At 34.5% G+C, this 141,384-nt stretch overlaps 17 protein-coding genes, 2 long non-coding RNA genes and 2 pseudogenes across 24 annotated transcripts; 9 read left to right on the forward strand and 12 right to left on the reverse strand.

The window, feature by feature from the left end:
• Positions 1-10,320: 10,320 nt before the first annotated feature.
• Positions 10,321-13,476, reverse strand: LOC108825034 (uncharacterized protein C57A7.06-like). Its single transcript, XM_056993476.1, has 7 exons — positions 13,198-13,476; positions 12,780-12,897; positions 12,011-12,690; positions 11,611-11,916; positions 10,884-11,525; positions 10,678-10,809; positions 10,321-10,585 (listed from the first exon to the last, which is right to left on the reverse strand). Exons 1-7 carry the CDS (start codon positions 13,453-13,455, stop codon positions 10,457-10,459), a joined length of 2,265 nt encoding a protein of 754 aa, XP_056849456.1. The 5' UTR covers positions 13,456-13,476; the 3' UTR covers positions 10,321-10,456.
• A 9,305-nt stretch (positions 13,477-22,781) lies between these two features.
• On the forward strand, positions 22,782-23,622 carry LOC108826168 (protein SENESCENCE-ASSOCIATED GENE 21, mitochondrial-like). The gene is made up of 2 exons (XM_018599551.2): positions 22,782-23,107; positions 23,183-23,622. Exons 1-2 carry the CDS (start codon positions 23,034-23,036, stop codon positions 23,388-23,390), a joined length of 282 nt encoding a protein of 93 aa, XP_018455053.1. The 5' UTR covers positions 22,782-23,033; the 3' UTR covers positions 23,391-23,622.
• A 578-nt stretch (positions 23,623-24,200) lies between these two features.
• Positions 24,201-25,914, forward strand: LOC130499427 (uncharacterized). 2 transcript variants are annotated; one of them, XR_008938292.1, is made up of 4 exons: positions 24,201-24,832; positions 25,003-25,209; positions 25,292-25,330; positions 25,400-25,914. It is a non-coding gene; the product is annotated as an uncharacterized LOC130499427 (long non-coding RNA). The 2 variants fall into 2 exon arrangements; XR_008938293.1 differs by lacking the exon at positions 24,201-24,832 and adding an exon at positions 24,876-24,933.
• Positions 25,915-28,828: 2,914 nt separating this feature from the next.
• Positions 28,829-30,405, reverse strand: LOC108852480 (uncharacterized; annotated as a pseudogene).
• Positions 30,406-34,384: 3,979 nt separating this feature from the next.
• LOC108837337 (uncharacterized) lies at positions 34,385-34,993 on the reverse strand. The gene has a single exon (XM_018610394.2). The coding sequence runs from the start codon at positions 34,896-34,898 to the stop codon at positions 34,446-34,448; it is 453 nt and encodes a 150-aa protein (XP_018465896.2). The 5' UTR covers positions 34,899-34,993; the 3' UTR covers positions 34,385-34,445.
• A 572-nt stretch (positions 34,994-35,565) lies between these two features.
• Positions 35,566-38,283, reverse strand: LOC108826371 (uncharacterized). The gene is made up of 3 exons (XM_018599759.2): positions 37,610-38,283; positions 36,107-36,342; positions 35,566-36,020 (listed from the first exon to the last, which is right to left on the reverse strand). Exons 1-3 carry the CDS (start codon positions 38,072-38,074, stop codon positions 35,774-35,776), a joined length of 948 nt encoding a protein of 315 aa, XP_018455261.1. The 5' UTR covers positions 38,075-38,283; the 3' UTR covers positions 35,566-35,773.
• A 2,219-nt stretch (positions 38,284-40,502) lies between these two features.
• Positions 40,503-42,742, reverse strand: LOC108823355 (uncharacterized). Its single transcript, XM_018596537.2, has 3 exons — positions 42,212-42,742; positions 41,045-41,283; positions 40,503-40,948 (listed from the first exon to the last, which is right to left on the reverse strand). The coding sequence occupies exons 1-3, from the start codon at positions 42,674-42,676 to the stop codon at positions 40,702-40,704; spliced, it is 951 nt and encodes a 316-aa protein (XP_018452039.2). The 5' UTR covers positions 42,677-42,742; the 3' UTR covers positions 40,503-40,701.
• A 3,007-nt stretch (positions 42,743-45,749) lies between these two features.
• Positions 45,750-47,043, forward strand: LOC130500156 (uncharacterized; annotated as a pseudogene).
• Positions 47,044-47,447: 404 nt separating this feature from the next.
• On the reverse strand, positions 47,448-50,172 carry LOC108823300 (probable pectinesterase/pectinesterase inhibitor 41). The gene is made up of 2 exons (XM_018596470.2): positions 49,095-50,172; positions 47,448-48,270 (listed from the first exon to the last, which is right to left on the reverse strand). Exons 1-2 carry the CDS (start codon positions 50,116-50,118, stop codon positions 47,576-47,578), a joined length of 1,719 nt encoding a protein of 572 aa, XP_018451972.2. The 5' UTR covers positions 50,119-50,172; the 3' UTR covers positions 47,448-47,575.
• Positions 50,173-56,061: 5,889 nt separating this feature from the next.
• Positions 56,062-56,811, forward strand: LOC130500157 (wall-associated receptor kinase-like 22). Its single transcript, XM_056994901.1, has 2 exons — positions 56,062-56,384; positions 56,433-56,811. The coding sequence occupies exons 1-2, from the start codon at positions 56,062-56,064 to the stop codon at positions 56,809-56,811; spliced, it is 702 nt and encodes a 233-aa protein (XP_056850881.1).
• Positions 56,812-67,684: 10,873 nt separating this feature from the next.
• On the forward strand, positions 67,685-71,127 carry LOC108827174 (probable pectinesterase/pectinesterase inhibitor 40). The gene is made up of 3 exons (XM_018600525.2): positions 67,685-68,446; positions 69,995-70,155; positions 70,329-71,127. The coding sequence occupies exons 1-3, from the start codon at positions 67,734-67,736 to the stop codon at positions 71,018-71,020; spliced, it is 1,566 nt and encodes a 521-aa protein (XP_018456027.1). The 5' UTR covers positions 67,685-67,733; the 3' UTR covers positions 71,021-71,127.
• Positions 71,128-71,642: 515 nt separating this feature from the next.
• Positions 71,643-75,130, reverse strand: LOC108825037 (uncharacterized). The gene is made up of 4 exons (XM_056994902.1): positions 74,330-75,130; positions 73,565-74,287; positions 72,735-73,517; positions 71,643-72,635 (listed from the first exon to the last, which is right to left on the reverse strand). Exons 1-4 carry the CDS (start codon positions 75,128-75,130, stop codon positions 71,643-71,645), a joined length of 3,300 nt encoding a protein of 1,099 aa, XP_056850882.1.
• A 3,155-nt stretch (positions 75,131-78,285) lies between these two features.
• LOC108827175 (probable pectinesterase/pectinesterase inhibitor 39) lies at positions 78,286-80,852 on the forward strand. Its single transcript, XM_018600526.2, has 3 exons — positions 78,286-79,007; positions 79,666-79,823; positions 80,148-80,852. The coding sequence occupies exons 1-3, from the start codon at positions 78,286-78,288 to the stop codon at positions 80,831-80,833; spliced, it is 1,566 nt and encodes a 521-aa protein (XP_018456028.1). The 3' UTR covers positions 80,834-80,852.
• A 5,143-nt stretch (positions 80,853-85,995) lies between these two features.
• LOC108825039 (uncharacterized) lies at positions 85,996-87,790 on the reverse strand. Its single transcript, XM_018598384.1, has 2 exons — positions 86,866-87,790; positions 85,996-86,822 (listed from the first exon to the last, which is right to left on the reverse strand). Exons 1-2 carry the CDS (start codon positions 87,788-87,790, stop codon positions 85,996-85,998), a joined length of 1,752 nt encoding a protein of 583 aa, XP_018453886.1.
• A 7,812-nt stretch (positions 87,791-95,602) lies between these two features.
• Positions 95,603-98,367, forward strand: LOC108836255 (endoglucanase 17). The gene is made up of 6 exons (XM_056995243.1): positions 95,603-95,956; positions 96,248-96,655; positions 96,748-96,840; positions 96,996-97,157; positions 97,240-97,351; positions 97,671-98,367. Exons 1-6 carry the CDS (start codon positions 95,672-95,674, stop codon positions 98,165-98,167), a joined length of 1,557 nt encoding a protein of 518 aa, XP_056851223.1. The 5' UTR covers positions 95,603-95,671; the 3' UTR covers positions 98,168-98,367.
• Positions 98,368-100,560: 2,193 nt separating this feature from the next.
• LOC108823863 (sucrose synthase 3) lies at positions 100,561-104,688 on the reverse strand. Of its 2 annotated transcripts, XM_056995069.1 has the most exons (12): positions 104,548-104,688; positions 104,215-104,457; positions 103,941-104,076; positions 103,520-103,867; positions 102,909-103,244; positions 102,727-102,822; positions 102,480-102,653; positions 102,277-102,393; positions 102,019-102,185; positions 101,161-101,952; positions 100,951-101,089; positions 100,561-100,853 (listed from the first exon to the last, which is right to left on the reverse strand). In XM_056995069.1, the coding sequence occupies exons 2-12, from the start codon at positions 104,310-104,312 to the stop codon at positions 100,821-100,823; spliced, it is 2,436 nt and encodes an 811-aa protein (XP_056851049.1). In that variant the 5' UTR covers positions 104,313-104,457; positions 104,548-104,688; the 3' UTR covers positions 100,561-100,820. The 2 variants fall into 2 exon arrangements, with proteins under 2 accessions (XP_056851049.1, XP_056851048.1); XM_056995068.1 differs by lacking the exon at positions 104,548-104,688 and having other exon boundaries at positions 104,215-104,505.
• Positions 104,689-104,943: 255 nt separating this feature from the next.
• LOC108835239 (uncharacterized) lies at positions 104,944-110,403 on the reverse strand. Its single transcript, XR_001946934.2, has 6 exons — positions 110,125-110,403; positions 109,854-109,963; positions 109,723-109,772; positions 109,417-109,647; positions 108,808-108,906; positions 104,944-104,998 (listed from the first exon to the last, which is right to left on the reverse strand). It is a non-coding gene; the product is annotated as an uncharacterized LOC108835239 (long non-coding RNA).
• A 3,363-nt stretch (positions 110,404-113,766) lies between these two features.
• Positions 113,767-115,308, forward strand: LOC108825041 (uncharacterized). Its single transcript, XM_018598385.1, has 3 exons — positions 113,767-113,873; positions 113,955-114,538; positions 114,614-115,308. Exons 1-3 carry the CDS (start codon positions 113,767-113,769, stop codon positions 115,306-115,308), a joined length of 1,386 nt encoding a protein of 461 aa, XP_018453887.1.
• Positions 115,309-119,283: 3,975 nt separating this feature from the next.
• On the reverse strand, positions 119,284-126,048 carry LOC108828360 (putative GTP diphosphokinase RSH1, chloroplastic). Of its 3 annotated transcripts, none has more exons than XM_018602018.2 (24): positions 125,790-126,048; positions 124,354-124,544; positions 124,073-124,240; positions 123,926-123,991; positions 123,690-123,782; positions 123,476-123,607; positions 123,254-123,355; positions 123,103-123,180; positions 122,931-123,002; positions 122,650-122,757; positions 122,376-122,473; positions 122,232-122,292; positions 122,054-122,116; positions 121,903-121,959; positions 121,718-121,819; positions 121,459-121,617; positions 121,210-121,341; positions 121,044-121,130; positions 120,867-120,938; positions 120,638-120,724; positions 120,113-120,560; positions 119,949-120,010; positions 119,801-119,869; positions 119,284-119,709 (listed from the first exon to the last, which is right to left on the reverse strand). In XM_018602018.2, the coding sequence occupies exons 1-24, from the start codon at positions 125,812-125,814 to the stop codon at positions 119,605-119,607; spliced, it is 2,637 nt and encodes an 878-aa protein (XP_018457520.1). In that variant the 5' UTR covers positions 125,815-126,048; the 3' UTR covers positions 119,284-119,604. The 3 variants fall into 3 exon arrangements, with proteins under 3 accessions (XP_018457520.1, XP_018457519.1, XP_018457521.1); XM_018602017.2 differs by having other exon boundaries at positions 122,054-122,119; XM_018602019.2 differs by lacking the exons at positions 124,354-124,544; positions 125,790-126,048 and having other exon boundaries at positions 122,054-122,119; positions 123,690-123,792; positions 124,073-124,117.
• A 4,415-nt stretch (positions 126,049-130,463) lies between these two features.
• Positions 130,464-131,231, reverse strand: LOC108826585 (putative pectinesterase/pectinesterase inhibitor 26). Its single transcript, XM_018599955.2, has one exon. The coding sequence runs from the start codon at positions 131,183-131,185 to the stop codon at positions 130,631-130,633; it is 555 nt and encodes a 184-aa protein (XP_018455457.1). The 5' UTR covers positions 131,186-131,231; the 3' UTR covers positions 130,464-130,630.
• Positions 131,232-135,581: 4,350 nt separating this feature from the next.
• Positions 135,582-137,183, forward strand: LOC108823692 (60S ribosomal protein L19-3). Of its 2 annotated transcripts, none has more exons than XM_056993485.1 (4): positions 135,582-135,740; positions 136,340-136,462; positions 136,547-136,914; positions 137,003-137,183. In XM_056993485.1, the coding sequence occupies exons 1-3, from the start codon at positions 135,629-135,631 to the stop codon at positions 136,909-136,911; spliced, it is 600 nt and encodes a 199-aa protein (XP_056849465.1). In that variant the 5' UTR covers positions 135,582-135,628; the 3' UTR covers positions 136,912-136,914; positions 137,003-137,183. The 2 variants fall into 2 exon arrangements, with proteins under 2 accessions (XP_056849465.1, XP_056849466.1); XM_056993486.1 differs by having other exon boundaries at positions 136,547-136,910.
• Positions 137,184-141,384: the final 4,201 nt, after the last annotated feature.

The following is a 141,384-nucleotide window of genomic DNA, read 5'->3' on the forward strand; positions in this document are numbered from 1 at the left end:
TTTAGTTTTTTAGGTTAAAATCTAAAAAACTAAGTACCTACAAACCCAACACAGCAATGTCAACATGATATTATTGTATAATATATACTGACTATATATCCATGCTACGAATTTGATAGACAGATAGATAGAAAGCATTAGACACATATTCTATTTAAGTAGAATATGCTCATGAACAAACATCAAATCTAGGAAAAAGGGAACATTGGAAAGTTGAGTGCACTACACAATCAAACTCATTTTCATCTTTCTTTTACACTAAGAAATACAATGTGTTGAAGGAGCACTTTCTTGAAACCGAGACACATATAGGACAAAAATGCCATTTTCTCTTGCTAATGGATAACTTGTCTTTGGGTTGAGATAGAGTTTAGTTAGAAGCCATGTTAGAAATTGCACTAGGCGTGAGTCGGATGATCGACTAACGCTTAGTGAGTAGCATAAAAATCAGAGATGAATCGTAGAGTAACCGGAGATTAGTTTTTACAAATTTTTAAATATATATATTTATATATTTTTGTGTAGAAATATTACGTGGGTTCGATGCTTCTATGGCTCATGACGTTCTGTTTTAATTTTTGTCATTAATGACAGAGAATTTACAAAAATCCCCTCATTTTCTTCCCTTCAAAATTTCCTTGCAACCCTCACTTGTTCTTCGCATCTCTCATCATTTTTCTTGTTTGATATACCAATTATTACCAAAATCTAGTCGATCTATCATGAAACGTTGGTTTCTAAACCCAAAACCTTTTTTTTGAAAAAGCTGATCTTTTAGAGAACGATTTTTTAGTTGAATAACACCAAATCAACATGTTTGCGTGCCGTCAAGTGTGTATTCGCCGTATACTCGGCCGAGTTGTCCGAGTTTTCGAACATGGGTTAGAATATATTTTGGTTTCTAATTAGTATTTAGTTTATTTATGGGAGTTACCAAAAGTGTGAAAGATTTTATTATTTTATTATTAATTTAAATTTTTTTATCCCAGCATATTTTAAACATTTTTTTTTGTTTTCTAATATGTAAATTCGAATATAAAATATGTATAAAACTGCATGTATTTTTTTTCTTTTCATTTTGATATCCGTATAGATATAGTTAAAAAAATTATTAAATTTTTAAAACTATAGTTTACTGAAATTGTGTTTTGTGGACATGGACAAAGTAAATCTGGATGCAAAAAATTGTATAATGTAAATTGTGTGGAGCTTAAACTGGGTAAAACTAAAACCTAAAAAACTTAATTTTTTATTATAAATCACAATTTTGTATTTTATATGTTTTAAGATCCAGTTTAATATAAATATATTATATTTTAACATTTATAAATAATTGTGTGGACATCGAAAATTGTGGATAGAGATTTTCGGATTTGAAAAATGTGAACAGCATAATGATATCTCATGATTTTAGAATGTATTTAGAAGTTGGCTATTTATTTGTTCATTTGCAGTAACATGAGTTAAAGTTGGATAATTAGTTTGATAAGAGAGGCTCGATACGTTAAGTAGACACCACAAAAAAAGACAGGACAACACAACCCTTTCAACGGTTTACCATTTCACAAAGAACAAATTCCAACGAAAAACAAAACCCCTGTAAGTGTAAACTATCCACCTCAGGGTTTCCACACTCACACCGAAAAACATATACATAACTTTCTCAAATTCTATATCTAAACAAAACTATCTGCTTCACACACTTATAAAGGCACTACCTTTTCAATCTAGAGTCTGAATTTAGAAACAAAACAAGCTAAAGGTTTCGCAACTGTTGCAGTATAAACATAGATTACCTTACAAGAACCGGCCCTAACAAGAACGTAGTAGCTTACATCGGTGATTTGGACAAAGGAGACTCTTTGAACATCTTCACTCATTGAACTGCACAGATGATATTCCTGAAAGTGCTCTCCCAACCCCCAAAATAATCAGCAAACCTTCACCGAACGAACTTAAATTACAAAAAGGATCAAACTTTATCCAAAAGAATCATTAAATCTCAATGACCTCGAGGGGATCAAAGAAGATTACTTCAGACTCTGAGCCATCATCTACTCACGTATCAGAGACGTTCCAGAAACGGGGAAGGCACCGAGACGGCTCAGAAACGTCCCTGAACAGTTTCTAGTAATCAGGGTACGGCAATAAGTTTATGGGGACGGGACGGTTAGTTGTGGGGACGTTTCAGAGACGCATGAGTCTAAAAATTGACGTCCCTCTGTGCTAGTAAAACATAGCTAGATAGTGTTTCTTTTTCTAAGCATAGTTTAAAGGTGTAAGATGCTCAACACATAGTCACATAGTCAATGTTGTTCCTAAACTTGATTACTTGAAAATCTAGAACTTTTCAAATGTTTATAAAAAAGCTGTCGAAGAAAGAAAAAAGCAATTAAGTTTAATATCAGACTTCTTGAAAATTTTATTTAGTGGTTATAGTTTAGAATATTCAAAACGATAAAATAAAGCCATCAACTAAAAACCAGTTAAAACAGAGTAAAACAATGCTTAAAATTAAACTTTCATGTGAAATTTATAGTACTACTTATAGATTTAACTTGTGATTTGTAAATAATATCTATATAAATAAGTATTTTAATGTCGTATCCCAGCTGTACCCGTATCTTAAATTTTTGGGTTTGCCGTTTTCCGTCCCGGTTCCCGTCCCCGTTTGCAGTCCCCGTACTCGTCTCAGGGCTGCTTAGGCCATCATCAAACTAAACCCAAATGTAACATCTCCATCGCTGCTACTGACCCTAGAGCTTGAATGACAGATCGTGAACAGAAACAGAGGCAGCGAAGAGCTGAATCATGTGCTGTCTATCTCATCCACTGACACCAGAGAAAGATTTAACAACAGCAAGAAATTAAAAAAGAAGAATGGAGACGGTCGTGACGTAGACCACGAGCTGAGAGCTCGACATGGCGGCTTGAAGACTCACGACGGCTATGGGAGATTTCAAGGAAGGAGGTTGTGACTGGATTGGAAGCTACGACGGCGAGATTGCAGAGGTGGATCAGAGCTTGAATCACGGCAGGGACTTGAATTCGAGCTTTGATTTTGGGAGAAGCAGCTACTCCATCAACTCTAAGAGAACCCAAGCATGAATCTACTTTGTTAATTTTTAAAATTTCACAAATCACTTGTAAAATTTATAATGAAATAAAATTTCAAATGAAAAGTATTGTTTAAGAACAATTTAAAACTGCATTATTTAATTAAAAATTACATTAAGAAGTTACACATTACATAAACTCAATTAAATCTACTTAATGTTTAAATCTATTTAAATCTACGATAGAATCTTTAAATTCTTTATTTTTTTTAAAAAAATGAAAAGTATTGTTTAAGACCAATTTAAAGCAGCATTATTTAAAATATAAATTTACATTAAGAAGTTACACATTACATAAACTCAATTAAATCTACTTAATGTTTAAATCTACTTAAATTTACAATAGAATCTTTAAATTCTTTATTTTAAAAAAAAAATCTCCTCGCACTAAGAGCTTCTCCAATGGTTGGCTTCATTTTTATTTTCAAATATACAATTTCTTCAAAATGAAGAAAAAAATGAAGAAACATTCACTCCAATAGTTTACTTCATTTCTTTTTTGTAAAAGGAATATTCCAAATATATTCTTTCTCTATTTTATCATTAATTATTAATAACACCTTCTAATTTTTCACATTTACTAATTTTGCCCAACTATTTTATTTCAACATGTTCAACATATATTATAATAAACTTATTACACCAAATATAAATAAATAAACAAAAACATTAGATTTTATATGTTTAGTGTTAATAAACAAATGATTTACCAGATTATTAAGTTTTAGTTTATGTAGTATTAATAAGTTTTATATGTTTAGTTTTGTGTTGTTAATTATGTATTTGACTTTTTATCTTAATTAAGTAAGTTTATTTTATTTATTAGTATAAATTTTAAGTATATTTAATATTTTAAATTGATATAATGAAAATAACAACTGAAATTAGAAATTAATTGGATTATATTAAAGCATATTGTTTATTTTGGCAAAAGATAAGAATAAATAAAAGTTAAGGATCAATTTGCAATGATAAAGTTCATTTTCAAAAAAATGAAGATATGTACAGTAGATCTTCAAATTTGAAGCAACACTGTTCATGACTTCATTTTGAATCAAAAAATAAAGTAGGGGTTGGAGCTAAATTTTCTTCAAAATGAAGCAAAAAGTAAAAAATGAAGTGGGGTTGGAAATTGTCTAACCCCCGCCCCGCCTAGTAATAAAAAGCTATATAGTAGTGGGGACTTTGGTTAAATGGTAGGTTTATAGACTAGTTAAATGATAGGTTTATACACTATATTAGGTGACTCATCCGTGTATATACATGGGAATGATATCTATGAAAAGTTAAATTGCAATAGTTTTAATTTTGGTTAGTTGAATCAAAAAATAAAATAGGGGTTGGAGCTAAATTTTCTTCAAAATGAAGCAAAAAGTGAAAAATGAAGTGGGGTTGGAAATTGTCTAACCCCCGCCCCGCCTAGTAATAAAAAGCTATATAGTACTGGGGACTTTGGTTAAATGGTAGGTTTATAGACTAGTTAAATGATAGGTTTATACACTATATTAGGTGACTCATCCGTGTATATACATGGGAATGAATATCTATGAAAAGTTAAATTGCAATAGTTATTAACTTTTTAATTTTGGTTAGTTGAATTATTAAGTTGTGAGGTTTTAATGTGCTTGATTTTAATGAATATTTGACTTTTGCGATGATATTTGTTTCTTGTTTCTAAAATCTAGTTTGATATTAATCTAGGAGAATTTTCAAAAATACCACTTTGAAGGTACCATTATTCATTTTTACCACTATTAAAGACATATTTTCAAAAATACGTTATTTATTAAAATGTTAAAGATTCTTATATCCTTATTTTTATATGCTTTTCAAAATTCTAACCCCAATAAGAAGGCGGATAGTCTAGCACGTAGTGCAAGAAAGCAATCATCCTTTGTCGTCCATATGGATTCAGAGCTACCGGCTTGGTTTACAGAGTCTACATGAGTCTGTTGTTGTTGCTGACAAAAAAAAAAGAAATTCTAACCCCAAACTCTAAATCCTAAAACCTCAACTCTAAACCCTAAATCCTCAATTCTAAACCCTAAACCCTAAACTATATACCCTAAATTCAATACCCTAAACCCTATACCCTAAAACCTCAACTATAAACCTAAATCCTCAACTCTAAATCCTAAACTATATACCATAAACCCTAAAACATCAAATTTAAACCTTAAATCCTAAACCTTCAAATCTAAATCCTTTATTAAAAGTGGTGGTAAAAGTGGTTAGTATAAACATGAAAAGTGGTACTGTGAAAATTGTATTTTTGGCAATTTTCCATTAATCTATCGTAATTAGTTTCTTATTATTTGGTTATTTTAATTTTAATTTTTTATTTGGGTTTATATTGGAATTTGTTAATTTTAAAAATTTTACAAATCACTTATAAAATTTATGATGAATAAAATTTCAAAAATGAAAAGTATTGTTTAAGACCAATTTAAAATTCCATTATTTAAAATATAATTTTACATTAAGAAGTTACACATTACATAAACTCAATTAAATCTACTTAATGCTTAAGAAAATTTCCTTGTAGACAATGTATTTTGTTTTATAAAGGCAACACTATGTAAAAATTGTATGCACTGCATTCTAAATTAAAATTCTATTTTTGATAGAGTAAAAAACATTATCAGTATTAAAACCTTTAGATGACTAAGTTACATGTTATAACTGTTGACTTGATAAAATGTGTAGGTAACTGACTTATTTGAAATCTTCTTTTATTATTTAGTATTTTATAATATCCACTTTGATCTTTTATCTATTTAGAGATGGATATATTTCTATAAAAACGATCAATGTCGTTTTTTACAGAGGAGAACATAATTTTTTATGAATAAGGTTGAATTTTAGATATGGAAATATTTGTGTGTTATGATTCAAACTTGAAAGAATTAGTTGTTCATTTATATTGAGATATTCATATATTTTTTTAATATCTTTTTAAGATATTTCTAAGAAGTCAGATTTGTCAAATAAAAATTTATTAGTAAACATCACTCAAACCACATTGTTTAATAAGGAATATCACAAAATATCACTTGATTATTATTATATGAATAATGTAAACCGGTAATAATCTTATATTGTTACTAATATTACTAATATTATTTATTTTATTTATATATATGACTATTAATATATTTTGATCATTTCATATTAATTATATTTATAAGTACATATAAATAAGTAAATATTAAAATAATAACCTATATTATTATTATTTTATATTTAATTTTAGTTAATTAGGTTAATAGTATTTCTTTATACCTTATAAAATTAGTGCTTATTTTTAAGAGATATTAAAAAGGAAGTTAAAAGTAATTTTTACAATAAGCATACCTTTATAAAATAATTAAAAATATATTTAAATAGCATAACACTATATACTTTTAAAGTTTCTTAGTATTTAGTTTGCTTTTCAATTTTATGTTTTCTTTATGTTTGTGTAACTTAATATACCCAAAATCAAAGTATCCAAGTAAATATGAATTCTAATTTTTAAGATTATTTAAAATAGTTTTATTTTACCTTTCAATAAATATAATGCATAAAATTATTAAAATTTATAGAATATTATAAGGGAAAATTGCCAAAAATGACTCAACTTGATTTTGAATATAAAAGTGTAGCACAAATTCAATCAAATGAAATATAACATAAAATGCTAGTAAATTTACAACAAATTTCTTGTTGTCAATATTTAAATTTTTTGTTGTAAATATTTAAATTTCTTGTGGTTTTTATCTCCTCCTCCCAAAAATGTAATATTTAAATTTATAAATTTTAAATATGTGTTCTCTGTTTATATTAAATAAAGTTACATATTCAAACTCTATATGTTTAATTTACTAATATTTTATCTTATAGATTATGTTTAAATATTTTTCATATGTATAATATGTTATACTTATATTTCAAAAAAAACATTATTTAGTAAACTAAATTAATCTATAATATTATTTGAGAAGTCAGTTTCCTATGTGGCGATCTCACGTTAATTCTAAGAATGGTTAATTACATGCATAACCTTTTTAAATTAGAATATAACTCATATATTTCAATATTAAATTTTTTTCCTTAATTATATTTTACATTTTAGTTTCTTTTTATTATTTTATCAAAATCACATAAATATAAAAAATAGAAATATTTTTAAATATTTTAAATACAGACCATATATATTACGTGAATTCAAGAAACAAATTTCTCAAAAGATATATATATATATATATATATATTAGGTGAATAAAAGAAACAAATTTCTCAAAACAAATTCATTTTTTTCTATTCAAGTTTGAGTTATTCACGAAAATATCATTACTTTTTTTTTCTTTTTTTCGAAAACGAATCTTTTATTTTATCATTCTCATATTCACCAAGTATTTACAATATTGATATTGCTATCAATAAACCAATCACCATGAAACAACCAATTTGAAGTTTATAATGCACCAAAGTTTTGATTTTTATTCTTCACATCTCATTACTTATTATTCATGCACACAAATCACATCCTTTTCACTTTCTATTTATATTTGTGCATCATTGTTTCTATTTGTATTACTACTTAACTAGATTTGACTGGTGCTCTTAAAGCGCGGGATTGTCTATATTTCTAATTATTTTCATTATCTCCTATATATTATTTTAGGAGCACTATTATTAAATAACCTTCTCTTCATGTGTGATTAACCAAAATGTCATTTCCTATGTGTCAACACCACAATCACTCTCACACCATATATTTAAAAACCCTCTTCTTACTAGCTTAATTACATAGACTGCCATTGTTCATTTAATTTGACAAAATTATTTTTTTCCTATGATATTTTTTAATGTCTGGTTAATATTCTATTCAACTGATTCAATCTGGGATACAAGCATTAACACTAGGCGCATATCACTCAACACTCACGAAGAGTTTGGTCTATGATATACTATATTGGTGCTGGTTAATTATTTTAACAGAAAAAATCGTATATACATATACTCAAAAAATACGTAAATAGCATTTGAAAATCTGAAACATGTATTGTATAATATAAAAATATTAACTAATTTTCATTATTGTGTTTTTACTATAATAACCAACTTGAATCGACCATCTACACTAAAAGAAATCTGAAACACATATTGTATCATATAAAAATATTACCAACTTGATAGATACATGTTAAATTTGGTTGTTCTTGACTATACTAGCGTTTCCAACTTCCTTCTAATTGGCAAAAAATTACTTTATCTAATTAATATATTCCCAGGTCTATAATATATTATATTTTATTTCGTCACCATAGTTTGGTCTATGATCATATTTACATAAAATCAAGAAAGCATAATATAATGGTGTGATGCTGATCATTTGTTTTCACACTTGTGGAATATATGATGATACAAATATTTTTTTGGTATAGCTCAGTTTATAGCTGTTATAGCAAACCGAATTGAGCTGTAGTAATTTGAGCTCGAGTAAAAAATGTATTTGTTTCCAGCTGATTTGTTAATGGATAAACATTATCAGATTTTATGCAAGGAATATAACCAGTGAATATTTCCTCATTATTTGTTGTATAATCATTTTTTTGGTAAGTGTACCAAAATAAATTACGTAAATTATAGTTTTGTACTATCATATATATAAATCAGTAAAATCAAAATGACAGTATTTTATTATCATCGGTTTATCATATTCCAAAACAAATATATAAAAAGTTATATAGAAATTTTGAGTCCATATGTTAGGCTTAAGTTTTGGTCGTATTTTTTTTGTTTCTAATTCGTTATATATAACATTTTCGAGCATAATTATATTAGGATTTATGCAAGTCATTTAATAGAGGATCCTCATTATTGATTGTAAATTATATTTCTTCTTTTACAAAGTGTACAATTTCTACAACAACCATATATTCCTAAATTTTAGAAATATGATTTCTAATTTACTTATTGAGCAATTATATTCCTTTAATATGGCGATTTGATGAATTCACCCCCTTAATTTTTGTCAATCAATATTAATTTGAATACGTTTAAATACATGTAATGAAAATTAAATTACGGTAATAATTAATGTAATGTTTTTTCGATCTAGATAATTGTTCTCGATTTCGAGTATTATGGCAAGTATATATTTGTATTGGAGCGCAAGTTAAGTCAATTTACATTGTCAATATTACATAAATGAATGATCGAAATATTATAGATTTGCTTGATCAATACAATAGTTGTCGATTTGCTTGATCAATACAATAGTTGTCGATTTCGATTATTGATCATTACATTAATTAGGTCGTCGCCCGCTTAGCGTCTAGTTGCTTACTATTATTGATTCACTTCCACGAACTATAATTCAATTAAATAAACAAATACACAAGTTTTAAAAAATCGAAAATTAATGTAGTATTTCTTTCTATGAATTTACCTTTATAATGTCTACTAGATTTTGACCCGCGCTTTTGAAGCGCGGAATATTTTACGATGAAAAATTTCACTAATAATTTAACAAATTTTTTGGTAAATTTTAAAGAGTGTGTATTTAAAATATTTTTGCATTTAAATCAGTATTTTTAAATTCAACCTGATTGTGATTATACCTGTTAATCCGGAGATCTGACAATTCAATTTATGTTTTTAAAAATATTCATATTAAAAAATCACTAAAATCCGAGACTAACCGATTGAACTGATGGATGACCGATATGTAATCTAATTGGATTTAAATTGTAATAGCTTCATAATTTGTAATCTTATAATCGAAATTTTAAAGTTCACTATTTTTCAATTTATGATAGTGAACTTTAAAACTATGACGTTTCTACAAAATTTTAAAGAGAAAATGATAGATATAAAATAACAAAGATTAATTATTGTATTGTTTGGAAACATTGATAGTAGTATAAAGAAATAAGTATATTGTTTGGAAACATGGATAGTAGTATAAAGAAAGGAACATAAAGTGATTTAATGTATGTTTAACTATAAAGTATAAGGTGTATTTAATTTAAAAACTTACAAAATAAATGTTAGGTCCAATAGAATGTTTCTGTTTTAATAAGATAGATTAATTCAAAATGATAATTTCTTCAAATTTATTCACTCCACGCAGGGCGCGGGTTATCAACTAGTATATAGTAAAATTTAAACTTAAATTTATATAATAAGTTTTGTAACATTGTTTAATAGTTGGGTGCAAACAAACATTATTTAATAGCTGCTTTATATGTTTTGGATGACCAATGTCTAATATTGTTAATTTGTGAAAATGATTTTAATTTTTGCAAAATTTAAACCAAACTCAAAATCTCCATATATGGAAAAATCTTCTTTTACTTGGCTTTGCTTTGGCGTCTACCAGTTTTCTTTTTGAGTCTTGGTTTCTGATGGTTTCGAGTGTGTTCATCATCTACTTCCTCGAACTTCACTGGTTTGATTATGACTCCAGTCTTCTTCACAACCTGGACACAAAATGTTAAAAGAAGTGCAACATCTTGGGACATGGGGAACGTACTACTAGTAAGAGTTTTTGGCAAAGGAATGAAGAACGAACCTCTGCTCGGTTTAGATCACCGACAATAGTAGAGGGATTAAACTCGGGTCCTATAGGCATACGCATACTATGTTCGAAAACTTCCTTGGACGTATAAGGGAAAGGTGGAGTCTCTGTATGAAGTTTCTCAGCCTGTCAAAAACATATGAGTATTATTAACAAAGGGGGTTTTGGATACAAAAGCTAGAGTCAGAGATGCTACTGACCTTTTTATCAACTTTCTCTGATATGATAACATGTTTAAGACGAGCGTCTTTCCTCGTTTTGAGATCTTTTGCTCTTTCTTTCTGAGCATATTCCTCTTTCCTTGTTGTTTTGATATGATGATAACCTCTCTTATTGATCCATGGTCCCCAACCGGGAAGTAGAACCGGCTTTACCGGTTCAGGAACTTCCTGATTTAGAACCTCTTGCTTGTCCTTGTAAAATTCATCTACCACATCATCACCAGCAAATGCGCGGTTTATAAGCTCTGCTTGACAAGGAATTTCAAAGATACCGTCCACCATTTGACTCTCTGAATCTTCACTCATTTCATCTCTAGATTCCTTTAGAGACACCTCAGTTTCTGTAATGGTTCCAGTGTTTGTTCTAGAAGGTGAAGCAATATCTCTTGCATCATCTATGCTATTCATATTATTGTCACTATCACTGTTGTCATAGAAGCTATCTGAATCCTTTTTAGACTCTTCTGGAGCTTCGGTTGCACCAAACACTCTTCTACCACAAAAACTAACAGTTTTTTTAGGGCTCACTGCTCCACCAGAAGTCTCCCACTCTTCATACTCCACGAGAGCACGTTTAGCCTGTTCATTGGCTTCCTCGTTTTTCTTTTTCATAGCACGGGCCTAAGATAAGACACCACATGAATGCATGAAAATCCAAAAAAAAAAAAAATCAAAATAGTTTTGAAAAAGCAAAGCAAATGTTTACCAAGAAAGGTAATGACATAAGACCAGAGTTGAGCACTTCATCATCTTCCAAAGCTTTCATTGTCTTCTCTTTTGCTTTCGCTATCAACTTAGAAAGAGTATCCTCATTCAACTCTTCCTCATCATCGTCGCTCTCATCACTACTACTCCCATCTCTCATGGAGTTCATCTTTCTGGACAAATTAGCATTCATCTGAAGTTGTTCAGCTATAGCTGCTCGAGTGCCATCGTATTTCACATCCAATCCAAGCCTTCGCATACGTTTGGCCCATTTTCCTTTGTTTTTGTGCTTCGACGTCATACGTTCCTGCATAATTTATGCACAAACGTTTTTACTTATCTGACATAAAGTGCTAATGAAATAAAGTGCAGTGAAGAAGAGGATAGTTTTCACGACTCACCTCTACTCGTCTAGCCTCCTGCTTCATAGCCTCTTCCTTAGCCAATTCTGGGTCCATTAATGCTCCCAGTGCCGAGTTCCTCAGGTCTTTGTTTTTGAGGCGATGATAAAGTTTAGACTTAATCTTCTTGAACTGTTTACTTTTTCGCTCATGACGGAAGAGCAGGCTCCGCATCTTGGCAGTGTGGTTATGATCCTTTACATGGTCAACAAGCCGAGGACCATCTTCTCTGTGAGCCACCGAAACCTCATGATCATCGTTAAGCACAGAAGCCATTCTCATCTCAAACTCAGTCCTTGGTCGAAACTCTGATGCTATCGCGCTGACGGTAGAGTTTCCGAGATTGACATCTTGGTTAAAGTAAACAGTTGTTGCTTCTCTATTCTTCTTCACCAGATGCACCCACTTACTAAACTCCTCATCGACTAGTCCTTTCACCGCTTTACGCTCCAGTCTTTCTCGTTGAGGCTTTGGCAGAGGAGAATGAACGACATGCTTAGTATCTTTCCTCATCCGGGAGATCTGCCTGCTTGTCTTGTGATACCCTGGCTTGCCTTCGAGAGGCGCCAACAAGTCTTCCTCAGTGAGGACGTTTTTACCCTCGAGAACATCACGTGTGGGATTGAATTCACCCTCTGGGTATGCTTCAGTGAAGAGCACAGGTTTGCTCTTACTCTCACCTGAAAAAACAAAATGATAAAAGAGTATCAACGTTACGCAGCTTACAAATGCAACAAAACTCTCTGAGAAGGAAGTCTCAAGTCTGTACGATTAAAAGCTGCACTTGGCATCCCAGTGAGAGCTTGCAACATCCGTGTGTGTCTATCATCATCATCATCATAGCCTTCTGCTTCTTCTTCATCATCTTCTGACTCCACGTCTTCATCCTTCATTGGGGATATAAAGACAATGAACCAGTGAGCCATATACCTAAAGGAAACCCTAAACCTTGAATAAGTGAGCCATAAACAAAAAGAAAAAATGCCTAATGGAAACTCTAAACCCTAAAATCAAAATTTCAAGCTGTTCCCACCATTTCCAAACTCAAGACCCCAAACCACACCATGCATTCACGCCGTTGTAATCATCTTCATACAATGAACCAGTGGGCCATATACCTAAAGGAAAACCCTAATCCCTAAATCATAAAGTGAAAGCGACAATGGATGGGTTAACGGTTAAGGAACCTCGAAATCATCAGGAAGTTTGAATTCGTAGTCATAATGGAGACGGCCGTAACGGTTGTTTTTCCTGGATTCCTCTTCAGGGATGCCTTCTTCGTACTCGTACAAGTCGACGCCGTTTTCATCAGCGGAGTTTAACGGACGTTTCTGGGTCGCGATGATCTTGAGTATTGAGTTGGGCAAGTAAGGACCTCTTCTCTTCTTTGAGTTAGCTGCTAGGGTTTTGGAACTTGATGATGATTTCCTCTTTAATGCTCCCATGACTGTCTTGCTTCGACTCGAGAGAGAGGCACGCTCGCTCGTAGGGTTTATATACTTTATACTAGTTCGGTCTGAGTGTTTTTTTTTTCTTCTTCTTATAGTCTCGTTTCTTGTTAAGTAAAGCACAATAGGCTTCTTTGCAATGTGTAAACTCTAAAAAGACTGTTAACCATTTCTATATTATTTGTGTTTCCTCAGTTGATCTTTGCTTTCACTGACTTCCTCAAGTCAATGCTTGCTTGCTTGCTTGCTGGCCTAACATGGATAATAGTGATGATGATGATGATGATGCATGGATGTAGAAGCTACCTTGAGAGTTAGCGATGTGAATTTGTTAGAGTTCCAAGCCCTAGCTATATTATCTCGGTCATTACTATCCACGTTTCTACATTATCTGAAGTAGACTGTAGAGCAGTAGTGATCTTTCTTGTGCCATTGCAATAAAATCAACTGCTATGTCACCAGCAAACGTGTGATCGGACTACTTATTTTAATCCTTAGATCCCCTCATAATCTTTGCTTTAATGAACCTAACTTTGTGATCTATCCCTTTTGAGAAGCTTTAAAGTCTCAACTAGTCGTGGTACTTTTTCCAAAGCTGGTTCAAAGAAAGACTAGGTCACTATTTTCCTTTGCACATCGCTCTTGTTTCTAGTCCCTGTGACAAAGTAAAAGTTCCTAATGTTCCTATAGGTTATATGATTCAGAAATCTTGTGACTATATTTCAATTACAACTTTTACCAGGGGCAAAGCTAGTAAAAGAGTTGGGGCATGTGCACCCATATAGTTTTATCAATATTAACAAGTTTTGTTTGTAAAAGTTATAATTCCAGCTGGTTAAAATGGTTTATGTCTTCATGTGCATCCATAGATATCCAAAGTTCGACACCACTTTTACATTTATTTTTCCCTTAGCAAATTATGCACCCACTAAAAATAAGTCCTAGCTTTGCCTCTGACTTTTACAATAGCAGTATCTTGCCATTCTTGAATATTGCTGTGTCGCTCAAAACTTTCCATCCTTGTAGCTAAATAAGTTGTTCATAATATATCTTTCTTTTATATATAAAACATACATGTTTGCCCCTTTCAGGAGATCCAATAAAATTGGAATGATATAAAAAATTAGCATAGCCTACGCAAGAATTACATGCACAAATCCAAAAGAACAACAAAAACCTAAGCTCAACTTCTACAGCAATTCAACTAATCATACATTTCTTATTATGAATCAACAAAAGAAGCAACACATTTTTTATTGGATGGTTAGAAATCTAGTTTTCAAAACTAGTTAGATCATCTTCAATGTAAAATTTTATTTTCTCTAAAATAAAATAACTCTAAAACTGAGTTAGTTTTTATTCTAACTCTTAACTATTTTAAAGTAGAAAATATAATAAGAACAAACAAAATATATTATTCCAATTTTGGAATAAACTCGTTTTTACTTCATCATGAATTAGAAAATATAGTAGAATTGAAACATTTCAAATTCTAAGCTCTATTTTGTAGTAAAAAATAGCGTGAGATTGAAGATGTTCTCTCATAAAATATAATCAATTATACATTTCTCTTACCAAATTTAAGTGACAGCTACTAATTGTCAGGGGAGCCATGAAGAAGAAAAGAAGTGCAAAAGTCCCCAAACATCAAAACTGTTTAATGGTGTTAGATAGAGTGAAAATGACATGTCAGTCTATATACCAACTGCCTAACATAATGACATGTCAGTCCATATACCAACTGCCTAACATAAACTGCATGTCAGCATCCCAGAACTTCACTTTGGTTTTGCACATTATAATATATATATATATATTGAAAATTTTATGTATGTGTTTTCTGGGATAAGATAAGGCAGATTTATATTTATAGCAAATTCTATTTTGAAATGTTTTTTATTAGTTAGCATAATAAATCCTTTTGACATCAATTAATCCATAGTATCAAATTTTATTACTTATAATATTTATTGTACCGTTGAATTTTTTAATCAACACGTCGTGTGAGTTTTTTTTTTTTTGTCGGCAACTTTACAGACTCATATAGATTCTGTAAACCAAACTGTGTGCTCTGTATCCATATGGACTGTAAACGACGTATGTTGCTAAGCTATCCGCCTTGATGTTTTGCGTCCTTGATATATAAATAATCTCCGAGCTGTGAAAACTTCTCTTGAGACTCCTGATGTCTTCTAAATAATTTGCGAAAGCCGGCCATTCTTCTGGTTCCGAAACCATCTTCACCAATTGAGAATAATCCGTTGCAAATGTAACATTATATTGCCGTAAATTTCTCATGCATTCCATTGCCCAAATAAGAGCTTCAACTTCCGTATGTAAAGGGGATTGACTAGCCCTTGTATTTCGGGCCCCCAATAATTCTTCAAACCCTTCCAAAGTTCTATACCATCCTTGTCCTGAGAAAGTATCATCCGCTTTCCATGATCCATCCGTAAAGCACCAACGTCCTAATCTATTCGGTATAGCTATATCAGTTGTTTGTACAACAGGCTTCTGTTTCTGATCTATTTCTTGCTGGGCATCCTTCCAAAGTACCGCCTCAGTCGTAGCCAGTTTAAGAGTATCCCTCGGATCCATGTCTAAATTACTAAATACTTTATTATTCCTCCCTTTCCATATGTACCAAAGTATCCACGCGAAGTGATGATCTTCCATTGTTGGTTTGACCCTCCAGAATAAATAATCCATGTTTACAAAAACAAAGATTGTCCTGGAAAGTTGTCTAGATGCGTTGGAATATTTGATAGCGCCCAAACTTGAACCGCTGGTGGACATTCAAAGAAAACATGGTTTATGGATTCCTCGGATGCTCCACATCTATCACAACCAATATCACCTTTAAGACCTCTTGCTTTTAGATTTTTCTTTACTGCTATACATCCTGATAACAATTGCCATAGAAAATGCTTCATCTTCGATGGGCACCGCACTTTCCAACAATTAGCTTTTAGATCAGTAACAGTGGGTCCGAACTCTATTATCCCACATCCTCGGTCCGAGTATGCCCGTTCCAGTTGATATCCTGATTTAACCGTATATTTTCTATTTTTTGTGAAGTGCCAGCCATCCCGATCAGTTGTTTGACTCCTACTTAAAGGTATACTTTCTACAATCTTTATATCCTCGGGGTCCAATAGTTCCTGTAAAGCCGTTAAGTTCCATGATCGTGAGAAGTCATTGATGAGACTGTCAACCGTAAGATCTGGTAGAAGAATATTTTTTGTGAACTCTATTATCACACGTCGTGTGAGATTAGAGCTGGATTGCGGGTAAAACCCGCCCCGCTGACCCGCCAACCCGCAGTTTCAATTTTTTTGGTTAAAAAAGCTGACCCTCACAACCCGCAAACAAGTAAGTTTGTATCTGCGCCCGTCCCGCTTAATTTTGTGGGTTATGCGGGTTATACATTTTTAAAAAAAAAATATTTAATTTAATTATAATAAAATAATATAAATAATATATTATAAGGGTCAATTAGGGGAATGAACAACTTTTAAGTTTGAATTAGGAAAATGGGTAACCTCAAGTTTATATTAGGCAATTGGGCAACCTAGTAGAGAGAGAATAAATTTATGACATTTTTAACCTTTTTGCCTATTAAACTTGGCAAGCTGGAAAAGTAATTTCGTGGGACTCAATATCCATTTTGCCTATAAAAAATAATTTTTTTCCCACTAACTTTTAACAACTAACTTTTGTGGACCCCATAAACATTCTTTATTCATTAAACTTTTGGATAATATTTAATATTTAAAAATCATATATGAGCAACTACTTTTAATATAATACATATTTTTTCATATATAAAGTCAACATAAATCTATACGAATTAATATAAAATCGATGTAAACTCTAAAATTTATGAAAGTTATCAAATAAATTATACATTTTGACTCATAAAAGAAACTTCCATATTTATGAAATCTACCCAAATAAATGATAATTCATAAAATTATGTAAATTTATGGATAATTATCATAAATCTGAGTAAATTTAATATACTTGGAAACCTTCATAGATCCTTCATTTTTTGCCAAAATGGCAGGAAAACAAATTTGTCTACATTTAATTTTAATATAGTTGGATAAATTTAATAAATTTGGAAACTTACGTGAATCTTACATTTTTTTGGTCAAAATTGATCTCACACTTTTTGTTTTTGCCAAAAATAGAAACACTCACGAAATGCTATATTTTTTCCCAAAAATAAAATGACAAATTGGGATCTGGCAGCAAAGTGCATTCGTTATAATTTTTATGTTTATAAAATGACAAAAATTGTTAATGAAATGACAAATTTGTTAATAAAATGACAAATCCTACACCTTTCACGATGAACTGATCTAATAACTTTAATTTTAAAGGATCATATCTATTTGCTAGAACCAATATAATCCCATATTGAGTACAACCTGCAGATTTCCAATCATCCCAAGTTCTTGATTAGTCATAGGTAGAGTCGTGCTTATAATCTATTGAAAAAGATATCCGCTATAGTGCTATTTCACCCCAAAAAATAGAGTTATCCTTAGGTTCACCCCTAGAGTGAACATTTAGGTTCACCCAACCAATAGGAATCAAGTATTTCATAATTAATATTTTTTAAAAAAGAAAAGAAAATATTGTCAAGTTATATTATGTTTTTAAAATAAATAAAATAAAAACAAATAAAAATAATAGCCGTTACAAAAAATGAATTTTTGAAAACTATTTTTAATATCGTCAAAAAACACTAAACCCTAAATCCTAAACCCTAAACCCTTGGATATACCCTAAACCCTTGGATAATTTTAAACTCTAAACCCTAAACCCTAAACCCTAAATCCTAAACCCTAAACCCTTGGGTATACCCTAAACCCTTGGATAATTTTAAACTCTAAACCCTAAACCCTAAATTCTAAACCCTAAACCCTTGGATAAATCATAAACACTTGGATAATCCTAAATTCTAAATCAAAAACACTAAACACTAAAACATTAAATCTTAAAAATACTATTATGGTTTAAAGTTTTTAATTTAGGGTTTAGTATTTATCCAAGGGTTTAGGATTTAGAGTTTAGAGTTTAGTGTTTTGTTGACGAAATTAAAATCTTTTTAAAAATCTTTTTTTTGCATATATTATTATTTTTATTTTTTAATATTTTTATTTTAAAAATGTAATATAACTCGACAATATTTTGTTTACTTTTTTAAAAGATATCAATTGTGAAATGAGTGATTTCTATTGGTTGGTGAACCTTAAGGTTCACTCTAGGGGTACACCAAGATTAAGTCCAAAAAATATAGGATAATTTGGTGCCTCCATGTCAAGTATCTAGTGATTTTTATGTCTTAAGAAGTTAAGACTCAACCTGAGTTTGACCAAATTCTCTCGCATAAACTTCTTATCTTAAATATTTAAAATCATCAACAAAACACTAAACATAAACTCCTAAACTCTAAACCATGAATCCTAAATCCGGAACCCTTGGGTAAATCCGAAACCCTTGGGTAAATCCAGAATCCGAATAAATTATACATTTTGACCCATAAAAGAAACTTTCATATTTATGAAATTTACCCAAATAAATGATAAATTATTCATAAAACTATATAAATTTATGGATAATTTTCATAAATCTGGGTAAATTTAATAAACTTGGAAACCTACATGGATCTTTCATTTTTTGTCAAAATGGTAGGAAGAACAAATTTGTTTACATTTATCTTAAATATTAAAAATCATCAACAAAACAGTAAACCTAAAATCCTAAACTCTAAACCTTGAATCCTAAACCCGGAACCCTTGGATAAATTCAGAACCATTGGGTAAATCCAGAATCCGAAACAATCTGGAACCCTTAGGTAAATCTGGAATCCTATGCCTAACGTTTAATACAATCTAATTCACTATAACTCAAGAAATAAGTATACGTATACATAAGATGTACGAATATCTAAGGTGTACGAATATATAAGGTGTACGTATATATAAGTATACATAAGGTGTACGAATACCTTAGGTGTACAAATACCTAAGGTGTACGAATACCTAAAGTATACAGAAGGTGTACGAATACATAAGGTGTACGAATACATAAGGCGTACGAATATCAACATAACTCATCTAATACTTAAGATGTACAAATACATAAGGTATACATATACATAAGTATACATAAAGTATAAAAATACATAAAATGTATGAATACCAACATAACCCATTGAATACTTAAGGTGTACGAATACATAAGTATACATATATTTAAGGTATACGAATACATCGGTGTACGAATACATAACATTTATGAATACCTTTTGTTTATATCCCTTATGGCATTGGAGAGTTTAAATACATATTAAGTATAAAATTTAAATACATCTACGAATACAACGAGAGCACAGTGCTCTCCAAAACAATTCTACGTTAATTATTTAGAACTCACATTTTACTCTATATAAAATTTAAATATTTTGCTAATAACCTATTGGTATTATAATCTAAAATTTTGTCAATCTCATTATAAATGATCTAATTAACTAAAAGGTGGTAAAAACAATCAAATAATTTATAACAACATTTCATTTGTGAAAGCTGATATACCAAAATATTTTCATTAAATTCAATAAAATAAATTAACATATTAGTTTGATTGTGTTTTCATATATGTGAAGTACATTCATTTAGACAACATAATTTATCATATAAAATTTAAGATTGTTTAGAAATGAAATATTGAAATAAATAAGTGAAATACATCTTATAATAAAAAAAACTAAACAATTAAATATTTTTTATAATAAAAAGCTAAACAATTAAAAAACTAAACAATTAAAGATTAAACAATAAATAATTGACATTAAAGACATCTAAAATGAAAGATTTCTTTAAAAAAATACATCATATTTTTATTATGAAATATATAATACAGTTACAAAAAAAAATCAATTATTTTTCAATAGAAAAATGACATTTTCTATTAATTGTTTAGTTTTTTTTTCAATAAAATCACCACCATGAAAACTAGAATTTTAGATGGATATAAGATGTTTTAATAGAAAATAGACATTTATATTATCTTGTATTATTCAAAGTTTTTTTAAAAAACTAAATTATTAAAAGATAATGAAATGTAATTTAAACAATTAAAAGATAATGAAATATAATGAAAGATTTTTTTAAAAAAAACCAAACAATTAATAGAATGTAATATGTAATACAGTTACAATAAATTTCAATAAAATCGAAATCTAACCTAGATAATTTTTCCCATTAGATTACTTTTAAGAAATCAATTTTTAAATTTTAATAAACATTTTTAGTATTTATACTTTTAGTAATTAATAAATGATATATAGTATTTTGTATGATATTAAGCATTCATTTTAATCATTTTTAGTGTATAAATATTGTATTTAGGTGTCATTAGGAATTGCATATGTATAAATTTCATAAACAGGGGCTTGGAGTGCACATGGGCGTAATGGTTTTTTATTTTTAGTTAAAGAAAACACTTTCTTCTTTTTCAGTTAATTTAACTGTAAATGTGGTGGTATAGAAAAGAATGAGAGAGAAAAAGAAGATAAGAGGAAAAGAAAGACATGGAGATGATTTCGTAGATGATGGTTGGCGGTGTGAAAAAGAAGGAAAGAGAAAAAAAATGAAAGAGAAAAAGAATGAGAGAGGTGATGTGACAAATTTTATTTTAGATATATTTTAATTAAAATGGCAAAGATGTAAATAATGAATCTGACAAAGGTCTCAAAGGATATTTAGACATAAGTTTACATGGGCAAATGCAAAAAGTTGCCAAATTGGCTAATTTAAACTTGAGGTCGCCCAATTCCCTAATTTCAAACTTGCAATTTACCCAATTTGCCAATTTTTTCATATTATAATTAAAATTGTATATATTATTAAAAATTTAAATTATTTTTATCAAATTCCCGTATTTTTTTTTAAATTTACTTTTTCTACCAAAAAAAAGTTCCAATTTTTATTTAAATATGCGGGTCGGCGGATACCCGCGATCTAAAATCCATCAACCCGCATCTGCTCCGCATAAATAATTCATGACCCGCACCCGCGAAACGATTTTTTCATATAAATCGATCCGCACCCGCTCTGCAGCAGATCAAATGGGCGGGACCCGCAAGTTTAAACTCATATTCCCAGGCCAGGCCTATGTGAGATTTGGCTTGTCACTTTTTTAAAATAGAATTGTACTAAGAGCATCTCCAACCCCGGAGTAATCATTTTTTTGTTTTTTCATCATTCAATTCCCCACTCTATTTTACGGTAAATTATGGAGTGGGGTTGGAGATGTTCTAACTGCTACTAGAAATATGCATGTGATGACAATAAACTTGGTTGCTTTCACATCTTAATATTTTTGAGTTAAAATCATATCCATTTTTTGGGTAAAATAGTCATATTTTTTTGAAAAAAATAGTCATATTCATATTTGTTATAAAAATATGATCATATTTAGTTATGATCATGGAGTATAACTCAAATGTAAATCAGATGATGAGATTGGGTCTAAAATTCTGACGACGGTGGTCTGATTCTAATGTACCGATCCTAACCTAAAAAAAACTCAAATTGAGTTATGCATGTGATGTGACGATATACTTATTTTGAGAAAGCCAACAGAAAAGTATACTATAAATGAAACAAGATACCTGTAATGATAATATGATATGAAGCTGGGGGCGAAACCACGAAGCAAAGAACCATTTCATGATGCAAGTGGTCGTCGAGAACCAATAAACGAATCTCCACCGCCTCAAGTACCTACTTTATTTTGGATATTATATCATATATTATTTCGCTATTTTATATAGTTATCATGTACCCTGGAGTTGTATTCGATAATAATACAAGTATAAGACTTAATTAACGCTATATTGACATGCTAAAACACATACAATAATTTATTCTAACTTCACTTTGCTTACTTTACACACGTCCGCGTGTAGATTAGCGTCAATTATCAATTCTTCGCACTGTACTCTGTTTTTCTTACAAGATACTTAGAGAAATCATTTTGTTGCCGTCTTCACTAAGATAGAGAGTGTAGACTAGACGTTACAGTTAACTTTTTAAATGTCTGAAACCCTTCAATTTTTTGAAGACATTTTATTTTAATCATGTTCACACGTTTATATCAAACAAACCTAATTAAAGATTTTTATTAAGCAAACAGGCTAATTTTGACATATGAAAAAAAGCAAAGCTAATTATGGTCAAAGGCCATAGTTCCTTTCATTTTCAACTCTCTATTGCCCTTCCTTTCTTCTATATAAACCTTCCTCTCATCTTTCTCATTTCACATCCCTCAAAACCATTTCGAAATCATTTTAGTTTGAGAGAGAGAATACAGACGACACCAAGTTTCTTTCGATCTCCTCGCCGCAGATCAAATTATCCTATTCCTCGGATAAACCTCTCCTTCTGCGGCGGCGATAAAAAAAGAACAAACCTCCCAAACAACAACAAAAGTTTCAACCTTTTATTGTCTGTTCCATCTCTCTCTCTCTCTCTTTCAAGAAACCACATATTTCGATAAACATGGCTCGTTCTCTCTCTAACGTTAAGATGGTATCTGCTTTCGTCTCTCAAGAACTCTCTAATGCAATCTTCCGGTATGTTCTGCTATGCTCTGTTTTTCCTCTGTATATACTCTGTTTTTAAAACGGTATTGTTTTGTGTTTTAACAGACGCGGTTATGCGGCCACGGCGGGTAAGTCTAGCGGTGGAAAAGGTGGAGCCGTTGTTTCGGCGGTAGTGAAGAAGGGAGTGGAAGAATCGAACCAGAAGATTGCTTGGATTCCAGACCCCAAAACCGGTTATTACAGACCGGAAACCGGTTCCAACGAGATTGACCCAGCGGAGTTACGAGCAGCTCTCTTAAACAACAAGCAGTGATTGATTAATTCAGAAAAACTCTGATTTATTTGGATTAGTTATATTAATGTTAATTAAATGTCTTAAGATTAGGGGAAGAGGGTAATTATCCGTTGTGGTGAACCCTATTTTCATCTGCTATGTGCGATTCTTTAATAAACTAATAGAGAAGCCTTCTTGGTTTTTCTATTTTGTAACAAAAAGGATCGTTGGATGTTTATGTATTATCCATAATATAGTTTTTAATCAATTATTTACTAGTAGCAATTTAGTTTTCACTCTAATTAAACATAACTAACATTGACATAGGTCATAGAACTTTTTCTTCAACAAGAAGTATTTAACATGCAACTAGAATTATAAAGATAGAAAATTTCTATTAACTTTGATATTCCGAACCTAAGAAAAAAAATCATGCATGCAAGCAAAAATTCATGAAAAAGTTCAAAAAAATGGTGAACAGTTCAAAAAAAAAACAAAGCAATTTCTTTGGGATGTGAGGTGAAGAATTCAAAAGGGCAAAGAAACATAAGACGTGTCCTGTCTTCTTTTGAAAAGAGTCAATTATGCTCAAAGGCTTGAGAACTACTCCTTTGCTATGCAGGTTGGTGCGTCGAATCTTTTCTTTCACTTGACTATAAATTAATTGAGTCATCTCTTCTGTTACATATTCTTTCGATTTGTTTGCTAATTCAGTCAATCTCTTCTGTTACATATTCTTTCAATTCGGCGAGTGGCTTAACCGAACTAACTAGTCCGTAAACCCCAAAGTAACCGAACCCGCATGCCGCATATATCATTTAATAATGAGAAATTGGCAGATATGCACCCAAACGTATATGTAAATTGCCATATGCCCTTCAATTACAAAACCTTTTATTTTGGACAATTTTACCCCTTCAGGGACGCTATCCTACTGCGAGTAGACTCGCGTCGCATTCAGAGTAGTGTCAGGTGACTCCTTTTAAATCATTGGACAATTGGATAGTTCGTGTCTCTCCAGATATTATGTCCAAAGAGCTTGAGAACACGCTGTCAATTTATTTTCCCAAACAGTTCCATTTATTCTTATCTCCCAACCACTTCTTCTCCTTTTATACTCAATTCCGACGATTACTTCATCAGTCTCTCTCTCTTCTAATCCATCTTATCAATCCGCGATTTCATCTCGAGAACCCTAATCTCGTGAAACGAAGAAGCGATGGAAGAACACTTCTAAGAACATTCCAACAGACCTTGTTCATGTTTCCGACATCACCACTGCCCCTGTTAACGCCAGCAATCCACATGTGCCTGAGTACAGTACCTCATCAGAAGCTGCTGATCGTCGCATCGACGATGTCCTGCGTGATCTGAACGTTGTACGTGATGTTCCTCTCCATGCATTCACAGACGCTGACGACCCGCAACATATGGCGGATCACACAGAGAAACAGTTAGATGACTCCACACCTATTGAACAGGTAAGTATATAAATAGAACTTAAGTAAATCTTTATCCGCTAACGATTTTAATTATATCACCAAATGGAGCAACTTTTGGATGATAACATCCCCTTGGCCGGGTAAGTTAATATATATCTGCTAATCATTGTAATCTAACCACTTCACTAACATTTATCATATGTGTTCAGTTTGAGCATCCCTCGGTCAACACCAACCCCTTGCAAACCAGAACACAACAATTAAAGTTCAGGAGATGGATGGACATGGGAAGGACTCTTACCACACGGCACAAGTAACTCTTATCTTTACGTCTAAGTTTTATGTTTACCGCTAACTGTCGAAATATATATGACCAGGATGAGAACCAAGTTTCGGACAACGTGCACTGCGAACAGGTAAGTGTATAAGTTAGCTGTTAAGATTACAATTGATTCGGTAAATGGATAAGGTCGAAAGCAATTTTAATTATATCACCAGATGGAGCAACTTGTTGATGATAACATCCCTCTTGGCTCGGTAAGTTAATATTTATCTGCTAATCATTGTAATCTAACCACTTCACTAACATTTATTATATGTGTTCAGTTTGAGCATCTCTTGGTCAACACCAACCCCCTGGAAACCAGAACACAACAGTTGAAGTTCAGGAGATGGATGAACATGGGAAGGACTCTGACTTCTTTAGCAAGTAACTCCTATCTTTACGTCTAAGTTTTCTGTTTACCGCTAACTGTCATAATATATATGACCAGGAATTTACAGTCTCCAGATGCAAGGAAATACTGCAAGTCTCTAGTCAGATCGATGCAACAGTCATGACTGTGCTGTTTATTGAAGCTCACGCTTGTGATGAGCTTGGTGGTTGCAAGGCTATCACTCCTCCTCGGTTCCCGGAAGCCGCCAAACAACTGACTGTTAAACTCTTTGATGACATTTGGGTGTAAGGGGTGTGGTTAACTCTCTCTTCAAGGACTTAGTTATGTGTTTGCAGTTTTTGTGTGTTTTCCTAAGTTTTATTTACCCAGAAATTTTCTTTCCAAGTTATCGCCTATGTAACAGACATGGTTTCTCTTGACTCTCAATTTTTCTTTTGCTTACTACTCAAAATATTATCGTTTGATCAGACTATTTACTATTACTTATTTTTAACTTTTAAGTTCCCAATTATCCACCAAGTTACCTATTATCGTCTAACATAGTATCTTACCAAGATAATTGACATTTCTGTTGAAAATTATCCTAACTGGGTTAATTCTTGTAACATAAGGTGTTTATTATAACGTTGATTATTATAACCTCTTCAGTAAATGCTACCAAACAAATAAATATTAACATATGATTTACGGTCAGATTAAGTTGTTTGAATATTTATCCCATTAGTTAACTGTTAATGGGTAAGATGAACCTTACATGATCAACGTTCAATTCTGTTTCAAATCATAAGACATGCATGTTATCCACTAAGCTCGTTATTACATTATGATATACAATCAAATTTAATTGTTAATATATCAGGAACTCTACATGTTATCCACTAAGCTCATTGTTAGCGGTTAAGATGGAAGTGCAGCACCTGCATCCTGAGTGTTTACATAACCAGAACTTTATCCCATCTGCAAACTGAACAACGATTCCCCCGGAATTTCTGCTGCAGACATTATCCCTTTGCCTTTGTTAAAAGACCCCACGCATCCTCCAACGTTGTCATCGTTAATTGTTAACATCAAAAATTAACAGTCAACACGCAAGTTACCAATTAACGAGTAAGGATTTCGTTATTACCCAGCAGTTATAACGAGTAAAGATCTCGTTATTACCCAGCAGTTCGTCGTCTCTGGCACCTACTTGAGTCAGTCACGTTCCTCTGCACACACATCAACCAAATCCCGTTTTTCCTCCTTTCTGACACACGCGCATACGAACGCAGAACAAAAGAAGGAGAAAGGAGGGGTAAAGTCGTCCATTCGTGTGTTAAAAGGATATTGTTTTTGGCCTTATCCAAACCTATGGTCATTTTGTTAATTTACGCCTGGTTTGGGTATATATCACCCATTGTCCCATAATGAGATCATAATGAAGCATAAAAGCGTTGGGTATCCGCTGGCATTCGGATCAGATTTTTCAGATTTTTGGATTTTGACTTTTAAATTCCATACTAAAATTTTATTAGTACTAGATTTTTGAACCGCGCTACGCGCGGTTTGTATTTTTGTAATTATATTTTTTGAATTTACTTTTTATATAAATTAAAAAAATTAACTTTTTTTTACTTTTTTATTTTCTCTTTATCCATCAAAATTTACTCTGTTTTACAATAATCATATTTTTTATTAGATAACAATGATAATTTGTAAAATTTGAAAAAAATAGTTTAACTTACTATTGACTGAATAATAAATGTTTTATTTATAATTGAAGCAATGTGAATAGAATAAATGTTGAATGCATGACTTAAAACCTTTTTGAACATTTTTGACATAAAACCTTTGGCATCAACATCTTTGTTATGTGAGAATTGTATGTTCATATTTGCGATTAAATATTTTATTTTCTTTAACATGAATTTATAAAATAAACTATTGTAATGTATCCATTATTTTTTTAACATATATTTGTTTTTATTATCTTATTATTTTATAGATTTTTGAATAATGCGTGTGTATTTAAAACCTAAATTTAAGTTATGTTCATCAAATAAATTTTTGTTGTTAATTAAATAATAATATATTAAATAAATTAACTTTAGTATTGATTTTTAATTTATATTTAACTTATTGAATTTAGGTATAGTTAGTAATGGTCGGTCATCTACCCATCTTTTTTTTGTAAGAAAAATAACCTTTGAGACATCACAATAACAATAAGATATGAAATACATGATATTAAATGTACCAAAAATCTGTAATTATGTTACCATGTTTTTAGTTCATCTTTCATATCTATTTTCTTATGAAAACTAATTTGTAAATAAAAATTAAAGAAACTATTTTGATTAGGAATTACACGAAGCTACTCTTCTAAACTGAATATTCTATATTAGTTTAGTTATTACTCCATCCTTTTTATTTTAAGTGTTATTTTAAAATTGTGTACATAGAGAAAAAATAATTTTGTATATTTTTTTATATAAAAACATCTTTACCAACATATATGATCACATTTCAACTAATAAAAATATAAACTTAATAATAAATTTTGTATCGAAATTCTGAAATAATATTTATTTTATAATGAAGTATTTCTGTATAACGATATTTAATATAAAACGGAGAGAGTGTTGTGTCATTGACGAAGTTGTTGTTCTATTTCGATGTGTGCAAGTGACCGTATTTGTAAAGTTTGCATTTTTCTGTCGTCTTTGATTTACTTACCTAGTTGCATCGGGGTTCATTTGTGTTTTTTTTTTTTTTGAAAAAACATTTGTGTTGTTTAAGCCTTTTGATATTGTATATCATTGAAATTTCTGTTTTACTAAAAGATTTTCATTTAATCTTTTTTTTTGTTATCTAAATTTCTGGTGTTTTTCTTTGTATCCTTGCTACAAACTCTTTTGTTCCTCTTCCTATCATTACATATTTGACACATTCTTTTGTTCATCTTCCTATCATTACATATTTGCAGCACCACCTAACCTTATTCGACTTTGTATAATGGTTTTTTTATTTACTTTTACTTCAGTCCAATTTACATTGCCACTCATTTGACTGTATCATTTTTCTTGAATTTTTTTCCATTCTTTTCGTGTTTCATTTTTTATGATTCCACGAATCTGAAACCTACCTTTTTTTGTTTTTGTCGGGATCTGAAAACTTACCTTGTGCCTACTGATATTAAAGCTTACTTCACATTGAAGCTTAATGATATTAAATAGTTAATTTTTTGTTTGTTTATATCCGTAAGTTGTATTAAATCATCACTTTTACACATTTTTTATTTATTTTAAAGCCCATCAATATATATCTGGAATTTATGCTCTGCTATTCTCTCTTTTCCCTCTAGATTGAACCTCAAAAGAGGCCATAAAATATGTTCATGTTATATTAAATACGCCCATGTTACAAATTTACATTAGAATTTATTATAAATTTCTTAAACTATTTATTTTAAATGTTTATCTGTATTATAATTAGCTGCAAAAGAATTGATATCGATAGGTTGTATGATTTCAAGTTTACTCCTCCATCTTCTACCAGGAATACAGATGCATTCAAGTCCACAACGAACAGAGTATCTATCCCGCTCCAAAGGGACACCCCAGAAAGATAAGACCCTTCAGTCCCAGATTTGTGACCGTTCCGTAATGTTTGACCTAACTGTCCCAGGCTTCAAGATCAAATGATGGTTTGAGCTTTGAGCTGACTTGTGACCGTTCCGTAACGTGTGACCTGAGTAACTGGTGCAGTGTTTGGCGCCGGCAGAGCTGACATGCAGTAGCTTCTAAAATGGCCGAATGAGAAGAGCTGAGATCCTGATCCAAAAGAGAGTGAAGGATTGTGTGCAGCTGATACCTGGGGTGGAGCTCATACGAGGAGGTAAAGAACAGGGTTGTTGAGAAACAGTGTTATCCAACAGTATCAACCACGTCAAAAGGTTACCATATAGAATCCTTGTATTCATGATCAGAAAGTTGGTCATGTCCTGAAGCTTCTCAGACTGCAGTATCTCAATGATGGTTTCTTTGGGATAGTCAACTATATAAACTTGTAAAGAGACCTGCACCCTTCCAAATAAAGGCATTGTGTGAGAATCAGTAGGTTTTTTTCTTTGAACACAAAGAATTAGTAGGTTAAAACAACAACTTATAAAAATTACCATCACATACCACTATGTCTCCATTGGGTAAGGCACATCATTTTGCCTTACTTCTAGCTACATCTTCAGCAACGTTAGGATCGAACTCTCCTCGTATTTTCATATAACTATGTATCTCCCACCAGCGCCTCAACCAGACTCTGCGATCCTAACAAAGAAATGAGACTTCTGAAACCTGGAAAGCAAGTCTTATGTTCTTCTCTTATAATCTTCCATCCTCAAGATTCTCCATCAGATACGTTCTTTTGTGAATCCAAACTCTCTTTACCAGGAATGTCACTGTTCTGAGTTGCAAACTGACTATCAGGGCTCAGCAACTTTAAAAGGGATGATAATCGCAGCATCTCCTTTAGTCTCAGATAAGCATGCAAGGATCTGGATATGCTCACCTGTTAGTAGAAACAAATGCCTCTGATGTTACAACAGCTTGTAGTTTTAAATGATGAAACGATCTAAGAGACAGAGCATATACCAGGAAACACAAAGGAGTGATCCAGGGAACGTAATGATTGAATATCAACAGACTCAGACCAGTTATGTCGGATTTCCTCTGTAATAAGAAGACATCACCACATTAGATTAAGTAGAGAAGAAGCTTAAAGTTCAATTCTTTCAAAGTTAGATGTTATACTATATAGAATAGAGATCCATCCTTCTTCCTCAGACACATCTGAGAACCTCTCCATACCAAAGCGACCGGTGTTTGCGTTTGACTCTCCATTACCATCGTCTTCCTCCAAGGTGCGTGATGTACTGATGGTTCCTACTCTCTGGCGGTGTCACGTGATGTTTCTCCGGCAGTAAGATGTCTGGCGCTTTGGCTCCTACTTGACAAAAGCCACACTAATTTAAAAACAAAAGTAAACAATCATTAGTATTTCAATACTTAAAAACAAAACACTTTCCTACCATATTCTTCGCCTCACAACGAAAACAATAAAACATTTACTAACAACAAAATCGAGATCACACAAGTAGAGACAGTATATTCTTTGACAAACTTAAATTTATTAACTGCAGCAATAGAAAATTGCATCATTTAATTGAACTTACTTCCCCAAGCTTCAACAATTAGCATTATGAATTAATCAAACGAATCGTTTAGAATCCTAACCTGAGAGAACTGATCTGAGAAAATCAGAACTGATCTGAGGAAATCAGAACTGAATATTGAGCTTGCCATAGAGATTGCCTATGAGTCCCCACCAAGATTAATGAGACTGTAGATTTATTGCTCTAAGTGGATTTTGCAATTTTGGAAGAGATTACTTGATGTACTTATATAGAGTGAAAAGAGAAGGGATTTGAAACGGTTCGAAGGACCAGTTTTGTTGCAGTGAAGAAGGGCTTTTATGAAAAAGAGAGAAGTGGAGGAAGATGAACAGTTGAAGAACTGAGTTTTGTGATTGTGAATAATATTTTTTTTTCTTCAGATAAAAACAAAAGTCAATCCAAAAGAAAAGCTAAAAAAAGAAAAGAAAAGTCGAGAGCAGAGGGGAAAAAAGAGAGTTTGTCGTGGTTTCAATTTTCCGGTGTCCGGCGCTTTGCCGTCGACACCGGTGGAGATTTCGTAGTTAGTTTGTGTTTTTTGTTAGCTTGCAGGGTTCTCTTTGTGTCCTCTCAAAGCAGTTTATCGAACTGGATTTGTCATTCATTAAGTTTCAGATCTGGATCTAACGACTTTGTTGTTGATAGATCTAGATGTTGGGTTAGTTTTCTGTTCGTTTCCGACAACAACTATGGAAAATATGTTGCCTTTCTCCTAGATCTGGTTTTGGCTTATCACTGATGGCGTTTCGGAGGCGTGGAAGTCTTTTCCTGGTCTTGTTGTTATGGAGATGGTAGATCTAGTCGCGGTCTGCAGTGTTAGCTCTCGAGGACTTTCTGTTTGGCCTGTGGTCCTTCATATACCAGTTTGCCCTTCAGCTGCTCTCTTCTTCCTTTGCCGTATCTCAGGTCCGGTTAAGAAGGTTTGAGAGGGTTCAATGGAGCACGATAGCTGTTTCTTCTGTGTGAAGTGGAGAGGATGTCCCCACTTAAGTTTTGTTTGGCTCAGAATTTGTTCTAGTTAGTCTTGTGTCAGCAACGGTTTCAGCGGTGGCGTTTTGGCGTGTTCGAGAGCAGAACAGGGTTAGCATCTTCGTGGTGATGAAGCTGGTTAAGTCACTTCTCCAGTTTCTGTCGTGGAGGAGTCCTCGTCGCATCTTTCAATAAGGTTCTTTCCCGGTTTGTTCGATGCTTTCTTAAATCCTCAGTGGCTTCATCTTGGATGATTGAAGCAATATAAAGAGGTGGAGGTGTTGAATTAACTGGATGAAGATGCGGTTGTGGAGAGGTTTGTCCCGGGTGGCTCAGTTCTTTTGGTTCTAAGGTTCAGGGGTTAGTTGTGTGTGGGTGTGATGCTAATTTGCGTGGTTCTGGCTCTTCATCTCTTCATCATGAATAGAGGTTCAGATGATTTGGGTGTTTTATGTCCTTCACGTCGTTTGCTCACTTGTCTGAGTGTTATTCTCCGTAAGTTATCCGGCTGATTTAGGCTCTTGACTAATTATCTTTGCCTTTGTTTTTTAATGTATGTGGGTGTATAGAGGTAAAATCTTGCTTTAGTTTTCAGTTATCTTTCTGTTTGTTTGTAATTGCCTTTGTTTGGCTTAAGTCACCCTTGTATGGGCTCTAGTTCTGGAGATTTTACTTTGTTCCGGTTATGTATTCCATCCAAGATCTAATATAAATCAGTTGACGGGAAAAAAAAAAAAAAACAAAAGTCAATCCGTCAAGTCCGCACAGATAATGAAAAATAAAAGGCTTGGATTCTAACGTGGGCTTCTTAAAACCATCGACATATAGAAATAGAAAGTAAGTGAATACCAAAGCAGACCGATTTATTCAGATGTAGAGAAATGACTTGGCATCTTAGTGATTTTTAATTGGTTGATTTATTTAAGTGACGTGGATAGCTTGAGAGTTGAGGGTATTTGCCTTTTAGTATAGTATAGATTGGTCGGGTCCGGATAATAACACTTTGAATTCAATTCAAAATTGTATTGCGTCTTAAAACCCATAAAATAACCATATATCATTCGGATTTGAGTTATTTTATGGGATATAACCGAAGTAAAATAACCGAACAAAAAAAAACTTAAAGCAAAACATAAAAAACACCTAAATTAATTAAAAATTAATCTATCATACATAAAATAACAATAAAATATTAAATCAAACATGAAAACAAATATCATAATTTATAACCAATATACATTATTTTATAGAGAGTATACTTGTTATCTGAATGAGCAAATTATAAAGTATTTATTTATAACTAAATGTGTACTTAATCATTTTTAAAAAATTTAATATTTATTATTATATATCACATTACCACAAATATTGAATTTAATAATTGCAATACTTATATATTTCAAAATATTTATATTAACTAATAATTTTAGATGTTTTGGGTTTGGTTAATAACATTTCGGATTCGATATTTTTTGTACCATCCTACAAAATCCGTTCAGGTATTTTTACATTTCAGATCTGATAACAAACCAGGTTTTTCGATTCGGTTCGGATTTCGATTCTCGTATTTTATGGTCAGGCCTAGGGCTGGGCATAAAACCCGTAACCCGAAATCCGAACCGAACCCGAACCGAAAAACCCGATCCGAACCGAATCCGAATTCTAAAAAATATCCGAATGGATCTTGTAGGGTGTTACAAAACATATCCAAACCCGAAGTGTTATTAACCGAACTCGAATGGATAATCCGAAAAACCCGAAAACCCGAAAAACACAAAAAATATCCGAACAAACCGATCCGAATGTCCGAATTAATATATAATATAAATATTTAAAACATAAATATGTACTTCAAATATTCAATTTCATGTTTATTTCAACATGATATCTAACAATAAGTATCTAATTTTTTTTTAAAAAATATCCTAAATACTCCATTATATATAAATAAGTATATATTTTTATGTTTTTCTATTGAATTTTAGATTTTACTTAGGGTATATCCGAACCGATTTGATATAACCCGAATCCGAATGATATATGGTTACTTCAGGTATTAACCGAACCGAACCGAAACCGATGTGTTATATCCGAACCCGAACCGAACTTGTAGATTTACTAGAATGGGACCTAGAAGGTGTTACAAAATAGAACCGAAATCCGAAAAACCCGAACCGAATCCGAATGGGTATCCGAACGCCCAGGCCTAGTCAGGCCTAATGAAGCATATCATACAATCTATCAATAACTATATTTGTACGCATACCATTTTTTTATAGAAAAAACATACAATATTTCAATAGTTAGACCATATCTATGTTTGGTAAGAATCTAAATCAGTTTTAACAATCGTTTGCAACAAGACATTTGTCTCTTAGCGTCATTTTGGTTAAGCTGAGTTGTTATTCTTAAATTCAGTATGTGAAGCTCATATTAACACAACTAAACCAAATACTAATACAAATACCATTAGTTATTTATTACTCCCTCCGTTTCGAATTACATGTCGTTTTGGAGCAAAATTTTTGTTTCAAAATAAGTGTCGTTTTATGATTTTAATGCAAATTTATTGACTTTCTAATCTAATCTATTTTTCTATTGGTTGAAATCTAGTTAGATGTATTGGTAATGATGTTTTTATCTAGTAAATATACAAAATTAAATATTTTATTAATCTATGTGCCGAAGTCTAGAACGATAAATAAATTGAAACGGAGGGAATAATAAACTTAATCCTCCTCAAGGCTCATCCTCATAACAAAAGGAATTTTTATTTGGTACAACATAAGGCCTAATAGATTCAAGAAGAAAACAAAAACCCATTACAATCAAACCCACAACCACACTGAGGGCTCTCCTCAAAATCAACCGCCGGGAAACTCGCCGACGCAATTCCGACAGAGAAATCGAGATCGCCACCGTCAAGAGACACCTCAACAATATTAACCCATAATAAAAGTACCTTAACGTTTACGCCTTTCAGATTCTTGACCTGGCCGGTGGATATAACGCCGGAGATAGTTGATTTGTACTTGAGCTGGTAAGATTGGATTGAGAAATCACACGTGCCGTTGAAATAGACTTTGAAATCGCCGGTTTTGCGGTTAAGCTCGTAGTCAACGACACCCTTGGGAAGGATTCCGGGTGGTAAATTGTAGCTTTTGACAGCGTCGTAAGCCGTGGGCTTTTGGTGGGAGACAGTGAGGAAAAGAAAGAAGACGAGACAAGAAGTGAGTAATGCGTTTGATGACATCGCTTGTTATTCTTCTTCTGTTGCTATGATTCGTGTCTAGCTGTGTGCTATTTTGAAGTAGTTGCGTTTTATTACGAGCACAGTTGTTAGGTGTTTGTGTAATAACAGTGTCAGTGTCCGATGAAGTAAGCATGCAATACATGGACGGCAGAGATTTGATAGAAAAGGTTCACGTGTTTAGATGAATCAAAAACAAAACTTATTTGAAATGAAGAAGAAAATGTACCAACTACCAACTTCACATTCCATTAAACTGAAAATATTTTCTTCTTCTTGAAAACAAAAATCAAGGTGTCTTTATCAAAAAAAAAAAAAATCAAGGTGTCTAACGATTTGTTCTTCCAGGTCTAGGTGGGTTCAGTTCTAATGGGTAGGAACCTAAAAATAAACAAAAAACTTATGTGTTAAAAAGATCACTAAAATTTATAAAGAATAAAATAAAAACCAACACATATACATGCGGATCGAACTCTAGTATACATTATAAACCCGCTACTATCTCTTTTAAGATACACGCCTAATATGACTCACAACGAAGCAAAGATTTACATATTTTGGACAGATGAATTAGAAGGCGATGAACGAAAAAAAATGCTCAAAAAGCATTAATAATTTCCAATTTCATCTGAAAGAGAAGGAGAGAGAGGCCAAAGGCTAAAACAACAACAGATTCGGATTAACTGATAACTTTATTTTCAGAGACAAGATCCGAACAAGTCGGAATTGATTATTGAGATACAAATGTTTTATAAATTCGAATTACTAAACAAGTAAAAATACACACATTATCCTTTCATTTCAAATCCCATTGCAAGTAGAAGCTCACACCAAGAAAGCACCCTTGAGGAAGCTCAGCAGAACTTGATTTCACCGGTTCAGAATTTCTTGAAGAAACCATAGATATGGTCAGTGATTTCGTTGGGCTTCTCTTGCTGCAGGAAGTGACCAACACCTTCCATTACCACCACTTCTTGTAGAAATGGCACATGTTTCTTCAAACCACCTTCATGTATGTATTCCTTTGTTCCGGGGATGTGGTATGTAGGGTCAAGATCACCCACAATGTACTTCACGGGGACCTTGATCTGTAGACCATCCCATGGAGCCGTTAATTCCCAGCTTCTACAGGTTTCGAAGGATAAGACCATGAGGAGATATCATAATGATGTGTTGAGTAACTGGAGGCTAGATATTCATAAAAGACTCACAGGTTCAGTGCGCGATAGTAGTTTAGCCCACCAGTGTAGCCCTTTTGGCTAAACTTGTCAGCATAGAAACAGATGTCTTGCTCGGTGAACCAAGCAGGTAAAGCAGGTGGATCAGGTAAATATTTGAAAACTGACTTTGGAATGCAAGGTGGGCGTGTGCTATGCGAGGTGAAAAAACCATTTATTAACTTCTTCGTATCAACTTGAGCAAAGTCTTCCTCAATATCTCCAGGCTCCTGAGTTAAACAAAAGAAACACTCTGGTTCTTTATTACAGATACCCAAATAAGCAAATGGAAACAACAAGACTAATCAAACTTGCATTTACTCATAGCAAACAACCATACAACTAAACAAAGTAAATGACTTGAAATTCTTTTATACTTAATATTGCCATTTTCAAATCATAAAAATTTGCAAATTGCATATCATATGGTCAACTACTTTGAGCTTTGTATAGGAAGGTAATACGTCGATAGGTCGCAGCTTACATATATCCAAAAATAACATTCCTCACTGCCATGGCAAAATAAGTAATTAATTGCTATTAAACGTACGTGGAGAATCACAACTGATCTAAAACAACTAAACACCAAACAAGAAATCAGCTAAATTATTTTGCCTTTGATGATTAACCAATGTGGACACTGAAGAAGAAGGTCGATGCGTAACAGTTTCCAGTCTCAACATTTTCACACTACCTACCACTTGTTAGCCTAGTCTTAAGCAACCACTTACCAAAATAAAGTAAACGACTTATTTTTGGTTTCGGTTAGTTTATTCGGTTGCACTCCCACCGAAGTAAACCAAAAAACTTGGGTTGGTTTGGTTTTCGGTTAATTCCAGTTTTATATTTTTCCTTGAAAATAACCGATATTGGGTTTTGGTTAGCTTTCAGTATAGCTTTTTTTTTTTAAAAAAACTTGGATAGTTTCAATTATTTTTGGTTTATTCAATTTATTAGGTTTGGTTAGTTCAGTTAATTTTGTTTTGTTTTTGAATTCGATTTATTAGGTTTGGTTATTTCAGTTAATTTTGTTTTGTTTTTGAAAACGAACTCATCAAAAACGAACTGAAAAACTAAAATATTTTCAAAAGCTTTCTGAACCAAACCGAATTTAAACCGAAAGTGAACCGAAAACAAAAAAAAATGGTTTGTATAGGCCTGTTTGGTTATGTTCAAATCCGCAGGGCTAGGTTTGTAGGTGATAGGTCGTCACAGTTTACATAGATCCAAACAACATTCCTCACTGCCATGTCAAACGAAGTAATCACCACTAAACACCAAACAAGCAATCAGCTAAAGTTTTTTGCTTTGATGGTTAACCAATGTGGGCAATGAAGAAAATGTCCACGAAGTAAACAGTTTCCAATCTCAACACAATCACACTACCTACCACTCGTTAGCCTAATCTTATCTTCACCAGTAGTAAAAAAAACAAAAGGCTTGCGTTACAAGACAGAGAAACCCTAAAGACATGGAAGTTTCGATTCAAAGTCTCACCTGAAACCTGCAGACGTAGTAATCCTCGCCGAACAAAGCCTTAAACGCTTCAACAGGCTTCACAGAAGGATTCCTCGGATGAAACTCAACGCTCATGTTCACCAACGCCTTGACTCGATCAGGCCTTATCATACACATCCACCACGCGATGATGGCTCCCCAGTCGTGACCAACCAGTAAAACCTGGTCAACGCCGAGCGAGTCCAGCAACCCGACGAGGTCTCCGACGATGTGGAGTACGGTGTACGACTCATGAGACGGGGGAGAGTCGGAGTCTCCGTATCCTCGGAGATCAGGAGCGATTGCGCGGTAACCTAAGTCAGCAAAAGAGAGAAGCTGGTGGCGCCATGAGTACCAGAGATCGGGGAAGCCATGGAGGAATAGGATCACTGGTCCTGAACCGATTGAAGCTACGTGCATGTTGATGCCATTGGTGGAAACCGTCGTGTGCTCGATCTTCTCCATTGTTTTTTCTTTCTCTCGCTCACTCGCTTCTCAACGTTCATATTGCATTCATATTTATAAACAATTGTGACCAATGAAACCTATAGTCCAGCTAATACCCAGCTTGGTGGTATTAAATGATATTCAGATCCAGATCAAATTAGGGATAAATTATTATTAGGAATCCAAGATTGATCCGATCCAATTTCTTTTTTGTATAGAAAAATTGGTGTTCTACTGTTAATTTATTCTATTAATTCTTCAACATGACCAATTGATAATAAGTTATGTCCATTTTTTAATTTTTATAATTACACCTAAATAACCATAATCACTTTATAAATATTGTTTAGTGGTGTAACAATTATTTGTTAACTGAGTAACCACCTCTTAAATACTACGTAGAATCATTAAATTACATTTAAATATAAACGTGATGTATTTCTTTACTCCATAATTGTAGGACCTTCAATGCTTATCCCCCAAAATAATATAACGTATATGTTTTTCTTTATTCAAAAGGGTTAATATATCTATTCTATTAATTCTTCAACATGACCAATTGATAATAAGTTATGTTCATCTTCTAATTTTTATAACTGCACCTAAATAACCATAATCACTTTATAAATATTGTTTAGTGGTGTAACAATTACTCCCTCTGTTCCAGTTTATGTGATGTTTTAGGTTATTGCACATAGATTAAGAAAACACATATTTTTACGTAGTTTATCTTGGTAACATAAAAATACATTAAATAAAACTAGTTTAACCAATAATAAAAAAGTAAAGTATTTTATAATTGGTCATAAAATTCAAATCATATTAAATTCTATCTAGATTAGTGAGAACATCACTTAAAATGGGACAAAATAAAAATCCTAAAACACCACTTAAAATGGGACAGAGGGAGTATTTGTTAACTGAGTAACCACCTCTTAAATACTACGTAGAATCATTAAATTGCATTTAAATATAAACGTGATGTATTTCTTTACTCCATAGTTGTAGGACCTTCAATGCTTATCCTCCAAAAATAATATAACATATATTTTTTTCTTTATTCAAAAGGGTTAATATATTTTCTCTTACTCCTATTTGTTACCTAATAATAAGACTCATATCTAATTTAAATTCTGAAGATTTATATAACAAACAATAACATTTCAGGAATCAAATATATATATAAACTCATTTAGTTTAATGGGTCTTATATTATAACAAAATTAATAGAACAAATACTTATGTAAAAAACAATTAATTTATTTATCCAAATTCAGGATAATTAAATTTATCCAAAAATAATTAAAAAAATACATTTCAGGAATCAAATAATTAATTTATCCAAATTCAGTTACTGCTTCTTATCAATATATTGCAACTATCTCTTCCTATTTATTTAACTGCCTATCTTCCTATTTTAACGATTTTTCAATATATCAATATATTTTTGTTAAAAAGAAAAACGCTGACCATATCAAAACGCTGACCATATTATAATTTTTTTCTACCAAAATCAGTTATCACGTTTTTTTAAGGCGTATTTATGATTAATACCATTAAAATAGGATCATTCCCTCTTGATAATAGTTGTGTCCAATTTTAAAAAAATATATATATAACTGCTTATCTGCATATTAATATTACTGATAAAAGAGTTTGAGTAATATTATAAAGTAAATGGTTAAGAATGATAACTGCTAAACATAAATTCGAGGGGAAGCTATAACTACACTCACCCTTATTTAAATCATGTATAATTTTTTATTATAAATATATTTTTTATAAAAATTAAATTAAATAATGATTTAAAAATATATATAACCCCCAGATAACCTTAAAATTAAGCAGAACGGATGCGGGTACAAAATTATTTGTTTGCAGGTTGTGCGGGTCATATTTTATAACCAAAACAAAATTAAAAACCCGCGGGTTGGCGGGTCAGCGGACGAGTTCAATCCGTAATCCAGCCTTAATCGTGTGCGATACTGAATCAATTTTTAAATTGCTATTGTTTAATAAAATATATTTTGATTAAAATTTATACAAAAATATGATTACCAAAAAAATATAATCAGAAAGAAAAAAATATCAAAAATTAAATTAAAACAAAAAATATACCCGCCCTTTTAAGGGCGGGTCAAAAGCTAGTTAATGCATTTAAAACTAAAACATAACTTAAAATCTGAAAATAGTATGATTTATAGAATTTTGTAATGAAACAAATACAGCTAACAAAACTAATCATTTAAAATATATATATTTAATCTTTATTAACATGTGTGCGAATCATAAGATATCATCTTATAAATTCAAAGGAAATAGCAAATAATGACAAAGCCATTTTTAGTCAACATAAATTATTGTTGTTCATGTGCTGTTTAATAGTATAATCTATAATCTGGCTCTAACATCTAGGGATTAAACAGCTATAATCTGGTACCACAAGTCAAATAGATTCCCCTAATTTCTTACTAATCCACAAGGATGTGTGTAAATGTCTTACCAGATATCTGTTATACATGACAATTACTTATAAATTTCGAATTGAGACAAGTAAATACACAGTACTCTTTCATATCAAATCCATTACAAGTAGAGGCTCACACCAAGTAAGAAAGTGCCCCTGAGAACTTGATTTCGCAGGTTCAGAATTTACTGAAGAAGCCATAGATATGGTCAGTGACTTCGTCTGGCTTCTCTTGCTGAAGGAAGTGACCAACACCTTCCATGACCACCACTTCTTGAAGGAATGGAACATGTTTCTTCAAACCACCTTCATGTATGTACTCCTTTGTTCCAGGGATGTTGTATGTTATGTCTAGATCACCCACAATGAATTTCACAGGGACTTTGATCTGTAGACCGGCCCATGGAGCCGTTAGTTCCCAGCTTCTACAGGTTAGAGAAGGATAAAACCAGATCAACCATGAGTTATCATAATGATGAGTTGAACATGAGGAGGCTAGATAGTCATAAAAGACACTTTACAGGTTCATGGCGCGATAGTAGTTTAGTCCACCAGTGAAGCCCTTTTGGCTAAACTTTTCTGCATAGAAACTGACATCTTGCTCAGTGAGCCAAGCAGGCAAAGCAGGTGGATCAGGTAAACCTCTGAAACCAAGTGACTTTGGAATGCAAGGTGGGCGTGGATTACGCGAAGTGAAGAATCTGTTTATTAACTTCTTGGTATCAACTTGAGCAAAGTCTTCCTCAATCTCTCCAGGCTCCTGAGATAAAGAAAGAAACACTCTGGATCATTAGTAATCTAGTACAGAGAACCGAACCCACTTAAAGCAAACGGAAACAACAAGACAAATCAAACTTGCATTTACTCATAGCAACCACATTCCCAAATAAAATAAACAACGTTGACTTTCTATTAGACTACTACCGCCATTTCAAATCATAAAAATAGGAAAATATGCTAAGCTACTTTGAGCTTTGTATAGGTAGGTGATAGGTCCCAGTTTCCATAGATCCAAACACAAGAATAAATGTTGTCTGGTTTGTTGAGCAAGTTCCATTTCAGTACACATTGACGCATTAGTTCAAAAATAGTCAAGCAGCATCAAGGTTCCTCAATGCCATGGCAAAACGTATTTGCTATATTGAACCTGGATAATCACTACTAACTTCACACAACTAAGCACCAAACAAGCAATTAGCCTTTGATGATTAACCAATGTGGGAAACGAAGAAGAAGGGTCCCATGAAGTAACAGTTTCCAGTGCCAACACATTCACAGTACCCACCACTTGTTAGCCTAAGCAACCACAAAAATAAATAAAGTAATTGACTTTGACTTTCTATTTGACTATAATTGCCATTTTAAACTCACAAAAACTGCAACTTGCATATCATAAGCTCAACAACTACTCTTTAACTTTGTCTAAGGTAGGTGATTGGTCATACGTCCCAGTTTACATTGATCAAAACAACATTCCACATTTCCGTGTCAAAAGACGTAATCACTACCAAACAGACATGAAATAAGCAATTAGCTAAAGTAATCTGCTTTTGATGAACAACCAATGTGATCGATGAAGAAGAAGAAGGTCCCATGAAGTGACAGTTCATACCACTCACTCTGTAGCCTAATCTTATCTTCAACAGTAATAAACAAAAAAAAAAACCTAAATTGATTCCAACTCTCACCTGAAACCTGCAGATGTAGTAATCCTCACCGAACAAAGCCTTAAACGCATCGACAGGCTTCACAGAAGGATTCCTCGGATTAAACACAACGCTCGTGTTCACCAGCGCCTTGACTAGATCAGGCCTCATCATACACATCCACCACGCGACGATCGCTCCCCAGTCGTGACCCACGAGGAACACCCGGTCAACGCCGAGCGAGCCCAGCAGCCCGACGAGGTCCCCGACGACGTGGAGGACGGTGTAGGAGCTGGCTGAAGGCGGGGCGTCGGAGTCGCCGTAGCCTCGGAGATCGGGAGCGATCGCGCGGTAGCCTAAGGCGGCGAGAGAGAGGAGCTGGTGGCGCCACGAGTACCAGAGATCGGGGAAGCCGTGGAGGAAGAGGATCACTGGTCCTGAGCCGATTGAAGCCACGTGCATGTTGATGCCGTTGGTGGAGATCGTCCTGTGCTCTATCTTCTCCATTGTTTCTTTTTCTCAGTTCTATTCACTCTCAGGTGCTTATGAACACTGAAATTGAATTTTAATATTGGGATTTTTGTTAGTGGCTGACAGTGGATAGAAATAAACAATTGTGACCAATGAGAAAGACCCTATAGTCTTAATTCTCTAATGCTATTATAGGCCCATTACAATAGTGTTATTCTCTCTCAAGTAAATGTCCGGTCATATTAAGTGGTTACCAACAGATCATCCTTTATTTGCATCTGCTGAAACACTAGTGAATATAGCAAAACAGTGGAATAGAGAGGAATTTATTATATTAACAGAAGACGATTGTAAAGCAGCCAGACCAGTGGCGGAGCCAGCTTAACCTTTCATTAGGGTCATTTGCATAATTTTATTATGTTATATGGGTCAATAGCTTAAATATCTAACGTTTTTTTCAGTTTTTGTTTCAAAATACAAAGAATTTTTTATCTTTTTGATAAAAATCCATATGGTTCACATGTGACCACCTTCGGACTAAGCTAGCACCGGCACTGAGCCAGACGCATATACATACCCAACCAATATAATCTCATGTACCATTATATCAAAGATGAACAATATACCGTTAAATCAGATTATTGGATAGCTTCACATTTCATAGAGGAAACTATATATTCCCTCCGTTTTTTAAAAAGTGTAGTTGTGATATTTTTCACACAGATTAAAAAATTGTTGAAATATATGTAAGTTGTAATTAATTACACCTCTTTGACCAATAGTATTTTAGATAAATAAAATTATTTATAAAATCAATGCAGTTTGCAATTAATTTTTAGCTGAAAGTTAGTATAATTTACATTAGAATTGTAAAGTGACACTCTTTGTGTAACAAGAAAATGAACTCAGAATGACACTTATTATGAAACAGAGGGAGTAGCAACCAAAAGGGAATATGGATTTGAAGCAACAAAATCTTAAAATCTACATTTAATATGGAGAGCAATTTCATTAAACTTGGAGTATGTCAATCGTCATTTATCTTCTCATTTTTAAAGAGTTCTGTTCTGTATTCCGACAAAACCTCACATATTCAATTTTTAAAGAGGTGAAAAGTGCACATTCAAATTTGATAGTTACAAAATAGCGTATAAAACAACATAAGGACATCTCCAACCCTACTCCATTTTTTATTCCAAACATCATTTTGGAGTAAAATCCTTTCCAACTCCACTCCATTTTCAACTTCAAAATGGAGTAATGGCTAGGGTTACTCCATTTATGGAGTAATCTTACACATTACTCCATTTTGGAGTTGAACTTTTTTTATTTATGAAATGGTCCTTTAAACTTTTAATCTTTTTATTTCTTACTTAAATAATATTTTAAAATAATAGAATAACATAAAAACAAGATATTCCATTATTTAATAATTTGACACAAAATGCATAACATAATTAAAAACATAAATAATATAAAATAAAAATAACATAAGATAAGATAAGTGATTTAATAATCTGGCAAATCGCTTGTGGATCCGTTAAGACCGGTGAAGTATTGCCCAAACGGAGAAGATTGCGAAAGAGCTTGTTGATCTTGTGACTCAGCATTTCGTTTTGATATTATTTGCATTTGTTGAGCTTGAATATACGCACGAACGTTTGGATCTTGTATAGAACTCAAATCACAAAATAAAATTTTGTTTTCTTCTTTCAGTGCATTATTTTGCTTTTGATTCTCCATATATTGCATTCTTTCTGCACTTGACTTCTTTAATTGTTCCAAGAGTTGTTTATTTCCTTCTTCCAAGGATTTTATAGTCGTTGATGCTTGATCATCAAGTTTTCTTTTCAATTTTGACTTTTTCACCCCACTTGTACGTTGAGAGGAAGATCCACTGATAATCTCGTCGTCATTGTCTAAGTTTGGAGAAAATGAAGACAAACCTGGAGATACTGGTGGAGAATTGATGACATGATCATTAGAAGAGGTGGCACCATCCATAAACTTTTCAAAAATTTTAATCATGTTCCAAACATGATCAAATTTCCAACCCGTTTTGAATTGTGGATCTTCACTTAACATTATTTTGGTTTGATTAAACTGTATATCATTAAGAATAAAAATTAATAATTTAAAAAACTTAACAAATTTATAAATTGTATAATGATACTTACGATATCATTATTCGAAACACCACTAGGACGTCGATTTTCGCATTGTCTGATGCATGCATGCAGTTTTTTTGTTGCTTTCTCAATAGTTTGAATTCGAGATTGGATAGATCTTTTTGTACGCTCACACCAAGTTGTCTTCCTTCCGTTTTCATAACCTTTCATCACACGAGACCAAAACATATCAGATGACTGGTATGCACCTTCAATTGGATCTTGAGAAATTTCCATATAAACTTCACATAAAAGTTTATCCTCTTCTTGAGAATATCCAGAAGAACGAATAGACATTTTGTTAGTAGTGTAGATATTTTAAAATATTTTATATGGTGAACTAAACCAATATTTATAGATAAAAAAATATTTCTTTGCCATGCTATCGTAAATAAATTTTGCCAGTTTTCAAAATGTGATTTATGTGCCATGCAAAGTTCAAAACATCTTTTACTATGTCATGGAATCACGACAACATTTTAATGGTTTTCAAAATGTGATTTATATGTTATGCAAAGGTCAAACTTTCTTTTTCTATGCCATGCAAAGGTGTAAAAGTTTGTGAATAAATTTTGTTGGTTTTTCAAAATATGATTTCTTTAACATGCAAAGGTCAAAAAAATATTCAAAGTCCAATTCAGTCAAAAATGTCATACAACCCATAGTTTCAATGCCATGCAAAGTTAGTCAAAACATCTTAACCAATAACGTAATATTTTGGACTTTCCAATACAGTTTTGATCCATGCAAAATCAACCAAACTTAAAGAAATATATTTAAAACATCAGTAAAGATATAACAAAAAAACTCTATAAATACCAGCAAAAATAAGTGTAAGCACCACAATCTCATACTGTTTTCTCTAAATATTCTTTCTCACAATGAATTTCAGTTTTAAAAAAATAGCACATCTTCTTGGTTCGTCATCCTCTTCTGATGATGATGAAAATATGGAGATTATTAGCACGTGTGTCGCCCAGGGCATAAGGGGCTAGCTTCGACAACGAAGAAGAAGCCATATGTCTTGCAATCTCCAACAACAATGCAGCCATTCATTCTCTTCTCAACCAACAAGACAATTCGGTTATTCACGGTGGCTCAGTCCCGGGGCGTTTTTTTATTTACCGTGATCGACAGAGCGCATATTTTCGACTATTTAATGATTATTTTTCGGAGACTCCAACCTACAACGACAAGATGTTTCGCAGGAGATATCGTATGTCGCGGTCTTTATTCCTTCGTATTCGTATTATTGAAGCTGTTGAAAGTTATGACAACTATTTCATATAACGGAGAGACACAATGGATAGACTTGGATTATCTTTTCTTCAAAAAATAACAGCGGTGTTCCGAATGCTAGTATATGGTCTCCCTGCAGATGCTACAGACGAATACGTAAAAATAGGCGAATCAACGGCTATTGAAAGTATGAAAAGATTTTGTCGAGCCATCGTCAATATTTTTTCGGAAAAATACCTACGGTTACCAACGTCTAGTGATATTGCCAGACTTCTTTATATTGGTGAAAAACGAGGGTTTCCCGGAATGCTTGGTAGTTTAGATTGCATGCACTGGAAGTGGAAGAATTGTCCTACCGGTTGGGCGGGACAATATGCAGGTCGTAGTGGATCACCAACTATAATCCTTGAAGCTGTTGCAGATTATGATCTTTGAATATGGCATGCATATTTCGGAATGCCGGGCACTAATAACGACATCAATGTGTTGGACTCTTCTCATCTTTTTTCCAATCTTGCTCAAGGTAGTGCTCCACCTGCTCATTATTTTATTCAAGGAAAAGAATATTATATGGGTTACTATTTAGCGGATGGTATTTATCCAAAGTGGTCGACCATAGTGCAAACTATTCAAGAGCCAACGAGTCAAAAAAAGAAATATTTTGCAATGCAACAAGAAGCATGCAGGAAAGATGTTGAACGTGCATTTGGAGTTTTACAGTCACGCTTCGCTATTGGGAAAGGACCTGTTCGTTTTTGGAAAAAAAATGTGTTACATGACATCATGACTACATGTATAATTTTACACAACATGATAATTGAGGATGAGCGTGAACTCGATGCACCAATTGAAGTTGCAAGAGAAGCTCCACCTCCAGAGATCAAAACTGCAGAAGATGAAAATGACCGATTTCACAATTTTCTTGCTCAATTTGGGATTATCAAAGATAAAAAAGCTCATTTTTCATTACCAAATGCATTAGTTGATCATTTGTGAGAAAAATATTCTAATGCTCATTATTGAACCAATTTATATATTATGTTTTATTCTATTTTTATAGTTTCTTGTACCTTCTAATAATAAATGTTCAATTTAAATAAAATATATTTTAAGGCATTTTTGCAAACATAAAATAGTTGGGGTTAATTGGTAAACTTTTATAAGTATAAGATATTATTAACAATTATTAACTATTTTGGAGTAAAAAATGGAGTAATACATTGGAGTAAAACCTTACTCTATTTTGGAGTTGTATCATTTTGAAATAAAATTTGGAGTAATACATTGGAGATGCTCTAAAGATGCTTTGGAATAGATATATTTGTCACTCGTGGACACTGTATAATTTTTGTATCCATCATTTACTCTAGCAATCTCTTCCAACTTTTGGATTCGTTAAAAATGTAACTGAAATTTGATATTATTTTATGATATTCTCAAATAATGTCCAGAACTACAACGGTTTATTAAGGTTCTAGTGTTCTACTATGAACTAATAAAGTAAGAACAAATAATCAAATACAAGAAATTACGACAGTAAACCGGCCATATAAGGCACACCACTCTGAACCATCCACTCATCACCAAATAAGAAATTCGAAACCGTAAAGTTATTCGCATCGGTTGAGTTGATCACGTGATAACCAGGCCAAACCACCCGATCCGTGGTACTAGAACCGGGTCCCGTATTGTTATACTCAGCATAGTACAACGTACTCAATGCGAAATCTCCATTCCACTCTCTCCAACCAACCGGTTCAATAAAATTATCCATGTACGATTGCATGAAAACCGTACGTGAATACTCTTTCCACGGTCGTCCCAAATATGTTTTAACCGCGTAGTTGCTCGACACCAAATCATCTGCAGGTCTAATCGTACAGTTGTGGATCGAAGTTCCTGTGTTTTGGTTCGGGTCGGTACGACCTTGAGCTGTGATAGCGTTAAATTGGTTCGGCAACGGTTGTCTTGGATACAAGTTACAGTTTTGTAAGACAACAGCTGCGTTTCCGAATATGAAATCGACCGTTCCATAAATATCGCATTCTCTGTAGAATTGTCTTAGTGAGTGAGTGTATAAAGTGTCTTGGTAAGCTTCGAAGCTGCAGCTATAGAAGATGGAGAGATCTGCGCTGCTCCTTAACGCCACGGCCTGGTGCTTCTCTGGCCCGGCTGTGTTCCGGAAAGTCATGTTTACCGCGACGAAGTTCGGCGATGTCACAGCTGAAAGAATAAACACACGACGATTATTCTTTGTTTCTATCAAATACTATAAACAAAAACGATAATAGTTGACCCAAAATGAAAAAGAATGGTACAGTAATTGTTAATGCGTCTTGTCACTTGTTCACTAGTCTCCTAGAAGTACTACAAAGAGTGTCATATAGTGAGAAACGTGTTGAACTACCACTCATTTAAAGGTTCGATTCAATTCTTTTTGGTTAAAGTCAATTCAAAAATATGCGTCGGTAACATGCAAAAGTGCGTGTATTTCTTTTTTTTTTTAAATAAAAGTGCGTGTATTTCTTTATTGCAAATATTACAAATATATATATTTTTTAAAATACTCGTTTTAAAATATCATAAAATTTTGTCCAAAAAAAAGTTGTAAATTTGTGAAAAAAAACTTTGAGTATACTAAAATTCATTCAGTTGAAAATTCATAAAATGAGACATGGATTTTAAAGAATTTAGTAACTCTTTTGAATTCGAATCATTGGTTCAAAACTAATTGTGGTAATATTGGAACTACAACTTATTTAGTTATAATTTTACAAGAAAAAACTTATTTATTTCTATTTTATAAAAATAAATAAACTTCTTTATTTCAACTATTGCAAGGTGCATGTTTTTATTAAAAATTAGTAAATTGCTATTATGAATGTCATTTTGACACTTTTGACAATATTAGCTATTTTCCTAATATTATACTATAAAATTCATAATATTAATTTCCTTTTAGATAATGTTAGTATATTCTAACTAAAATAGCTACAAACTAAAGTCATTAATGTGAATAAAGCATATCATATCTATTATGGACGTACCAAAAGTGGCGGAGTTGAACGTGGTCCAACCGTCAACGACGCTCCGGTTACCGGTAATAATCGTACGGTTGATTCCATCACCGATCATCATAAGATATCTTTTGTTTTTCGCGATCAATACGTTTTCATCATAAACACCTGACGTCACGTAGATAACGAAGTATCCAGCTGTACCGTCGGTTTTGTTCGGCGCCGCCGCAACTGCATCCGTTATGGTCGTGAAATTCCCCGTTCCGTTTTGGTTCACCGTCACAATGTCACTCACGAGCACAGAGTTGTCGTCATTATCATCGGCGAGCTTCCTCCTGCTTAAAGACTCGTAAACAGCCCGCGTCCGTTCCGTCATCTTTAACGGCAGAGCTCCGTTACGGAAGTGACGGAGCGGCTTGTTATGAGGGTGAGTGTTCATCGGGTGGGCCCAAGAGTAGCCGGCTTGTTTCTTCTTCTTTGGGACCCACCCTTTAGTGAACAGAGCGAGCGAGACACTGAAAAGCTTCGTGTCGTTAATGAGAGGCAATGCGACGCCGTTTCGTATGGTCCACGAAGAGGAAGCCGCGGTGTTGACTCCGTCAAGACACGTTTGCTCGTTAGTCAACGCCGCCGAAAGAAGCGTTTGGATATCATCGGCTCTTGAAAAGGACAGCGTTTTGGACGATGTTGTGACGTTGACGGTCTCAAACGACGTTGTGAGATAGTCCGTAGTGAGGCTAGCTAAGTCACGGCAGTCTTCGAGAGCTCCAACGGCGGATTGTGATAATAAGCCTTTGTTGCGTTTGAGGTATTTGTCTATCGTGCGTGTGAATTTTCGCGACTGCGTTAGTGACTTACGTAGGGAGAAGCGGCCGTAGTCCTGAACGTCCCCTTGTGACGTTTGTGGGAACACTGACCTGCAGAACTTGGGATCTGGCGTCGTTTTGCATATGCTTGAGGAAGAGTTTGATGAAGAAGGAAGGATTTGAGAAGCAATGAAGACTGTTTGAAGATACAAGAAGAGTGTCATGAGCAAGAGTTTTGAAAATGTCATGTTTCTCTTTAGTGTATTATTAAATAGATGTTTTGGTGTGATTTTGGAGAATTAGGTTAAGTGGGTTTATATAGAGTGGAGGAGGTTGGGAGGTGGTCCATATAAATGTTACTGACATGGAGAAATTTTTCACATGAATAATCTTAGAATAAATGTAGCTGTTGTGTCCATATTTTCAATTGTCTTATTCAAAATCTAAGTTATGTGATGTGTTATTTAAATGTTTCCGCCTTTTTATTTTAATTATAATATAACAAAACAACAATAATGCCGATTCTTGTAGTTTTTTTTTCTAAGTCAATATCATGGAGTCTTGTGTGAGCAAAACGCGTTGTTACGTATATATTATATTCGTCGGACATTGCATCTTCAAAGCTGCCCAGCTGTTTTTGGTAAAGATCTATGTCCGTTCATGTCCTGGCTCTAATCGGATAATAATGGAATACTATATTACGAGATATCGGGATACGTATAACTAACTCACCAGTGTTTTATAATTATATGTAAATATTCAATGCGTAAACTATACTATGGAGCTTGTTACTATGCATGCTTCGCATTAAAATAAATAAAATCTGTTTATGAACTGCTCAGATCTTGTAGAATCAATTTTGTCAATGGCGGTGGCAATGTGTTAGGCAATATATGTTTGCGAATATGCATATAAATATATAATGTATTACTATTGATGTATAGTTTCTTTATAAAGTTCTCGTTGTTTCGCCTAAATGAACTATATTAGGTATGGACTATTTGACTTATGAGCTCAAATAGTTAAACAATAACTGTCGAATTACTTTCTTTTGTAAAGTTGTGATAATTTTTCTATTATTGTACGCCTATATGCACCGGCGTGTCTATTTACACACATTTAGCTTGTGAATTTACAACCACTACCATAATTCATTTTTGTAGGTGTATATCTTTACTACACAATTATCATAACACCTGCAAATTCAAAAAGAAAAATAAAAGAAAAGAATTAACGTCGCTTTTGTATATTTGAAGGATTAACATTAACTATTCTTATAAAACAGGATAAATAATCTGTTTTCCCACGAGAATTATGATACAACATCGTGACTTCGTGCTAGATCTCTCATAAATAAAACTTTCAAATCTATTTATCCACAAATTAAAAGTTTCAGATTCATTTCTCATTAGTTATACATACAATATGGTTTAAACTGGTTTAATGTTAACCAAATAATTTTAAGCCAACTAAACCAAACAAAAACCAATTGAGTAACAAAAAGAATTTTACCCTGATCAGATTTGGTTTATGACTCAACGTCGTCTAACTTCTTCAGATTAAGATTAACACCATCGGATTGACATGGGATTATGGCTCCAAACTCAGTAGCAGTGACAATGGAGAAGCCATAAACTTCTCTTTACTAAGGGCTCATATCCATTCTCACTCTTTGACAACAAACGAAATCTATTAGCCTAAAACAATTTTCATCGCTCTTCACTTCGGTCAGAAAACTAACAGTTTTCTCCTTTAAGCACATAAACGAAGAAGAATATCTCAAAAACAGAGGAAAACTAAAGTAATTTGTCATTAGCTGTTTAATGGATGATTACACAGCCGACATGTGTAGTTAGAAATCAAATCCGGCAAGGGTCATTCTTTTTTATTCAATTGATTTTTGTTCGGTTTAAAACTAGGGATAATTTGGAAAATACCTTATTTACAATTGAAAATTTGAAATTTACATCTCTTTTTACAATCAGATTTTTCTTTTGAACTTGGCTTAATTTTTTTTAATCCAGATTTTAACTAAAGATATTCGTGAATTGCGTTAGAATTTTTTTTAGTGTTTTAGCTTGCTTGTGTTTTAAAGTTCTGTAACAGCTAACATCAGTTTACAAATCAATGTAGGCGAATCTAAAATACTTTAATCATATACCTACATATACTGAGACAATACATATGAAAGAAAAATATTAGTTATGAGAAGTAGATATGGATTGTATCAACATTAGATATTTAAGCAGTATAAGGAACAATTTGTAGATCTTGAACATTATCAGTTACGAAGCTTATCTGGATTGTATCAGAAATAGAGAAACTTAGGTAACATAAATAATAATCTGAGAGGAATTCAAAAAGAATCAAAATTCTGTTAGTGCAATAACATACATAATCATGACAGAAGAATCTGAAGAATAGATGTATATTGAAGCTAAGAAGAAACTTTCAGTAAGCTCAAAGCTTTATATTCTTTTTTTTTTTGCACAAAGCTTAATTTTGTTTTGTTCATAGATCCACAAACAACCCTTGTATCACCAAAACTCATAATTAACTAAATCAAGATTTAGAAACTAAAGTTTTGGATAAAACATTAAATTATAAGTTACATCTTACCAATTATATCCCGAAAGATGACATCTTAAAAAAGTTTGTCTTCATGTTTTCCACGTTAATGGTTCTCCAAAACTTTAATTACTATTTTCTTTTTACTAGGTTTCAGCTTTTTCAAACATTAGAAGAAATATACAAACCTAAAACAAAGTCAAAATGGAGAACTAGAGAATGTAGAAGATATGCTTAGTGATTTAGATAACGAGGAAAATGAATGTTGGCGATGTGTTTTTTTATCATCAAAAGTATAAAAATATATTCTAATAAATATGAGTATGCTTCGAATTGGTTTAAAAATTAAAATAATAATGTTGACAAAAGAAAATAATATTAAAATAAGTGTAAATATCAAATTGGATAATTTAGTCATTTTACTTACAGAAAAGTGTAGTTTTTTAAAAGATTTAAATGAAGGTTTAGTTTTCAAAATAAAATCTCATATAGAGATATTTATCCGAATTTCCCCTTAAAACTGTTTGGTTATTCATTCTTTTTACCATGATGTATGGGTAATTAAGTTTAGAATTATTATTTATTATTTTGGGAAGAAATAAATCTGAAACTTTTTCAATTCGTAGATAAAAAATTGAAACTTTTATTTCGTAGAGATATCATAGTTTGGTAATATCTGATAGTACAGTCAAACCTCTATAAATTAATAATATTGGGACTACACCAAAACTATATTTTTTATTCATTTATAGAGATTATTAATTTATCGAGATACTAATTGAACTAAAAACTTAATTTGGGACTATAAAATTATATTAATTTATAAAAATATTAATTTATCGATTATTAATTTAAAGAGATTATACTGTATATCATATTTTTCATAGAGAAATAAATCGTTTACCCAATTACCCTTTAAAAATACAAAGATATTTGTTTGTTTGATTCTTTTCGAGTGTTATTGGTTTCGCCAGGGATTGAAAGAAAAAGCTGCAACTTATTTTAACCATCCAAACCATATTAAACATGACTTTTTGATTGATAAAAATATTTGTGAAATCGTTTTTAACGTAATTTCGCTATTATGTATCTTACCAAACCAAAACTATAGTTTTATGCAGCTCCCTATTTTTATAGTAGAAGAGAGATCTCGTTAAGTTAAAAGTATCATAGGAGTTTATGAACATTTCCCCCATTTTTCAACATTTTAAAATATGTAATTAATGTGGTGTAGAAAAATTGTATGAGCAGGAACATTTTTCTGGGTCAACACGCAGAAATAATTGAGACTGAAGAAGTGTCAACTGTCCGTCCAGCCACATTGTAATCACGTCCTGGTCCACCACCTTAAAAATTTGCATTTTTTAAACTGAATAAATATTCTTAAGAATTTTGTAGTTGTGTTGACTAAACTGGTTATTGAGTTGTTATTATTCCTTAATGTTATTTTCTTAGTACTATTCTGTTTGTATGTAAATATTATTTTTTTGGACAGTACTGCATGTTTTCTTTGCTGGGGACCTTTAAAAGAGAATATGCGTAAATGATAAAATTGCAGACGGTCCGAAAGCGATGGACTATAGCCAACGACTTGCTGTGGCGTCAACATAGCCAAAGACTTCTCTTTAATGTAACCTTCGTTTCTTTAGTTTTTTTTAACATAAACTTTGTTTCTTTATTTGCGTGTCTTTTGAGGGTTATTATACTTGCATGTTCTCTTTTGTCAAAAGACTTGCATGTCATCTTAGTAATACTTTTACGTTGATTTTGATTATTATATTTGAATAATTTTTTAACAAGTGCATACTCTAATTGGACTCTAAAATTCAAACTGATAGCGCGTGTCTATGTCGACATGTGTATAGGTTGAATCCAAACACTTCTTACTAGTTTGAATGTCATTGCGTTGGTCGTTACATGTTTAATGGTGAAATAGACATTATCAAGCTAAGTTTATTTATAATTTTATATTTTTGTTAGTTTACCTTATCTCATATTTATTTCTATTTTATTTTGAAACAAGATTATTTGGACATTTTAATATTTTTAAAGATGATAAATTAAAATGCTGATTTTCATATTAAAATTAAAAAGTTTTCATTAAACTATTTTTGGAAATATTAACATTTTTAGTGATATTAATATTTTTAGAAATATCATACTAAAATGTTGATATGTCATAATACAATTGGTCGTTTTAAATTCTATGTGGATACTTTCAATGACTTATAACCTCAATTTTTATATAGTATAGATTTTTCTTAAATATATAGTTGAAACCTATATCCATATTTTTAGTTTTACATTATAATTTGTCTCTCTAAATATACAGTTGACATCTACATCGATATATTTTGGGAGTCACTTGTTATATGAATGCAGCTTAAAATGCTTCCTACTCCTGGATATGTAAAATATATAAATGTAGATTAGTCAGAAATTGGTGATTTTACAATTTAGTGTGAAGAGAAATTGAACTTGTGATTCTCTAACAACTAAATATAGAATGCTGCAACGTAAGAAAAATATTTCTATATCTGTCATGGATATTCTAATCCTGGAAATAGATATATAGTCACCTTGATAATACTGGCAGCGTTCTTTTCAAAAAAAAAAAGATAATACTGGCAGCGCTAGGAATCATAAGATGTGCTTGATGATGACAAATTGGCAACAAACCAACACAGCGCAGCATCATGGATAAATTATTTTCCTAACGTCTTTGAATATTATTGAAAGAATCCAACTAAGAAACCAACAACGAGAAAAAAACAATTTTGAATCACGTATGTTTCAACCTTTCATCTTGTTGGTTTTTTGTTTAACACAACATCTTCAGAAAAAAAGAACGATGATAAAACCCCTTACATGCTGACAAAAAGAAAACTTACAGAGAAATTAGTTAAAGAAAACAAAAATAATCGTCTTCAATTATCTTATAATTGGAAGACAATTCAATACACACAAATCATAACAAAAATCAAACAAAAACCTAGAATATAAGTCAATTATTATTTCTTTCAATATAAAATGAACCGTATCATCATCACATGGGAACAGTGATAAGAGAGAAGTTCGAGACTTCGAGTAATCTATTTTCTTCATAATGTACACAGAATTGCTACTTGTCAAAAAAAATTGCTAACTTCTTATATGCTAATCTATGCATACTATATGTAGCAGATACACTAATTAATATCATGAGCTTCCTAGATAACGAAGAAAAATCACTACACTTGCGGAGGAACTCCAATTACTCAACGTGTCTATTGTATTATAGAAGCTTGTATCTCAGTACTTTTGTTAATTTAATTATTGTAGATATCGACGAATATTGCAATTCTTGGTCTAATCACTGTAAACAACGATCAGAATGTGCGCATACAAATGGAAGCTACTATTGCAAATTTGCAATTGGGACAAGGACACGTCATTTTCTATCAAAGACCTTACTTTGTGTAGGTCACACTGAATTTCTTAAATCGATTTTTATTTCTTATAGTGTGAGTTTTTTTTTCACTCTTATTATGTGATTTGCAGTTGGGATACTTCTCTTCATTGTTTGTCCTTCCCTGTTGCCGTTGGTCGGAGTAGGTGTATTATACATATTTATTAGAAGGCAAATGCGAATCAAGCGCAACAGAGGTTTAGTGTTGCTGAAACAAATTATCTCAACGGGAGGCAGCGTCTACACAACAAAAATATTCACTTCAAAGGAGTTAGCCAAAGCAACCGGAAACTTTAGCAAAACTAGGGTCCCTGGCCACGGTAGCCAAGGCAGGGTATATAAGGGTATGCTTATCGACGAAATTCAGATTCAAAATTTCATTAACGAGCTCGTCGTTCTATCGCATTTAAGTCACATGAACATCGTTAAGCTTATTGGGTTTTGCCTTGAGACGCAGGTTCCTCTTCTCGTTTATGAATACATCTCCCACGGAAACCTGTTTGATCGCATCCACGATAATGAAGCTGGTGAATAAACGTTGGCTAGTTGGGAAGTGCGCGTAGGAATTGCAAAAGAGATAGCTGAATCGCTTTGTTACTTCCACACCACGGCATCGACTCCGATATTCCATAGGGATATTGAAACGGCCAACATTATGTTGGATGGTAACAATAGAGCCAAGCTTACTGATTTTGGAATCTCAAAATCAGAATCTGAAGATCAAACCCATCTCACTACAATAGTGATAGGCACCTCCGGGAATCTAGATCCTGAATACTATCAATCAAACCAGTACACCGAGAAAAGCAATGTGTACAGTTGGCATTGTGCTTTCCGAGCTTATTACTGGCGAGAAGCCGATTTGTTTCAACCGGTCACCGGAAAACAGAACGCTTGCATCCTATTTCAACCGTGCCATGAATGAAAACATACTTCTCGAAAATTATCGATGCTCGGATCATAGATGAAACTAAGGTGGAACAAATCGTGGCGGCAGCACAGATTGCCAAAAATTGTTTGAATCTGATGAGGAGGGAACGGCCAGTCATGAGACAGGTGTTGAGGGAATTGGAATTTAGCTGCTCGTCTCCGGAACAGCCGCAGCCCCATGTGTCATGTATGTGAGGAAGAGGAAGTCTACATAGGAGTAGAACCGAGGAACTACGTCGCTGCTACCGCACCAGCTTCTCAAGACATCGTTGCTGCATCATCTTCGTCTACGTAATGTTCAGATTATGAATCACTGTTTCCTATTACTATTTAAACTCATACCTTTGCTTTTACCATTATGTGGTGCGCATTTTGTCTTGATATGCTTCTGTATAAACATGATGAATTTTTATTATTAAATAATTGGTTTGGCAACAACTTTACATAAATTTTTTCTCAACAATATTATTACAGAATTTAAATAGTATTTACACATAAATCATATGGGAAAATTGCTAAATATGACTCATAACTTGATTTCAAATGCAAAAGTAAACCCAAACATGAATCAAATGCAAAAGTGACTTTAGGGGATATTGAAATTACAACCTGCTCCTTGTGTAGAAACAAAAAAACCAAAATGTTTTTTACGTTTCTAACCCCGTAAGTTTTCCGTCCAGACGACTTTCAAGTAAGTCGTCCAGACGACTAACTTGTAAGTCGTCTTGTATTGTTTTTAAAAAATAATTTAAAAAATTTGTAAAAAATATTTTGATAAACGAAAAATAAAAATCATATAAGTAACATATGTTTTAAGTCATATAAATTAAGATATAACAAAAGTGAATTGTTTTCGACATAGATGAGTGAAAGTAGTGAGTCATGATATTCTTTGGTTTAGGTTTTGCCATATGTTGTAGTATTGTATGTGTTCTTAGAGTTAGATTTTGGAAAACATAAAAGTATTTTTGAAAAATATGAAATTTACCCAAATGTATTTATTTCTGTGTATAGTAAACACTAAGCAAGTTTAATTTGATTTTATAACGTGTTTAGTTAGTTAATTTTAGTCAATTTAGTTTAGGGGTTAAATTTAAGGTCTGGACGACTTACTAGTAAGTCGTCTGGTGAATATATTTACGGTAGACGACTTATTAGTAAGTCGTCTGATGTATAGTATTCCAAACGACTTACCAGTAAGTCTTGCAAACCGGACCCCTAACCGGATATTTACCGGACATATATAAGATGGTTTTTTTTATTCACTGTTTCGCGAAATTCAGAAAAAAACCCTAACGGCGTTTCTCTCAAAACCCTAAAGGCGATTTAGAAGGCGATTACCGTCGATTCTCTCTAATCCATCGTTCTCACCGCCGATTATATCTCCGACGTTATCACCGACGTTCTAAGCACCGTTCTCACCGCCGCTTCCTCTATTTCAGATTTGACAGGAAACCCTAACGCCGCTTCCTCTATTTCAGATTTGAGAGGAAACCCTAACGTCGTTTCTCCGTAAACCCTAACGACGTTTCCCTGTAAACCTAGCGCCGTTTCGTGTCTCGTTCTCTCTGCTGGTTCTCTGTAAATCCTAGCGCCGAGACTCCCAGAGGCGTCTCGTCGAACTCCGCCGCCGGTAAGTTATTTCTCTTACTGTCGAGTGGTTGATGTTGGAAATTCAGAACATAAAACATTGTCTCTATCTATAGTCGTTCTGACCGCGCTTCTTAATTTGTCGTCTATTTTGGCAGATCTATAACCACTGTGTCGAAGGCGACTATATCTTCTCCGAATTTCCAGGTGGGCTTTGAACTTTTCTATTGGATGTCTTGGAAGACTTTGCGGAAGACTTAAATATAAGCCAGACGACTTAATACAAATCGTCTGGAAAGTCTTCCAGCTGGAAGACTTTGCGGACGACTTAATATAAGTCGTCTGGAAAGTTTTCCAAACTTATAACTTGAACTTCAATACTGGATGGTTGTCTGTTTGAGATGGTTGTTGTCTTTGATTGTTTTTGTCTTTGATTGTTTCTGTCTTTGATTGTTTTGCAGACAAAAACATGGATATTCCAAAACTCCCCCGGAGGTAATATACATTAGGGAAAGAGCCCAACCCAATTAAGAGCATTTCATATCACACATATTGTACGACGTTGCATCATGCTTTAGAGGATGCTCTTGATCATCGAGAATATGAAGCGCTGAAGGAGTCGAAGTTGGGAATTTTCATCAAGTTCCAAGAGCTGGGATTTGGTTGGGCTTCAAGGCTGGTTCACTTCATGCTCGGTTTCCAGCTCGACATAAAGAAGAAGTATGAGCTGTGGTGTCTCGTTGGTCCAGAACCGCTGAGGTTTTCACTGATGGAGTTTGAAAAGCTCACTGGTCTAAACTGTGAGTACATCGAGGACCTTGAGAGTTCGTACTGTCCTGTTACGCCGGAGATGTCTGTTTTCTGGGAGAAGTTGGGAGTTAATATCAATGTTGGACCATCTACTGACCAGATAATAGCAGCACTCAAGAGATGCAAAGAGTGGTCTCGGGATGATAGCAAGCGGCTCGCGTACCTTGCTATCTTCGCTGGATACATTGAAGGGAAAAAGGTCACAACCTCTACACGGGCTAGTCTGGCAAAGCTGGTGATGGATTTAGAACGGTTTGAGAATTATCCATGGGGGAGAGTCGCTTTTAAGGTGCTGATTGAGTCTCTGAAGGCCAAAAATATCACGAGTTGTTACACGATTGATGGGTTTGTACAAGCTTTCCAGTCCTGGGTGTACACAGCTCTGCCGGAACTTGGTGCTGGTTATGGTACTTCCGTAGGAGGCGAACCGGCTGTACCGTTACTGGCTTAATCGGGTGGCAAAGGACACAGATGGTTTCAACAGGCTATCTGCAGTCAGGTATTTAAACTTGTATCCAAAAGATTTCGCAGGAGACTTATAATTAAGTCGTCTGGAAAGTCTTCTAGCTGGAAGACTTTGCGGACGACTCATATTTAAGTTGTCCGCAAAGTCTTCCAGCTAGAAGACTTTCCAGACGACTTAATTACAAGTCTTCTGCGAAGTCTTTTCTTTCCAGACGACTTTATCTAAGTTCATATCTTTTATTTATTGCAGACTAGAGTGGAAAACTTTGTTGAGAAGGAGGAGATCATTGAACTTTGTTGGAAACCGTGTGAGCATAATCAGCACCTTTCACCAAGTACAAAAGATGTCTCCCTTTATAAGTTTTGACAATGTTTTCTTGAAGGTGATAATAACATATTCCTCGGGTTGCCCAAGGAAACACCTTATCACACGCACTTTTAATTGCCTCGTGTCGGTCGGACACTATCACCAGAGGAGAGTCATGGGATATACAACTAGCCAATTTTGTGAAAAACCATTTCCAAAAAGGTCCATCTTCAGCATCTATGATCCCAAAAGCCAATGGAAATATCTGAAAATTCCCATCTTGTGCCGCTGCAACTAACATAACACTTCCATACTTCCCATTTAGGTGAGTCCCATCCACCACAATGACCCTTCTCTGATACTTAAAACCTTTGATAGAAGCTCCAAAGGAGATAAATAGATACTTAAATCGGTTCAGAGAATCGAGTTCTATAGCCGTGATAGAATCGGGATTTGCTAAAGAGACTTGCTCGAGATATGATGGCAGTCGCGAATACCCATCTTCTGTTGATCCTCTCACCAACATTTGTGCATATAACATTGCTCTATATGAAGTGGTGTAATTAAGCGTCATACCAAACATGTTCTTCATAGCATCACTGATATGCTGCAGATTTAACCCATCAATGATTCCAACACGATCAATGAAAAGCCGAGCAATATACTTCAGAGTACAATGTTTCCACTGAGCGATTCTATCTCCCACTGAGCATGTATAAGCTTGCACATACTTTGTTACCCAAAACGTGTTTGTCCCATGTTTCACACTCGCTCTGATCCTCCATCCATAACCACTAACCCGACATATTGCCACAAGGAGAGTTTTCGATGACTTGTATAATCTGAAGGTGAATCCACGCCTCACTGCTGTCAACCGCAGCTCCGAAACCAATGCATCCTTGCTAACGAAACTCTGGTTGACATGTAGCTTGTTTCTTTGAAATTTTTCTCCTTCAATAGCATATGTTTCTTTGAAATCTTCAAAACACATATCATCTTCTTCTGAGTCCTCATCTTTGACCTTTCCATAAACACTGTAATTCTCATCATCCTCGACCGCTTCAGCAACATCACAGATATCAGCATCCTCCTCTCCATCATCCTCCTCCCCATCATCCACCTCCTCATCCTGCTCCTCCCCATCATCCTCCTCCCCATCATCCTCCTCGTCATCATCCTCCTCCCCACCAGCTTCATTAACTTCTTCCCTTTCCTCTTAAACCGTTCTCATCTTGCTACGGCTTCTCATCTTGCTACGGCTTGATACATAAAGCCGTACTCCGTGCGTTTTGGTTATCTCGAGCAAGTATCCAACTTGTCTATCACTTGTAACATGAATAGGAGGGGTATCTGGAGCCATATCTTGCATCATTGCTTCTGGTACTGAGTAACTTATCTCCACAGATTCTATGCTCATATCCAAGTTAAAATCTTCTTCAGTCATTGCAACAAGTTCAGCATGTGTCGAACCTTCACTCAAAAAAAACATTCTCGCTCCTTTGGAATCATCAACCACAAAATCCCAACAACCATCTTTCCACAACCATTCTCCATACACTGCAGGTAACCGGCATATCATCTGCACAAAATCAAAAATAAAAACACATTAGCTAGAAACTTTGATTAACATGAAGTGATGTTGACTCTTAAACTCTTAAATATTACCAATTATGTTATAAATTTAATTCAGTAGCTCCAATATTGATTAATATACATGAATTAATAAGAAAATGTAAAAAAGTCTTTATAGTTTTGGAGAAAATGAAAGTTTACTAAACATTGACGCAGACGACTTACTGGTAAGTCGTCTGGAATACTTAAACGACTTACAAGTAAGTCGTCTGAAGAGGTCATTTTGGCAATTGACTTTAAGCTGGACGACTTACTTGTAAATCGTCTCGGATAAACAGGTACTTTTGCATTTGACCGAATTGTGTCAGAAAAATTGACTTTTCTTATACGACTTACTAGTAAGTCGTCCCTCGGAAAACAAAAAACTCAATATTTTATTAAAACGAGATGACTTACTTGTAAGTCGTCTCATGTTAGTTTAAAATTCGAAAATAAAACTGAAATTTTTATTTTTTCCAGACGACTTAAACGGAAGACGTCCAGATAGACGACTTACACGGAAGTCGTCTGAGATAAGCAAGGTTTGACCAGAATCTCAGAATAAAATCTGGACGACTTTACTTATCCTAGACGACCTTCAAGTAAGTCTTCTGACTGGACGACCTTCAAGTAATTCGTCTCGGAGAAAATAAATATTTAAGTTGTTTTTCCAATTGAAAAATTAACCTGAGACGACTTACCAGTAAGTCGTCTAGCTTTAATAAAATATTGATTTTTTTGGTTTCTCCAGAGACGACTTACTAGTAAGTCGTCTGGGAAAAGTCAAATATCTAACACAGTTCGGTCAAATGCAAAAGTAACCCGTTTATCCTAGACGACTTACTAGGATATTCTCGGGTTTTTTTTCTAAACAAAGAAAGATGGACTACTTACAAGTAAGTCGTCTCTTTGTCCAGAAGACTTAACCGTAAGTGTTCTACAGCCAGACAACTTATAGGTAAGTCTTCTACGCAGACAGATCTGGAAATTTTTCCAATTTCATACATTAAATTAGTGAGATGACTACCTTACCACACAGAAGTCTTCTCCAAATATCCGGAACCTTAAACGAGAGTAACCCACCAAGAATAGTAAGCTTGAATGTCTTTATCAACAAAAAAAAATTAAAATCAAAAACTTGAGTTTTTTGGATGAATATGGAGACAAAGTGAAAGAGATGTTGTTTTCAGTTCATAACAATTGAGAGAGAGACAGTAAATCGATTTCAGGTGCATTAACAGCTTCAAATTGGTTGTTCATGGTAGTTGGGGTATTGAAGGCGATTGTAATCTTGTAAATACCTGAAGATGATGAAGTTGAGAGAGTAAAATGGTCATTTTCGAAAAATATTAAAAAAAAATTAATGGCATTTTCGTAAATACTGTGAACATATGGGGTGAATAGGGCAAAAGAAAGATAAAAAATGAGTGGTTACTTTTGTGTTTGACTTTAAGTTTTGAGTCAATTTTGCAAAAAGCCCTATATATTTATGTACAATATGGATTCATATAGAGAAAACGAAAGTATAACAACGAAATGTAACTACGACAACTATACAGATGCAATTATATATCGATAAATCCAAAAAAGTGTTAATTTGTTGTTTTTATTTTTAAGAAAAGCACATTATCTTTTATTCCACGAAAGAGCATGTACCCTCGGCAGTATATACCATTTTTCATAAAAATAAATCCCATCGATTCTAGCAGTCCATTCACGGTGCTCACACATCGTTTTACGAGAGGCTCCTCTATACACTTGAACGTTATAAAAACTCTCTAATTTAGGCCCATGCCTCAAGAGACACGTGTACACTTTCCTTGCTTGTCCATTCTTTTCGGTGAACCAGATAAAGGCTGAATGATTACTATGCATTAAATCTCGTAAGAATAGATCCTTTTTCCATATAATGTACGTTGAGAACTTTAGGTGGAATGAGTCCGTTCTATCATTATAGTATTTTCTCGGCTGGAGGATTTGGAAAACATAAATGCTTCCAACTCAAAATATTCAAAAGTCATAACACTAAGACCAGTGTTTTTAAAACCGGACCGGCGAACGAACCGGAAATTATTTGGGTCACGGGTCATTGTGGTTCGACCTGGTTCGACCGGGGTCGATTAGATTAAACTGAATTTATTATTTTATAAATATTATATATATTTTTTTCAAAAAATAGTCATAATGTTTAGAAAACTTTCAAAAATAACAAATTAAAATGTGATAAAAATAATAAAAAAAATAATAGTACAAATCTAAAGTCAATAGGAAAAAAAACATTTAAAGTTTATTCTCCAAATCTTTGTCCTTCTAAATCTTCATCACCTATAAAAATTATATACACATTAGTTACAAAACTCTATTTTGGTTGCAATTTGTGACAAACAAAATAGTATATATGTTAAAAAGGGAGAAAAAATAATTATTTTATTAACAAAATTTTGATTTTTATACGAACCAGGGTTTCGTCGGTTCGTTGGGTCACTCGGTTCCCGGGTTTTTAGCGGTTCAACATGGGTTTTTAATCGGTTCAACTTTAGTTGGGTTTTGACATTAAACCAACCCGGATAGGTGTCCGGTTCGCGGTTGAACCCGGTCGGACCGCCGGTCCGATCCGGGTTTAACAACACTGACTAAGACTTATTCTTGGGTTCACCTATAAAAAATCTAGAGGTTCATCCAACCAATAGGAATTAACCATTTCACAATTGATATCTTTTAAAAAAAAACAAAATATTATCAAGTTATATTATGTTTTTAAAATAAAAATATTAAAATAAATAAAAATAGTAATATATGCAAAAAAAAAAATATTTTAACTCCCTCGTCAAAACACTAAACCCTAAACTCTAAACTCTAAATTAAAACATTAAACACTAAATCTTTAAAATACCAAATCCTTAATCTTAAAAGGAGTTTAGGGTTTACCCAAAGGTTTAGTATTTAGAGTTTAGGATTTAGGGTTTAGTATTTCGATGACGGTGTTAAAATATCTAATTTTTTTTGCATATACTAGAGTTTAGGGTTTAGAGTTTAAGATTATCCAAGGGTTTATCGTATACCCAAGGGTTTAGGGTATATTCAAGGGTTTAGGGTTTAAGATTTAGGGTTTAGGGTTTATTTTTTTGACAATGTTAAAAATATATATTTTTAAATCATTTTTTGTACCTAATATTATCTTTATTTTATTTATTTTTAAAACATAATATAACTTGACAATATTTTGTTTCTTTTTTTTTAAGATATTAATTATGAAATACTTGATTCCTATTGGTTGGTGAACCTAAAAGTTCACTCTAGGGGTGAACCCAAGAATAACTCTAACACTAACTGACATAAAGATTATGAAACGGTTCATTTTTTTGGGATTACTTTTGGAGTAATAGCGCTATCAAAATTGGGTTAATTTGGCTAGCTAATAGCCAAATTTGAAAACAAAATTAACATATATCATTGATTTTGACATAATTAGATTTCATAGTATTTTTAACCTGATTTATTATAATATTATAATTATGAGAAAGATGACATAGACAATTCGTCAACCGATAATACTATCTACCTTATATATACGTTTAACTGCAAATATATATATGATCTTTATATTTATAGTGTTTATAGAGATTTTTTATGGAATTATAACGGTTTTTGGTAGATACCATGTATTTTATGTGATTGTTAGTGACAAATACCATAACCTTTTTACTGGCAAATTCTATAACACAAAATTATGAAAATTACATATAAGGAAATAATCTTCTAAATAATATTAATAAAGGGAAAAAATGACTAAATTACTACATATTCTATAGTTTTTTTGTAAATCTACGCTTTTTTGAAACACATGCTTTAATTAGAAAGAAGAATGTTAGCTGAGAGGCATAAGTGTTCCGTCAACCACCAGAGTTCCGCCTACATTCAAGTCTTTTTAACCAAAGTATCAGCAAGGATGTTCCTCTCACGAGGTATCCATGAAAAACAAGCAGACTTAAACGTTGCTACAAAATATAAGATATCAAAAATCACTCCATAGAGCTCTGGGATGCAATTTCCGGCATTGATGGTTTTGATCAGTTGTGTAGATCAGACTCGAAGCAAACACAAATTTATTTTCCACCTAAAATCAGCAACGTTCATCATCTCGTCTCCGATTTTCTCACTGTCAACAGCCGTATAAATCTCGATTTGGCTGTGTATTCGCCTTCTTAATGCCTAGCCATATCAACTTATCCAGAGCCCTGGTTTCACTTGGTTTAATGCACAAGATCCTATTCTCATAGTCAAGTAAGCAGAGATGGATTTTAAATAAGTCCCATTATGTGGCCCCTGTTACCATTAGTTCCGACACCGTGAGATAACATACTGCCTGCGAGGAGGCCCTAATTGTCTCTCCTGGTATCTCGCAGCCAACCAAAGGTCCTGCCATACTTTAATAGATTTGCCATCACCAACAATCCAGCTCAGATTTTCTTACCAGCAGATATCTACCAACCAAGATACTCCTCTGCGAGATAGAAGAGGAGTCTGTGGCGGTGAGGATATTATCTTCAGAATAATATTTACCTCTGAGTACTTTACCAAGGAGGCAGTTTGGTTTCTGATGTAGTCTCCAGCCTATCTTATCCAGCAGCACAGCATTGAAGCTTTGAAAGTCTCGGAGACCAATACCCCTCCAATCGCTTTAGGCTTTACCATCTTTTTCATGAGACCCACACCATTTTGCTTGAATCTTAATTATTATCCCACTAAAACTGGGTCACAGCTGACTAGATGCGCTTACACTGAAAAACTGGCCAATGAAAAGAACTTGTTTGACCACCCTCTTGACTTCTGTTTTATACGGTCCACGACGGAGGAGAACATGTCATGCTTTCGACGTACAAAATTTTCTGGGAAACTTAAGTATTTTCCAGCTCCACCTTCCTTTTCGATTTGTAACTCTTCTTTCACCATCTCTTTAAGGAAAACAGGTTTCTTCCGTGAAAAGTTAATGGCTGAGTTTCATTGTTTAAGGATGTCTGGATGTTGTCTCAGTATGATCTTTAGTGTTGTGCAGTTCACATTATTTGCTTGGAGGAAGAATATGGCATCGTCCACAAAGAGGAGATGATTTATCTGGGGGCTTGATCTTGCCACAATCATTCTCTTAAGAGTCCTATCCTCTTGCGCGCTGTTACATAATCCCGAGAGGACTTCGTTACACATGATGAATATGTAAGAAGAAAAAGAGTCTCCTTGATAGATACCTCTACTGAGTACTACTTTCTTTCTAGGCAATCCGTTAATGAGAAAGAATAGGTAACAGATGAGATACACTGCATAACACAGCTGATCAGATCTCACTGGAATCTCAACTGGGATAGCACTAGTGAGATAAATTCCCATTTAAGACGGTCGTACGCCTTACTCATTTCCGTCTTGACTGTCATAACACATCGCTGTTCCGCTTTGGAGGTTTTGAGGTAATGAAGGACCTCGTACATGATAAGCATATTATCTCCAATTGCTCAACCCATGACAAATGCGGACCAATTTTCCGAAATCAGCTTCTCCATCATCGGCTGCAACCTACGGGTAAGTAGTTTAGAGTAAGTATTGTAATACACATTGCACAACGAATTGATCAATAGTCTGAAATTTTTGCTGGTTGGTGATCTTCGTATAAACCGGATGTAGGTGTAGTTTATGTTTTCCGGTGAAAACTCCCCATTGAAAAAACCTTGAACTTCTTTTACAATATGAGGGTTAAGTAAACCCACCTCCTCGATAATAAATTTTAATATTTAATCACTAAAACCAATCCAAATATAAAGCAAATTTTTAGTTAATATTATTTTAGATTTTTTTGTGTACTTTTTTTTGAACAAATAAGCATTCTAGTGTTATCCACTGTTTCTCCTCTCTATCTCAATTTTCAAATGATATCTCTCTGTCTGTATTCCATGAATTGGAAATCTGACTGAAATAAAATTCCTTTCGGCATACAAAAAACAAATCACATTAAGTATAAATTCCTTTTACGTTACCGGTGGACTTTAGTGTTAAGTATACTTATATATGATTTCACCTTTCACTTCACATTTCAGCTTCTCTTATAGTTTCTCCCTTTGCACTATTTATTTTTTTCATAAAAAATGATTCATCTAAAAAGAGAGCCAAAATACATTGTAACTCTCAGCTTATTACTACCATTCACCTTTCTCCTAATATTCTTATCAACCGACGTTTCATCTCATTCACCACCAACCCTCCACAAAACGCAGCGTCTTACATCCTCCGGTAACATCGCCGAGCTCCTCGTTGCTACTTTAAACGAAACCATCTCCAAGGTCAATCTTTCTTCCTCAAACTTCTCCGACCTCCAAAAGAGTCTCGGCTCAAACCTAACACATCGCGATCGTTGCGCGTTTGGTGACTGTCTCGAGCTACTCGATGACTCCGTCTTCGATCTCACCACCGCAATCTCGGAGTTCCAGTCTCCTTCGCCGGATCTCTACAGCGTCAGTATGTTGCTCAGTGCCACTATGACGAATACACGAACGTGTCTTGATGGCTTCGCTTCTAGCGACGATGACGACGGTAATAGTAAGACGTATGGGGTTGGTGAAAGCATGAAGGAGAGTCTTTTCAATATCTCTAGACATGTCAGAGAATCACTAGCTATGCTTGAGAATATTGCGGAGAAATTAGAGAACAACATTAGGCTTCCGACGTGGGTCGACCGGAAACTCTTTCAGGATCCGACGGATGAGACTAAGTTTGATCTGGTGGTGTCTCAAAATGGTACCGGAAACTTCACAACCATTGGTGAGGCCGTGTCGGCCGCTCCCAACTCGAGCGAAACCAGGTACGAAAACGTTACATATATGTTAGGTTTTTGTTGGTAAGGTAACATGCTAATCGTTTTGCAAATTTTACTAGTTACGAAATTATATTAAATCAGCTTTTTTTTTTTTGCCTGCTTAGTGATTAATTTTTCTTTTGAGTCGTTTTAATTTTGCTTCTTCTTTACGTGGAAGCTAGATTTAGATTAATTTGGTGCAAAAGAGAATAATTAAGTGTAATGTCTAACTCTAAGGTATCAGGTGGTTCTTTATTTAATATCTAAAACTGTGCACATAAAAAAAAAACTCTTACAAATAAGCTCAGGAGTACCATGATGAAATGTTCATAAGATCGATGTATTACTTTTTTCTTTAGAGACTTTTCTTGTTTCTAAAAATATCTTAAACATAAGTAGTACTCGTCACGGATCTAACAACGACGAATCTTAAACTTGAAGAACGAGACAATGTCTACCATTCCTGCACGTGATCAATGGCAATACCAAAAGTGTCAAGTATTTGCCAAAAAAAAAACACCCCGTGTCAAGTCGTCACAAAATATCTCATCAGTTAATAGTTTTCATATATAAGGAAACCAAATTCTCATAAACGTAACTTTAAAAAGCATAGATTTTTTAATATTTTCAAATAACCTATCACTACTTCATTAGATAGTTTAAGTAGAAACTAGAAGTTGAATTTTTTTATTACTTATACATATTTTTAATCTTGAAGCACCATAAAAATATTTAATAGAAACAATTTAATCAATTGAAAAAATACTGAGTTAGACACAATTTAATTATCATACATTTCAGCAGTCTCATATATATATATATATATATATATATATATATATATATCTTCATTTTTGGGGATTTTGCATTCCAATCCCCTTAAACACTATTTATTTTCATTTTAATTTTATATATATGTTTAAGAATTTCATGAATATTTTTATGTCACATTTAGTGTTTTCACTATATTTTCTTATAAACAATATATTAATTTTTATATTACGTCTTGTTATATTTTAGTATTTATAATTATATATTTCTCAAAATATTTGATTTTCATATTTTCAAATACTAATTTTTAAATTTTATTGAAAATTTAGTGATTATTAATTATTAATAATACTGAAGGTTCAACATATAAATATCAAAACCTCCTAAAAATAAATTAGAAGGTGACCATTAGAGTAACACACACTCAACCCTTCATTTTAAAGATGTTTCTTTTCGAAATGAGGGTACTTGATATTGGAAATGCTATTAGTACATTTTACACTACTTTTTTTACCAATTATCGTTTTATTATACGATGCTTCCAAACTGAACAGATTTGCTATCATATTTTACTTTAAGTTCTACGTAAAATTAATTTAATTCATTCGGATTCTTGTTTATTTTGAAATAGCCATCCGATCTTTTCCTTCAATAGAAATCCGATTTTTTCGTTTTTATTTATAAATAATTAATAATTGAAAATTTTGCTTTGACATTATTATTTTTAGTTTTATTTATTGATAATTTAAAACTCTGAGAGTAATATTGATACTTTTATGATAGATTTGTGATATGTATAAAGTATGGAGTATATTTAGAAAACATTGAAATACCGAGGGAGAAAACGATGATAATGTTTGTCGGAGACGGAATCGGACGGACAGTAATAAAAGCTAACCGCAGTGGCGCAGATGGATGGACAGCATTTAACTCTGCTACTGTGGGTAACTTTTCTTCATAATCCTAAACATTTTCTTTTTTTTTTTTGAACTTAAATCCTAAACATTTTCGCAGCCAGTTTATTACAGATCAGTATCTTAGCCATTATTGGAATCCATTTAACTTTCGTCTCTTTGTTATTTTATGTCCAGTCCATTACACGTTTTTGTTTATGCAGGCGTAAGAGGTAGTGGCTTTATAGCTAAGGACATATCATTCGTGAACGATGCTGGACCGACCAAGCACCAGGCTGTGGCGTTGCGTAGCGGGTCTGACCTCTCTGCTTTCTACCGATGCAGCTTTGAAAGCTACCAAGACACCATTTACGTCCACTCACACAAACAGTTCTATAGAGAATGTGATATTTATGGCACGGTCGATTTCATATTTGGTGACGCAGCGGCTGTGTTCCAGAACTGTAGTCTCCATGCTCGTAGACCAAACCTCAACCAGAGAATCACATATACTGCTCAAGGTCGAGAAGATCCCCGTCAGCCCACGGGTATTTCTATGATAAACTGCAGGATCTTGGCTGCTCCCGATTTGGTCCCTGTGAAGGCTAACTTCAAAGCATACTTAGGCCGTCCATGGCAACTATATTCTAGAACGGTTATTATAAAATCGTTTATTGATGATTTGATAGATCCTGCTGGATGGTTGGAGTGGAAAGACGATTTTGCTCTTGACACTTTATATTATGGAGAGTATATGAATGAAGGGCCCGGTTCGAACATGACAAACCGGGTCAAATGGCCTGGTTTTAAGCGTATCGAAACCGCAGTGGAAGCAACTCAGTTCACTGTTGGTCCGTTTATTGAAGGTGACAAATGGCTTAACTCTACAGGAATTCCTTTTACTCTTGATCTCTAAGCTTGATCTTATAGAAATCTTGAAATAATATTAATATGTAAGCAAAATGTTTGCCAACACTTCATATATAGCAATTGTAAGTAAGGTGATCAAATCATTTTAGATTAATGTCTTTCCTCATTATAATGACTTATGACTTAGTCTTTAAACATACATCGATTTGATCGTAATAATCTAAGAACTCACAACATCACCTCACGATCTCTTTAAAAAAAAAAAAAACTTACCAACAAAAAGTTGACATAATGGCTAAAATTCTTGAATCACCTAGTCGAGGTCTAATTGATTATATGTTTAAATTTCGCTGGAAAGAATATGTTCTCTTAAAAGAATAAATTTATAATGATATGGACCTCGTTCTCGACGGAAAATATATATGTATAAGCTTTGGGATTCAGAACTTTTTAATCATTCAAGAAGATACAAAACTTGAAGAAAGATTTTTTTTTTGTTCCGAAACGAGAAATAGAGCAAACCTTTTTTTTTTGCCAAAATGTGAATATCATATAAATATGAAATGGGTTTGTAAACTTTACAAAAAAGGGAAAAACTATGTTAGGTTAACCTTGGCAAAAAAATAAATAAGGCCAAGCTAACAGCAAAATTGGTATTTAAAAGAAAGCTACTCAAATCTGAGCCATTCTTGCATCAGGTGCTGGAACAGAGCAGTCTTCTTCCTTCTCCCTAGAATGGCATCCCTGGTGAGGCGATCAATCTTTTTGAAGATGGACAGTGGTGGTTGGGAGATGTTGTCATGGAGGCGCTTGTTCCTTTCGGTCCAGAGGCAGGAGATCGTGGCTTGGGCAGTGATGCGCTTGAGCGGTAAGCTCACCACTGAGTCTCGAAACCTCATCCACTCCGAGAGAGCATTCCAAGAGTGGAACCCTCTATGAGAGTATCCTAACCTGCACATCACATAACTCCAAACAGTTTCACTGAACTCGCAACGGAGGAACAAATGGTCCCTGGTCTCATCCATTAAATTGCAGAGGCAACAAGCTGAGGAGATGTTCATGCCCCAACTGACTAGTCTAGCTCTAGTAGGGAGCCGATCTTGGTAAGCAACCCATGTAGTAAAAACATGACGAGGAATGTGACCTGTGAACCAAATATTTTGTGTCCATCGCTGTTCAGGGGCTCTGTTCCTTAACTGGTTCCAGGTTTTGCTAGCAGAGAACTCCTGCAACTCATTTCCACCCGTTTCCCACACATAAGAATCATCCGTAGCACTTAGCGTGGGCAGAGGAATGGTAGTGAGATGCAGTTGTAGCTCCTCAGCAGCCTGGGAACGTGCCCCCCTGAGTAACCAACCCTCATCGTTGCAGGCCTGTGCGACAGATGCATATTCTTCAATCTGGAGCTCTCTAGGACCTAAATCCCCAAAGCGCATGATGAGGGGTCCAAGCGGCGTCCACTTATCATACCAGAAGCTTATCTGCTGGCCGTTGTCCAGTTTTGCCTTAAGAAAGTGGTTTGCCAGACCCCGCAAGGAGAGTAGACTGCGCCAAAAAGATGAAGAGGCCTTGGATTCATCAATAGCCCAAAAGTTATAGTCTTTTATCTTGTACTCCTTAATCCAAGTTGCCCATAGTGAATCTTTGGTTGTGAAGAGCCTCTAGATCAGCTTGAGACACAAAGTTTTATTCCAATAGGATATATCTCGAAGTCCCAAACCACCCTCCTTCTTGGGGAGAGTCACAGCTTGCCAAGCTACCTTTGCAATACACTTCTTTGTTTCAGTACCGCCCCAAAGGAATTGAGAACAGAGAGATTCAATCTTCTTGATGCAGTTCTTAAGTAGAATGAAGGCTGATGTCCAGAAGTTGATGGAGCCATAAATGACTGAGGATAGGAGTTGCCTTCTTCCTGCAAAAGATAACGCTCTGGCCGACCAACAATTGAAGTTTGAGGAGAGCTTGTCGATTAGGGGCTTATAATCAGGGAGACGAAGCTTCCTATACATGAGAGGAAGTCCCAAGTACCTGATTGGCATGGATCCAATGGTGAAGCCTAGGCAAGAGATGTCTGCTGCTTCATCACTGTTCAAACCGGCAATGTAGAGCTCTGTTTTTGATCTGTTCATTCGCAAACCCGACCAAAGGGCAAAATCCTCCATTGTTTCAGCTATACATTGCACAAATTCAGCAGTACCATCCGCAAAGATCATCAAGTCATCAGCAAAAGACAGGTGAGTGACTTGAAGAGCTGATGTGTTGGGGTGGTAGCCAATAGACCCATCCAGATATCTCCTCCGTAACTGTTGTGTGAAGACTTCAAGGGCAATAACAAAGAGGTATGGCGAGAGAGGACAACCCTGCCGGAGTCCTCTGGTTCCCTTAAAGTAACCGCATGACTCTCCGTTTACAGCAACTGAAAAGCGTGTAGTAGTCAAACACTTCTTGATCAGATTCCTAAACCCCGGCGGGAATTCAAGAGCTTCAAGTGTGTAGAGGATAAAATCCCAATCGAGCGTGTCAAAAGCCTTTTGGAGGTCAACCTTTAGCATGCATCGTTTGGAGATTTTTTCCAGTTGTATCCTGAGACCAGCTCCGTGGCAAGAAGGACATTTTCCACCAGCAAGCGACCAGGTACGAAAGCTGATTGAGAAGTGGAGATCAGGGTCGGGAGATGATCCTTTAGCATGTTTGCTAACAGTTTTAAGGCAACCTTATATATTGTGTTGCAGTAGGCTATAGGTCGAAACTCCGTAATCCTATTAGCATTGGCTTTCTTCGGTACCAGGATAAGGAGAGTCGCGTTCCATTGCTGAAGGAGTTCCCCAGTGGTCAAGAATTCCTTGACAGCATCAATAAGATCTCTGCCTACAGCCGTCCAGTTGCCAGTGAAGAATTTAGCTGGGTATCCATCAGGGCCAGGGGATTTATTTTTGGGAAGGGACAAGAAGGCTTTCTCAATCTCAAGGTCAGTGAACGGAGCTGCAAGAGAGGAGACGGTATCAGCAGAGCATTTGACCTGCATGATTGAAGCGATATCAGCAGGGGTGGAGGTTGTTTGCGTGTTGATTCCGCCAAGAAGTTGCTGAAAGTAATTGACAGCATGACTTTTTATGCCCTCAAGAGTGTCAATGATACGGTCATCAGAATCCAGAAGGAAGTGGATGTGGTTTTGGACCTGTCTTGCTCGGATTGCCCGATGAAAGAAAGCCGTGCCAGCATCACCCTCAACTGACCATTGCACTCTTGACCGTTGATGTAAGAAACGATCTTCAGCTTTAGCAAGATTGAACCACTTGGAGTGAGCAGCTCGCTATGCAGGTGCAGCACCTAATCTTGGTGAATTCAAGGAGACTTGCTGGCAATCAGTTAAGTGATGAAATGCCTCTTGAACCCGCTTTTCAAGGTCTGAAAATTTTTCTTTGTTGAAAGAACGAATAATAGGCTTCATTTCCTTGAGCTTCTTCGAGACACACAGCTGCTTCGACCCATCAAAAGGCATAGAGCTCCAGACAGCTTTAACAAGGTCATGAAAGTCTTGATGGGTGTTCAGGTGGGCAAAGAATCTGAAGGGGCGCTTCTGAGGAGGCTTGAGCTGATCAAGGAACACACAGCAAGGACTGTGATCAGAGATACCGGGCTTACCGAAGACCGCGATAGATTCCGGGAAGGAGCTAATCCAGTCGTCATTGCAGAGGATACGGTCTAGCTTTTTAGAGACAGAAGAGTTCGACCAAGTAAACGTGCTTCCACTAAACTGAAGATCAGCCAGTAAGCAGCGTTGAAGGCAGTCTCTGAAGTCACGCATGCCTCTGGTGGAGGTGTGATGGTTTGCTCGAGAGTGTTCTGAGGGACTGATGATTTCATTGAAGTCCCCCATCACAATCCAGGGGATACCGCATAACTGAGGCAAGCAGGAGATAGATTCCAGCTCACTCCATAGTAGTCTTCTTTCTTTTCTGCAGTTAGAATCGTAGATAAAAGAAACTGCAAATTCACTGGCCTGAAATGGGAGTTTGACAGAGCAGGTGATCATCTGCAGGGACTTAGCAATAATTTTGACCTGCACATATGGCTTCCAGACAACCCAGATTTTTCCAAGAGTGGAGAAGTCGTAGTTTTCCTCTAGACACCAAGTGGGCAGGATGCTATTCATTATTGAAGGCGAATTAGGCTGCTGTACATGCGTCTCAACGAGACAACCAAAAATCGGATTGTATTTACGAATCCACTTCCTAAAACCCCGCCGTTTTACTGAGTCATTTATTCCACGTATATTCCAGCAAAACAGATCCATGGAGAGGTAGAAGGTTAGAGGGTTAAAGGGCCTCTAGCCCTAGCAGTTGCTTTCTCCCGCTTCTTGCGTCTCTTGGAGAAAAACTCAATGAAATCATCTTCCTCATCCGGTGGGATTTCGCCTTTCTCGATGGGTGAGGTGTCAGAGGAGGAAGTAGCAGAGTCAGAGCTAGTTTGAGGGAGCTCAGCGAAGCCAGCTTCGTCCAAGAGGTCAACATATAGGCTGCCTTTCGATAGATCATGCGATACTGAGACTGAGCTACCAGAGCGACCAAGGGAGCCAGAGGGGGGGGGGGGGGTCAGTGTCAGCAGGGAGTGGAGGTCGTGAGCTAGGAGGGACCACTTTCTCCTGGTTTGCAGCCACTTTGTCCTTGTAGGAAGCAACCATGCTTAGAGGAGCAGGAGGCAAGGGCTTTGCAGGGTTTGGTTTGCTAGTAGCCTTTGAGGGCTGACCAACAATAGGGAGAAGGCTTTTTATTGGCTTTTTGCCATCTCGTTTTTCACGCTTTCTTTTTCTCCAGCGTGATGGTTCGTTCGGGGACAAGAGGCCGTGACGTGCTTCACAGAGTTGCAGGTCAGGCAAGTTTTGGGAGCATTCTTGCAGCGGATGATAGTATGCCCAAACTTTTTGAAGAAGGAGTAGAGCGAAGGGAGCCAGGGGCTTGAGACTGCAATTCTCCTAGTGTCTCCATTTTCAAACCTCGCATTTACGAATTCTGGAAGTGGCTTCCTCGGGTCAATAACAGTATACACCTTAGCAACCTCTATATTGGTGAGGTTTTCTGTAGTAGGATGCAAGCACAGGGGTTTGCCAACCATTCCTGCAATCTCCTTCAGAGCATCTCTGTTGAAGAATTGAAGAGGGACTCCCGTGAACTCGAGCCAAACTAGAACCGTCTCTAGCTCAGGCTTGACTTGCTGGATACCCGGGGACCACTTTGTCACGAACATGGTTTGCCCATCGATTTGCCACAAACTTTGCTTTAGGATACGGCGTCTTGCATTAGGACATGGAACTCTGAAAAGGAACGCGTTACCTTCCATCTTGTTGACAGTGATATCACGTTTCTGACGACTCCAGATCCCATTGACAATGGCATGGGCATCACCTCTCGCTGGGGATTCTTCATAGAACTGTCCCAGTATGAAGTATTCCCAGGCTTTCTTGTTCTTCTCGACAACTGCATTAGGGATTGTAACACAGGATTCACCAGAGTCAAGGAGGAAAGGGGTTTCCTTTGGTTCGAGTTTGTCAGAAGCTTCCTTGACAAAACCCTTCCAGAGGTCCGCTGCAGAGGGAGGCTGGAGCGTAGGGAAAGATGCGGCTACCTCTTGGGAAGTAGGCGCTGCGTCGTTGGCCTCTGCGCTAGGAACAGGCGGGGAGCCCGTAGCTAGGGTTTCGAGAGGCGGGAGGACGGTTTGCTTAGCCAAGGTAGATTCGGGGTCCGCTTGGGTAGGCAGAGGGGTTTGAGGCTCCTGAGGCATGATTTCAGACTGAGGAGGCTAGGATCTGGGCTTCGATTTGGCGGCTGAAAAAGAATCAGGCGCCGCAGATTTCGAAGGATTCGGTGAGGAAGAGGAGGATTTGGTCATTCCAGAGGGGAGACGGCCGGAAGATTTGTTTTTGGAAGATTTTTTGCGAGCCATGGAAGCGGGTGGGGGCCGCCGCCGAGATCGACAACGGTGGAGGAAGTAAGAGAGGGACCGCGTTTTTGGGAGAGAATTTTCGCTGCGCATGAGGCGCGTGCCACCTAATGTTAAGCTTTTTTTTTTTTTTTTTTTTTTTAATAGAGCAAACCTTGAACTGAACACATACAACTAACTAGTTCATGATCTCGATGTGCGATCCGTATGTTTCGGTCTGGCACAACCAATCCACTATACTCTTCTTGATCAAAAAGAAAAAAAAAATCCACTATACTCTGCAAACTACAATATTTACAATAAACATATCAACAACTTAAACAGAGAAGTCAGACAAGTCCCGTTTATGTGTAGGGATCAATCACAAGTGATGAGTTGGTTGCTTAACCACAAACCGTCCTTATATTAAACTAGCTCTTCAACTTGACATTTAATCTTGGTTTAAGCTACCATAAAAATGATTTTCCATCACCAAGTTACAATACTCCTGTAACGTTTTATAGTGGTTAATCTCTCCTTTTCATCCGTTGATTTAATTGATCCAAAAGAAAAGAAAAATACAAAGTTGCCGATTGTGGAGGACAGGAGGGTGATCAAATTGGTTTTACGTATGAGAAGGGTGCATGCATGTTAAACGATAAAGACGTTTGAACGGATTATTTATTAATATTTGTTACTTACTTTCTTTTAACTCTTTGTTCAAAGTGGAATATTACAGCTAATACTAACTTCTTTTGAAAACAATCAGTGTTGTTTGTACCGTTCATAGCTAAACCCTAAAAGAAAGTAACTATCATCTTTTAATTATGTTCTCCCATTCTCATTATTTCTGCTTCTATCATATCAAACAAATAGATTTTTAATTTTGGAGCTTTGTTTAATTTTATTTTATTTGGTAATTTTGACGTGCTTTTTATATATTAAATAAATAAAAAGGTTGGACTGAATCTGTAAACAACATTTTTTAGAACATAAAACATGCGTAAACTCAAGTTTTGGGAGTTAATAATTAATATTTTGACTGAAGCTGGTGCCCTGTTTATTTGGAAATTTTATACATCGATGCATTTTACGTATTTTGTGTAAAATCATGATGCATTTAATATGTATCTTTAAAATAATTTATTCAAATTAGAGAAAGACGTCCATACTCATATGTTTATGTGAGAATACATTTACCATAAGTTGAAAGAATTACCATTGTCTAGAGGAAATGAGGTTGATGAGTAAAGTAATTAATATTATTCCTTGGTCAAAAAAGTAATATTATTCGCAGTCTCTCTATTATTTTAATCTTCGCCTCTATATCATTAGTTACCTTTAAGGGTTTATATAAGACCACAAGCTCTCACTACAATCTTGAAAAAAAAAATGCATAATCCAAGTAGAAAAACGTCGGACCACATAAATCTCAACATACTAGCATTGACCTTTCACCTAATCTTCTTAATATCCACCGTTCATTCACAATCCACGCAGCGTCTAGCCGAACACAATAACATCACTGAGCTCATCGTCGCTACTTTAAACCAAACCATCTTAAACGTCAATGTCTCTTACACTACCTTCTACAACCTCCATAAACGTCTTGGTCCAAACATAGCTCACCGTTACCACTGCGCATTCGAAGACTGTCTCGGTCTACTCGATGACACTATCTTCGATCTTGAAACTGCAATCTCCAAGCTCCAAACTTCCTCTCTTGGGGCCCACGACGTTAATATGTTGCTCAGCGACGCTATGACGAATCAAGACACGTGTCTTGAGGGTTTCACGACAAGTGGAATTCATGAAAATAATAATGATAACACGTATAAATTGACGGATAGCTTGAAGGATAGCATCTTGGAGATCTCTAGCAACCTCAGTAACTCTCTGCGCATGCTGCAGACAATTCCAGGGCATGAACACTCCCCGGAAGCATTTGAGGTTGACGTTGAGTTCCCGAGTTGGGTCTTAGAGGATGACAAGAGACGACTTCACGCTCCGGTGGAAAAAACTAAGTTTGATCTCATGGTGGCTAAAGACGGTACCGGAAACTTCTTCACCATCAACGATGCGGTCTCGGCCGCTCCTAACTCGAGTGTAACAAGGTACACATACATCTTACCTCAACGCAGTAAAGCACCAACGTTAACATTTGGAACAAAATTATAAAATGCAAAATCTATATTGGTACTATTTTATTTATTATTCTCAAGTAATACCAGTAGTGAAATTGGTGATGTTGGAACAAAGAAAATATATGTACATGCATGTTTTGGTTTATCAATGTTGATAATATATGATGGTTTTTACTTTCTTTTTTTGTCAAATGTCATTTATGAAAATTTCATGATGTCATTGTTTTTTCTTCAACTTTTTGGTTCTAATATGCACCAACATTAACATTTTGAACAAAGTTTTAAAAATGCAAATCTATATTAGTACATATTTTTATTTATTTATTATTCTCAAGTAACACAAGTTGTAAAATTGGTGATATTTAGTACAAAGAAAAAATATGCACTTGCATGTTTTCGGTTTTCGGTATATCATGTTTTCGGTTTATCAATGTTGATATATATGAAAAAAAAAAAAAAAAAAAAAAAAAAAAAAAAAAAAAAAAAAAATGTTGATATATATGATTTTTTCTTTCAAATGTTATATATGAATTTGGCCATGTCATTGTTTTTCGTTTTAATTTTTTTTTGAACTTTATTCCTTTTTCATTAATTTATTGTTTTAATATACTCTTCAAATCTTTAACAGGTTTTTGATATATATAAAACGTGGGGTATACTTTGAGAACGTCGAGATACCGAAGAAGAAGACAATGATAATGTTTGTGGGAGACGGTATCGGAAGAACAGTCATAAAAGCAAACCGCAGGAATGGTATCTTGAAAACATTTCAAACTGCTACCGTAGGTTAGCCTTTGATCAAAATACTTTGCCTTTTTCTTTTAAATGCTAATTGCCAAACATCGTCAATAAATATCTAGAAAAAGAAGTTGCTTATAACGAGTAACGATTCTAGTTTTATGGCGCCGTCCAGGTGGGCACATTCTTGATTTCTTATCGGTTTAGGCTGAGGCCGAATTATATGTCGAGCCCAAATAAAATCCAAATTTTCTTTCTTCAAAAAATAAATCTAACCTAATGTTTTTTTGGTACAAAATCCAACCTAATGATATCTTCATATTATATATGGTTGTAGTATAACGAGTAACTAGTAGACAATTGTTCATGCAGGCGTGAAAAGTGAAGGGTTCATAGCTAAGGATATATCATTCGTGAATTTTGCTGGACCGTCACCACAAGCCGTGGCATTGCGAAGCAGCTCTGACCACTCTGCTTTCTACCGTTGCTCTTTCGAAGGCTACCAAGACACCCTTTATGTCTATTCAGGCAAACAGTTCTATAGAGAATGTGATATATATGGTACGGTCGATTTCGTATTCGGTAACGCGGCTGTTGTGTTCCAAAACTGTAGTCTTTATGCTCGTAAACCAAACCCTGGGCAGAAAATCACATACACTGCTCAAAGCCGCAATGTATCGTACGATCCTACAGGTATCTCTATGATTAACTGTAGATTCTTGGCCGCGGCTGATTTGATCCCTGTAAAAGGAAGCTTCGAGGCGTACTTAGGTCGACCGTGGAAAAACTTCTCTAGGACGATCATCATGAAATCGTTTATTGACGATCTGGTTGTTCCTGCCGGATGGTTGGAGTGGAATACAACTGTTAGTCTCGAAAACCTATATTATGGAGAGTACATGAATTATGGACCTGGTTCGAGCACGACAAACCGGGTCCATTGGCCTGGCTATAAACGCATCAACGCAACGGAAGCAACCCAATTCACAGTTGGTCCATTTATTAATGGTGGGACGTGGCTTAATTCAACCGGCATCCCATTTAATACTGGTTTTTAATCACATATTGGATTGTAAACATGAGATCAAGTCACTTAGACTTGTACCTAAACAATTAATATGATCATCATTCTATAAAAAATTATTACTGCAGGTCCGGTGTGTGTGTATTTATATATCCAACTCGAAAAAATGATAAATACCCTAGCCAGTGAGAATAAATCATATATATACATTTAATGGTCTATTAAATTTCTCAAATTTTCAGTCTAATTTATCGTGAGTATATAACCGTATACGCATATAGTATCACTAAAGTAAACTAAAATTTAGTCAAAGAAATTTAATTTCGAAAATATGAAAATTAATTTTGAGATAAAAGTTATAGCCTTTACCATCTGTTTTCTTGGCTGTTCTCGATAATTGGAGAAACTTTTACAAAGAAGCAGGAAAAGGAGAATAAGAACATGAATCCAAAGTTAGTTTTGCTATTTATAGATAACGTGTTTTGTTCTGGGGGTCACGAGGCATGTGGAATCATCACAGGAACGCACATGATAAGTATGACATTCCCATCCTCTCCATTATTATTTTTCAGTGCTACTCTTCATACCTATATATATAGCTTATACATGTGCATATAGAGAGATATAGGGTTTGAATATTGCTAAAATATTTTTTTAAAAATATTGCTACAATATGTAACCAACATTATCCATATGTGGTTTGGGAGTTGGTGCTCGATTAATTTCCAGTTTGAATATGAGCCATGAGCTGCCCGTGATTGTTTTTTAACTGTCCCGTCCACAAATGCCATGATACGTTTGACACCAATTACAGAAATTAAATTATGATGCGAAAGCATTTTATTGGTTTGTTTATGTTTCTTTTAGTGTTTATCTTTCTTTATGCCAAACAAAAGCATTGATTATAAAATAATTATATGTATATCTTTTTGCAAAATGATATGTATATATTTAATACTTTAGATTAGTATTTTTTCAGAAAAATTGAAAGGATGTGGTTTGCCTTGTTACATCATTATTGCATACTTCTTCCATTTCTATTTATAAGTTGTTTTGGTTAAATACTATCTAAAGATACTTTGTTTTTTTTTTTTACGGCAAACGGCTATTCTATTACTCAAACTTGAGGTGGTCTGGGTAACCAGACCGGAATAGAACAACCAATAAAATGTAACTTCCTATGGAAGGATCTAGCTGTTTTAGCTAAAAAGTCTGAAATCTGATTACGCGCTCTAGGAACATAAGAAATCTTGAAGTCGGGGAAGCATATCAGCAGTGTCTATATCCTCTCTAGCTCCGTAGCAAAACATGGCCAAGCATGAGGTTCCCTGATCATCGCAATCAAGTCCTTGCAGTCTGTTCCAAAGTTCTGGCAAGTTGAATGTTGAAGCATATTCTCCATCGCCCATCGCAATGCTTCCAATTCTGAGTGCAGAGCCGATTCTCTTCTATGAAAATTCTGTGATCCCATGAGTTGCGTGTTTCCCCCACTGTCCAACCAGACCCCTCCACATCCACTAAATTGAGCCTGAGATGTCCAAGATCCATCCAGCAAACAAATATTACCCAAGCTTATGACTTGAGGTTCCTCTACATTACTCTCTTGTACCGCTGATGGTACCGTTTCATTAGCATTAAACCAGGCTTGACACTCACTCTCAGCGTGTCGTACTAGCTCCAGAGGATCTCTATCTATGCCCCTAAAAAGTTTATCGTTTCGAGCCTTCCAGATATACCAAATCAGCCAGGGATAAGGATCCCTGTCTTGTTCTGGTTCAAGCATGCCATTCTTTTCCCAGAAGAGGTAGTTCATATTCGTGTATATACTTGGTGCTGGAAATACAGCCGGGCTCGTCGGAATTGACGAATGAAGCCAAACCTGTAGTGCAGGTGGGCATTCGAAAATATCATGTGTTGCTGATTCCTCTGGCTCACCACATCTTGGGCAGTAATTATCGCATCTCATATTACGCCTCACAAGATTTCTCGTTACTGCCACTTGACCAGTTAACAATTGCCATATAAGATGACAAATTTTCTTTGGCGCCTTTATCTTCCAAGCAAAGGCTTGAAGTTTTGTAATACTTGGTTCTACCACTTCTTTTTCGCCTGCATCCTTCAAAAGATTTTGGGCAACCCAATATCCAGATTTAACCGTATATGGACCATTTTTTGTGAAGTTCCAACAAAATGTGTCAGGCCTATGAGTTGTGCTTATGGCCAAACTCCGTATAAGTGGTATGTCAGCAGGGCTAACATATTGTTCTAGTAGATCAACATCCCATTCCTTCAACTCCGGGTTAATAAGATCACTCACTCTCATATTTGGATGCATAACTGGCGCTATAGGTATAGCTGGCCTAGCCGGAGTGTTTGGAATCCAGGGATCCTCCCACACCTTCACCTCATAACCAGAGTGTATTTTCTGCCTTATTCCCAGCAACAAAAGCTTCCTCGCAGCAGAAATACTAGTCCACACGTATGAAGGACTGTTTACAGAATTTACTCGCAAAGGCGAGCTTAGCCTGTAGTATCTTCCTCTTAGGACACGGGCAACCAGCGAATCCGGGTTTTGTGTTAACCTCCATAGTTGTTTTGCTAATAATGCCAGGTTGAACTCATGGATCATACGGAATCCAATCCCTCCTTCTTCTCTCGGTAGGCAGACTTTTTCCCATTTCGACCAGTGTATTCCTCTTTTTGGGGGATTTGAACTCCACCAGAATTGAGCAATAGCACTAGCAAGGTTTTCACAAATCTCCAATGGGAGTAGGAAAATAGACATTACATACGTCGGGAGAGCGAGCAAGATAGACTTAATCAATACCTCCTTCCCTCCTTTCGATAGCCAACGACCTGTCCAGCCATTCACTCTATGCATTAATTTGTCTTTCAGGAAAGCAAAGAGCTTGCACTTTGAACCACTAATATCTTCTGGAATACCCAAGTAAGTTCCCATCCCTCCATCATTCTGTATTCCAAGTACGTCTTTGATCTCTTGCCTTGTGGTTGCGTTAATCCTCTTACCAAAGAGTAAAGAGGATTTATCAAAGTTAATACATTGTCCTGATGCCTTGCCGTAGATCCTGATCACTTTCATTACTTCTTCACATTCACGGGGCTCCGCCTTACAAAAGAAAAGGCTATCATCAGCAAATAATAGGTGAGATACCGATGGACACGCGCGGGTAACGCGCATCCCCGTTATCTTTCCCTGGTTCTCTGCGTGATTAAGAAAGCTAACGAGCGCTTCCGTGCATAGAATAAAAATGAAAGGAGACAAAGGATCTCCTTGGCGTAATCCTCTTCCTGGAATAATGTTTCCTCTCGGTTGGCCATTCATAAGGACTTTATATTGTACTGATGTTATACATCTCATAATCCAAGTAATCCACACTTCCGAAAAGCCCATCTTTCTCATGACAGCCTCAATGAATGACCATTCCATCCTGTCATATGCTTTGCTCATGTCTGTCTTAATGGCCATTCTTTTACTACGTCCGCTTGGCTTTGTCCTAAGTGCATGAAACATCTCTTGAGCAATCATAATATTATCCGAGATCTGTCTTCCAGCAACAAAGGCTGATTGGGTTTCCGATATAAGATTTGGTAACACTTTTTTGAGTCTCTGGCATAAGACCTTAGAGATGATCTTGTAACTGACGTTACATAAGCTAATGGGCCGAAATTGGGCCATCTCATTGGGCTTCGTCGTTTTTGGAATAAGACAAATATTTGTTTCATTGAGTCCTTGTGGCATCGTCCCATCAGTGAGGAATTTATTAACCATAAGAGTCAAGTCTTCTTTTACTATATCCCAAAATTTCTGGTAGAAAAGTGCTGTCATTCCATCTGGCCCCGGGGCTTTTTCCGGATGCATAGCAAAGAGAGCCAGTTTAACCTCCCATTCAGTAATCGGAGCTGTCAAACTCTCATTCATAGGCCCCGTGATTGTTGTTGGAACTTCAGCTAGCGCCTCTTCGATATCTTCAGGATTAGAAGATTCAAAAATCTGTCTAAAATAACTAGTAGCAATGGCTACTAATCCTTCTTCATCTTGCACAATATTCCCATTCTCATCCAAAAGCTGAGTGATCTTGTTTCTTGCTCTTCGTTGCTTTGTCAGTGCATGGAAAAACTTTGTATTTCGATCACCTTCTCTTAGCCAGAAAACTCTGCTTTTTTGTTTCCAGAACATTTCTTCTGCCTTAAGAGCATCTGATAGTTCTTTTAAAGCAGCTGCGATTTCTTCAGTTGTAGCATTATTATCCGCATAAAGACCCTCCACTTTTTCTTTAAGCTCCTCCACCAGTTTTGCCGAGTTAATACTATGCTGTCTCCGCCACTCACTCAATGCTTTCCTGCAGCTGGCAATATGCTCCATTATTGTCGCATTGGGAGGAAGATCAGGTGATTTCCATCCCTCCAGTATAACTTGTCGCAGCTCATCGTTATCTAACCATCTTTTATCAAATTTTAATTTTCTTGATCTTCTCAATGACTTCCTGAGAATGTCTGCAAGAATCGGACGATGATCCGATCCCCATAATCTCATATACTTCACCGTGGAATGCGGAAACTTGTCATGCCAGTCTGGGTTTCCGACTGCTCTATCAAGACGGCATCAGACTGTTACTCTTCCTGCTCTCTTTCCAACCCATGATAACATATTACCAGTATATGGAAATTCTAACATCCCACAATCACTTAGCATCTGTTTGAAAGGTAAGAATGAACTATCTGTGCGTTGTCGTCCCCCTTCTTTTTCATTATGATCAGTGATTTCATTAAAATCTCCTATCATAAACCAAGGCCCATTTCTAGTTGTTGAGAAACGCGTAAGACGTTCCCAAACTTGATCTCTTCTTTCTAGTACAGGGTCTCCATAAACAAACGTCATATAGACTTTTATTCCATCAATGATTGCCTCAATGTCAATCATTCTGTTATTTGAAAATAGAACATTAACTTGAAATTCATCCATAAAAAACAAAGCTAAACCTCCGCTGAGACCAAGTGGCTCAACGGTAAACACATGATCAAATCCTAAATCAGACTGAAGGTTTTGCAACCGCAGCCTCTGATTCTTCGTTTCAGAGAGGAACACAAGTCCTGGGCGATGCTTCTGACACATCTCCGTAAGGCGTCGAACTGTGAGGTCTGTCCCGATCCCTCGACAGTTCCAACTGAGTGTCTTCATGGATAACGTCGGGAAGAGTTTTTGGACCCCTCCAAGCCATTTCTTGAACTGATAATGATACTCGAATCTTTTTTCCCCTCTGATCGTTGATTATCTGGAATTGATGTAGCCTTTGCTCCCAATTTATGAGGCTTCGGAGATCCCCGACGAAGGAACTCAGCTTTCTTGATAGGCATGCCCAACGGGTATTTGCGGCTCTTCCCATTTCTGCTCGATGATGAAGCTCGCGGCCTTCTTGTTAACTTCTCCTCCCTTGCCGTCTCCCCTTTATTTCCTTTAGCCATAGAAGCCTCAACCTCCCTTAACTCTTGTCCTAGCAGGTCATCATCATCGACGTCCACATCCATCTTTGTGTCATTCGTGCCCTCCTCCATATGTTCTTGGTCAATGATCTCCATATCACTTAGAGCACCAATGATTTGCTCGTTCTCAAGAGATACTTTCTCCTTAGGAGAGAAAGTTAACAATCGAGGTGATATATGACGACGTTTTGTAACATGTGCATCGTGCTCCTGATCATGACGAATAGGCGTTACCACTTGGCTAGCTATCCTCTTCCCACTACTCTGATGTGGAACACTCGCCATTGTTACATCTTCTCCAGTGGACTCCTTGTCTTGTTGAGTAACTGAACGAGGGTTTACTGTTGCCTCACTTCTTCCAGCACGTATATCATAATCACGCCTACCATCGTCACGGTACGTTTCACCTAATTGGGAAGCCCCTCCAGCAGACTTGAATCGATGAGCATACGACTCATCTCTTCGTTTGTTACTTCCCATATCTCTCCTCTGTTTTTTCTTTTGCTTTCCAAACTTGTGCTCTGTTTCGTGCATAAGGCGCGTACCGAGCATTATGATACGAACTCTTCCTCTCCTTTCCACCTTTGTTCCAGTCATATCGATCATTGTATCCTACATGTCTTCCGTACGACATCCTAGCGTCCGTCATAAATCCACCATCAACTCGCTTATCCTCCGTGCTTGCTCTGTTTCGCAGGTAGTAAGCTTCAGGATTGGCCTTCTCGTGTTTAACCTGGTTGTACCCATTAAACCGCTCCTTGTTATCCTCATCATTCCATGGAAGCTGAACCCTTGCGAATACACCTTGCCTTTCACTATGTTCCTGCGTCACAGGCTTTTGCAAACAGTGCGCCTGTTCATGGGTGAGCATTCCACAAGTTCTACAGTGCTTGAAGAGCTTGTCATAGTTGATTTTAATCGTGACCTCATCACCATCCTTAGACGCGATCTTCCTGGAGAAAGTAAGTGGCTTCCTAGTGTCGACATCAATAAGCATACGACCTGCCGATAAATCAACCGTGTCAATATGCCCCAGCCTGCTACCAATGTTTCTAAGGTTCTTGATTGTCCATAGATGTAGCGGAATGCCTGTTATCTCCACCCAGAATGGGATCACCCACGGGTAGTCGTCGTGCACCACCGGTTCCCAACGAACTAGCACAAACATGCAAAAGTTATAATGGAACGGACCTTGGCTTAGAACGGACTTAAGATCCGTTTCATTTTGAAAGTTCAACAGGAACTTCCCACTTCCAAGATCATTAGCTGTGATCTTATCTTGCATTCCCCATGTCGCCGGCATAGATTGGATCAACTTTTCCACAATTTGTTTCCTAGGATTGAGGATCTTGCCAATCAAAGATAGCCTAAAGTCCCGAATGGTAGGAGCGTCTTCTTCATCCGAAAGTTGAATGGCTTCATCCGTATTATCATAACAGATGCTTTTACCTTTCTCATCAGCCGTAAGAGCCAAACGAGAGCGATTCATTCTTCTGTCTGGTTCAACTGAGTTTGCTTATCAGCCACGTAAACAGAGCAAACAGAAACAGCAGTGCAACAGATCGTAATAATAATTCAAACGGAGCAGAGAAGCCGATCTAGTGAAAACAGAGAAAACCAGAGAACAGAGTACCCCGACAACAGAGAACGCAGAGAACAGAGTACGGTTTCGAACGAGTGAAAGAGATCGTGATCAACCACGGAACAGCTCACCTTAGCACCACTCCTTTCGTTTGCGAAAAGAGAAACTCACCAAACTCCTCTGCTGATACAAACCTTTGATACGGATAACCTACTCGTCAAAGAACGATCAGTTATATGGAGATCACAATCCCAACGAAGATCATGATCTAAGATCGCATATTTTGTCGCCTAGGGCTTCCGCCGTTAGGTTACTTATGTATATCTAAAGATACTTTGTTTTTAATATATTTTCTGTAAGAATATTATTTTGTCTTTAACCTAAAGTTTTGTCTATCAGATTTTAGAAAAACTAAAAGGACTGGAGGGAGAATTTCCCAAAAAAGGATGCGGAGGGAAATTCATTATATTAGATAGGAGTCCATAGTTCTAAAAATTGGTCTAGACAGTTCCTATGCCGCAATTTAATCATATCCGAAACAATTTCTTAAACTCATTAATACCGATTTATTCAATTCAAATATGTTAAGCTGTTCTTAACCGGTTTAAATCAAACTAAATTAGTCTTAATATGCTCAATTAAACAATAACTAGGTGGTATCCGCGCCCTGCGCGGAGTGAATGACTAAATAAAAATTAAAGCTTTTAAACTATAGATATTAGAAAGATAAAAATTATAGTTACAAATATTACATGTTATATAATGAAATATCGAAGAACATTATCCATGTTTATATAAGGTAAGCTTTGATATTTTAAAAAACTTGTGTGATTACTTAGCCGTAATTGAAGTAAATTTTAAGGAAGTAAATCTATAAGAGTAATTTATAACTTGTGTAATTGGTTAGATTTTTTTTATTTAAAAAAAAAACTTTTTTAATAATGAATTTTTGTGTGTGATTTTTAATTAGTTATGAGAATTTAAATAAATTTATAGTAACTTTTCTATATCAAACTAAACCAAAATTCATTATGATGATTGCATATTTCAGTTTCCTATTTTTTCGGTATTGCATAAATTACGATCAAATTTGAATTAGTAAAAGGAATCAATTAAATTTACAGCGGTGATGATTATTATCATAATGACATGATTATGATTTGTAATATATTATAGGAAACAACAACCGTCTCTATTTTAGTTAAACATATCGAATTGCATACCAAATTTAGTTAGAAAGAGATTGAGATGGAGTAAAAAATACGTAAAACACGTACTATAAAAGTCTTTAACTTTTGAATATAACATATAGATTAATATGCACATTTTGATATTAAATTTTTTAAATTGTAACTAATGAATTTTATAAAGAACAAAATTTTACAAATATAACAAACAATATAAAACAAAATCTCCGTTTAATATATAATATATTATATTACAATTATACGTAAAAGCACTTACAATTAGACACTATATAATATTGTTGTATGAATTTAGAATTATAGTTAGAGATGAAAAATTCATTATTACAATTTAATATTATTTTATGTCATGGTTGGAGTAATATCAGAAATTATAATTTATAAGCGCAATTGTAATCTGTTTGTATTTATATACAAATTTTTTGGAAAGAATTATATGAAAGCGTTATAATGATGGTTTCGACCAATCTTTTGAAATTTAACCATAAATGACAAACTTAAATTATATCGTTAGTAGTTATAAGAAAAACAATCCATGATTACATGATATTAATTTCTGAAAAACTGAATATTGCACAATTATATTACAAATGATCTTATGAAATCAATCAAAGCTTAATTGATATGAATCAAGATACTCGCTGAGTCAACTTGTAGTATTTTGAAATTTGAAAACTTCATAATGTGGATCAATTATGTATTTGAATCAAGATACTCTTTCAATACATTGCATATGCTGCATATTATATAGAAAAATAATCTATTTGAATTTTGATTTTATGACGTATAGAAAAAAGTAATTACTCTACAAAAAGAAGTAACTTATGAGAAAAATGGTCAATGTTATAAATACTGAAAATATAAAGCCAAGATCAAGCACACCGAATTTGAAAACTTACATATGCCGTATATGATTATGACTCAAGTTTGTATATTCAAATTTTTATTTAACCAGCAAAAAAAACTATCTTGGTTATAAATACCGAAAAGATAAAGTGAAGATCAAACATCAAGCATGCATAGTATTTTGACTAAAGTGAATATTGGAAAACTTTATAAAATCGAACATAGAAATTCCGAATGCTTACTCTCATTTGATGCATATACACCGAGATTTATATAACATTTCGTTTCAATATTAGTTTGTGACTGATAAGTAATACATATTATATAAAATGCCTTCCTTGATAATTGGTAGTGCTAATAATTATTATACGTAAGTCAAGTAAACATTGTTTCCATATGTGTATTCAGTCAAAGATTCATGTAAGTTTGGTGAATATATATATATATATATATATTATTTTTTTTTGAACAAATTAATAATCTGTAATAGAGAGAGTGTATCAAAAGTATTTTTCTAAAATAACGCATTCAGACTAAAATTTGAATATGATTTTTGAACAGAACTTACTCTGCATCACGTATCAGCAATGAAATCTTCGGGATCTCTTTTCCATTAACTGAAAACATCTGAATGCGACCCACTTGCACAACATGTCCGATGACATCTATGTTAACCAAAATGGATTAGTAAAAAAACTATATAACAATACGCTGCTATTTAAACTATATTTGATACTTCATAAACAAAAATTATTAGAATTACCAATCAGAAAATGAGGGTTAAGCGATCCATCGAAGACATTTTTGAAAGGCACAAAACAAAAGACAGTCATTTGTGTTGGGACTGAAGGAAATGAAAATCCACGGGTGGTTCGTTACTCACCTGGCGATCCTTTTATAACAAATGTGACATAGAGTTTTTATAATTATGGTAACTAAAAACTAATAATATGCCTCAAATATGAAAAAGTGTAAGAAAAATCGCTAATCATATCAATTAAGCCTAACAATTAGGTGGTGATTGAATTAATACGGAAAGATTGTGATCTGATTAGGGACTGAATCCTAAATCAATCATGCTTTAAGAGATTTCATATTCAGGAAACAACCATAATTATTCATTGACTCGCATACCATATTGGGAGATTTTATCGTAATAAATGATTTGCGAGATTTCATTGCAAATGATTATGGTTGTATCATAAAAGTAAAAAAAATGATTTGCGAGATTTTATCGTAATAAATGATTTGCGAGATTTTATCGTAATAAATGATTTGGGATATGATTATGGTTGTATCATAAAAGTAAAAAAAAAACTATATTTTTAAAATAACCTTTAGTTGATATATTACGATAAACATAAAATATAATAAAGTAGAATATATAAAAATTACGATAAACATAAAATATAAATAAAGTAGAAAATATAAAAATTACTATAAACATAAAATATAAATAAAATAGAAAATATGACAACTACCACTATTATAAGTATGAGCATTGTATTAACAATAAATATATAAATATATATGTTCTTGCAACAAAAAAAATATATTTTATGTTAGTATGAGCATTATAACTTCAGTTCAAAAAGAATACATCAACAAAATAAAAAAAGACGTATACATTATGTTATTGTCTGTATAAAATAATGTATGAGAGAGGCATATAAAATTAATTTTCGGTGAATTGGATATTATATAAAAGCACATCATGTAAAGCATTTGATATTAATAACATTTATTCTTTTTTTAATATAACATATGTCCATTAGAATGACATGAGAGGTAATTCTTCTAGGCAAGGATGGGCTTTTGAAAAAATAGTGTGAGGTGAAATGTAGAGCTGTCACATAAGAAATGACACACATGTAATAAACACATGAGCAAAAGGTTAATTAGAAAGTGGTCTCCTCAAATAATAGTAAGAGAATGTTATTACAAATATAAAAATTTGTCTAATTTTTTTGTTTTGTATATCTAATTTTTATAATTCACCACAAACATTTTATAACTAAACTTTAAAACTAAAATATGTCATATAAGTGTATAATATATATATATATATATATATATATAAATCAATAATTTGTTAACACTAAAGATCTCACCTAGACCAATATAATAATCTTCTAGAAAGTGCCTAGTTAATGTTTAGCGATTTCTAAAACATTCATAGGAAGAAAGATAATTTATATAATAAAATAGTTAATGATAAATCATTTTTCAAATTCTATTTATAACTTTTAATCAAATATTTTTTGCTTACTTAAATATTTTACTTTTAAAAAACTTATACGATATAAAACAAAAGACTTCTAAATAACTTATACATTAAAACAGATGGAATGTTACTAATGTCGATTATTATTCTCAACACATAATTAAAGAATTCGTGTCGCACAAATGCATATTATAGCACATAGGATCACAAGAGACTATTAACTCGAAACGAAAATTTTGTGTGTTGGTCAGCAAACATAAAAGACTGAACAGAAAGCTACAACAATTTGGAATTGAAAATCAAACATGAAATGTGTGAAGTTACTACTGATCTATGAACCAATCATTTCCACTAAGAATATGTTCAATTGAAAATTAAAAGATGCTGTGGCTATTTTAGATTGATTTGATCAGTTTTGTCTTTCGTCACATTTGTTTTATAAATCAAGTAAAACGACAAATATTTGAGGCAAAAAATAATTTGAAACTAGTGAAATATACTCCCTCTGTTCCTAAATATAGGATTTTTTGGAGTTTTTCTTTGTTCCACAATATAAAATTTTCTATATTTTTAAGGTAGTTTTGTATACTTTTGAGGTTTTTTTTTTATTAAAAGTTGAACTGATTAAACTTTATTGGTAGACAGTTATTGGAAAGTGTGTAAGTGATATAAATAATTAAATAAAGTGCAAATAATTATTATAGTCTTAATAAACGTGAAAAGTGTAGAAAATCCTATATTTAGGAACAGAGGGAGTATATAATTGTCTCGATAAAGTGCAGCACACTATTTATCTGCAATGTAATTTGGGCCCTGGACGTTTATTTTAATTTTCCGTAAATTAAGTGATTGGCTCGTTGATTGTTATGACAATCATTGCTGTATCACATTTACCGTACATTATTATTCAAATAAATGTAACCTTTTCTAGCATAACACATAACAATGCATTAACACGCCCATATGTCACGGATTCGACTTAAAAGAGAAAACCACTAATAATGTCTAATAATTGTTTATAATGGCCAGAGCTCGTTGTTCATCATAGATTCGTATGAAAAGGCTAGTCACATGCACACATGTATGTGGAATGATTACAAAGTCATGTTGAAAATCTTATCATCATTATCGAGCAATTTACTAAAAGTATGTTCACTAGAATGTCTGAAAAAAAAACAGTTAACTGTTTAAGGGTCTGGATAACGGTTAACTGTAAAACTGTTGTCATCAATTAGTTTAACAGATCTTGAATGCTTTTTTCTCAAAAATAAAAAAGAAAAAAATAGTTTAACAGATCTAGAAAATAAACTGGGGAAATAAATAAAAGAAAGTAAATGCCACATTAATTATATGAGAAATTGCTTAAAATATCCTAAGTTGTCTACCATTTAAAAAATATATTCAATCAAAAAAAATTAAATAGGTTCAAGGTTTATTGATTAATGTTTAAGATTTAGTATAAAAGGGTAAGATGAGCTCCAATCTATAAATGATATTTTAATACACTTTTATAAAGTATTCTTAAAATTTTGTAACTGACTTTAAAGAGTTAGTTTAATATTTTATCACAAATTTAAGGCATTTATAAAAATAGTTATCTTTTAAAGTAAATTTGAAAATTAGTATTAATCTTGTAGTAAATTTAAAATTCTCCCCAATTTTATTGGTTTTATCAATTAATTTTGTATCACACAAAACAAAGATTTTTTGAACAAACCCTAGCATTACTTTTTTTTTTTGAAAAACCCCTAGCATTACTTAGGGATAATAGACGTCTTAACGAAATCGGTTTAAAATTCTTGGAGACTGATTTAGCGAGTTTCGGACATATCTATTATATTAAAAGGGTGATGGATTTTATCGTAAATATCAAAGAATGTAATATTTTAATTAGTGTTCATATTTTAATAAGAGAAATATTACTAATAATTTGAAACAAAAATAAATAAATTACTACATGCAAACTATAAAATTGTTATATTTGAAAATGCTATAAAACTATTAATAATTTGGTAAATATAAAAATTATATATTATTAATGTAAACTAGATAGTTACATGTATAAAAATGAAAATAATCATCCGCACGATTGTGCGGGTCGAGATCTAGTTAAAACTAAAGGCTAAAGCCACATGAGAGCAGTTACTATCCTTAGACTAGAAGCAAAATCTTAAAATAGGCTGCTCTCTGCTATTTGAACCTTAGTTACTATAGGAGCAAAGAAAGTTACTATCCTTAAGTTTTTACCACTAGACCAAAAGAAACTTTTTAAAAGTTGTGGCCGAAATTATTATTATAATTAAACGGCCGGAAACAGTAACTTCTTTGGCTCGGCCCAAAGGCTGGCTCTGTTCACAATGTTGGTCAAAGACCGTCCGTTAGCTCATATGCTGAGTCCTTTAAGACAATGAGTGTATTATTTACTGATAGATGCTGAGTGTGTTTTTTTTTTTCCAAACTTGCTGGGTATATTTTTACTAAAAGAGATTTACATGAACATGTAATATATATAAGTTATTGTAGTTCAAAACTCTATGCTTTACAACAACTAATGCTAATGAATTCATAATTCTGATAATAAACTTATGAATAGACACCAAAATTTACTTAAATCAGAGTTTATATTAAAAATCACAAAAGATCCATGACTATATACTGTAGCGAGTTATGGAAGATTAATAGTATATCAATATATTTTTTTTGTAAACTTAGTATATCAATATTACTGCGATTATTTCTTTAGCAATTCAGATAACTAAATTAGTTTATACTTTTACATATTTACATAGTGGTATCTTTATGCATTAATGGGAGGGGGGGGGGGTCACTAATAGAATCTTAAATTACAAAGTCCAGTCTAACATTTTCAATTTTTTTTCATGCCCTATGCTCACTTAAAATGTTGTGCCTCTGTTATTTACGTAAAAAGAATTTGTGCTCTATATACAACTAAATTTTCCCTTAAAATTGTGATGTCCTAAACGATCGGTACTTTTGCCTATACTCCGGACCGGGTCTAGATTTGTCCCCTGAAATTTATCTAGTAAAACAATTTAAACCGTTTCTTTGTTTCATATAGTAACTAATTAAAGTAACAATTAAATCAATGAAAAAAGAAAAGTATGAAATCAAAATTGAAATTATTTACCAAAATGACGTTAGTCTTGTGTCGTGTTGTTGTTCAAGTGGTCAATGCACTCGTTACGTTGGTCAAAGACTTCTGATATCGATTACCATTTATACTCGTCACTCTGAAACTATAATTCACTAGTATGGAATTATCCCTTTTTTAAAAAAAAATCCCTTTTTTCTTTCACAAATCTCGATTTTTTTTTTCACAAATCTCGAATTTAATAAAAGAATGATAAGAATTTATCTTCGAAGAGAGGAGAGAGACAAACAAACCTTTCTCCCCCTATAAAAAGAGCAGAGCTACTTCCTCTGTTTCCCACAAAGCAGCTTCTGCTACCTGTTAGCTCATTGGTTGATAGAATCTCTGCTCTCTCAGAGAAAATGGCTCTTCTCTGCTTTTCTTCTTCCTCCTTTGACTTCAGAGTCTTCATTTTGCTCTCTTTCTTCTTCTTTCTCTGCAATGGCTCCTCCTACTCTCCTTCTTCTCCTTCTTCTTCTCTTTTCAACACTCACCACCATCGTCACCACATCGCCAACCACAACTACAAAGATGCTCTCACCAAATCCATCCTCTTCTTCGAAGGACAAAGGTCTGGAAAGCTTCCTCCCAACCAGAGAATGACTTGGAGAAGAAACTCTGGTCTCTCTGATGGCTCTGCTCTCCATGTAAACTTTGCTCTCACTCTCTTTGTTTTGTTTTATGGAAACTACGAACTGGGTTTGCTTCTTTACTGAGATAGATATCTTAGCAATGTAGGTTAAATCATGTATCAAAACATCAAAAGATTCAACCTTTATTCATGGGTTTGCATTTTACAAAATATAAAGTTAGTGTTTTGGACAGAAACAGAGTATAAATAAAGTTAATTTTCAGAAACAGAGTATAAAGTTAGTTTTTTTTTTGACAAAACAGAGCATAAAGTTAGGTTTTTTAATCTTTTTTTTTTGGTTTCATAGGTGGACTTGGTTGGAGGATACTATGATGCAGGAGACAACATCAAGTTCGGTTTCCCAATGGCATTCACAACAACAATGCTCTCATGGAGTGTAATTGAGTTCGGTGGTCTCATGAAATCTGAACTACCAAACGCTAAAGCAGCCATTCGTTGGGCAACAGACTATCTCCTCAAAGCTACTGCACGTCCTGACACCATTTACGTCCAAGTTGGTGATGCCAACAAAGACCATTCTTGTTGGGAAAGACCAGAAGACATGGACACACAAAGAAGTGTGTTTAAAGTGGACAAGAACACTCCTGGTTCTGATGTCGCCGCTGAAACAGCCGCCGCTCTAGCTTCTGCTGCTATTGTTTTCAAGAAATCTGATCCTTCTTACTCCAGGACCCTCCTCAAACGAGCCATTAGGGTAAGTAAAAACCTTATAAAACCCAAACATTTTTAGACAAAAGTTGTTAAAGAAGAAACTGATTGATCTTTTTTTGTTGTTGTTGTTGTTAGGTTTTTGCATTTGCTGACAAATACAGAGGAACTTATAGTGCAGGATTGAAACCAGAAGTTTGTCCATTTTATTGCTCTTACTCTGGTTATCAGGTAAATGGGTTTTTCTATACATGAGAAATAAATTAAATATGTTGTAGAAAATAAAATAAAGTAAGATTTTGGAGAAAAAATGAAGTTAAAAAAAAAACCTTTACAAAAAAAGAGAAAAAATTAAAGATGTTTTTTTTTATATTCTTGATTTGCAGGATGAGTTGCTGTGGGGAGCTGCTTGGTTACAAAAAGCTACAAAGAATGTAAAATATTTGAACTACATAAAGATGAATGGACAAGTCCTTGGAGCTGCTGAGTATGACAACACTTTTGGTTGGGATAATAAGCATGCTGGAGCCAGAATTCTTCTTACAAAGGCATAATTTCTTTATTGCAAATATTTTTTTTAAGATAAGAATCCATAGCTAAGTGTGATATTTTGATGTTGTTGTTGTGAAGGCGTTTCTGGTTCAGAAAATGAAGACACTGAGTGAATACAAAGGTCATGCTGATAATTTCATTTGCTCTGTTATTCCTGGCGCTCCTTTCTCTTCTTCTCAGTACACTCCAGGTACTTACATTTTTACCCTTTCATCTTCCTATTTGATTTGCATGCTTACTCTCCACTAAAGAAAGTTATTATCCATTATTTTATAGTAATTGTTTTGTGATGTTACACTTTCGGGAAACCATATGATTTTTTTGGGTTTTATTTAAACTTTTTTTTTTTGATTTTTTTTTTTAAACTTCTTTTGCTGGTTCCTTTTCCTTTTAGGGTGATATTCTTTCGATAAATATGTAATTTATTTGTTTGCTAAACAGGAGTAATACTGGTGCAGTACTATTGGGACTGGATAAATACTAAACATTTTTATACATATATCATGCAGGTGGATTATTGTTTAAAATGTCAGATGCTAACATGCAATACGTGACGTCTACATCGTTCTTGCTCTTAACCTACGCCAAATACCTAACCTCCGCAAGAACCGTCGTCCATTGCGGTGGCTCAGTCTACACTCCCGGCCGCCTCCGTTCAATCGCCAAAAAGCAGGTGGATTATTTACTTGGAGACAACCCATTGAGGATGTCCTACATGGTTGGTTACGGTCCGAAATTCCCACGGAGAATCCACCACCGTGGCTCCTCTTTACCTTGCGTTGCAAGCCACCCGTCCAAGATCCAATGTCACGAAGGCTTCTCCATCTTGAACTCTCAGTCTCCGAACCCTAATATCCTCGTCGGTGCAGTGGTTGGTGGTCCTGACCAGCACGATCGCTTCCCAGACGAACGGACTGACTACGAGCAGTCCGAGCCAGCTACTTACATCAATGCACCACTCGTTGGAGCTCTTGCCTACTTCGCTCATTCATATGGTCAACTCTAGTTGTAAGCTGTGGCTTCAATCTAGTAATGAGTGTATTAGTTAATCAAAAAAAATGTTAAGTTATCTATATGTTTTTATGTTTGGACGAAAATCTGATCACAAGAGGACATTGGTCCAAGGGATGGCTTTATTCGGTTCGTTATTATATAACGTCAAGTGTAATCTTATCGTGGTTATTAATGTTATCGTCCTTTAAAGTATACTATCCTTGTTATTTTTGTATGTTTGTGTGATAAATTATTCTCTATCCAGCTGTTTTGCGCCATAACATAAGCAACTGTGATTTCTTGATTGGCTCCCAACTTCTTGGAGGTCTTGGGAAATATAGAGAAATTATAAAACAAATATACAACAATTTTGATCGTAAAATTAGTAGAATTAGCGTGAAGTTATATACAGTTAAATGATTGCATAAGTGGAATATGTAGTCTTTTTGTGTGTTTATGTGTGAATAATGTCTTAAAGTAGTTACAAAAAAAAATGTCTTAAAGCAGACTAAAAAAGTAGGAGAACTTACATAAAAACGAGCGAAATTTGCTTTAGCGTGGAGGAGGGAACATTATAAAGATTTAACAATAATCTAATTTAACAGCTCAAGTGGATTTCGAGTTCCGGGATTCATTGGTTTTATTAAACAATCTCACATAGTTTTTTTTTCTTGCTTAAAATAATCTCACATAGTTGAGAGACCATTATCCTAAAAATAAAAGTTCTAGCTAAAAATGTTTTTTAGACTAGTCATCGGACATAGATTTTAGTTTTCACATTCATCATAATTAATTATCAATCTGACAGAAATGTATACCACTTTGTATTAAAAGATTGATGTAATAAAAATAAATTTTAAAATTTTAATAATGGATTTACATTTGTAGTTATTTAAGTAAAACATAACTATATGATATTTTTATATGAAAATGAAAAGTTATATCCAGTGCCGTCCCTAAATATTTGGAGGCCTAATGCAATTTAGAAAACTGTGATCTTTATGTATATTTTTAAACAACAAATATTTTTAACCCTTTTAAATATGATATATCATGTTTTTTACATAGGAAAAATGGATTTAGTTTTATTCATAATATCTGTTATGAAATAAATTAGGTTTGTAGTTGTTGTATTATTTACAGGTTTATATTAATTATAATAAGTTTTGAAAAATATTGATAACTAGAAAAGGTAAAAACACGATTATAAGCTCAGCAATGATTTTTTTATAGAAAAGAGACTAAGAAGGTATATATAAATTATTAGAAGTTTAAAGGAATAACAATGAATAGAAGATTGAAATTTTTTTATAGTTTATCTAACTAAGTCATCAAATACATGTAACATATAAAATGAATCATCAATTAGTATTTAGTTTATACATGAATTAATGTTTGTGGCCCTAAAAATACTTAAACTAATTGTGGCCTAAAGCCGAAGCTTCATATGCTTTATGGGAGGAACATGTCTGGTTATATCCATACTGAAAATAAAAGGTTATACAATAATTAATTTAAGTAGCAAAATGTTCTTTTCAAAAAAAAAGAGTAGCAAAATATATTTTCAAACCCATGAATAGTACATTTATTGAAAATGTAAGCAAGTATTTTTGTTTTGAAAAATATTAAACGAGAGAAAAGAATGATGATTGATGTTTATTGCATTGGGAGGATAATTTTCCACGACACGAGAAGCGAGTAATTGACCAGAGAGAGAAGTGTACTTTCTCATTGGTCAATTAAAGCTGCTTTTGTCATCTCTTCTTCTGTCAGGTTTTCTTTTCCCTTCAGTATCTATAGTACTCACGCATCAATTGTGTATCTCGATATTTATCAGTAAATTTGAAAGTTTTACTTAAAATATATTGAGGAACCCATACTGTTCTGTTTGCTTTTAAGACAGATTTATATGCACCAAACCTTTACCAAGACAGCTCTATTTAAAAATATATCCAGTCAAACCTTTACCAGGACAGATTTATATGCACCAAATCCTCTTTGGCTTATGAAAATGTTGTAATTATTATAGATTTTTGTTTTTGTTACTTCATCAATATCATAATAAGTATTGATTTTATAGTTTTGGTTTCCGCTAGAAACTACTATAATACGTGAAAAGGAATTTTTCATTTTATCAAATAATTTTGTATTGATAAACAGTTCGATCTCTCTTAGAAAAAGGATCATAAAGAATATTTTTAACTCTTTTCTTTTTAGAGTATAGGTGAATTATAGACTAATGTAACATTCTGTTTTTGTAAAAGATGTACTTTATTATGACAAAATACATGGGTGAAAACCGCTTTTGTTTTTCTAGAAAAGAAATTATAGATGATCTAGAACGTCTACAGCCTACTACAATGGTTGAAATCGATCTAGTTACACTATTTTGAAACGACATAGATGTGAAATGAAAATATTCCATAAGACTTTTTTTTTTATTGTAAGCTACAAACTTCACGTGACTTTCTAACATGTCATCAGTCAGTCACACACATGACACAACACACACAAATGTACCGTGAAGTGAACACAACAGACAAGTTGGTAATAACTCCATCCCAACAAAGTCATCGTCCTTTCTTACAAACACAAACATTTATTCTTCGTTTTATTCTTCTTTTTCACACCAACTAACCACTTCATCCAACACCAAACCGGATCAATCATTCATCGTCGCTTAAAGGAACAGTTTTCACCTGAAAAATAAAACAACAAATCATAAGTCTTTACCGAGCAAGATCATTGAGAGCTACTACGATAGAATGAATCAAAAAGGTTTTGCGAAAATGTGACCAAGTCGCGGAACTTGAGAATGTAGAACATCTCAAGGTATCTTCTAGTCTCACGACGCTCCAGCTTCGATACGTACTTCCAAAAGCCATACACACCAGCTAGTGTCATTAGCCTCTCTGAGTATATCTTCCACGTGTACCTATATATACACACCAATAATACCATATTAACGTTAATAATTAGGATCAAAAACATTCACGTCTAATATACCTTTCGTATATCCTTTGGAGACTAGCATCTGATACTTTGTTCCAATGGTTAGGATCCTCCTTACAACGCTGAAAGAACTCAGCCATAATGTTACCCGCTTGCTCAGGATGGTACGGGTCAATATGAAAACCAGACACACCATGCTCTATAATCTCCGCAGGACCACCGTGCAAAGTGGCGAAAGTAGGAAGCCCACAAGTCATTGCTTCCACGACCGTAAGCCCAAAGGCCTCGTAGAACGCAGGCTGAGCGAAAGCGCCTTTCGTATCCGCAATGTAACGGTAAAGCTCACCGTTTCTAGCACGGTTAGTCTGAGCCGTTATCCAACGGACCTGTCCTTCGAGCTCGTACGTCTTGATAAGGTTATGCATCTTCTCGATCTCCGTGATCTCTTCTCTGTCTTTGGACTTGCTGGCGTCGATGTTACCAGCTATCACGACCAGATTCACCAGCTCTCTCAGCGTCGCGTTCTTACCGTACATCTCGACTAAACCCGAGATGTTCTTCACTTTGTCTAGCCTCGCCATCGAGAAGAGTATCGGCTTCGACCTATCGCTCAATGTGCCGACGTGCTCGTCGGTTTGCTTAGGGCTATAGAGCATCTCTTCTATGGAACCGTGTAAAGCTGTGAGCCTCTTGTCTTTTTCGGTGAAAGGGAAGTATATGGTCATGTCTGCTCCTGGTGAGACTATGTTGAACTTCGGATCAAACACGTCGATGCCGTGGACTACTCTGTATAGTCCAGGGAGCGTAAAAGCTCCATGGCTTTCGTATTGACCCACCGTGTTCTTCCTGAACAAAACATCTTTAATGAGAAGTGAAAACACTTTTTTAGATAATAAAGCAGTGATCACTTACGTTCCTGCGATCTCTTGGTAAGTGCTGGTGATGATGAAGTCAGCGTTGTTCATAGCGATTAGATCAGCTGTGAACTGACAGGAGAAGTGGTACTTGTTGTCGAAGTCTTTCCAGTAAATGTCTGAGTCTGGATACTTTGTTTTCTCCAGCGCATGTGCAATAGTACACTGTTTTATTTTATGTCACAAAACAATATCATAAGAGTTCATATCTTGTGATGTTCCTTTTAGGTTAAAAACTTGAAAAAGTGATCCTTACTTGTGTAACACCCATTTTATGTGCCATTAACGATGCAACGAGGTTTCCATCGCTGTAGTTACCGATGATAAAGTCAGGTAAACCTTGTAGTTCACCGATGATCTCGCTTGCTGCGTCCTGGTTCTCTTAAAAGAGATGTATCAGTGTAACTCTTACATAAAAGCAAAAAAAAAAAAAAAAAATACTCAAGAAAGCTAATTAACCTGAGCATAGTTCTCTAGGTAAGGCCATACGTCGAATCTTGAAATCCATTTGCGAAGGATCCCTTTATCAGACCTAAAAGGAACTCTGAGAATGTGTGTATGCTCAGTTCCGCTTACTCTCTCTAACCTCTGGTTGCACGTAGTTCCTTTCGCGTCAGGTATAAGTCTTGTTACCTTGGGAAGCAAGGAAGAACGTTGTAGTCTATCTTGAGAGATATAAGCCATTAGTAAAACAATCAAAACTTACAATGAGAATCCTAGGTGTTATATCCAGTCCTTGTCTCTTTATCCTCAACAGCATTTCAGTCTCAAGGGCTCTAACTTGGTCTAGAATGTAAACAACCTGAAAAAAACATCAAAGAATCTCAAGAAACTAACCGAAGACATAGATTCAAACGGAAGGTTTAGGGAGATAGATAGATAGATTACTTGTCCACCAGTGTCAGGCAAGCCTAGGACATTAGCTTGTCCGAAATATCCATGTGGAGATAAGATGACAACGTTGAAAACCATTGGTACTCTCCCAAGAAACTTCTCCAAGGAAGAAGGATCAGGAGCTTGAAGGATATCAGAGAGTAGATACATCATTTCTAGCACTCGTCCTGCAGTATCTCCCCATCCTTTCTCGAACCCCATTCCTTGAATCGAATATTCGAATTCAGAGAATGGAGTTTCTTCTGGGAGCTTAGAGATGTGATCTTCTGCTTTCCTGAGTTGGCTTTGAAGCCTAGATATGCTTTGAATCCGATCATTCAACATCAATGGCTACACACACATATAGATAGATAATCATCATAGAATCTCATTCATAGCTAATGTTCAAAAAAGAAAATAGCTTTTGTAGAAGACAGATTATTCAGAGTCTAGGCTTTGAATTATTACTTTATTTTATATATATTTTAGTTTTTGGATTTAATTATTAAAATTATTTTGATGAATTATAAAAGTACATATAGAAAGATAAATTTGTGGATTTGAATTAACACTATTGCTTAATTTAAACTATTTAGAACAATTTAACAATGATTTAGTTAACTTACATGACCTTTGTACTTATGAACCCTTAGGAAGTCAAGCAGAGGCTCCAAGCAATCTTTGTTACGGAACATGACAGAGGACAAGTGACGGTTCAGAAACTGAACTCCATTCCCAATGGAAGAGGAGCGGGAAGGACGCGGGACGTTAGCGTTGAAAGGCTCGAAATCAAGCTCGAGACGAAAAGGGTCGCTGCTGCTAGGACCATCAACGAGTTCTTCTTTGAAACAAAGATACTCAGCGACTGTCAACTGTTCAACACTTAGCTCGTAGACGTTGACACGAACGTATTCCCAAACACCTTGTCTTGGTCTTACGGCTAAGGCCACGAACGGTGGTATAACTATGGCTTCCTATAAAGCAGACACAAAAACTAGTAATAATAATTATTTGTGAAAAGAGTGAAACTTTTTCTCAATCTCTCACCATAGCGGATTTGAGGATTTCGCCGAAAGGACCATCAGAGAGAGTCTTCTTCCTTGCATCATCGTCTCCGATGATGGATTCGAGTTGGTCGATTAAGTTGTGTGGCTGAAGAATCCCTTTTCCCTGATCCACATACCTTTCACCAAACCATTCATCAATTCAATCAAAAAGGGTCGAGTTTTCTAAGGAAAGTGAAGAAACTTTTTTCAGGGAAAACCAATAAGAATTAAGATTTTCTTTCCCGGGAAAAAAAAAGAAGAAAAGAAAACTTTACCTGGAGAGAAGAGCGACGAGCTCGTTGCGGTGAGCGGAGAGCGTGTCTTCCACGCGTTCTCTCATGCTTAGAATCCTAGTGAGCCTAGGGTTTGACATGATGATCCACAAAAAAAAGCTTCCGGCTTTGAATTGATCAAATTGGCAAAGGAAAGAGCTTTGAGTGATTCTGGAATCTAGGAGAGAGAGAGAGAGAAGAAGAAGACGTGTTTGATTGATCTGCTCTGTTTCTTTGCTACTGTTTCTGATCAAAGTGACGTGTTTATGTAAGGGAGAAAGCATGTGATTGTATGATAAATGAAATGTTATATATTTAAGTACGTGTTACTCTTACGTGTATATATATTTACAATTTTGTAGGAATAGTAAACCAGTGGAGGAGGCTCCGGCGTGTGCGAGTGTTGTTGCTCTGATTTCAAAGCGGTTTTATCGACAAGTAGAAATTGCAGAGGAGGAAGACAACTGGTGCCCTGTTTTCACGCCACGTAGTTTCTAGAGATGTTTTGCTTTTTCCTGCTTTCTTTGAAAAAAGAATATCATTGACCGATCATATTAATACTTTTCAGTGGATCGCTTCTGCGGTTTTTACATTTTGGGCTTAACTGATCCTTGTTGGGCCTATATGGTAATATGTGAAATGGGTATATATACATATGATGCATTCAAATCGAAAGTGGAAACAAATGCGTGCGTTAAGAATATTTTCTTTATGTATTCTGTGATATCGGCGTATAAAGTGGGCCACAACTTTAAATCTTCAAGCCCATTCCCAGCCAGCAAGGAACCTGCATAAAACAAAAGAAACGTTAAGTTTCTATTTCTCAAGAATGTCGGTCAAAGACAAAAGGAAAATATACAAAACTACAGAGAACAAGGAATACGTGATCTAGTATAAAAGGAGGCCATAGGTGAAGGTTACAATCATCCGATACAAAGCAAATAACAAAGGTTTAGAGAGAGACCAAGAGCATAGCAAATAAGTTCTTAGAGTTCTTAGTTTGATTATCACACTTGTGATCTCTATTATTGTTATTGTGAAACTTTCTTTGAGATATTATTAAGAAATACGTTTGATTCATTATTGTTCTAAAGCACAAGGTTGGATTCAATTCCTAACAAGTGGTATCAGAGCAATCCAGGTTTGATTGCAAGGGTGCTTTAAACATAATGACTAAGACGAGGATCGAGGTGGACCGGTTCGAAGGAACTGGAGACTTCTTGCTGTGGAAAGTTCGTATGATGGCTCACTTTGGGGTTCTAGGGCTAAAAGACATCCTAACTGATGAGACACTTCTGATGGATTCTCCAACTACCAAGGAGGAATCAGAAGGGGAGACGAAGAACGCAGAAGAAGAAACGACGGGTTCAAAGATTGATCCAGAAAAGCTCAAGAAATCGGAGAAAGCTAAAGACTTAATCGTCCTGAACGTAGGTAACCAAGTTCTACGGAAGATCAGCCATTGTGATACAGCTGCTGCGATGTGGACCGCTTTAAACACGCTGTATACGGAGACGTCTTTACCGAATCGTATCTACTTGCAACATAAATTCTACACGTTCAAGATGAACGATTCCAAGAGCATAGACGCAAACGTTGATGATTTTCTAAAGTTAGTATCAGACCTCAATAACTTGAATGTGGATGTTTCAGAAGAAGTTCAAGCTATCCTGCTACTAAACTCAATGCCTCGTATGTATGATCATCTTAAGGAAACTCTCAAATACGGCAGGGACACTCTCAAGATTAATGAAGTGACGGGAGCCGCTAGGTCTAAAGAGCGAGAGTTACTTGAAAGTGGAAAGCTTTCAAAGTCACAAGATGAAGGGTTATACGTGGAAGATAGGGGAAGATCATCAAACAAGGGAGGAAACCGGAATGGGAAAGGCAGATCGAAGAGCAGGCACGGACGATCTAAATCAAGGCCCAGATACGATAAGAACAACAAGGGGTGTTTCGTATGCGGCAAAGAAGGACATTGGAAAAGGGAATGTCCAGAAAGGAAAACACAAAAAGCTGCTAATGTAGTTGCAGAGCCTAAGCAACCACTGGTACTAACAGTTAGTACACACGACAGCAGCTCAGAATGGGTTATGGATTCTGGTTGTTCTTTCCATATAACTCCAAACAAAGACGTTCTGTTTGACCTAGAAGAATTCGAAGGAGGCAGAGTTCTGATGGCAAACAACACTCACTGCGATGTCAAAGGGATTGGCAAGATAAGGATCGTGAGACCTGACGGTTCTATTGGGATACTTACTGATGTAAGATATATGCCAACCATGAGCAGAAATCTTATTTCGTATGGAATGCTTGAGCGAGCAGGATGCAAATACGAAGGGAAGGATTTCATGATTCGTTTCTACAAAAATGGAAAAGAGATAATATCTGGAAAGTACAATGAAGGCCTGTATTATCTACAAGGGACGGTTCCTAAAGGAGAAGCGAATGTGACACGAGCAGAGGTGGACATGACGAAGATTTGGCACGCACGGCTAGGGCACATGAGTTTAAAGAACTTAAACGTGCTTGTGAAGGAAGGATATTTATCAAACAAAGAGGTAGACAAATTGGAGTTTTGTGAGACTTGTGTCCTGGGAAAGTCTCATAAACAAAGCTTCCCTGCGGCCAAACACACTTCGAAAGAGGTTTTGGAGTATATACATTCAGATCTATGGGGTGCACCGTCTACTCCAGAAAGCCTAGGAGGGTGCAAGTATTTTATAAGCTTCATAGATGATTATTCTCGGAAGGTTTGGATTTATTTTCTAAAATCCAAAGATGAGGCGTTCAGCAAGTTTGAAGAATGGAAGGAAGCTGTAGAGACTCGGATCGGGAAGAAGATCAAATGTCTTAGAACGGATAACGGGTTAGAGTTTTGCAATAAACAGTTTGACAAACTCTGCAAAGACTCAGGCATCAAAAGACACACGACTTGTCCGTATACGCCACAACAGAACGATGTTTCTGAAAGGATGAACAGGACAATCATGGAAAAGGTAAGATGTATGCTCGCAGAATCAGGATTGGGTCAAGACTTCTGGGCTGAAGCAGCATCAACGGCAGTTTATATCATAAACCGATCTCCGAGCTCAGCCATAAACTACCAGCTTCCAGAAGAGATATGGACGGGAAAGAAACCCGAGTTGAACCATCTAAGGCGGTTTGGTTGCTCGGCGTATGTCCACACCATTCAAGAGAAAACGAGTCCAAGAGCTTTAAAAGGGGTTTTTGTGGGATACCCGTTTGGAGTTAAAGGATACCGTGTTTGGTTATCCGAGGAAGGCAAATGCGTCACTAGTAGAAACGTTGTGTTTAATGAGGAGGAGATGTACAAACACACGTTGCTTCACCACAAGGATACTAGTAAAGAAGTTGCGGATTCTGGAAAAGAAGGGAAAAAGAAAAGGACCATGAAAGTTACTTTCAAAGATCCTCTAATCGAAGGACCTAGTACCGTCGACGTAGAGGGGTCACCTGTTCAAGGTGGAGTTTCTGAAACTGAAGAATCAGAAAATTCAGAAGAAGCAAGTTCTGAAGAGGAAAATGAAAACTCAGAAGGAGAACCTGATCTCGAAGGATATATGCTTGCACGGGACAGAGTACGAAGACAAATCAGACCTCCTTCAAGGTTTGAGGATACTGATTTTGCGGCTTATGCTTTAGCCGCATCTGAAGAGATTGAAATCGACGAGCCTAAGTCGTTTAAAGAAGCTATGATGAGCAAGAAAAGCAAGTTTTGGAAGAATGCTGCTAATGATGAGATGGACTCTCATCAAAAGGCTGGCACTTGGATATTGATTGAAAGACCCGAGAATGCAAAAGTTGTAGGCAGTAAGTGGATCTTCAAGCTGAAGCCTGGAATACCTGGAGTCGAAGATCCGAGGTATAAAGGAAGAGTGGTGGCACAGGGTTATTCTCAAAAGGAGGGAATCGACTACAATGAAGTGTTTTCACCTGTCGTGAAGCATGTGTCGATTAGATTGATGTTATCTCTTGTGGTCAATAGGGATTATGAGCTTGAGCAGATGGACGTCAAAACAGCTTTTCTTCATGGAGATTTGGAAGAGAGAATCTTAATGAATCAACCAGAAGGATTCATAAAGAAAGGAGATGAAAATAAAGTCTGTTTACTGAAGAAGTCACTGTATGGTTTGAAACAATCACCAAGGCAATGGAACCGCAAGTTTGATTGCTTCATGAAGAGCCAACGGTTTGTGAGAAGCAGAGAAGACCCATGTGTTTACATAAGAAACGTGAACACAGAACAAGCCGTGTACTTACTTCTGTACGTTGACGATATGCTTATAGCTTCTGGAGATAAAGAAGAAATCAGGGATGTGAAAGAGAGCTTAAGCAAGGAGTTTGAGATGAAAGATTTAGGCAAAGCTTCAAGAATACTAGGAATGGACATTACTAGAGACCGAGAGAAGGGAATCTTAACGTTGTCTCAAGAGAACTATTTGGAAAAGGTTCTAAATAGGTTCGGTATGTCTGAAGCAAAAGCTGTAAATACTCCTACCACATCTCAGTTCAAACTAAAGAGCCTTACTAAAGACGAGATGGAAGAAGAAAGAAGGTACATGGAAGACATACCGTATGCAAGCGCGGTAGGAAGTCTTATGTACGCAATGGTCGGATCGAGACCTGATTTAGGTTTTGCAGTTGGACTCATAAGCCGCTTCATGTCTGAACCTGGAAGAGAACATTGGTCAGCCGTAAAGTGGGTTTTGAGATATTTAAAAGGTGCTACAAGAAGATGTCTAACGTTCACTAAGCATTCAAAGTTTAGCATTGAAGGTTTTTGTGACTCTGATTACGCTACTGATCGTGACAGACGAAGGTCTGTAACTGGATACGTGTTTCAAGTATGGGGAAATACAGTTAGCTGGAAATCGAGTTTACAAGAAGTGGTAGCTCTTTCGACGACTGAAGCAGAGTACATGGCTCTTACCGCAGCCGCGAAAGAAGCTTTATGGTTGAGAAAAATATGTGTAGAGTTGGGTTTTGAACAAGAAAGTGTTAAGATACACTGTGATTCTCAAAGCGCTATAGCCCTAGCAAAGAATCATGTTCATCACGAAAGAACTAAACACATAGACAACAAGTATCACTTCATCAGAGACGTTGTAGAAGAAGGTAAGGTTCACCTATCTAAGATCCATACTAGTAAGAATCCAGCAGATTTTCTAACTAAAGCCTTACCCGGGCCTAAGTTTGATCTCTGCTGTGATCTTCTTTCCATCAACGAGTAAAACCGAAGAACGTCGCAGGTAGCTCCATTATCGAAGATGTCTCGCAAAAGAAAGAAATAATGAGTTAATAACTCCGGATTATTTCTTAAACGATAATGGGAAGGCTTAGGAGAAGCAACAAGGTTACCTGCAGGGACGTTTTGAAGGCGAGGCACAGGGTACTTAGCTCGAGGTGGAGAAGCTAAGGGAAATCAAACAGAGTTAGTAAAGGATGATATAAGTCGATGAAGGAAAAGTAGACTTCGGGAAAGTATACCTAAGAGAGAACGTCTTAAACGGCAGTGAAAGCTGAAGGGAGACGAGTATCTATATTGGCAAAAGAGGACACATATCACTGGACAAGATAAACATGTCTTAAACAGCTTAAAGTAAAGAAAGAGACTTTACAGAGAAGCTGAAGGGAGATGGGTTTATTGATAGAACGGAGGAAGCTCGGGAGAGTCGCCGGTAACGTTCCAAGGAGGATACGTGATGTGTTCTGATCACTGAAGTTCTAGCTGTGACATTAAAGAGGAGATTAATACAGGAAACTCAAAGAATCTAATTGGAGAGGCACTCCAAAAAGGATTAAACAACTATCACCACCAAGAAGAAATTCGAGATTAAAAATCATCAAGGAAAAAGAAATCGCGAGCTTTTTCGGGATGAAGAATCTCACCGGAAAGGATAGTTCTGAGGCGGTGTTCAGTCGGTCGGAGTTTACTGAAAATCGAGTTGCAGATTTGGGGGAAATCGATTCACTGACAAGGAATCAAATCGAGAGATAGTGGAGAGGTTGTAGCTGCGTACGAGCTACGCGGACTCGTCGGAGGCACGGCGGGATCCAGGAGAAGTCACCGGTGTGATCCCATCATCGTCTCGAGGTTTGTTGGTGAAAATCATTTTTCAGTGCTGAGAAGAAATTTTTTTTCTTTTGGTCTCCGTCGATGGAAACGAAGAGGAAGACAAGGAAGAATTAAAATTGGGCCAGGTGGAGTTTATAAAGTGGGCCACAACTTTAAATCTTCAAGCCCATTCCCAGCCAGCAAGGAACCTGCATAAAACAAAAGAAACGTTAAGTTTCTATTTCTCAAGAATGTCGGTCAAAGACAAAAGGAAAATATACAAAACTACAGAGAACAAGGAATACGTGATCTAGTATAAAAGGAGGCCATAGGTGAAGGTTACAATCATCCGATACAAAGCAAATAACAAAGGTTTAGAGAGAGACCAAGAGCATAGCAAATAAGTTCTTAGAGTTCTTAGTTTGATTATCACACTTGTGATCTCTATTATTGTTATTGTGAAACTTTCTTTGAGATATTATTAAGAAATACGTTTGATTCATTATTGTTCTAAAGCACAAGGTTGGATTCAATTCCTAACACGGCGGCTGGTAGGTCTCGCGAAAAACACATCCAGTGTTACAGAATGTATTAGTTACAACATCGAACATGAGTGTAAAATGTTTCAGACTAATGTTGGATGAGTGTAAAATGTTTCAGACTAATGTTGGAGATACTTGAATCTCTTGTTATCGGATTCGGTAAATTGTATGGACCAAAACCCAAATCATCTTTTTTTCTGATAATCATAGTGTATAGTGTGATCCAGGCCAAACGAGTAATCATGACAAGGCCCGCATAATCTACATTTTCTTACCATTTAAGGCGTTTTGAATGGCGGGCTCGAACCAAAACGATACTTATAGCTATTGAACCCTTTACCACAAGAGCTGGAGGCTCCTATTAATCTTTTATATATAATTGTGATATTCTAAAAAGAGGTTCAAAGAAATGTTGTAGCTGAGGAGATGTGTCGTGTACATCTCCCGGACTTTTTGTTTCTCCTAGAGACTAAAAACTCTAGTGATCACGTGTTAAAGTTTCGGAGTTCTTTGGGTTATGATCATGCTTATTTGGTGGATCCAGTGGGACTTAGTGGAGGGCTAGCTTTGTTTTGGAAGAAGAAATATGAAGTTAAGATTGTATCGGCTTCAGCAAGACTTATCGATACAGAAGTGAAGCTGGAAGATTTGGTTTTTTATATGTCTTTTATATATGGAGATCTAGTTCGACAACGTCGAGCAGTGGTTTGGAACGATCTTAAAGACATAGCATTACACAGAGACGGGGGATGGTTCCTTGTTGGTGATTTCAACGAGCTCATGAATAACTCTGAAAAAGCGGGAGGACCGCCAAGGCAGGAGAGTTCTTTCTTTGACTTCAGAGCGATGGCTCGGGACTGCAGGCTGAAAGAAATACCAAGTTCTGGTAACCGTCTATCATGGGGAGGTGTGAGAGAAGTTGTAGAAAATGGGCTCAAAGAGAAGGTTTGGGTACAGTGTCGCTTGGATAGAGCATTTGGTAATGCTGAGTGGTTTCGAATCTTTCCTCAATCTCACTCAGTCTATCTAGAAAAGACTGGCTCAGATCATCGTCCTATTTTTATCAGTCTTGCGAACATGGGACAGAGAAGAACTGGGCGCTTCATGTTTGACAAACGATGGTGTAAGAAACCAGATATCATGGAAGTTGTACGTAGAGGATGGGAGAGTTTCACAGGATCAGGTTCTGTCTCAGAAAGAATCACCTCTTGCAGACAAGAACTGTGTAAGTGGAAACGTCATGCCAATGTCAACTCTACTAAAACATCCAGAGACTGAGAAGAAAGCTCGAGGAAGAAGAGAGTAAAAGGTACCCTGACTTAGCCATTCTTCCTTCTCTCCGTGTTGAGCTTGAGAAAGCTTATGATGAGGAAGAGTCATATTGGAAGCAGAAGAGTAAGAATACTTGGCTCAAGGTGGGTGATAAAAACACCAAAGTTTTTCATGTTTGGGTTGAGACGAGAAGAATGAAGAACAAGATACACTCTCTCTTTGATGAGAACGGAGTGGAACATTTCTCTGAAGATGAGATGGGTGGAATCGCAGTCGACTACTTCAAGACCCTTTTCCACTCCTCGGGCTCTGCCTCACCGACTGAACTACTCAATGGGATGGCTCCTAGAGTAACAGAGCGTATGAACAGGGACTTGATCAGACCTATTACTGATGCAGAAATACGCAGAGCAGTAAAGGGTATCAAAAGTGATAGTACTCCCGGTGTTGATGGGATGACCGGTCAATTTTTCCAAAACTTTTGGAACATTGTCGGGGCTCAGGTTACAGAGGAAGTTAAGAGGTTCTTTAATACTGGGGAGCTTCCTGCAGATTGGAACTATACTGAAATATGCTTGCTACCCAAGGTTGAGAACCCTAACCAGATGAAGGACCTCCGGCCTATAAGTCTTTGCTCAGTCATCTATAAAGTGGTCTCGAAGGTACTTTGTGATCGTTTGAAGATTGTCTTGCCACACATTGTCTCTCCTACTCAAGGGGCTTTTGTTGCCGGTCGTTTGATCTCTGATAACCTGCTTATTGCACATGAAATGGTCCATGGCCTGCGCACCAATCCTGCTTGCAAGTCTGATTTTATTGCCATTAAAACAGACATGTCAAAGGCATATGACAGAGTTGAATGGGATTTTTTTAGAAGCTCTATTTCTGAAGTTAGGCTTTCATCAGCAGTGGGTCTCCTGGATCATGAGATGTGTACGATCTGTCTCCTATTCGGTGTTGCTTAATGGTCAGTCCTATGGAAAATTCACACCAGAAAGAGGGATTAGGCAAGGAGATCCTCTTAGCCCTTTTCTCTTTATCTTGTGTGCTGAAGCTCTTGTGCATACAATGAACCAAGCATAACAGGAAGGTCTGATTACGGGGATGAAGATTGCGCCTAAGTGTCCATCGGTTCAACACTTACTTTTCGCAGATGACAGCTTCTTCTTATGCCGGGCTTCTCTTGCTGAATGCTCTGAATTTCTACGACGTCTTAAACTGTACGGAGATTCTTCGGGTCAGATGATCAACTTTCAGAAGTCAGCAGTCACTTTTGGGGCCGGCATCGATCCGGTTATGCGACGTATCTTGGCAGAGTTCCTTAATATTGAAAAGGAAGGTGGAGATGGCAAATACTTGGGACTCCCGGAGTGTTTTAGTGGATCTAAACGTCAACTACTAGCTTACATTGGCGATAAGATGAGTAAACGACTCAAAGGGTGGTTCGCAAAGAAGCTTTCTTTTGGCGGGAAAGAGGTGTTATTGAAGTCTATAGCGATGGCTCTTCCCATTTATGCCATGTCTTGTTTCAGGTTGACTAAACATTTGTGTCAAAAGATCATGAGCGCCATGGCGAGTTTCTGGTGGGATGAGAATGATGAAAAGCGAAAGATACATTGGATTTCTTAGAAGAAACTGTGCATCTCTAAAGAGAATGGAGGTATGGGGTTTCGTGACATCGAAGATTTCAACCATGCTTTATTGGCTAAACAAGCTTGGAGAGTCTTGAATAATCCTAATAGCCTCCTTGCTCGTATCTATAAAGGAAGGTACTTTGCCTCATCAGAATTCATGGAATGTTGAAAAGGCTACCGTCCGTCTTATGCTTGGAGAAGCTTACTATTTGGTAGGGAGTTGCTTAAGAAGGGGCTGATAAGATCCATCGGGAATGGGAGATCGACATATGTTTGGTCTCAGAGCTGGATCATGGATGAATGCCCTCGGCGACCTATTAATAAACAACGAGAGATTGATGTTAACCTACGAGTGGAGTCGCTTCTGGATGAGACTCATCAATGGAACGTGGAAAAACTTCAAACTCTATTTCCAGAAAATGAGGTAACTCGCATAAGGCAGCTACAGGTTGGCAACATCGCTGATAAGGATATATGGGCTTTCTCTGATAATGGTTCTTACACGGTCAAGAGTGGTTTCAAGTTGGCTTCTCTAGCAAAAGAAACAGAGGAAGTACTCTCTGTTGTTTCGCGTCCCGGAAGCTTGGAGCTCAAAAGAAAGATATGGAAAGTCGCAACTACTCCTAAGATTCGAAACTTCCTGTGGAGAGCGGCTTCTGGCGCCTTGGCGGTCGCAGAGCGTTTGAATACTAGAGGTTTAAACGTTGACGTACGATGCAAGTTATGTAAGTTGGCACCAGAGTCTATTGAGCATGTTCTCTTTCAATGCGCAATGGCACAAGAGATCTGGAGTCTTGCAGGTTTTGTTCAATAGCCACCAATGAGTTCGGTATCTGTGACAGAAGGTCTATCTATGTTTATTCAGCTTATGACAGATGTTACAATACCGAAACCTCAACGAGTGGCTATTCCTTGGATTCTCTGGACCATATGGAAAAACCGGAATTGTTTGATCTATGCGGATACACAAGAATCTTTGGTGAATCAAGTCCAACAGGCTTTGGAGGAAGCGCGATTATGGGAAGAGGTGAACGGTAAGGATGAGGAGGTCCCTAGCATGCAAGGAATCAGTGCGGTCTCGAAGAAATGGGAACCTCCTATGGCAGGTTTCGTCAAATGCAACTTTCACTCGAATTGGCGAAATGCCTCATTACACAGTGGAGTGGCTTTCCTGGTGCGTGATCAACAAGGCAACGTTCTGCATCACGCGAGAGACGCCATCACTTTTTCACCTAATAGACTAACAGCTGAGCTGCGATGTCTCATATGGATATTGAGAAGCTTGCGTGATCTAGGGTATCAGGAAATCGTTTGCAGTTCTGATTGTCATGAACTTATGGAGGCTGTAATGAAACCCCTTGGCTGGCCTCGTTATCGACTTCTCCTTCAAGAGATCTCTGTTTTGTGTGGGTCTTTCCACTCTGTTGCTTTTGAAACAGAATCTGCTCACTCTAACATGGTAGCTCGTGAGATTTCAAAGAGTGTTCTCCGTGATGGTAGGTTTCAATTCTATCTAGCTTTGGGAGGGCCAGCTTTGTTACATCACCTGATCGTAAGGGAAGCAAGTTAGACTAGCTCATAGATCTTTTTAAGGTTGAGCTTTTTTTTTGTTTTTCCTTTTCTCTTCTCACCTCTATGAGGTTGTTTGTTTTTGTATCACTTGCCCTCTGGTTATTTCTATCAATGAAGTTAAAAAAAAAAAAAAATGTTGTAGCATATTTTCAAGTTTTATCTACTACTTGACCACCACAGTCACGGACTCACGTGTTTCTAGAAAATAATGATAAAATATATAAATATGATATTGGAAACGTATACGTGTATCATATGATCCATGAATCATCACGTCTCCAGCAACTTCGTAGAGTATGGACCTAATTTTTACAACAAATTATTTTGTCAATTTCTTCTTATAATTTGCTTTCATTAAGATAACTATATGAATATGGGGTATACACCTCATTTGGAATTTATATGTTTTTTTCTTAATGTTGTGTTCTCTTTTTCTTTCACAAATATAAATCGAATTTAACTTGCATTTGTTTTAGAGGTTTTGAAATTAAACATTGAAAATACGATTAAAGATGTCATTTTCTTTGACCAAAAAAAAATGTCATTTTCTAATCAGGTTATCTTGTTGGTAACAAATACTCGCTCTTCTTACCTCCACTATTTTTTCTTCTCGAGGATTAGACTTCCCATCTTTGTTTATCAGTTTGAAGTGGTGGATCTAATGGACTAGAAAGGTTGACTCTTTTTCTTCCAATGTTTCAGCTAGTTTGGTTCATCTTTTGTAATACAAAAAAAAACATTTTAGAAGATCATAACGTTGTAAAATTCAAAGTATTTTATGAATTTATATATTCTGATCAACAAATCTTTAATTTTATTATCACAATCTTTATATCCATGATAATAGTTTATTCATAGGAACAATTAGCTAAATATATCTAAATAAGGGCTTAATTAGTGACTTATCTATGAATGGACATTAATAGTCTATCTTATACACTTTAGGATGCAAGAAGACGAAAATACCTTTGCTTTGTGCCAAAAGTTTAAGCCTAGTACACTGACACCACTAACACCGTAGACATCGTAGAGGCAGAATCGAGGTTATAGGTTTGTTGCAAAAGTTTTCTCCTCCACATGTTTTCTCTATTTTTAAATCAACTTTATGGTTTCCCTTTTCCATTCTCATCTCTTTCGTTTATCAATCAAGCTTTTAGAAAAAAATTCAAATTCAAAATTTTATTTTTCATTGTCTTCTACTAAAATTAAAAAAGATGATTTTTACTAAGATTCTTATAAAGATTCAAAAAATATGATGAAGATCCACAAAATATAAAGCAGAGATCAAAGATCCATGGTAGTGATTCTATGAAGAAAGAAAATATGGTAAATACTTCTTTTTTATGAGTCACGTTAAACTCATTGAAATATTCAACATCAAACACTCTGATATGACATGTTGTGGCGGTTTTATCTCCTCCAGTGAACATTGTTCTTATCCTTTAATGTTTCAAATCTTAATTTTCTTTCAATTTCTATTTATATTAATAGTGATTCTGTGTTGTGGTGTTTCTCTTCAATCATAATTCATGCGGTAGTGTATTATAAGTTCAAGAATAACCCTTTCTTGATAACATATGTGTTAGCTGATATTTTTTTGGTTAGCAGATATTATATTTTATCACATGTTAGCAATTGGTTACTAAGAAAATATGTACCAGATAACAAATCATTTATCAGATAACGATCCATTTATCAGAAAATGTAGTAACTCATAAAACATGTATCAATCGATTTATCATCCACCAAACCAAAAGTGAAGCTGCCTATTCAACAAATCATATATCAGTTAACAAACAATACAACAATTTAATAGTGTCATTTCCTTTCGTAAAATTCCCTCTGGTGAACATTGTTCTTATCCTTTTATGTTTCAAATCTTAATTTATTTCAATTTCCAATCATATTAATAGTGATTTTGTGTTGTGACATTTCTCTTCTACCATAATTCATGCGGTAGTATATCAGAAGTTCAAGAAGAACCCGCTTTTGATAACATATGTGTTAGCTGGTATTTTTTTAATTAGCATATACTATATTTTATTACCTGTTAACAATGGTTGCTAAGAAAACATGTACCAGATAACAATTCATTTATCAGATAACGTACCATTTATCAGAAAATGTTTTAACTCACAAAACATGTATCAATCCATTATCATCTACAAAACCAAAAATAAAGCTGTCTATTTGGCAAATCATATATCAGTTAACAAACCATACAACATGCTTTTTGTTAGCTAATCATGATTATGTGTAGCGTGTAAAAAAGAATCAATAACATACATAATAAAAAAGAAATAATCTATCTATTAAGAAAATATGTATCAACTTACAAATAATGTATTCACTAATAAATCAAGTACCAAGCAATAACATGCATAATATAAAAACAATTTATCTACTACAACAACATGAACCGGGTAACAAATAATGTATCAGCTAATTAAACATGTACCATGCAAAATGTAACACTTAGCAAAGCATGTAGCATCTAGCCAACTCCATATCTATTAACGCCATATAGTTTGTAACACTTTACATAAATAATATCGGACACCACGAAAAATGTTAGCTAACATAAATGTTATCTATACTTAACAATAGCATCAAGAATTCGCTTGCATCATCTGTGTCTTCTGCTTCACTTTTTAACCGGTTCCCAATTATAGGAAGAGACTTTATCAACTACTCTGATTCTAGATCTAAACAGCTTTCACCTACACCATCAAACATAGCTCAAATTTAAAAGAGATTTAAAAATTTTAAAAACAAAAAAAAACAAAAAAAAACTAAAGGAGTATATAAAAAGAAGAAAAAAGCTTGTGGGATTGAAAGATAATTCTCAGAAATTATAACACTAACAGGATTCGGTTTACCGTATGTGCCGTAAATCGAGTTTTGCCTTGTTCGTTGACACCATGAACAAAAAAAAAAGAATTACTGAAACCATGAGCAAAATAGCTACTCATAAATTTTTATCTGTGATAAATCTCTCTGAATTTTTAAATTCATCTTGAGATAAAGAAAGAAAAAGAATATAATAATGTTGATGGTTTAGATGCTTTTGATTTCTCGAGAATTGATTATTAAGTTGAGAATATTCTTTGAACAAAGGAACTTTACTGTAGCGCACAGTAAAATAGCAGAGGAGTTTCAGAGGATCTGACACATCTATTGACCTGTTAGTATGCAAGAATTATGGGTAAAATCGACAGAAAAATATTACTATCAAATCAGATGCAAAGCTCTAATTTAGGATTCATTTAGATGCATAGAAGCCAATTATCTCTTATTCATATCTAGCTTCCTCTGTCTTTTGATCCCCTAGTTTAGGATCAAAGGATTGTACAGCTCTTTTTTGTTGTTATAAAGTTCACATTTCAACAAAAAAAAAAAGTTTATTCATCCTAATAATCTTATTCCCGTCACCATTTTAGGCCGTATCACGTCTGAACAGACACTATATTGTATGATGTACATATATGTTCATATACTCTAAACTAATCAGGAAAGTAATATTCTTTGTCAACGATATTAACCTATATAAACACAAGAACTAGTTTTCAACACTTCACCTGGTTTTTGTGCAGCAAAACTTCTTCGCCACACTATTCCCTTCACAGCTTCGAACAGGAAGGACGGTGAACAAGTACAAAGCTTTTTTTTACCAATCTTCAATTGCTTATTGCTATTTCTGACCGATGTGAACAAAGGTGTGATAATAATGTCATTAAGCAAGTACCATGTTCTTGAAGAAAAAGAGTTTCAAGCTTTACCTGCTGGTCCTTCTTCACCTCTGAATCTAGTAACAATTTTCTTTTGATGAACATTAAAAGTGGTGTTTCAAAAAAAAGAACATTAAAAGTGAGACGTTCTTTTGAGGGTCTTCTCGTTTGTTTGACTCGTCGTGTAATGTCGCCTGAAAACGAGCTAACAGTTTGTTTTATTTATATCTAATTGATATATCAAATCTTTATAAACCGTTTACGGAAATACATTCTTCATGTTTCTCTATGTGCAAGTATAAGGTTTTACAGGAGTATCTACATATTACATTTGTATGTTCATCCCACTCTGGCCTCTATATACAATGACCTAGATTTATTGAACACAAAACATCTAAAAGAATTTGACTCTCTTTTAAGGTTTTTTCTTTGCAGAACAAAATGATATGTTTCAAGAATATTATCAGAGTTCTCTACCTCTACTTCGAGCAACCAGAACCTTTCTCTTATCAAGTTTGCAGAGAACATGACAAAACTTCATGGCCAAGAACACGACTCCTTTGGCTTTAACACTCAAGAACTTGAGCATTATCTGCTGATCTTGGCCAGCTGCAACCACTGGACCACCCCAACACACCCGAGATCAGATCCACCTTTGCGCAAACGCTAACCTGGGAGTTACAGATACATAGTAACGCTTGTTAGGTTAACTAATCCAAACTAAAAGAAGTGTTTTAGAACATTGGGACATGTATATATTACCAAACTTTCAGTGTTCGCTTCTATTTGAAACAACATTACTGCTAATCCTCTTCCTCTGTCAATCTCGGCCTGCAAGAAAAACATGACACTGTTAGATGAATTGTTAGAAACTATAAAGGAAGTAAGGTTTTTCAGTTGAAGCACGCACCACGCAAGAACATACTGTGATGCCTTCAGCTGCAAGGACTGTTGTAACCTCTGCGATTATGCCTACAAAAATATAACAAACAAGTTTTATTTGACCTCAACAGAGAGACAAGGAGAAGTGGTGTGGTTTTGGATTCATGACCATAGAGGGAATAAGGAACGTACCTTTACGAGCCATGGATACAACACATAACCACTCGATGGAGTGACCTTCCAGATGATGCCACGAGTCGATTTTACTGGCTCGCCAACTCTCTAAACCGGGCAACACTTCTTTGTAAGCAGGGATGTTAGCAGGAAAAATCTTGGCAATTCCATCTCCAGGTGAGAAAAACTCTGTATTCTCCAAACTTGAGTTCTTGATGGCTTTGTTGTGTTTCCCATTCACTTTTGGGACCCAAACGCTTCCGTTTTGAGAAGCGGGTGTTGCGTTTCTGCTTTTGTCTTGTGACTGGAACTGCTTAACATTAACGAGAATTTTCTCCCACCACTGTAGGCTCTTTCTTGAATCTTCTGTGAGATCTTCCACGTCACTGTCAGAGTCCGCCACAAAGTCATTCACTCGATCCTGGGTTATTTCTGCAGCACATTGCGCAGCTTGTTCCCTTAGGAACTGCAAGAAGTTAGAGGCATCAATTAGTAATAGAGAACCAATTAGCATAACATAAGTAAACAAAAATAACATCATACTCTCATAATCTTGTGTCTTGCACTCCTTGTTTTGGCATGCTGCAACCACTGTTTATGTCTCTGGAAAGCAGATTTGCTTGAGAGGGCCTGTGATGTGATAAAAATACTGAAACATGAGAGCTCAGAGAATTTAGGTATTATAGCATGATAAAGGCAATCAAAATTTCTCTAAGCAGGACAATAGATAAGAAGAAATGACAAACACATGTACGAGAGAAAAGGTACACACGTTGTAGGTGAGTATCTCCACGACCTCGGCATTCTCAAGAACGTGCGTTGGAGAAACAAGATTACCATTCACCTACAGTTTCAAGCAATAGAGTATCCTTAACGCCTTCTCCAGTTGTTGTCCGTATTGAAAGATGATAGATAGAGAATTCAAAGAGATCATGTAAGTGGAATATACCTTTGCTGCTACCATCTTGTTTCCGATTTCCGTGTGAATCAGATAAGCGTAGTCTACAACGGTGGCCCCTTTAGGAAGGTTCTTTATCTGCAAGTAGAATACCAACGCATCTTAGCAAAGACTTGAGAGTTTAAGATGAATGTTCCGAGTTGAGCTTAGTCTTTACCTCTCCTTTAGGTGTGAATACAAACACACGACTACCTAAGAGATCCCGCGTAATAGTATCCACAAATTCTCTAGAGCTCATGTTACCCACAAACTCCTCTTGCCATTCCCTAATTGCATTTAGCCACCCGATCTGCAAAAAGAAACTGTCATAACTAACATCATACTGTGAAGGTAATATATATTATATCATTGCCTACTTCTAGAACGTTTCTGTGCATTTCTATTTGCGATTATGGTAAAGAAATACCCTGAGTGCAAAATCTGTATTGCTGAGGCAACCTGTCTTCCCCCTTGACGTTTTACTTAAAGGAACCGGATTTCCAGCTAATTCAGCAGAAAGAGCCCTGCCATTGTAGTAAACAGCTATACCCCTTTCAGCTATCAAGTCCATCTCCTCCGTTCTGATCTGCAGAGAGAAATGTAGTTTTAAAAGACAAAAACCAAGCTCAAATGTATGCGCATTTGGCGTTTCCTAAGAACTGTGATGAATTAATATTATCTAATACCTGAATCTCCAGCCGAAACATACTCTCATACAAGAACGGAATCACAGTAGTATGGAGGCTCTGGTAGCCATTAGGCTTCGGTGTCGCAATGTAATCTTTCATCTGTAACATAAAAAGGAAAGACATACGCTCAGATGTAAAGTAGTGAAAATAAATCCTGAAAGAACAGAAGATCAAATACATACAGTTCGAGGAATAGGTTTCCAGATCTCATGAACTAGCCCAAGAACATGATAGCATATCTGCATTGATGACAGAGAGAGAGAGAGAGAGAGTTAAGTGACACACTAGAAATAACTGGAACAAAAGATATGTATTGTTTTATTGTGGTTTCACCTGTTGTGGACTGCACAGAGGCCCGACTCCCGCAGAAGGTTTTGGCTTTACAACAATCCGTAACTGCTAAAATAAACAAGTTTAGGGAAGCAATGTTAACAATCATATTAGGCTGGCAAATGGAACTTTTGTATTTGAGACCTTTGATACAACTTGGAGATGAGTGTACAACACAAACCTGAGCAATCTGGTTGTAATCATCAATTGATCCTTTTGATTTGAGTGCAGCTTTGTATATGCTGCATGTAAAAATAAGAAACTTCAGAAGCTGAAGAAAAGGTATGTTACAAAGTAACATGAAGAAGTCACTTGACGAACTCACCTGTAAGTTTCCTTGCAGACAGATCGAACATCAGTATTCACAGTAACAAGGTCCAAAAACTGATCATCTTCGATCTTTTTCACCAAAATTCTGTTTGCCTAAGATACATATCAGGTCTATGTGAATACGGATGAATTAAATAAACGACCAGATGAATTCACAGTTGGAGAAGTATTAGAGCTTGCAGGTTATGAACTTCCTTCTCTAATTTATTTCCCTTTATAATCAACGTTTTGGCAATTTAATCTAAGGGCATATAACAAGTTGAAGGTACCTCAGTGAGTTCTTTCTCATGCTCTTTGTAGAGGTTAGCGATCCTGCTTGTGACTTTCTCATAATCCTCGGCACTTACGTACATGAAAGACAGGTTTTCCAGTTCAGACTGCAAGATTAGCACCACAAAACTTAGAACATTGGGAAACAACAACTGAGATAATTAGGTTTCATATAGACACTAAGAATACATTTCAACTGATGGGAGAACAATGCTACCCTCGTGGAATAATATTGTGTTGTATTAAGAATAATAGCAAACGAGAAAGTAAACGGTTATACCTTTATTGAATACATCCCAAGCAATTTCGCTAAAGGAGCAAATACCTGCAAAGTCTCGGCTGCAATGCTGGACTGAGCGAAATTAGAAAAAATAAAATCATTAGTTATCACAAATGAAACACAGAGCTGAGAGCCATAGGGCAACACATCTCAACTAACTTGAAGTAATCACCTGCTTATGGGGAGGCATGTGGCAGAGAGTTCGCATATTATGCAACCGGTCAGCTAGCTTGACAATAATGACGCGAACCTGGAATGAAACAGTTAGGTTTGCTGATGAATAATACAAGCACACCAACTAAAACTTATAAAAAGATTGAAACCTCGTCCGTCATAGCTAGAAACATCTGCCGCAAATCATCTGCTTTAACATCTTGTATTGATTCACTTTCGGTTTTACACTTCAACTTTCCCAGTTTGGACACCTAATAGAGAAAAAAAACTATTATAAATAGATGGAACTTCATGTCGGAGGAAGCACATAATTCTTTCTATGTAAGGTTAGAGGATAGGAAAAATATTACAGTAAACACAAATATGCAGACCTTAGTCTCCCCCTCGACTATGTGACGTACAGTTGCACCAAACTCTGCTTCTATCTTTTCGAAAGTAATAAAATTTGTATCCTCGACCGTGTCATGAAGTAATCCAGCTACGATAGACTCCCAATCCAATTCCTAAACAAGAACAAAAGAACTTATCAAAGCTTTCCAACTTATCCTCAAGTGAACCATATTCATAATGTATCACGCAACTCACAAGTTCCCCAAGGATACGAGCAACTGCAACTGGATGTATAATGAATGGTTCCCCACTACGTCTCTTTTGACCATCATGTGCCTCAAAAGCTAACTGCATTAACCTTTCTTATTGAATCAAGAAACGAAAACCAGAAAACTGAAATATACTCCAATAATTTACACGTTAAAGGAGAAATGATATAGAATATAGGTGAAAGAGGCATTTTAAATATAACGGAACTTATATCATCATACCTTGAGGCCCTTTTGAACAAACTCTAATTCTTTACAGGATAAGTAAGATATTGCTGGGAAAAGGTCCTACAGAGATATCCCACCCATCAAAATGATTAGATACTGTGGGGTAAGTGCCATTAAATTGACGAGAATAGGGTCTTCTACCTCCCATAATGTTTCGACAGTAACATCGCCGGAAGCACCAGAAGATTCAGATGATAAGCAGAACAGTTCACATCTTTTATGACCACCGCGAGAAGATCTAGAACTCAAGATTTTCCTCAGATTTACGAAGTGGGGAACCTCAGAGAAACCTACTTCATACTCATAACTCTGCCAAAATAGTGAGCGTAAGGAACCTCAAGATGAGATAGCAAATACATCAAAGCCAAGTAAGATAATCTCAACACTCCACTACATAAACACAAACAACAAATGATACTTACAGATTTTACGCTACTCTTTCTTCCACTTCTGCCACGTAGATACAAAGAACACACAGGCGGATGAGCAGTGCTAGCTAGAAACCCAGTTAACGCTCTAGGAGCTTTCGAAGCACAGGAGAGAGCATTGCAATCACTTCTTACATTCCCGTCTCCTTTCGTTAGATTGCATACGTTCACACATTCCACAGACACTGCAATGTAGCCCCACAAAACAATAAAATATTGCCCAAAAATAGTAAAAAGTAGATGCATAGATTCACGGCAATTAATTTTAGATAAAAAAGTAGGTTCCTTAACTAGTAATAGAAAACTGTGGTCGTCAACAAGAAGGGTAGGGTATGTTTAGTTGGCACATGAAAACTTACTCAAAATAGCACTAGTCTACAACCTAATCGTTCTAAATCAACCTTTCGTACGTCTGCTAAGTGACCCATACCCCTCAACTGGATTCTCTCTCTCTCTCCCTCGCATACATACAAACAACACTAGCAACTCCATAACAGGTGAGTACACGATGGCAAGAACGAGAACTAAACTAGTTTCAAAAATACGTTCCCGTTTCCTTTGGTTAGATGTTCACACAATGAATCAACAGACAGTGCAATGTACCCCACAAAACAATAAATTTCAGATAAAAAGGGGAAAAAAGTAGATGCATGGATTCAAGGCAATAAATTTTCAGATAAAATGTAGGTTCCTTAGAGCCAGAAATAGAAAACTGTGGTCCTCCACAAGAAGGGTAGGATGTGTGTAGTTAGAGCACATGAAAACTTACTTAAAGAAGCACTAGTCCCACAACCTAATCGCTATCTAAGTCCCAACTTTCCTAAGTTTTATGAGTGGCCGACCCACCCAAGTGGATTCTCTCTTTCTCCCTCACACACAACACTAGGAAAAACAGGTGAGTACACGATGGCAAGAAGGAGAAACTAACAAAGACTCGTTCTTTCTCCGTTTCTCTCTGCAACGGGATAACAAAGCTAAGAAAATCTCTCTCCAGGTTTTATTTTAATATAAAAAAAATGTGGTGGTCAACGAGAAAGGTAGGTTGTGTTTTAGTTAGCACATGAAAACTTACTGAAAAGAAATACTAGTCTACAACCTAATCGATCTAAATCAACCTTTCCTACGTTTCAATGACCCAAAAAGTAGATTCTATCTTTCTCCTTAGCACACATACACACATCACTAGGAAACTCCATAGCAAGTGAACCACACGATGGCAAGAAGGAGAACAAAACTAAGCTTCCCTACAAAATAGACGTAACAAAAGAAAAACTCATTCTTTCTCACTGCAAAGCTAAAAGAAAATCTCAATTTGCTATTCAATCGATTGCGGCTGTATTCAATTGGAGAATAAGAAGATAGCAATCGTCCTAAACACTGCTCTTCGAACGACGTGTATCAGAGAGAAAGCAAAGGGAGTACGCACGCACCGGACATGGAAGAAGCAGAAGCCATTTGCTATTCAATCCTACTGAATCGATTCACCATTTGATCTGAAAACAAAAAAGTTATTCAGAAGACTCCCCCGATTCCGAGACCAAAGCGACGGCGATTGACAACTCTTTACGGAGAAGAGGGCGAGTGAAATTTCGAAAAAAATTGGAGATTTTTGAAAGGATAGAATAGAGAGAAGCGCACAGTGATGTGAAGACGGGGAGGGAGAGAGAGATAATCAACTCTTTAGGGTAAATCCTGACCACACATATGCCCTCCGCAGAACCAACTATTAAGAGAAACACACAGATATTTTTTTCCCCCCTTTGTGGTAAAATGTCAAACAACTATAACTAAGTTTCTGTTAATATACTTTTCCAAATCAATATTTTAGGATTTGGTCAATAACTATTACCTATATAATTAAATTAGTGTAAAATTTTAGATCAAAACAATCATTTTTATTCATTTACAATCATTTAGGGTAAATGAATCCAAACAATCTTTTTAATCTATTGTATATCATATATAACTGAATTTAAATGATATTAACATATATGTATAATTGTTTAATTATGATTATTTAATTTATTTTAAAAATATAAAATCAACAAATATAACAGAGGATGTACAAATTATTATAAATTATTATTATTTAAAATCATTAAGTGTCATATACTTTGATAAAATTAGGTAAATTTCTATCTTTTATTTTTAAAAATAATATCTTATATATATTAATAATTAATTTTATGATTAATTTAATAAAAATATATTATATATTTAGTTGGACAGATTTGTTTTTCTAAGGATTTAGGGCCTGACTGGTTCAAACGTAGCGATTGCAGTTGCGGGTGCGGGTGGTTGTGGTTTCAAGTGTTACATGGCGTTTTGTATGACTGGTGTAACGTTTAAAAATTGTTGCGTTTACGGGATGTTTGTGACTGGTTGATTATGAGACATTGCAGCGGTTTAATAATAAGTTATCAATATAAACATATTATAATATTATAAAATATAAAAAAATACTATTGTGATAAAATATAATAACTGTTAATATAATATGATTAATAATAATATTAAGTTTATTTTTAAAATAAGTAGTTGAAAGTTATAGGTTTAATATATTTTATGAAGATTTATATTAAAACTTTTAAAGAATATTTTGTTTCTTTTTTATATGTGTATATCTTTATATATGTATGTATATTAACTTTTCAAAATTATGATGAATAGCTACTTTAAAGTTTTTATAAAAAAATACTATATTGTTTGTGAATTAATTATATAAAATGTGTATATATTTTATTTATAATATTTTGAATTTTAAATTTTTAAGTTTAAAATATTTAGAAAAAAAAGTTTAATATTTTTTTATCCAACCGCAACCGCTCGCAACCGCAAACGCTAGCTGGAACCAGCTTTTGATTTTAAGAGGTTCAGAGCGGTTTGAAGCGATTTGTAGCAGTTTGTATGATTGTTTTGAAATGCTGTCAACCGCTACCAACCGCAAAAGCTGAGTTTGCAGGTGGTAGCGGGAAAACCAGTCAACCCCTTAGAAAATCATTATAGCGATGACATGTATCATAACTCAAATGTTGTAATGTTTTTCAATTAATATATAAGCGATATTAAGAATTTGAGTGGATATCTTTTTTTTTTTAAATAACCTCTTATTTTATTTAAAATTTATAAATTATATATGAAATCCAACATTATTGGATTAGTCATTTGTATAAATTCTCCTAAATTTAGTTTATTGGAAAATATGAGTTTTGTCAGTAATATCTATCAAATGAGATTTCATGGGTTTGGATGATATTTTTTACTGAAAAGTAATGAATCGAAATACCACTCCATAGGATGCTATTTGATTTTTTTTTTAAATTAAAATTTATTTCAAAGTTTTAAAAATAAAATCAAACTGTCTGAAATGAAAAAAAAAATATTTGAAAATTTATTTATAATTTTTTACATATTTTATATGTTTCATTAAAGATAATGTCAAATTATAGTAATTTAAAAATAAAAAAATTATTTTACATAAATATTTAAAATTTAAAAGTATTTTCAAAATCTGAAATTTCTTCAAGAAAACATAAAACTTGTGATAAATCTTTTTAAGATTTACTTAAATATTGATTTTTGGATTTACTCAAACATTTAATTCTCTAAAATCACTGATTTAATAAACCCCTTTAGTCTTTTTTTAAATAACCATAAGTCATAATTTCAGCCTAATAAACATAACCCATCAAAGTAATTAAAATTACTAGTTACTATAAATATTAATAAATTACGAAATTTTGAATATGACAACGTAATAGAACATATGATATAATTTGGGATTTTTTTCGTTTTTGCAAAAGTAGAAAGGGAATGAAATTTATATCTAATTAGTTTTTGTTAGATGTGTGGAAATGTAGATAAAACACATTAGAAGTATACTTTATCTGTTTTAGTTATTTTCTTATAATATATATATATATATATATAATATATATATATATATATAATATATATATATATATATATATATATATATATTATTTTAATATTTTATTATTATTATCATTATTAATAACAATAAACCATTAGTAATATAATAAATATAACTAGGCTTTAAGTTTTAAATTTATTGTTATAACTAATGAAAAATTAATTAAAACATACAATGTATTAAACAACTTTTCTAAAATTTTATCTTATAAAACAGAAGGAGTAGAATAATAAATTTTGGGCAATTCTCCTAGACATACATTTTATGTTTTTGTCACAAAAATAGCACACAAAAAAAATGATCAAAATGTTTCATTTAAATGAGTAAAAGACTTTTATACCCTATATATATATATAATACAAATAAATAAATAAATAAAATAAATAATAGAAAAATTAAAAAATTAAAAATATATTTTGAATTATATGTTTTAAAATTTGATTTATTTTTATAAATTTGTCTTTTTCAAACTTTTTTCAATTTTTCTTTTTGAAATTCTAGAATGCTTTTTGAAACTATTTTTTAAAAAAAATATTTAAAATTCTAGAATGCTTTTTGAAACTATTTTTAAAAAAAAATTATTTAAAATTTTTAGTATTTATTTTTTTATTTTATAAAACTTTGAAACCTAAACCAAAAACTCCACCTCTTAACTTTAAACATTAAGTTTTAGATTAGTTAACCCTAGAGGTATACGTGTAAACTAACCCTTTTAATAAAATATTTTGGTCATTTTCTTTTTTATGTGCTATATTTATGACTAAAAAAAATTTAGTGCTATCTTAGAAAATTTCTCATAAATTTTTGAAGGTAGATTTTTGAGAAGATATTTTACTAAAGTTGCATATAGTTACCCTGGATTTTGTTGAAAGATTATAATGTCACTCATCAGCAGATAGTTCGAGGTGTCTAGACTATTTGGGTGATAAACTGGGGATGAGACATTTTCAGGATCTTGTGGATGGTTGCAATCTTTTAAATATGTCTATTGGACCAGTTTTTACTCGGTGGAACAATAGAGATTTGGATCCTATAGAAAAAAGTTTTAAATATGTCTATTGGACCAGTTTTTACTCGGTGGAACAAGAGAGATTTGGATCCTATAGAAAAAAGTTGGATCGTGCATTAGTAAATGTAATCTGGTAACACTTTACCCTCAGTCTTATGCCAAGTTTGAAGTAGGAAGAGTTTCAGATCATGCTCATTGTCTGGTTTCTCTTACTGGGAATCATGTTACAACTCGTAAGCTTTTTAAGTTTTTCAATTTCTTGATTGGAAATGAATGATTTTTGCCACTGGTTGCTCGGAAATGGACAAAGTCTGAACTACTTTTCCATACAAGAACAACAGTCCACAGATTCCATCAGAAACTAAAGGCATTAAAATTTGATCTTTGAGGTCTGAACTGTGATTGCTATGGCAACCTTTATTAGCGGATAAAGAAAGCAGTTGAGGATTTATGTGAGTGCCAAAGTAAGGAATTAGCTGATCCATGTTCCTCTATGTTTCAGGATGAGGCTGCTGCTTCTACCCGGTGGCATCACTTATCTATAAAAGCAATTTATTTCAATAGGGTCCATAATTCGTGGTTTATCTTGGGGACCAGAATAAGCGTTTTTACCATAATGCATGCCGAACAGATTGCTCGAAATAACATCAATTTACCCTACACTGAATTTGGTGAAGCTCTTACGGATTCCTCAGCCATAAAGCAAGAAGCAGTATCTTATTTTCAGAGATCTATGCAATCCCAACCGGACATAGGTGATCATATTTCTACAGAAACACTCGAAAATGTGTTAACTTATCGTTGTTCCCCAGATGGTGCATCTCTTCTAGTGGCTCTTGTGTCTTCAGCGGAGATTCACCTAGTTTTACTAACTCAACCCAATAATAAAATCCTAAGATTTGATGGGTTTACAAAAGAGTTTTTTTTTGTGGTTGAGTGGCTATTTTTGGGCAATGGCTTAGTTACAGCTATCCAATCCTTTTCACTTTTGGCATCCTCCCGACAGGAGTAAACTCTACAATTCTCTCTTTGATTCCAAAGAAATTATCGGCGTAGACAATGAAAGATTTTTGTCCTATTGCCTGCTGTAATCCACATAAATTAGCATGAGGACATAGTTTAATGGATATATGATTAGTAGTTTTTGCGGGCAAATATATATAGTTAACCCATATAATTATATATATATACTCCAATATGCTCATTCAAAAAATTTCCAAAACAAGTATATCACATATCGTTTCATTTACACCCATAAATCAACCAAACCCTTTTTTAGATATTATAACAAATACATAAATATAAATGAAGTAACCACAACATTAAGCTTATGGAGTTAAAATAGTGTTGATGAGAAGAGCGTCCTTGCAAAGTTTCAAGAAGTTGGTGTTCCTACGAGCAAGCTCAGCATCATTACCAGCACGTTCGTTCAAAGCATCTTCACAAGCTTCTCCATCGGTAATTGCCGTATTAAGCCAAATATCAACATCAATATACGCATTCGCAAGCAAAGCGGCGAGAGAATCATCGAGTTGTGCGACTGCGTCTAAGTAGTTCTTGGAGCAGTCATCAAGCGTGTCTTCCAACGCCGGCTCAAGGTTCCTCTGTTTCAGTTTCGACTTGATGTAGAAAGACGTGTCCGAAGCGTTTGTAGACGCGACGCTTAACGCGATCACACCGAGTTTAGGCGCAGTTGCGGTTTCTGACTCGTGACGTGAGGTTAGGCTCGCAACGCAAAACGCTTTGTCCTCGGATTTCTCGCATAGTTTCTCGGCTAAAGCTTTGCCTGTCTCGGTGAATGTTGGTGGTGGAGCTTTTCCGGCAATGACCACCGTGACGACGATGGAGAGGAAAAGGAGAAAGATTCTTCCGACCATTTTCATCTTTTTTTTTTGTTAGGTTATGTTTCTTCTTTTGCTCTCTTGTCGTAATTATTACAAAGGATCAAACTGAAAATGGTTATTTAAAGAGCTTAAAGTAGGTATTTTTGGATCGTTCTTTTTTGACTAAATTTTTTGGGTCGTTCTATTTTGAAGATTTTGGTTGTTGGTCTTTGTTGGTCTCTAGTCTATCTTTAGGGTTACAGTCCTGGTTTAGGCTTGAAGAGCATGCCATGTTCTTATTATGGGTTCAGAGACATTTGTGTTACGAGAAACAAGGCCAACTCACGTTTGTAATGAGCTTCAAAAATGTAAATATTAGTTTTTTTTGGTTGTTCTTATCACTTTTTAATTGGGTTTGTAGGAATTGGCTCCATAATTTCAAATCGTCTTGCTCACTCTATATCCAACCTAAAATACCTAAAAAATAACAAAAAATGTACCAACCAGACTTAGTATAACGTTTAAAATTCTTAAATCACCTGATATAGAGATCTAAATGTTAAATGTTCAAATTATATTGGAAAATATTTACGTTAGACAAAATCATGGATCTCCCTCTATGTAATAAGATAGTATAAATCATCGTTTGTTTTTAATATGGATTTTTATATATACTATTACAAACAGTAAAAAATATTATATAAATAACTTTACAACCGATAATTATATATGATTTATGAAGATTCATGTTGGACTATGCTATTCGAGTCACCATTTAAATCTACATTTGACATGGTTTTATTCGCACCATACTGAAAATCTATTATACATTTTTTTCATTAATCTGTATAATTAGTTATTTTGATTCGACCATATTTTATAGTGTAGAAGCATTAGTAAATACTCAATCAAACCACCGGACAGCAGATTTTCACACTAAATATATGTAAAACCTTTTAGTCATTATGGAAGTACTAGTATTTATCAATTGAGTAATGCTTAGATATCATAAGGTTCAATTTAAAATTTAAGAAAATGTGATGTACCATCGGTAGACGTAAATATTCATAAAGAAAATGGAACTGTTGGTGGTAAAGTTGTTATTATTTTTCATAATATGTAATAGAGTGAAAAAATAAAAAACAATTGGATACTTTTTGGTGTGAAGCTTGACCAAAAGAAATCTATTTTATTAAAATAGAGTATTTCTTTAAAAATATATTGTACAAAGTTGTTGTATAAGATTGCTACAGTTGGATCCCTTTTTTAGAGTAACTCTTGGATTCACTCATAATGTGAAACGGTAGATTCATCAACCAATAAAAATTTGTTTTTTAATATCTTTTAAAACAAGAAATAAAATATTGTCAAATTATGTTATATTTTTTTTGAAAAATAGTAGTTGCTTCAAAAAAATATTTTTTTGAAAAAAATACGATCACCAAAACACGAAACCATAAACTCTAAATCATAAATCCTAAATCTCTGGTAAACCCTGAACCTTGGATACATTTTAAATCTTTGAACTTTCTAAAAATTTTTTTTTTTTGACATAGTCATCAAAACACTAAACTCTAACTCATATATACTAAACCCTAAACCATTGGTTAAACCATAAATTTTTGGATAAATCCAATTGTTTATTGTCATGATTTTGGTTCATTAACAACTGTTTATTATACCAATATATGTTATAAATTTGTTTTCAAAATGTTAATACCAGTTAAATTATCAACACATTACAATAATTTTATTGGATAAATTTATACCGGTTTACGTCATTGCTTTAATCAGTCAATCTGTTTCCTCTTAAAAAAATAAATATGTAGTTATGTCAAATGTTTATACCAATCTTGATAGGTTTCATATGTTATTTTATATTTTTTATATATCTTCTATATAACATATATGTATACCCTCTGATTGGTTATTTACGTTATTGTCTTAGTCAAATTAATTGACTCAACTATTTTGATTTTATGTTTATTCATAGTATAAAAGTAATTATTTGTTGGTGAGGATCATCCAACATATTTATGGTTTATGGTTTATGGTTTATTATTTATTTATTTATTTTAGTTTCGGTTTACAATATCCGTTCAAAACTATATATATCTTTGCAAAATATATAACCAAAAGTTTATATACTTTTTTAAGAACTTGAAATTGAGTTTTGAAATCAAGATACAAAGAGTTACGATTCTGGGTTGTAAATCTTATCAGTTTATAATGAGTTTGGATGATTCTAGTGCTGAAGGTTGGTCACTTAGCTTTGTTTTGGTAGTGTAGCTTGGATATTCTATGCAGGTAGAAGAACTTGCTTAGGAGAGTGTGGGGTGATGTCAAGTCTGGCTTTTTGAATTTCTGATTTTGACAGTGGATGTGATTCTTGGGTTCTCGGAAGTTTGGTAGGAGTGATTTCGTCTTCTCTTTTCTTGTTTGTCCCGAACTTCAAGGTCGATGAAGATTACAAGTTCGAAAAGTTCATCGGAAACTAACTACTCCGATAACTTCATGGAAAGTCTCAACAATCGAGGAAATAAGGCAAATTTCACCTTTTCGTGGATATATATTTTGAAGGTTGAGAAAGATAACCAATATCTGAAGATTTTGAACGGTCTAATGGACTAAGCCAAAGAGATTAAAGTAGCGAAACTAGTATTGTAACATTTGATTTCATATGCTTTTGTTCAAATTTACTTGTATTCATCAACAAATTCTCAGTTATCCGAATTGGTTATTATATAAAATATCTATATTATTAAAGTTAGAAGTTCACATTGGAGATGTTTGGAAACAATGATAGTAGAATAAATGAAATATGTTTGAAAACATGGATAGTAAAATAAATGAGATATGTTTGGAAACATGGATAATAGAGATGTGTACTTTCTTTTATTTATACATTTAGCCATTGTATTTTTAATAAATTAATAACAAATGAGAATTGTTTAGAAACATGAATAATATATTTAATACTTCTTTTTATTTAAACATTTAGCCATTGTTTTTACAATAAATTAAACAACATTCCTTCTATATTTATTTTTGTTTACAATTCTGTTACTATATTTACAATTCTTTTTATTTACAATTCTTTATGGTGAAAATAAAAACACAAACTGAAATATAAATAGTATATTATATAAAATATTTTTTAAAAACAGTATTATTACCTTATTTAGTTTAGTCAAATATAAAAATTTCAAGAGTTCAATTTTCAAATAAAAAATTCTTAAATTAATAATAATTCATTGAAAACTAATGCAAACATTAACATTTTGAAACATGGATAAAATTATATCAGTTTTAAAATATACAAAATGGACTAATCTAATTACCTAAAAACATTGTTTTGTCTAAAATAATCATAAAATAAAATTTAATTTTTATATACATATTTCAAATCAAAATAATAATTTATAGTTCATTTATATCAAAAATTGATTTAAAATACCCATATATTCAAAAATTTATATTTACTAAAATATTTTCCAATAAACATTATTAAAAAATATTTTCGATAAATATAAGAAAAATACAACAAAAAAATTAATTTCATATACCAACTTAAATTGTGGTTTATATATATATATTTGATTAAATTTTATATTTATTAATCAAAGAATGAATGTGATTATTTATAAGATGATACATATAAAATACTATTAGTTATATGACGTACCAATACAATTAATTATATGATGACATATATAGATACATAATAATGACTAGGGCTGGGCGTTCAAGTATCTATTCCGGTTCGTTTTAGATCTGTTTGGGTTTCGGGTTCTCGGGGTTAAAGATTTCAGCCCCATTCATATATTTCTAAATTTTAGTTCGAATTATGACTAGGGCTGAGCGTTTAGGTATCCATTCGGGTTCATTTCGGATATGTTTGAGTTCTGTTAAATCTGTTCATGTATTTCTATATTTAGTTAATATAAAAATATGTCACATTGTTTAAACAAAATATCAATGTAAAAGTATTGTACAGTTGCGTTCTAAAATCATTTATTTTATAACAATAAACTAAATAAATCTGTTGATTGGAGAGAGATCAAAACAAAGCCAGAGAAACATATAGTTTACGAGAGATACTCTGTGTCGAATTTATTATAAAGAAAATTTTACTAAGATAAATATATTTAATAATTACAAACAAATTATATATTTCATAAAAGTGAAAAATAATATCCGCGCTTTCGGCGGATCAAAATCTAGTTAAATTTTAAAAGAAAAATCGAATTATCGAAAATATTATGCGTTGCACAAAGCATAAGCTCGAGTGTGTATTATTTAAAAGCGAGGATAATGGGATGAGACAACACACGTGTGCAATAATGGCCTATAATGGGCTTTAAAAGGCCCAATTGTGATTAATAATCTTTTGTTTCTGCGGAAGGGTGTAGCCCTAGAGAACGTCATCATATATAAAGGCATTTTCTTCCGGGTTTAGCATTTTCTTCCGGGTTTACCAGTGTCCAGAAGGGAGAAGCAAAAATGGTGTCGCTGAAACCCCAGAAGCGGCTCGCAGCCTCTGTGATGAAGTGCGGAAAGGGGAAAGTCTGGCTCGATCCTAACGAAACCAGTGACATCTCCATGGCCAATTCGCGTATGTCCTTCTTCTTTCTCCTTCGTTATGTCGATTTAGTTTTTTTTTCCCCCATCGTATCTGCTGATTGAAGCTTGTTGATTAAGGATGGTAGCTTGATTCGTTTAATGGTATTAAATTCAATCTGATGAATTTGAGCTCGGATTCACTATGTTCATATCTGCGATCGAAAGCTTGTTGTAGAAGAAATGGATGGTTATATATGTTTGTAGCTTTTATTCGTTTAATGGTATTGAATTCCATCTGATGAATCTGAGCTCGGATTCATTATGTTCTTCCTTAATTTTCTGAGCTAGGGTTTGTACTTTTTAAGTATTCAAATCTGTCGTAGCGCAATGTTTGATGACGATGGGTGGAAGGGAATGATCCTATGTGTTTTTGTAGCTTGATTCGGTTAATGATATTGACGTTAACATCAATCTGATGAATTTTAGATAGGATTCATCAGATTTTGTATGTTCTTCCTCGAGAATTTTTGAGCTGTGGTTTCTGATTGTTACAGATTCAAACATGCAATAGGATATATATATTCTTCGTTTGATTATTTATTATAATAGTTTCTGATTTGAGATTCTGTGTTGTTGTTATGTAATCTCTAGGTCAAAACATCAGGAAGCTTGTGAACGATGGATTCATCATCAGGAAGCCAACAAAGATCCACTCGCGTTCCAGAGCTCGCCGCATGAAGATTGCCAAGATGAAGGGACGTCACTCTGGTTACGGTACGTAACATTTTGGACCAACACCTCTTTGTAAAACACGACAGATTATTTATGTTACGGGCTGTTGTGTAATGGCTTTTTAAGGTAAGAGGAAGGGTACCAGGGAGGCGAGGTTGCCAACAAAGGTACTGTGGATGAGGAGGATGAGAGTTCTCAGGCGTCTTCTCAAGAAGTACCGTGAGTCCAAGAAGATTGACAAGCACATGTACCACGACATGTACATGAAAGTCAAGGGTAACGTTTTCAAGAACAAGCGTGTTCTGATGGAGAGCATCCACAAATCCAAGGCTGAGAAGGCTAGAGAGAAGACTTTGTCTGATCAGTTCGAGGCTAAGAGGGCCAAGAACAAGGCTAGCCGTGAAAGGAAACATGCTCGTAGAGAGGAACGACTTGCCAAGGGTCCTGGAGGAGATGTACCTGCCGCCGCACCGCATGCCCAAACCGCATAGTGAGTAAGTAGCGATCATAATGGGCCAAACTGTTATTGATGATGTGGTAGCACGCTAAGCTCTTTTGCATTCGGTTGTTTGTTTCTTGTAGGGGGTTCCGGCGAAGAGGTCGAAGTGAGGAGAATAAGCTTTTTTTGCTTGATAGTAATTTTTTTTTAGCAGTGATTTTTGCATGGATTTTGTGATTCAGTTTTGTCAAAACACCTACTCTGCGCCGAATCTGAAAACCTTTATCATTAGTTTTGTCAGTAATTTGTTGTGTTTCGCATCTCTTCTCAAATCCTTCCCTTTAAGATTTTGCTTACCTTTTTCACAAGCGTAACCATCTTAAAAATTATTCACAAGTTTAATTATACAATATAGTGTTTTAAAGCATTTAACACTAGAAATGTGGAATGGCTCAGAGTTATTAGTTTTTCTTTCCGCCAAATACATTTTTGAAAAACGATGGCTGGCTACACTCATTAACCACATATATCATCAGAACATATTCTCGCTATGGGGCGGTTCATTTCACCATCAGTCATTTTCATCTAGCTGAGTCATTTTCATCTAGCTGATCCATTGATCCATTTATATGTTTCATCCAGATTTTATGAGATTGTTTGTTTGTCTAACCAAATGATTCATCTAAATGAACTTATATTTGTTTTTTTTATTTCTATTTCCATCCGGATGAATTTAGCAAACAAATTACTAATATACCGAAAATGCATTTTTGCTGTTTCGGCGAAAAATGTGTTTTAGCAGAAAAATGTGTTTTTTGCGGCTGCGAAGAGAAAACGGGTTTTGCGATTTTGACGGGAAAACGTGCTTTTGCGGTGTTGGCAAAAAGCGTTTTTGCGGTTTTAGCGGGAAAACGCATTTTTGCGGTTTTGACAGGAAAACGCGTTTTTGCAGTATTGGCGCGGAAACACGTTTTTGCGGTTTTGGTGGAAAAACGTGTTTTTGCAGTTTTTGTGGGAAAACGCATTTTTGCAGTTTTTGTGGGAAAACGCGGTTTTGCAGTTTTTGTGGAAATGTGTTTTGACGGTCTTGGCAGAAAAATGTGTGTTTGATGTTAAAGTGTGTTTTGTTGTTTTGACGGAAAAATTGTTTTTGACGAGAAATTACGATTTTGGCGGAATTTTTGTTTTTTACGATTTTGGTGGAAAAGGTGTTTTTTTTGTGGGTTTGTCATTTTTGTGAATGAAAAAATGATATTTGATTTAAGTTTAAATTTTTTGAATTATATAGAAGTGTAATAGACATTAACCATTTTGACAAACTCATTTTCATCCAAATGATCCAAATTGGATGAGCCAACTAAGCTTCAAAATTAAGCCTAAATTTTTAAACTCATTCAGATGAACCATCGAGATGACTTGTATTTTTAATATCTAAAAAAAATAAAACTCTCATCTTTATCCAGATGAACCATCTGGATGGAGAGACGAACAACTCTTATACCTACATTTTTATTGCCTGAATAATTCAACATCCGGTAATCCAATATTTAAAAATCAAGTCTCATATTAAGTAGAAGCCTCCTTGATCCAATGGTTCGACCAAATGTTCAATAATGCTCCTATACCAGGAAGTTTGGATTCAAACTCAAAAAAACGCAGATTATGGAAAAAAATGGTTACAAGAGCTTTTCAGTATGGTGCAAGGCGTATCATCGAACATGGATTTCATAGAGCGGTTTGGAGTGACGCAGTCAAACATGTATTCTCATATAGTGGTAGAATTTCAGCTGTAAAATTGTTTATGTAATATTTCTCAGCATTGTAATAGCATAATTAATCAGACGTTAAAAAATTAATTACTGTTTTGGCTATGAAATATATTTATATTAATTATTTAACGTGTTAGTGGATAAATGTAATGATATTTATACTAAATATAAAAAAAAACTCTTTTGAAGGCCATTGAGACATTCCACATAGACAAAAATATTCACATAAAAACACCCAATTGAAACATTTAGACATGTCAATAAAAATGTTTTCAACACACAAATTATTGATGAAAAATAAAATTTTACCGATTTTGGTACCTGACATAGTAGATTACTCGAGAAGTTTATTAATACATTACGGTTTAATAAGTATCCTAATGAAGTCTTCTAATGAAATATGAAGTCTCGTGTGTTCTAAAATCTGAATTTTTTTTATCCAAAAATGATAAAATGATTTTAAAAAGAAAAATTTCGAAACAGAAAAGTTTAAGCTTAATTTTTAAGAAAACAATTAAATCTATAGTTTTATTCGAATCTAACACATACAAAAACTCAAAAAATACACATCTAAATTTAAAATTAATTTTTATGAGCAAAGTTTATGAAATGAAAAACATACTTAAGATAAAGTTATTAAAAAAATCCATATATGTTTTGATGTTTTTAAGTTAAAAAATTCAAATATGTCATAACTGCAGTTCTAGGCGTGGATGAAAAAAACGGAACAGAAGAACCTAACCGGAGTGAATCGAAATACCCGAAATGGAACCGAACTGAGAACCCTCGAATACCTGAATGGTTCCTATATTTTATATCTGAAATAATCGAACCAAATCCAAACCAAAACGAGAACCGAACGGGTACCGGAATATATAAAAATATTAATTATATATATATATATATATATATAACTAGATATATATTTATAACTTAAAAATTTATAAAAGATTCCAAAATATCTGAAGATAATTAAATTATTATAAAATATTAAAACTATCTGAACAAATGTATCGAGATAGTTTTATCCGAAATATTCAAATTAATCTGAATATCCATTTTTTGTATTTAAATCATCCTAATTATTTGATATTTTATCATAAATAACTGATGTTTTACCAAACTATTTGAATTACCCGAGCTAGAACAGAAACCAAATGAGAACCAAATTTTTCGGGTATTTTACGGTTTCTAGTTTTACTATCTGAACCGAACTCGAAACTATCCGAACCAAACCGAACCAAAAATATGTCAAGTAGTAAATAGATAATTTCACCCCCTATCTGAACTATCCGAAACCCGAAATACCCAAACCGAACTAAACCGACATCCGAAATGCCAGGCCTATGCAGTTCAACTGTATAAATTCAAAAACTAAAATTTGAAACTGCATAGTAAAATTAAATTTGTTATCATTTATTTATATGTAACTGAATATATAAAAAGTTAACTTCTAACATGAGTATGAGATAAAATTTTTGGAAATTAGGTTCTTTGGAGTTGCAGAAATATTAGATTAAAGTGAAGATTATTTCCAACTTTCATTATTTTGTGAAATTCACGTTCTCCTCTTGCTTTGTTCATTTTCTTTTCTCACGATCATCACATTGATTAATGGCTTTCTTTCTTAATAGTATATCCAAAAATAACAAAATAATTTTTAAAAAGATAAAAAAATTTGTAACTAAAAAATTTAAATTTAATTTATAAGAAAACTATAAAATCTATAGTTTTGTTCGAATCTAACACATACAAAAACTCAAAAAATATATATCTAAATTTAAAATTACCTTTTTATGAGGAAATGAAAAACCTACAAAAGATAAAGTTATGATAAAAATTCATATATATTTTGATGTTTTCAAGTTAAAAAATTATAGAAAGGTTAAAATGTTTTAGAGTGGGAAATCTTACACTTCTGTTGTAGCTCATTTGTGAGAAAAAAAGAAGAAAATGTGTAAATTTTATTTTTGATACTGTCCTATTTTAGCCTGAAAACCACAATTACAAACATCAGAATCTGTTTTGACCAAAAAAAATCATAGAAGGTGACACTGGTAACAACTAAGAAAGTGACTGAAAACTACTTGTTAATCAACAACACTTTGCACCTCCCATCCCATCTAAGCAATGGAAACTTGAATCTTAACCAAAATCAGAGTGGAGCTAAGATTTTAGGGCCCATACGAAAAAAACCATCAAACAAATTTAATGAATTTAACGAACAATTTTTATATATATTTAAATATCATAATTTACAAATACAAATTATTTATATTATAATTACCTAATATTAAATTATCATTTTATAGACAAGTTATTTCAATGAAATCTTTTATTTATATTTGATATATTCATCATTATATCAGATGTATAATACATATATAAATAATGTTTTTAGAAATGGGACCCTTTTTCAATATTAAAATGTATGTTTGATTTATCCTTATTAGTATTATTGATTTGTGTAAACCGGTCCAATCTAGAGCCAACTTTTTTATAATTTATAAGTTAATTTATTGATATTAATATAGAGTTGTATCATATTTTTTAATGTGAAAACTTAATCAGAAGTCTATGCTATGTACATCACATATATCATGTGGAAAACACAATCTCCAAGATCGAATTATTTAGCGCGTGTGAGATATGAATATTTTGAAATAGTTATTTTTGGTTTTTAGGCATTTTCAACAAGACTTGCATATAATAGGTAATGAAAAAGGAAAAAAAAAACTTTACGTCAATATGTATTC

Source organism: Raphanus sativus, chromosome 9 (genome assembly GCF_000801105.2).
Source record: "Raphanus sativus cultivar WK10039 chromosome 9, ASM80110v3, whole genome shotgun sequence".
NCBI lineage: Eukaryota > Viridiplantae > Streptophyta > Magnoliopsida > Brassicales > Brassicaceae > Raphanus > Raphanus sativus.

Bases quoted from the DNA above. Each gene is read 5' to 3' on its own strand.
- LOC108827175 (XM_018600526.2), top strand. From the start codon at position 78,286: ATGCATAATCCAAGTAGAAAAACGTCGGACCACATAAATCTCAACATA. The intron at 79,008-79,665 runs GTACACATACAT...AATCTTTAACAG, and splicing joins CCTAACTCGAGTGTAACAAG to GTTTTTGATATATATAAAAC. The intron at 79,824-80,147 runs GTTAGCCTTTGA...TTGTTCATGCAG, and splicing joins ATTTCAAACTGCTACCGTAG to GCGTGAAAAGTGAAGGGTTC.
- LOC108837337 (XM_018610394.2), bottom strand. From the start codon at position 34,898: ATGTCATCAAACGCATTACTCACTTCTTGTCTCGTCTTCTTTCTTTTC.
- LOC108823863 (XM_056995068.1), bottom strand. From the start codon at position 104,495: ATGCTTTCTCCCTTACATAAACACGTCACTTTGATCAGAAACAGTAGC. The intron at 103,868-103,940 runs GTGAGAGATTGA...TCTGCTTTATAG, and splicing joins AAATCCTCAAATCCGCTATG to GAAGCCATAGTTATACCACC. The intron at 102,823-102,908 runs GTAATCTATCTA...TGTTTTTTTCAG, and splicing joins TGCCTGACACTGGTGGACAA to GTTGTTTACATTCTAGACCA.
- LOC108826168 (XM_018599551.2), top strand. From the start codon at position 23,034: ATGGCTCGTTCTCTCTCTAACGTTAAGATGGTATCTGCTTTCGTCTCT. The intron at 23,108-23,182 runs GTATGTTCTGCT...GTGTTTTAACAG, and splicing joins CTCTCTAATGCAATCTTCCG to ACGCGGTTATGCGGCCACGG.
- LOC130500157 (XM_056994901.1), top strand. From the start codon at position 56,062: ATGCGAATCAAGCGCAACAGAGGTTTAGTGTTGCTGAAACAAATTATC. The intron at 56,385-56,432 runs GTTTGATCGCAT...AACGTTGGCTAG, and splicing joins TACATCTCCCACGGAAACCT to TTGGGAAGTGCGCGTAGGAA.
- LOC108828360 (XM_018602017.2), bottom strand. From the start codon at position 125,814: ATGGCTTCTGCTTCTTCCATGTCCG. The intron at 121,342-121,458 runs GTATTTCTTTAC...TTCTTTTTGCAG, and splicing joins ATACAGATTTTGCACTCAGG to ATCGGGTGGCTAAATGCAAT. The intron at 120,011-120,112 runs GTACGTTCCTTA...ATATTTTTGTAG, and splicing joins TGTATCCATGGCTCGTAAAG to GCATAATCGCAGAGGTTACA.
- LOC108823355 (XM_018596537.2), bottom strand. From the start codon at position 42,676: ATGGAGAAGATAGAGCACAGGACGATCTCCACCAACGGCATCAACATG. The intron at 41,284-42,211 runs GTGAGAGTTGGA...TCTTTATCTCAG, and splicing joins ACTACATCTGCAGGTTTCAG to GAGCCTGGAGAGATTGAGGA. The intron at 40,949-41,044 runs GTAAAGTGTCTT...TCTAACCTGTAG, and splicing joins TACTATCGCGCCATGAACCT to AAGCTGGGAACTAACGGCTC.
- LOC108827174 (XM_018600525.2), top strand. From the start codon at position 67,734: ATGATTCATCTAAAAAGAGAGCCAAAATACATTGTAACTCTCAGCTTA. The intron at 68,447-69,994 runs GTACGAAAACGT...CTTTTATGATAG, and splicing joins CCCAACTCGAGCGAAACCAG to ATTTGTGATATGTATAAAGT. The intron at 70,156-70,328 runs GTAACTTTTCTT...TTGTTTATGCAG, and splicing joins ATTTAACTCTGCTACTGTGG to GCGTAAGAGGTAGTGGCTTT.
- LOC108825037 (XM_056994902.1), bottom strand. From the start codon at position 75,130: ATGAATAGCATCCTGCCCACTTGGTGTCTAGAGGAAAACTACGACTTC. The intron at 74,288-74,329 runs GTCTCCTTGAAT...GCACCTGCATAG, and splicing joins ACTTAACTGATTGCCAGCAA to CGAGCTGCTCACTCCAAGTG. The intron at 72,636-72,734 runs GTAGCTTGGCAA...AAGCTGATCTAG, and splicing joins CAAAGAAGTGTATTGCAAAG to AGGCTCTTCACAACCAAAGA.
- LOC108825041 (XM_018598385.1), top strand. From the start codon at position 113,767: ATGGGGTTTCGTGACATCGAAGATTTCAACCATGCTTTATTGGCTAAA. The intron at 113,874-113,954 runs GTACTTTGCCTC...ACTATTTGGTAG, and splicing joins GCTCGTATCTATAAAGGAAG to GGAGTTGCTTAAGAAGGGGC. The intron at 114,539-114,613 runs GTTTTGTTCAAT...AGCTTATGACAG, and splicing joins AGAGATCTGGAGTCTTGCAG to ATGTTACAATACCGAAACCT.
- LOC108826585 (XM_018599955.2), bottom strand. From the start codon at position 131,185: ATGAAAATGGTCGGAAGAATCTTTCTCCTTTTCCTCTCCATCGTCGTC.
- LOC108825039 (XM_018598384.1), bottom strand. From the start codon at position 87,790: ATGAATCGCTCTCGTTTGGCTCTTACGGCTGATGAGAAAGGTAAAAGC. The intron at 86,823-86,865 runs GTTCGTATCATA...TGCACGAAACAG, and splicing joins AGGTGGAAAGGAGAGGAAGA to AGCACAAGTTTGGAAAGCAA.
- LOC108823692 (XM_056993485.1), top strand. From the start codon at position 135,629: ATGGTGTCGCTGAAACCCCAGAAGCGGCTCGCAGCCTCTGTGATGAAG. The intron at 135,741-136,339 runs GTATGTCCTTCT...TGTAATCTCTAG, and splicing joins CATCTCCATGGCCAATTCGC to GTCAAAACATCAGGAAGCTT. The intron at 136,463-136,546 runs GTACGTAACATT...TGGCTTTTTAAG, and splicing joins GGGACGTCACTCTGGTTACG to GTAAGAGGAAGGGTACCAGG.
- LOC108836255 (XM_056995243.1), top strand. From the start codon at position 95,672: ATGGCTCTTCTCTGCTTTTCTTCTTCCTCCTTTGACTTCAGAGTCTTC. The intron at 95,957-96,247 runs GTAAACTTTGCT...TTGGTTTCATAG, and splicing joins CTGATGGCTCTGCTCTCCAT to GTGGACTTGGTTGGAGGATA. The intron at 96,656-96,747 runs GTAAGTAAAAAC...TGTTGTTGTTAG, and splicing joins TCCTCAAACGAGCCATTAGG to GTTTTTGCATTTGCTGACAA.
- LOC108823300 (XM_018596470.2), bottom strand. From the start codon at position 50,118: ATGACATTTTCAAAACTCTTGCTCATGACACTCTTCTTGTATCTTCAA. The intron at 48,271-49,094 runs GTACGTCCATAA...TTATTCTTTCAG, and splicing joins GTTCAACTCCGCCACTTTTG to CTGTGACATCGCCGAACTTC.
- LOC108826371 (XM_018599759.2), bottom strand. From the start codon at position 38,074: ATGGAGAAGATCGAGCACACGACGGTTTCCACCAATGGCATCAACATG. The intron at 36,343-37,609 runs GTGAGACTTTGA...TGTTTAACTCAG, and splicing joins ACTACGTCTGCAGGTTTCAG to GAGCCTGGAGATATTGAGGA. The intron at 36,021-36,106 runs GTGAGTCTTTTA...CGAAACCTGTAG, and splicing joins TACTATCGCGCACTGAACCT to AAGCTGGGAATTAACGGCTC.
- LOC108825034 (XM_056993476.1), bottom strand. From the start codon at position 13,455: ATGGGAGCATTAAAGAGGAAATCATCATCAAGTTCCAAAACCCTAGCA. The intron at 12,691-12,779 runs GTACAGACTTGA...TTGTTTTTTCAG, and splicing joins GCCAAGTGCAGCTTTTAATC to GTGAGAGTAAGAGCAAACCT. The intron at 11,917-12,010 runs GTGAGTCGTGAA...TAAATTATGCAG, and splicing joins AGGAGGCTAGACGAGTAGAG to GAACGTATGACGTCGAAGCA.